At 45.8% G+C, this 144,179-nt stretch overlaps 1 protein-coding gene across 1 annotated transcript; it reads right to left on the reverse strand.

Moving 5' to 3' along the window:
- Positions 1-1,217: 1,217 nt before the first annotated feature.
- RUNX3 (RUNX family transcription factor 3) lies at positions 1,218-64,069 on the reverse strand. The gene is made up of 5 exons (XM_073317732.1): positions 63,636-64,069; positions 60,862-61,018; positions 54,280-54,384; positions 25,171-25,335; positions 1,218-5,332 (listed from the first exon to the last, which is right to left on the reverse strand). Exons 1-5 carry the CDS (start codon positions 63,894-63,896, stop codon positions 4,809-4,811), a joined length of 1,212 nt encoding a protein of 403 aa, XP_073173833.1. The 5' UTR covers positions 63,897-64,069; the 3' UTR covers positions 1,218-4,808.
- Positions 64,070-144,179: the final 80,110 nt, after the last annotated feature.

Here is a 144,179-nt window from a genome sequence, read left to right on the forward strand (position 1 = left end):
TTAGGGTTTGCTACACATTTTGCTGGAGTCTTTCCATTCATTTCTTTAGGCTTTAGATTGGGCCCTGTGCCTCAGTTTACCCATCGGTCAGGCAGTGATCATGCGGCTTGACTTCACAGCCGATGTGTGAGGTGCCGTTAATAAAGGGGCTGAGTTCTGTTCTCAGAATTGCTGGTGTCACTCTGGAGTCATGCCATGGATTTCAGTGGAATAGCTCCGGCTTTACACCACCTTATTTTAGATTGGGAGCTTGGCCCAATTTTTTGTCTGCTGTTCAAGAGCAGAATTTCCTGAGCCGGTGGGTTATGAAAACACACCGTTCTTAAATGTCTAGCACCTCAGAATTCTGCAAAGGGGGAGGTCAAAAATCAGGCCTGTAATGAGAAGCCAGTTTCCACCTGAGGTATGGACCTGTCTCAGCAACTCCGTCTTTACATAGCCTGGGACATTTCAGCTCTTTTGCGGTGCACACAAGTTTGTGTGGAGCTGAGCTATGGGCTAAAGTCACTTAAAAACCAGATTGATCTGGTCTCTCTGGCAATGCGTAGGGTCTGCTGTTTGGCATGGGGGAGATACCCCCCTAGCCCATGCGTTCTCTTGGGAGGATGGTGATAGAGAAAAAGGGGGGGTTTTCAGCACTATGCCCCGCCAGGCACGTTTCCTTGGGCGTGATTCTCTTTTCTCACCGGCATGAAGCGGGGCTGACGCCATTGGAATCAGTGTTACGTGAGTATAAAACCCATTAGGCGCAGGCCCTCTTGCGCCAGTCAGTCCACTGCATACATTCTCTGTGCGTACTCCATCCAAAGGGACGTTTAAAATAAAGGGTGTGTGTGTGTGGGGGGGGCAATCTGGAGTAGAGCTTGATCACATTGGGTGCTGAGCACCCTCTGCTTTCCAATGCAAATTCAGTACAAGTAGATGCTCTGTGCCTCAGTTTCCCCATCTGTAAAATGGAGCCAATTATCCTTACACAGCCCTCAGGGTGTGAGTTAAATGCCTTAGTGGGCCAAACCTCTAGCTTGTGTAAATGAGCAGAGCTCCGACGACGAGCTGAGGACTTGCTTGTAGCTCCTCAGGGGTCAGGCACTGGGGCCAGGGGAAGCGTTGGGATTGAGTCTGTGTATTTGGACAACACTGGTGAGCAGCACGAGGAAATCGAACAGGCGGGAGGCACCGCAGAGACTTGTAACCATACATTTATTATTCCACGTGGAAAGGCCTTAAAATGATTACACAGATGCCTGACAAGATAATCACGTACATTTGATAAGAACATCGACGTTTATAATAGAAAAGCAGAACTGGCCACTTCGCTATGGCTTCTTACAAACTCGAGTCCACCTATTCACAAGATAGGCTAAGAAGAGGGGGTCTGATCCTGCGCTCGCTGAAGCTAAAAGCAGCAGACTCCTGCTAATGACTTCAGTGGGAGCAGACCCCCGCCCCTCCCCAGTGACAAGTGCTACAGGTAAAAAGATGGGTTACATATTAAATATAGGGAGTTACCTTCAAGTAGGCCTGGTATATTACACAAATAACCACATTATTTGGTGTTACTAGCATTTTTGCAATGTCCATCATAAAATTCCATTTAAACAAAACAAATCTCTGCCATCTTTAGCTACAGAAAGAGCGTCCTTCTAGTCTCATTTTTTTGGTTGTTTCTGGCTTTGACCCTGCACACACAAGTATAGGAAGCATTATTAAGAACTGGATCCTTCAACATATTTAAGAATTATATTATTCTAACAAATAAGACCAAAAAATTAGATTTTACAGTTAAATATTTCATAAGCCAGACAAAGGTTTTACTGTACAAGCGATTGTGCATTTAAAAAAAAAACAACAAAAAAGCAAATGATAGTGCAAAGCAAATTCTTTTGGCCAGTTTTGCGACCATTTGCATAAAATTGAGGTGTCTGTATTTACACCTTCATATGACAATATGTCATAAAGGAACATAGTTGCAGATATATATATATTTTTTTGGTTTTAAATACTCCATGAACACCATTAAATTGGTATGAAGAATTCCTTATTTTCTTTGTGCTTTCTATCAGTGGAACTATTGTACTGATAAACTTGAACGCATCAGAAGACAGGCTGCCATAGTCCAGTTTGACAGACAGATAGCAATCAAGAGGCATGGGCTTGCTGTTTGCTAAGGCAAGTGGAGTTTGCAGTTTTTAAATCCATGAGTGGTCATTGCAGCTTTACAACTAAATCTAGGTACATATGATTTGATGTCCCAATCCCATATTTAAATGGTAATGCATTTTATGTCACTTGATTGCTGGAAAGATACCCACTGAGATTTGACAAGCCAACCATCTTTGCTTTAGCTGTGGTGCATAGGATGGGATTTTCAAAGGCGCTCAAGGTCTCATTGAAATTCAACCTTAACTCACTCAAACATAAGCAGCCAGATGCCAAATAATTCTCATGATAACTTAAAAAAACCCACTGAGTAGTAGGAGTTTCATAATCAGTTAAGGGAAAAAAAGGGGCAACTCTTGGCTTGTTCTACATCACCTTGCCGGAGAGATGCTTACCGCTTGGCTTGTTCTACATCACCCTGCCAGAGGGATGCTTACCGCTTGGCTTGTTCTACATCACCCTGCCGGAGAGATGCTTACCCCCAGCCACGGGCTCTGTTAAATACTCACAGGGTTAGTATGAATTTAGAACTATGCTTCAGCATTATTATTAATATATCTCCTCTGAAGTGGCCACATAACTAGAGGAGACCTCTAGTTCACATCCTGAAGCACCCAACTCCCACGGGGTCTTCCTATTTAATAGGACTGGGAATCTAATTCTAAGCCCTGACTCTCCATCACCCTTCGCCGTGTGCAGTCATTTACACCAGTGCAAAGTGGAGGGAAAATGCTTCTGCTTTAGTAGCCTTTTGTATCCATTAACACAGGAGCAGGACCCCCCTCTGCTTAAAGTACCTCTTGCAACACACAAGTCCTGGGTTCTGTTCCCATCCCTGCCACCGGTGTGCTACATTCAGTGACCTAGAGTGGGAGCTCTTACAACCCAGCTGCCGGCTGAAGTGGCAAACTGTTATCCAGGCAAACGTACCTTATTCACAGGAGTCGTCTCATCGTCTTCAATGGAACAACTAGTGTGAGTAAGGTTATGTTAGGACCAGGCCCTAATTCCTGTTTGAAGCACAGGGAACTAATTTATGTCAGCTAGCAATGCGGAGGGGCAGCGTGGTCCAGGGAGATCCCAAGGACCCAGGAATGCTGGCTTCTAGCCCAGACTCTGCCACAGAGCTCCTGTGTGATGTCCCCTGTTTACTTCCCTACGCGTTGTCTATTTCAGTTGTAAGGTCACTGTGGAGGATAGTCACTATGTATCTGTACAGCACTCAGCACGATGGGGCGTAATCTCCGCCGAGGCCTCTAGCGGCTGCTCTGTTACCAGTGGTAAGCGTGGGTCAGGAGTGCCACTGTATGTGGCCTTCAACGAATCCCTCTACCTCAATTTACCTGTCTGTAAAATGGGGATAATAACAGTGCCCTAAATCACCACAGGGGTTGTGATACGAGGCATAATTATGCTAAGCACTTTGAGATGAGAAGTGCTATATAGTATGATTTCATTTGTCTAAAATAAAGCCAGGGGGTTACGTTTTATTTAAAATTGAGGGGTCAGTCAAATCTCAGTCAGTACTTCAAGAATCAGCCGACAATCTCTTTTCTTTAAGCACAAACGCATGGTGTGTAGAGCCACTCTGGGTGTAAAAATGGATGCGAATCATAAAATAAATACTAAGTATTGCCACAGCTGCCTGCGTTCCACCTGGAAATGAGCGAGGAGAAGCCGCTACGCTGGATTTCATATAATTCCAAAGGCTTCCGCGTCCTCTTTGCAGCAAACGTGTTTGTAAGTGCACCTCACACGCTGGATTGTCCCAAACGCCTTCTTCGTCTCGGACGCAACCATCGAGACTAACTAGAAGTAGCAAGGAATTAACGTCCAGGTCAGGACGAAAGGAAAACACATTGTGTTAAAAAATTACATCTCATGTAAACATATGGGAAGGGGATTGGGGAGGTCGTCAAGCGTGGGATCAGCCATGTTACTGTTGAAAACAAACAAACAAACAAAAATCACAATACAACCACTTTCAAAATCATATCACAGCACTTGTTCACATGGCTGATACCTGCTCACTCGCTAGCAATGTTCTTCAGAGCCTTAACTGCGTCAGCGAGAGCCAGTCACACCTGTTTTGCTGTAAACAAGACTCACGTCTCAGCTGATGCGGGCAGCTCTGGTTTGTTTGGTGATTAAAGGCCCTTTTCCGGAGGGGGCGAGTGGCTAAGGCTTCTTAGTTCGTTCTTCCTGCATTTGCAGAGAGATGGACTGGCTGATTTCTGGGGCCTTTTTAAAATTTTCTCTTAACACCTATGATTCTGCAGGAGGACAGGGGTTTTTTTGGTTAAGAGCGAGATGATGGATAGGCATTCTGAACATAGCCACAGCTGGGCAATTAACAAACATCTGATTCCACACACTCCTATATACAATCCACCCATTTCAAAGTGACCAAAGGAACCTCACTGAGTGACCAATTCAAGCCTTGTGGACGTGTGTTTTGAACTGTATACAGCTCTGGTCCATCTTTGCTTGCCAATTACCTATATTGGTGAGGGAAGGATCCTGATTTGCCTTCAGATTGGGAGACGTCCCGTGCTAGGCCTCATTTTGATCTATTTGCGATTGACAGGAGTAACACATTGATGGGCGTTTTATTTGGTTCAAGTTACACGTGCCTCCTTGAGTCCTTCCTAGTAGGGTCTCCAGACAGATTCATCCATCCTCCCGGTAGTCGTCATGGCTGTAGGCGAGTTACTGTGACTACCATCCGCATCAACGCCATCATTCTGATTAGCAAGGTTGGGATTCATTAAGTTGTTGCCCACTGAGGCACTCGTGCAGGAGGACAGCATCCTTGTGGGTGAGCGCTCACCTCCCGCCACCATGGAGAATTGGTACGATCCGGACGACGTACCGTAGTACAAATGGTAAGGGGAAGGGTTGGTTTGGAAGGGTCCACTTTGGTTCTGGGTGGAGCCAGGGTAGGGTGGCGGAAGGTAAGTGTGGTGGAAGCGGGTCGTGGTGGGCATGCTGGTCATGCTGATGCCACTGATCCCTGAGGCTGAGGGCGTCGCGGGGTAAGGGAAGGCCGCTGACATCGCGCCGGGGTAATGCATCCGGGGGTCGGAAAACCTGGTCTCGGTCAGGGTCGGCAGTGTGGGAAAGGAGCGATCAAACTGACGTGGGTCAGAGAAGGGGCTCAGATCCGACGTGCCTGTTTGCAAGAAAAAAGAACATTGGCTGGTTAGGCTTTTCCTGCTGGAAAACAAAGACCACAGCTGACGGGCGCAGCTTTAGGGTGTACTTGGGGCTGACGCTTAACGGGAGAGTGAGTGATTTGTCCAAACAGGGTCCTGTGAGCAACAAGTCCAAAGGTCTATTCCTGCCTCTGCAACAGGAAAAAAGCCACACTGATCTAAACACCTTTATACGGATAGAACTGCATCCACACCATGGGACTGCACTGACTCCATAAAGGGATTGCATCCACACTTACGGGACTGCACTGACTTAACTGTATTGGTTTCTAAACTGGGTACAAAAGTGATAGGAAAACTGGGTGCAGACCAGCCCTCGCAACCAGCATTAGGCCTATCGTTATCCTTTCTCAATGGCGAGAGGATTGCAGCCTTTACTCAAATCAATCCGTGAAACAGAAGACATTCTAACCTATGCCTCATAAATAAACAATTTAGGAATGTGAACAACAAAACACAAAGTAGGGATCTAACACCAATCAGCAGTTGCGTAACAAAGTCGTTTTGCCTAGTAGCTAGAGCACCGGACAAGGGCTTAGGAAACCTGGGTTTTATGCCTGCCTCTGGTCTGCTGAGTGATCGTGTGCAAGTTACTTCAGCTCCCTGTGCCTCAGTTTCCCTATCTATAAAATGGGGCCAATGTGCTTGGTAAAAGCTCTTTGAGTTCTACTGATGGGGAGGGTGAGGTATCTTTGCTTGTATACTCTGCACAGCACTGTATGGTACTCTACAGCATGGTTCACAGCCTGGTGTTGGTGCAGTCGTCCTTGCGTCTCCAGCACAAGAAATAAAATTCACAGTAAGAGGCACGTCCTAAATCTGCAGTTAAGCAGAGTTGTGGAAGCTACAAAAAGTCATTTGTTTAGGCCAGTCCGGTTTCCTGCCCTAAAAGCTGTTGTTTCTTATCCACGAAAGAACGGGGATAAGCTTATTTCTCTAGTGGTTTATCCGTCTCCAGCAGAAAAAAAAAAAGCTATAAACACAAAAAAATTGTTTAGCCATTGCGTGGGCTGTGTAGCAAATAAACCGGCACAGGGCCCCAGACAGCCAGTCCCTGAGCCAGTCAGTCAGGCCCCCTTGGTGTACACACACGCACAAACAGAGCCAGGGAGGGAAAGCCGGAGTCTAGGCCAGGTCGTTAAGCCTTCGTGTGGGTGGCCTGTTCAGGCTGATAGCATCAGGGGATGGAGCTGATAAACATACAGCTGAAAGCTCCCAGGCTGAGCCACCATGTCCCTGCTGCTTTTTGCCTCTGAGGGGATATAAAAAGAGTGGAAAACTTGGTCCTTCTGGCCGAAAGTCTGATGGAGGGGCAGGGAGGCCGATATAAAGGGGCGTCCCCTCTAATTCCCTCAGACATTGGGGCAGCCCCCATCTGTTTGGGGGGAGGTCAAGGAAATTGTCCACCACTGCAAACCCAAAGGATTTCCCAGGCAGACCAAGCTAGGAAAGGGAGTCCAAGATGGCATAGTTCCCAGGGGAGCACTGGTCCTTCTCATGACTGTGCCAGACTTCGGCGGCTGCCTTAAGATCTGTGGCTTCTCCCCCTGGATTCCAGCACGTCTGTGGGCTTGGGGGACCTGCTACAAAGCAAAGATGAGCCGAGGTGGTATGAGTCACTGCAAAGCCCAGGTGCTCAAGGGCCGAGTGTTGCCCACCCTGGGTTGACCCGCCTGCAGTTCATTGCGTGGGGAGGGCAAGAGTTAGCCTCATGGTTCTTGCCACAATGGTGAAAGCTGCTGCTGGGCCAGTTACAACCTCACAGCCCCTGTGGGTGGGTCAGAGAGTGGGCAAGACGTCTTCCCAGCATCTCCACTTCTGGGCCCTTGAACTATTCCTGTTCTAACCGAGCAGCAGCAGGAGAATGGAGCTGGCCAAAGGAGGTACAAGAAAGGGGCTTCCCTCAGCCCCATTCCAAACACCACCTTTGCGGGAGACTACAGTGGAAAGCAGCTCTCCTCAGACCCATGGTCTCCATGCAACATGTCCTTAGAGTCCCAGCCCGAGCCACAGGCTGGCTAGCCCCACTGCTTTCAATGGAGTGGCACCCCCTTACACCAGCTCTGAATCTGGCCCATAGGGTCAACCCTGGCTGCTCTTTCTCAATCCCTGGACCAGAACACTGTCGTTTTTTCACTGTAGCTTTTTTCTGTCATGACAAAATACAAGTGATGGGATCTTTCTCCATACACGTCTACACCGAGGGCGCTTTGTAGGTTGCACTGTATCCCTATGATATGAGCGTCCTGATCACCAAACAGTGACATGTTAATGGATTAGGAGGAGGGCAATAATACACTTAGAAGCTGTGTTTCTGATCTGCCTTACACGCGTGTGATTCGACTAACTTTTATAGCTTAACTCCTGATTTGCACTGGTCTAAGCAGCTGGTCTAAAGCTACAGCCCACAATCAGAGCTGGCCTGTGGCTTTGTATCAGAAGCAGAATTAGAACAATGAGATCCTTGCAAGCGGGTAGGAGCGGAGACTTATTTTAAAGGGGAGCAGATAGATTAGGCTACCCAGGAGTGGATGTGAGGTGCAGTGTAGGTACACTGCCTTTTTCTTAAATATGAGGCTAATAAATAAAGCCCAACCTTGATAGTGCTTTTTCAACCCAAAATGCTTTACAAATTATATGTATATATTGTAAAGCAGAACAAAATCCATCCATCCACCACCAAAATACAGCCCAGCAATGTTACTCAGCAGTTTGGGACGGGAAGTGAAGAAGAGGGTCCTGTCTTACCATGAATGCAGGGGGGGAATCTTAGGGCAGGAGAAGGGAATTATTCATGTTGGAATTTGTCCAGTATCTCCTGGCTAACACCCTTATGCTACTGGGAAAGGCACTGTGCGATTGTTAACCATTGCAAATGACCGAAGGACCTTCACTTTACATCTCATCCTAAAGGCAGGACCTCTGGCTGCACAATATCCTCCCAGGAAGCCATGAATCCACAAAAGAGATCTCCCATTCGAGCATTGGCCTGTCTAGACCTGCTTAGCTTTTGACACCTGATAAGTTCCCAATACAAGAAGATGGTACGGCTGCGTAAAAGGAACCGAGCCGTTCTGCAATAAGGGGAAGAGCACCACCTATTGCATCACAGCCCGTGGGGGGCCCCCCCTCCCCATCGCTTCCTGCACATGCAATTTCATTTGTCATCTTTGGACTCTTCTCAGGGAAGCAGCCTCCAAATTTGCTACATTTCTCCCAGGGTTAGGCCATCCCTAGGAATTCAGCTTCACCCGGTCGTCCAATACAGATGGTGACCATCTCACTTCAGATGGTGAGCAGACCCACCAAGCCATGTACCACGAGCTGAGCCAAGAGGGAGTTACCTCCCTTCATTATATTTCATATACCCATAAATAACAGTCCATAAAAAGCAAATTGAAATAAAAGATAAGTTCTCAGGGCGCATTTCCCTTTGCCTCCATAATATACTCAAAAGGGGGTTATTTTTAAGCCAACTTCTTATTGGTCTATACTTGCACCGCTTGGGAATCCATACTTGCTACTATTTAGATGCAACTGTATCAAAGTGTTAATTAAAGGCCCTGTGCAGGGAGCTCTATGGAAAAGGACATGGGTAGAATATGAGGGTTGGATGGGACCTCAGGTGGTCATCTAGTCTAACCCCCTACTCAAAGCAGGACCAATCCCCAGTTTTGGGCCAGAACCCTAAATGGCTGCCTCAAGGATTGAACTCACATCCCTGGGTTTAAGCAGGCCAATGCTCAAACCACTGAGCTATCCCTCCCCCATAGATAGGTCTATGGAAACTCCTTCTACGGCATGCAAATACTGCTAGCTTTCCAGGTGTCAGCTCTTACACCTCAGAACAAGCCAGTGACACAGAGATAATGAGCCAGATGCAATGGAATTAAACCAGGGCTGAATCTGGATCGGTATGCTGCCCTCTGTACATAATGCATGCTCATTAGCATTGAGTCCTTGCATGTTAAGTAGTGGTATGAGTCTCATCTTGACTCAACTTAAACTACAATGTACACTTTGCAGGCTCGCTGCAACACACCTACGCCTCTTAGACAACTGTCTATATCTATACACCTCTGACCGCCGAAATACAGCCACCTCAGTGCCAGCATGCCACAGTGCAGAGCGGTTTAACCAGGAAGTGAAGACGCATATCTTAGCCATCTGAAACTATGGAAGGAACAGGAGGGGGCTGGACCTAACTCCTCATGCTGGAATTTAGCCAGGAGACCTGTGCTAACATCATGCTTGCAAACAGTGGTCAGGACCTGGGTTTAACGTCTTATCCGGAAGAAGGTTTCAGCTTTTACAGAGCAGCAGTAAAACTAGCCCTGATTGTTTGTTTTTTTAATTCTCATCCTTCATCTCTGGGGGCGTTGTCCTGCCAGGAAAATCCAAACAGTGGCCACGGAACAACACACCACCTCCCTGTATAATGGCATTCTTTGTGTTCTGATTCCCCACTCCCCCCCGCCATCCCACCCACCTTTCTAATACAAAGGGGGAGAAATGGCGCCATCCTGGAGCTGTAGACACTTTACACCGCCAGCCAACTGGAAAGTGGGAAATATCCTTAGGGCAGATCCTGCCCAAACAGGACAGATGGGGGAGGTTGACGGGCTGTAGGGATGGGAAAAAGTTTCCTAGTGTGCTGAATAGCAGTGTTAGCTCTGTTTATAGCCACTCTTGGGTTGTATAACAACCTCCCAGGGATCAGAACGGGTGTGCTGCGGATTAGCGCTCCCACGGAATATCCCCGACTGCTTGGGTGCCCGTTGCCTGCACTCCCGGACCGGGCAAGGCCCCGCTTTGCACAGCCACGTGTACGACTAGGTATCATCAGGCCTTTACGGCTGTGATAGCACCCATTCCAACAAGGAGTTAACACAAACTCCGGGCTTTAAGCTCAGGTTTTCTGAGGGGAAAGGCATTACCCGCCAGGCCTTACCGATTGAAGCTTTTTGTCCCTCACCGAGAGACACACTAAGGGGTAACTGAGTAAGGGACATGTGTCTATATTGCCTGCAAGCCACTGCCCCACCGTGCTAGCCAAACCCTGCCCCAGGCTGTCAAAACTGCAGCTGCTGAATGAGCGACAGCCCCTAGCGACAGAATGGGACACGGGCTGGACAGAAGTGGGGCTGGTGTAGTGAAGCTAAAGCAATGCAGGTGTAACACACCAGTGACTGCGTGCTACAGGTCCCCCCACTGTGCCACCCCACAGATAATATGAGCTGCTATGATCCGGCCCCTGCCTAGGGAACCTTGTTTCTGGTGCGCCCGACGTAGCCGCTCCTGCCTTTCGTTCCGGCAGGCTCCTGTTCAACCTGTGGTGCGTTAGCCAAAGTAAGAGTCATCCCGTAAGCCTGGCATGCGTCATGTGGCTAGACAGCCCCGTGGCTCGCATCCAGAGCCCACCCTGAGACCGAATCAGGCCTGTGCCTGGATGCTCTTCCCACGCTGCAGCGTTTGGCACCAGACCTGCCTTGCACAGGCCGCTCTGTGGACTGTGCCAAGCGGCACTCAGCCGCCAACTGATGCGATGTTGGGGTGCATCTTTGGGCCACTGTGGGGAGAGTGTTCCTACTTTCACACGGGACACTAGACTCTGGCCCCACTTGGACTTGATCAAAGGACCCTTGGCTACAAACCCTGCAGCTCTCCCATGCTGGGTGACCGGCTCTTTGTGAAGCACTAGTCGCTTTTATGTCAGGCCTCTTTTCCAAGCGGCGCCCATCAGATGGCAATACCCCTGCAAAGTGATCAACACCTGGACGAGAGCTGACATTCTGTCCGCTAGAGGGCAGTGGTGCACACAGACCCCATTCTGGACACTTTTAGACAACGACACACAGGTTGCAAGTGGAGACAAAAGATGATCTTGTGGCAAAGACACCGTCCAGGAGCTCTGGATTCACTTCCCAACTCTGCTGCAGCCTCTCTGTATCACTGTGAACACGTTATTTAGTCTCCCTCTGCCTCAGTGTCCCCCATAAAATGGAGATACTAATAATATATTATTTCCCCCATCCAGGGTCAGGCTCGTCTGTTTAGACTGTGAGCTCTGTGTGGCGGGAACTCTCTCTAAGTATGTGTACTTACAGTGCCTAGCACAATGGGACCCTGCTCTCAGTTGCGGGCTCTAGGCCCCGCTGTCATACGTATAATGGTGAACCTGTGTTTCTGCAGCATTCAGCCAACTCTATCCCACAAGAACAAACCGAACAACAGAGCCTGAAGTTTTATACAAGTAATAAGCACAATTAGTTCGCAAACGATGAACTGGAATTCATCACCAAGCTAAAATTTTCCCTACATATTTGCTGGGCATCATTGTCCTCTAATGAAATTTGGAAGCATGTTCATCTTGCCCGAGTTCCTAGTCTGCTCCTGCTGCTCTCAGAAGAGTCACCCCTGACGTTCTGAATCATAATAGACTTGACAAGTTCCAAATAGAACAGCTGTATTAATTTCAGGTTTCAGAGTCACAGCCGTGTTAGTCTGTATTCGCAAAAAGAAAAGGAGGACTTGTGGCACCTCAGAGACTAACCAGTTTATTTGAGCATAAACTTTCGTGAGCTACAGCTCACTTCATCGGATGCATACTGTGGAAAGTGTAGAAGATCTTTTTATATACACACAAAGCATGAAAAAATACCTCCTCCCACCCCACTCTCCTGCTGGTAATAGTTTATCTAAAGTGACCACTCTCCTTACGTGTATGATAATCAAGTTGGGCCATTTCCAGCACAAATCCAGGTTTTCTCACCCCCCCGCCACACAAACCCATTCTCCTGCTGGTAATAGCTTATCTAAAGTGACCACTCTCCTTACAATGTGTATGATAATCAAGGTGGGCCATTTCCAGCACAAATCCAGGGTTTAACAAAAACGTCTAGGGGGGTGGTAGGAAAAAACAAGGGGAAATAGGTTACCTTGCATAATGACTTAGAGACTGGGAGTGGCTAAGTCATTATGTAAGGTAACCTATTTCCCCTTGTTTTTTCCAACCCCCCCCCGCCCCGCGACGTTCTTGTTAAACCCTGGATTTGTGCTGGAAATGGCCCACCGTGATTATCATACACATTGTAAGGAGAGTGATCACTTTAGATAAGCTATTACCAGCAGGAGAGTGGGGTGGGAGGAGGTATTTTTTCATGCTTTGTGTGTATATAAAAAGATCTTCTACACTTTCCACAGTATGCATCCGATGAAGTGAGCTGTAGCTCACGAAAGCTTATGCTCAAATAAATTGGTCAGTCTCTAAGGTGCCACAAGTACTCCTTTTCTTTTAGCTGTATTAATGTATTAGCTGTATTGACACGGTCTCCCACAGTATTCTTGTCAGCAAGTTAAAGAAGTACGGGCTGGATGAATGCACTATAAGGTGGGTAGAAAGCTGGCTAGATTGTCGGGCTCAACGGGTAGTGATCAATGGCTCCATGTCTAGTTGGCAGCCGGTATCAAGTGGAGTGCCCCAGGGGTCGGTCCTGGGGCCGGTTTTGTTCAATATCTTCATAAATGATCTGGAGGATGGTGTGGATTGCACTCTCAGCAAATTTGCGGATGATACTAAACTGGGAGGAGTGGTAGATACGCTGGAGGGCAGGGATAGGATACAGAGGGACCTAGACAAATTGGAGGATTGGGCCAAAAGAAATCTGATGCGGTTCAATAAGGATAAGTGCAGGGTCCTGCACTTAGGACGGAAGAACCCAATGCACAGCTACAGACTAGGGACTGAATGGCTAGGCAGCAGTTCTGCGGAAAAGGACCTGGGGTGACAGTGGACGAGAAGCTGGATATGAGTCAGCAGTGTGCCCTTGTTGCCAAGAAGGCCAATGACATTTTGGGATGTATAAGTAGGGGCATAGCAAGCAGATCGAGGGATGTGATCGTCCCCCTCTATTCGACATTGGTGAGGCCTCATCTGGAGTACTGTGTCCAGTTTTGGGCCCCACACTACAAGAAGGATGTGGATAAATTGGAAAGAGTCCAGCGAAGGGCAACAAAAATGATTAGGGGTCTGGAACACATGACTTATGAGGAGAGGCTGAGGGAACTGGGATTGTTTAGTCTGCAGAAGAGAAGAATGAGGGGGGATTTGATAGCTGCTTTCAACTACCTGAGAGGTGGTTCCAGAGAGGATGGCTCTAGACTATTCTCAGTGGTAGAAGAGGACAGGACAAGGAGTAATGGTCTCAAGTTGCAGTGGGGGAGGTTTTGGTTGGATATTAGGAAAAACTTTTTCACTAGGAGGGTGGTGAAACACTGGAATGCGTTACCTAGGGAGGTGGTGGAATCTCCTTCCTTAGAAGTTTTTAAGGTCAGGCTTGACAAAGCCCTGGCTGGGATGATTTAATTGGGGATGGGTCCTGCTTTTGAGCAGGGGGTTGGACTAGATGACCTCCTGAGGTCCCTTCCAACCCTGATATTCTATGATTCTATGCGTTCCATAACCACCTATTGCAACAGCAAAAGAACCTTCTGTCACATTAAACAAGTGATCAAGGGGCAATCTAGAGTGAACATACCATTTGCACAACCAACTCAGCGCATGCCAGGAAAGTCGGAGTTAGTACCTTGTATCTACACTCTCCTCACCAGCCCTTCACTCCGTTTGAAATCAGAGCTGCTTTTTAAACTCTCTCTCTCTCTCTCACACACACACACAATCCACTGCATGCAACACACGCAGATGCAACGCGTTGCATCTGCAAATTTACGATGGCTTGACTTGGTTTATAGCTGTCCAGCCCCTTCGCTTTTTAGACCCTGGCAATTTGAGCTTGAGTATTTCAGCTGTCCAGTTGCCAATCAAAATATTTGAAGGAAATGTTTATTTTCTTCTCGAAATCACACCAGCTGCTGCACTAACTGAATAAGCCCATTTAGATGTAAGAATTTAACCATTGTAAGATTGACTCGAGTGCCCAACTACTCCAAAATCTGACCCAGTCGCCCAGCGGAAATGTCAGTGTTTTGGATGGGAGATTGGGGAAGCGTGGAATGTGTATTAAATAAAAGCCATGGAGAGGTCAAAGCCCTGACTGCTAATGTCACTGTCTCGTAGGTGGGCTTGTTCTGGCATCGGGATGGTGTGGAGGAGCAGGCCAGCAAGACACCCTATTTTGTGCCAGTGAAATATGCATGTCTTAAAGCCCCCCCTTCCCCCCTGCTTTTGCCACGCTTCAGACAAACCAGCTTTCAAAGCCATGTAGCTCTTTTCCAGCTAAAGCAGCTGAGCCCAAGTGACAGAGTGACTTCAGTGTCCTGCCAGCTTGGGAGCCCATATAGGCCTTTTCTGGCATTGAGGAGCTAAAGGACAAGCGCTGTACCAAATGCCTGCTTATGAACGGCAGCAAAGCCCGCGTGGGTCAGCAGCGGGAGCCGCCGGCTCACGAGGCGCCCGCACGGGGACGCTTTGTGTCCCGCAGCAGGAGGGAGGCGCGTCTCTGATGCGGGGAAGAAGGTTCTGCCTCCTCACTGAAGAGCTGCTAGCTGCCCCAGGAGGGCTGGGCAACCCAAAGCCGAGCCTCGCTGCCTTTCGGGGCCTGCACCGTTCCCACTGGACCTGATCCCCTGCCGAGCAGGGACATTCTGGGGAATGGGGGGGTCCAGCCTCCACGGGGGCCTGCAGCACGCCTCGGGATACCTGCTCTGGCGTGGAAGTAGCAAGAGCCGCTAACAACAGTGAATTGCGGTGCGGTGAAGCCACAGCAGCTCGGGTCGCAGCAGCCCTGGCTAGCCACTCGACTAGCCACTGGCTAGCCCTGGCTAGCCACTCGACACGCGGCTTCCCTGCCATTGTTCTAGCGAGCTCGGGGACGTCTGCACGTGCTCCAGTCACCCCTCGGACTGAAGTGTAGCCAAAGTTCAGGGCACATGGGCCGGGGGGAGGGGCGGGGGGGAACAGGGGATCCACTAATGAATAGGTGACTGGCTTAGGTTACAAGGAGGACGGATTTATTTGGGGGCCATGGGAAGTCCCTGGGGTATAAATAATATCGGCGTACAGAGGAGGAAAGGGGGCAGAGGAAAGTGTAGGCCGAACACTAGCGAACACGTCTTACCGTGAAGGCGAAGAGCCAGTGGGAAAGCAGCGACGCTTTGCCCGGCCCGTCATCAAAAGTGCTCCATACCGTGACCGGGTAAAACTGTCAGCTTCGCCAGGAGGTGATTTAGATGCCCAAGTCCCATTTCCAAGAGTGAATTAGGCGTGGAGAGTGGCAGTCACAAGGGTCTTTAAGTGCCTAACTCCCACTGAAACATGGGCGTTAAGTGCCGCAACACTGTCGGGAATCCCACCCTGTGGTGCTTTTGAAAATTTTGCCTGCCATAAAGTGTCATGAGCCTCATTTTATAGATGGAGAAACTGAGGCACAGACAGGTAACATGTCTTCCCCAAGTAAGTCAGCAGCAAAGCACTGTATGTGTGTGTGTGTTTCCAGGCACACACATACACGTTCTGTTTTCACACATACACAACAGAGCTGATAGATATAGAGAGCGAGAGAGTCAATGGAAAACTTGATAAAGTTTTAAAAAGATTTTTTTCAGCTTGACTATAGCTGTGTGATGTGTGTATGTACATGCCTTGCAAAATTGACATGAAAAATCCAGCCCAGGGGGGAAAAAAAACCTACTTTCCTGCCATATGGCATGATGATTGATGACAATGTAAACACGAATGATATTTTACACTTCTGTATATAATGTGTGTGTGTCAAAGACAGCGAGCGGTGGGGGAGAAAACTGCATCTCTACATCTCTCTGTGCCTCTGATTCTTTTCCCCCCTGTCCCTTCTAGTTTTTGTTCTCCTTGTACCTAAATTGTCTTCCAACATTCTTCTCTCCCTGCTCTTTTGTACTTCTAATGGCTGGTCCACCTGGGCGTATGGGCAGTAGGTGGTCCACAGAGGGTCCACCTGGGCGTATGGGCAGTAGGTGGTCCACAGAGGGTCCACCTGGGCGTATGGGCAGTAGGTGGTCCACAGAGAGAGACAGTTTGTTCTCTGGAATATCAAATCCTCCTGCTTTCTAGAGAGGAGTCCAAACCCTCCCTTAAACGCCCATCCTCATGGCTACTTGTCACCTCTCACATCTGTGAGCGAGTGCATTTACTTTCAAGTCAGAGTCAACAAAGAAGGTGAGAAAAAAAATGGTGAATGTTTCTGGAAAGAAAACAGAACAGAGTTTATTTTGGGGCATTGAAAAGCCAAGGTGTGAACAGCGTCCGTTGCAACCAGCAAAGCGGTTGTTCTGTATCTGATATAACTAACTCATGAACTACATGTGATTACTTCCTCTGCTGTGTCTGAAATACCATACAGCTTATCTGAGCATCTCAGGGGTACTTGCTCGAGCGTGTAAAGAACATTTACGACTTGAAACCTTCTGTTTTTGTAAATGTCTTGAAATTTAGAGCTATATGAACACACACAGAGCCCTCCGATCTACTCACCAAAATCCACCCCCACCAGCTTCTTTGTTCCCAGGTCCTTAAATTGACACACCTCAGCTTTGCTGGGCACCGGAGCTCACATTCCCAAAGCTATTTAGGTGCCTCACTCCCATGGATCTACCATGGGAGTGAGGCACCCAGGTATCTTTGTGAATCTGGGCCTAGGCTAGCAGCATTCTAGCCCACATTTCACTATGCACCTGTATTGCAAAGAGCAGCAAAAGCCCTGACTGGCTGGTATTCGGTGAGACTGACAGCCTGCAGCCCGACTACCTCACGAGCTGTGTGTCAGGTCAAAGCTTGGAGAGGGGAGACCCCTTAAGGAACGCCATGGTGATTCAGTACGCAGCACTTAGTTTGCTCTGTGGCCCCCAAACCTGCATCAGAACACAGTAGCACAGACCTGTGCAATGAGGCAGAGACCTACCGACTGTGCAATCTTCTTCTGGGGGGGTCTGGGCTAGATGATGTCAGTGAAGCATCAAGAGCTAAGTCAGTGTGGACTGAAGGAAAACCAAGATCCTGACCACTAAAGATCCCACGACCCACCCGCAAGAGAAGAGCTGTTAACCCTAGTATCGATGCCAAATTGCAGGTGCAAACAAAGAGGGTGTTTTGTTTCACTTCATAAATTGTTGCTGGTAAACAGTTGCCATGCTCTAATCCAGTGGTGGCTGCACATCAGTGATTCCTTTGCATACTCTTTATGAAATAAAGTGCTTAAGTGCTATTATTGTGTCTCATCGTGATGCTGCATTTCTTTACTAGGTTATATTCCATCTTTAAACATTTTAAACTCGATTCATTTCAGGGAGTATTGTCCAATGTGCAAATCTAATTCACTGGCTCAGAAGAGCAATTTAAAGACAGAGGAATACTCAGAGATAGAAAGAAGGCAGGAAACCCATCTTGGTATGTTCCTTCCTTTGAGGCGAAAATTATAGCCCACATTTTATTTTCTTCCCACTAATGCTTGCCTAACTTCCTTTGGAAACAATTTAGTAGCTGCCCAAGAAACAGCTATTTTAAAGCAACTATAAGTCAATCTGGATGGGCTCCTGGAGGACGAGGGAGCAGAAATGAACAGTATTGGCTAGGTCTATAATTTAGAATTTAACCTTAGAACAGCCACATTGCGTTTCTGAGGCCAGGTCTACACTACAGTCATTGCAATGGCCCAGCGATGGCTCAGCAGCTGTGATGATGCAGGGCTGTAATGTAGACACTTGCTACCTTGCCAGAAGGAGGTTTTCCATCACTGTAGTTAATCCATCTTTCTGAGAGGCAGGAGCTAGGTCAATGGAAGAATTCGCCAGTTGACCTAGCCCCTATACACTTGGGGCGGGGAGAGGGTTAGGTTGACCTCATCACACCATTCAGAATGCAACATTTTTCATAGCCCTGAGCCATGTAGCTAGGTCAACCTAATTTTGAAATGTAGACCATGCCTGAAAAACTGGGGTACTAGCAGGCTATTCCACGAGACCTATTAAAAGTAATACAGTACTTTACAAACATAAAAAGAGGGGGAAGGAAGATTTTCTTTAAGTGAATATGGTAAAGCATTCTTCTGTGGCCTAATCTGTACTTGACAAATTGTCCTGGGTTTAACTAAATTGATCTAAAATCAACCTGGTGAGAACCCCTAATGTAGCTGCACCATGAGCGGGACTTTCAGCATTGGCTTCGCCCTCTTTCCTTTGAAGTCAATGGATGCTAGGCAGCAAAGTTAGGTTTGCAAATTGCCCAAATAAGCCAGACTAATTTAAGCTGGAACTAAACTAGTTGAAGTGCATTTACACAAGGTGCTGCACTGGTTCTAACGAGATCAATTTAATTAAACCAGTGCAATTTTTCTAATGTAGCAGAGACCCGTGTCTCCCTGGTCCTTTCCAGGGGATTTGCAAGAAAGGTGACTTATATTTCATTTTTATTTTGGATCCTTAAAAAGCATCCTATTTGTGCACACAGGTAGTCTCTATTACCACATGTCCCTCTGACTGGTATCACCGTACGCCCTGCTACAGGCGTGATATTCGCACTCCCTGACGAAACCTTGTCTTTACACTATACTGTGAACACTTCAGGCTGAGGGCTGTCTCCTTTTATGTGTTTGAACAGCACCTCGCACAACTGGGTCCCCGATCTCAACTAGAGGCTTTGGCCGCTACCGCTGTCTGCCTGAGTCTGCGGGCAGTTTGAAACAATAACTCTGTGAGCTACCCCCAGGATCCTCCCAGGGGTCTTGACTTTGAACCCTAATTTGGCTTGTTTAAAAGTCACCCTTGATAATTATTTCGCTGCTGGCCATTTTAGGAGAACTGGCAAGCTACTAAACTATTGTTGGATGCCTGTGTTGGGGGAGCAGCTCCTGAGAGTTTCTGGGCTGGGGCATGAGGAATGCAAACTCCCCTGCACCATATTTAAAGTCGCTTCCATTCCCAACCCAAATCAGGGAAGGAAGAAGAAATGCAGCCACGTCCCCCATGTCCCAAAAGCCTCCCTTGTCCCACGGTCCCCAGGACACCAAAATGGACTCCCCTGGGGATTGAAAACCCGAAGCCCCCCTGCAGTGGTGGGCAAAACATCCTCCTTCTTCCTAGTAGCTTCTACGAGGCCGTCGTGCCTTGTCATTGCCAAACTCTGCAGCACCCTGAAAATGTGGGTGAGGTGGGGAGGGCACGTTAAATGAATTGAATAGCAACATAGAAAAATAACAGGGGACCCCGCTGGGATTGTACTGGATGAATGGGGTTGCAGGGGGTTGTGATGCTTAATCCAGGGGTCCCTGCTATGTAACGTGGGCTGCAATTGGACACAGGGCCTTGCCCAGGAGTCATTTCTAACCAGGCTACCTTCTTGGCTTACAAGTCATCACCAAGCGAATCCCACTGTGTTACCTGCAGTAGCCTGGTCTTGGGGAAGAATGGCCTTATGGATTACGCACAGCCCTGGGACTCAGGAGCCCTGGGTTCTAGTCCTAGCTCCAGCACTGACTTACTGGGTGACCTTGGGCAAATCGCTACATTGCTCTATGCCTCAGTTTCCCCAGCTATAAAATAAGGCTATTAATAAGCTTGGAAGGGACCACTCCAATTATCTACCCTGAATTCCCACCCAGCACAAGCCATTAATAGTAATGAGCTCACAGGGCTGCTTACAAGGATCGATGGGTTTACTGGCCTTCTTAAAAGTCAAGTGCTAGGTGACACAGACCCGATTCTCACGGGTGCTGAGCGGCTTCCATTGACATCAGCTGGAGCTGGGGGGTGGGGAGGGGGCTGCTTGGTGCCTGTAAAAATCACGCCCCATCATTCTGTGGAATACCACTGGCATATGGCCGGAGCCCACACCCACCCTAGTCAACGGAAAGATTCTCATTAGCAACAATGGGATGAGAGCCGGATCAGGTTCTTCCGCATTTGGGTTCACTCCAGCAACTGGCCAGCCAACCCAGGGAAACAATTTTGAAACACCCAACAGGAAGGTGACAACGTTTCTTGTTTTCAAAGGAGCCTCCCTCCCTTTCCCCCCGCCCCACCCCCGCAACAACTGATACTAACGAGACCCATGTCAGTTATGCGGCAGTGAGTCATTCATGAAGCCCCTACAGCCCAGGGGCCCGGACGGCAGCTAGAGGAAACATGTTGCAAGTGCGTGTATAAATCATGTCACACTTTGCTTTGTCACCGTCTTTGGCGCAAGGAGAAGGGCGCTTGAGGTTTGGTATATGTTTGGGTCAGATTGGCAGTTTGCAGTAAGGACGCATCTTGTCTCAATTCTAAAAAGGTAGGAAAATTCCACACACGAGAAAACCAAATTCTGCCGGTCTAAAGGCACACCGCCCCATCCACTTGTGTTACGCCATTGCTGGAAGAGACAGCAGTGTGAGTTTTTGAAATCCATCGCTCACACACACATCGTTATTTTTAAAAGCCACCATTTTGGGGTGGTTTGCTCTAAAAACAAGATGCCCTGTTCTCAGCTGCCCTCAAGGCATGGGTAGGTGGAGGTGGGCGGACGTTTGTGCCCCAGTCCCCGGGCTGATTCTGCACCGATCTGGTTCCCCAAGATGCCGATGGCCCCCAAGACCTGTTCCTGCAGCCAGGGATTGCACAAGTGCTGAGATGTCCTTTTTCCTGACCATGGTGACACATCCACAGCCAGTGGGCTGGCATAGCATACGGATATCACAGGAAGAATCCCCCATGACAGCGTAATCCTCACATCTGGATCCACTGGCTTTGAGTCTGTTTTGTGTTACTTCAGGCTTGTCCACACATGAACATTAATCCAGAATAAAGTAAAGTATGAATTTAAAGCAGATTAACTATTCCTGATTAACTCCATGTGTGGATCCTGTTGCTCAGGAATAAGAGTGCCTGATTCTGAATTATTTTAACCCAGGGATGAAGGCACTCACATTCCGGACTAAGAGCATCCACACACACAGTTAACCAGGCATAGCTGCCCCAGAATAACTCTCCATGTAGACAAACCCTTAGTACTCTAGAATGCTGGGTTGCATAGTATCTCAGGCCCTGCCCCACTCCTATTGAATCATTGGTAATGTTCCCACTGACTTCAGTAGAGCAGAACCAGGCCCATATTTTGGACAGAGAGAAAGAAAGAATCCTGGGGAAAGCTAGTCAACTATTAGGACAATTACATTTTTTCCTAGTACCACAGCTATTTGCTACCATTCAGACTGCCTTCACTGAACAACGTGACCTCAGAACAGCCTCAGGGAGTCTGACATATGTTCCTTTAACATAGCGTTTAATTTTTGGAGGCTGATCAACTATTCTAGTTAAGAGACAAAACCCGCAAGGTAAGGACCTAAGACAAATAGAAAAGAAAAAAGAAACAAAGATGGGAAATTCAGCAACACGGAGCTGTGTCTGTGCACGCCCCATAATAAGGGAAAAATTTCAAACCGTTCTAATGATAGCTTGGCATTTCACAGTGCATGGGAGAGCCAAGTTTTTAAAACCTCAGATTTCACAGGGCTTGCTCGAGAAATATTGGGCCAGATCTTCTACAGAAGTTCACTAGAATTAACTCAGCTCTGCTGAAGTCAATGGAGCTATGCTGATTTATGTACCAGAGCTGATGATCTTGCCTCGCTTATTTAACACACTGCAGAGCCAGATGCTGACCTTAGTTACTCTGGTGTAAACCGAGAGCAACCCCTTTGTCTCCAGTTGCATTTACACTGGTGCCAAGTGAAAGCAGACTGTGGCCTGACGAGGGATGGTAACAGGAGTAAACTGCAGTTGCATGCAGATATATGAAGGGCCTGATTCTCTTCTCACTAATGCTGGTGTACACCAGGACTGACCCCACTGAAATGAATGGCATTTAACGGTGTGAAACTGACGGAAGTGAGAAGACAATCAGGCGCTCTGAACTTGGGCATGGGTAAACTTTCCTTATGTACTTCCTCACCGGCCCACCAGAAATGATCAGGTTTTTCTCTTCCTGAGAGGTTTTTCATTTTTAGATTTAACCTCAGGATGATTGTTTTACGGGGACGGTGTGGGGGGTGGAGGAAGAGGGAGGCTATTTATAAACGCCAGGGGCTGCCTCAGTGAAAGGCTTGTGCAGAGGGTCAGATTCTGCTCTAAATTACCCCAGCGTTAACGCCAGAGTCACTCCATCAACCTCAGCTGGAAAGTAGGGTCTGGACCAGTATGTCCGTTTTCTATGCAATTTACAGACCGGAGCAGAAGCCTCGGCGGTGGCAGGCAGCGTGGAGGCAGGTGGGAGGGTTTTTCCACATGGCCAAAGCTGGAGCTGGCTCTGTCTCGGTTTGAGCAAGGCCTGGAGAATGAGGAAAAGGGTTGGCATGTACATAGGCAGGCCCAGAACACTGATCCTCCAGTGACTAGAGCAAGTGAGAGTCATAGCTCAAAAGTCCCCTATGCAACTCCAAGCAGGCATTGCCCACCCGAGGGGATTGTGTGTAGGCCCACTCAGGTTACAGTCGAATGCTGCTCTTCTAGTCCATATTGCTTCCCATTTTCTTTTGCTGGTGACGGTCACAAAACTTACCCCACATTGCCCAGAATAGGGCCATAGCCCATAGGTGCCCATTAACAATTTATGTTCCAGAAAGAAGATTCACTCAATCCCTATTGACAATCTGCAGCGACACACATGGGTAGCCAAACTGCATCCCAGAGAAGAAGGATTTCCCAGTGGTCAGGGTGCTTGCCTAGGACTGGGAAGACCTGAGGGTGGGGGGGGGGGTGTCAAAGGCTGGCTCTGCCACTGATTCTCTGTATGACCTTGGGCAACTCATTTAGTCTCTCTGTGCCCCTGTTTCCCATCTAGTCCATGGGAATAATGGCACTGCCCTACCACACAGCAGTGTTGTGAGGCTAGTTTGAAGATTCTGAGCTGCTACGACAATGGGAACTGTCTAAATACCATAGATAGCTTCCAGCATCTCCCCCTTGGCCCTCCCAACCTGTGTCATCTCTTTACACTTCAGAGTGAATCGTCTTCTTATACGTGTTACCTAAGAACGTGCCAAGACATGAGAAAAATTACAGGCCTGTTAACTCTTCTATTATTCTTGGCAGGGTTGAGTTCTAATGGCCTGGGCAAAAATTACGATCGTTGTGAATCACATGTGTGTCTGTGAGGGGCTTTATAATTATTATTGGTTATAGTTTGTGTTAAGTCAAAAGGACACTCTCAAGATAAAACGTTACAAAACAGATTTAGCTCCTGCTTACACTGGGGCAAATCCAGAGTAGCTCTGTTAACTTTACTGCAGTAACGCCATGTAACTGGGCACAGAATTTGCCCCCCTGTATTTTTTTAAAGTTCCTGATACCTTAGATTATCAAAAAGGAAAGAATGTTACACACCTAATTGGCTTTTCACCATTTCTGTTGTTGCTTGGCCTTTTGCATTTCAGTGAAATTATCCTGGCCAGTTTCACTTTGATTTCGAGTCAGTATCACTACCTGATTCTCAGGCACTTGCCCAAAACCGTTATGTAGGTTTTCAACAGGGGAACATGTCAGTTTTTAAAATACATATATATGCATAAAGTGAATCTTTTTAAATCATGAAAGAGCACGATATCTATGAGGTCTCTAAAATTTCCCTCCTCTAAACAAAACTTAAACAATGGTTGTAAAACGAGTTGGCAGCATCCCTTTAATAGGCGATACTAATCTTAATTAAATTTCCCAGGAGAGCTCGTCAAAAAAAATGATAATTTCAATTAAAAGAATCTAAATAAAATTTTCACTGAATTTTAGTTGTAGTTATTTACCTGCTTTGGAGCTGGGGTATAATTTTCAAAGGTGCTTAAGTGACTTAGCCGCCTAAGTCTCATTGACTGTCAACGACGTAGGTTCCTAAAGCCCTGATCCTGAAAGATATGTAGGCTCCTAACTCCCATTGGTTTCTAAGGGAGTGTGGCACCTAACTAATTTTTAGAGTCTGGGCCTAAAAACTTAAGTCACTTTTGAAAACGGGATTTAGGGACTTTTTAAAAATTTATCCCACTAAACGAAAATGTGAAATTTCAATTTTTTCATCAAAAATTTGAATTTTGAAAAAAAAAGTAACAAAATTATAGCTGAAAATTTAATTTTGTTTCTCATTCAACCCTTTTATTACTTTATATGTAATTTCCACTGGGAGAAAATGATGTGATTATAAATCACAGAAGTAAGAGGTGGGATAAAAAAACCGAGAACATTAAGCAAGCAAGTCTCAGGGGACGGGTCGCTGCAATGCAGGACAGTCTATTTTCAAATGCTTAGCCCAATCTAGCAATGAAATCCGAACCCTGTGCATGCTTGGAAGAACACACTGACATCTCCAGGTTAATTATCTATAGGCATAAGTAGCGATTTGTGCATTTTCACTTGCAAACACCTTGGATGCCCTCTCTCATTTAATGTGACCTTCCATCATGAGAGAATTCAAAGGGGAGCTAGAGGGAGTGCAGACCCCACCCCATCTGAAGGCGCCGCCTCTGACTTGGCTGGTGCAGTGAGAGAGAGATCTCCTCCTGTTTCAACCTCTTTTGACCCCTGCTGTCTCCTTTCTGAACTCTCAATCCTGCCATTTCCCCAACAGCAGTTTAACCCCTCCCACATGGGGACCTTAGGCCCCTCCCACATGGGGGGCAGGGTTAATACATCATCTGGCACACTCAAGGTTGGGGAAAGGGAGAGAAATTCCACCTCTCATGAACTGCACAAGGAAGATTCCTGGCAGAATCTGGGACACATTATCCAAGTCAGCCTAAGGGACTCAAGTGTCAAGGCAGGTGAGTGCTAATGAACCCAACCCGGTTACCTTGTATTGGAGTCTGAGTCTGTGACCCAAAGTGGCCTGGGGCGGTCAGGGATCCTCGGGGGTTGGGAGTTGTTGGGGTAACTCTCATAGTCTGGCGCAGACGTTCCAGTTCGCTATAGCGGTCTGTGTAGGGCTTGGCTTGGTCTTCTAGCTTTTGTCTGTGCCCTGAAACATTGTGAGAAAATCCGAGATGTAATCAATTACCCTTTGGCTAGAGAGCCCTTGTCAATAAAAAGTGAGACTAGTACAACAGGTTACAGTTTGGTCGTATTACTTGTATTGCGGTAGCATGTAGAGGACCCCAACTGAGATCAGGTCCTGTCGTGCTAGGCACTGTACGGACACATAGTAAGAGACAGTCCCTGTCCCAAAGAGTTTACAATCTAAACAGCAAGAGTGAGAGGGGAAACTGAGGCATGGGCGGAGAGGAAGTGACTTGCCCAAGGTCACCCAGCAGTCAGTGGCGGAGCTAATGGGGACTGGGGAAGGGGTGACTGCCCCCTTTAGTGGTATGTGTGGTGCCTTTTCCAGCATATTATACACAGAGGCCGCTCTAGGCATAGGCAAGTTAGGCAGTTGCCTAGGGCAGCAGATCCAAGGCAAGTTGGAGCATGAGCTATCCCGTACTAGCCTGTCACGGTGCAGAATAACTACCTGTGGGCACTGAGACGCTCTTTCACAGTTCCTTAGTGTGCTTTGATCTAGTCCTTTTTGAAACAGGACCAGATCAAGGCATGTTAACAAACTGCTAACAGGTGTCAGCAGAATGCAGACAGTGTGCATCCTGCATGCATTAACACACGCGCAGAGGCCTCGGCATGGACCATACTGCAGGAGAGGAGAGGAGAGGAGAGGAGAGGAGAGCCGAGCCGAGCCGAGCCGAGCCGAGCCGAGCCGAGCCTGGCCTGGCCTGGCCTGGCCTGGCCTGGCCCGGCCCGGCCCCAGGTGGCCCCTCCCTCTCAACATCTAGAGAAAGACTATGTCCTCTTATAAAGGCCAGCTGGGCCCTGATTGGGGAGTGGCCTCAGCTGTGGCTGTTTCCCCAATCAGCCGAGGCCTGCTGCTTTCCCTAGCAGCAGCCCTCTTGCAGCCTCAGCCCTCTCCCAGGGCTGATTTCAAGTCCTTCAGGGCAGAAGCAGGTGACCACCCCGCTACAGCCCCCAAGCTCTACCTTCACCCCCTCTGCTCCTAACCCTCCAGGATCCTGCTACCCATTTCCCCTCGTGTCCAGCCCCCACCCCCACCTTCCTGGTTGCAAAACCCAGCTCCCCGACTGCCAGGTTGAGAACAGGAAGCCAGGTCTCCTGAGTCCTGATGCCCTCCATGTTGCCCTAGTCACCAGGCCCTACAACGGCTCTTAATTCATTTGGGAAAAGAAATGGAAACAGATGCAAATGACTGTAAATGCCATTTCTTGGCACAGCCACTACACGCCTGGGAAATAAGTAAAGGACAAGCTGAATTAAAAATATCTTCATTGTCCTTGCTCATTGCACAAACGACAGAGTATTTCACTGCAGTCCCCAGGAGTCAAACTGTTCACAGAGAACTAGGAAGGAAAGATGTGATGGCTAAGCCACAGCAGTGGGAGTCTGGAGAACTGGCTTTGACACAGTCACTGTGTGCACGATCTTGGACATCCACTGTGCTGCTCTCGGCCTCAGTTTTCTCATCTGTAAAATGGGGAGAATGTTCAGCTGCTTCACTGAGGTACTGCACCAAGCAAGGAATGCTTGTAAAGTACTTTGAGATCCTCAGACAGAGGCTGCTAGGGCAGGGGGATAATCATTCAATTGATGCCAGTCAGCCTGAAGCAAAGGGAGCATGGAATGCACTTGCCACACCATTTTCACATTTGACTGTCTCAGTCAACATGAAACGTCCTCTCTCTCTCTGGGCCAGATTCCAATCTCAGTTACACCAGCGCACACCTGGAGTGACTCCAGGGAAACCAGCAGAGTTGTTTCAGATTTACATCTGCACACTCCACACGCTCTCGGGCTGAAGTATACAAGTCCGCCTGATGAACCAACACTTCGCACATCTGCAGCACATCCAAGGACCTCAAAGCGAAGATGGGTAACACGTTATCCCAGTTTCAAAGGAGGGGCAACAAAGGGGAAGGCAACACGAGGAGTTAGTAGGGGAGGATTTTTGACTCACTGCAGATCACAGCTGCACGTTATCTGATGCAACCAAATAACATAATGTACAGGGACCGAAATGCAACTTCAGCTGGCTTTTAAAAAGGGACACACTCAGCTCTTAAAGGCCCCACATTAACTGCTCCATATTTGCTCCTCCCTCCCCCCACACATACGGTTATAGTATCTCAAGTTACAATTTACAGCCAAGTAGACTGAAAGTAGTTCCCACACTTCCGCTTTACAGATCTTCTGACCACTGTCTCACTATCTTGCATTGGTTCGTCTCATCTCACTCACGTCTGCATTCTGCAGTCGCCCTGTGCCTGGATCTCCACAAGCATGTAGGTGAGGGAAGGATCCTGTTGGGGTCTGAGTGTGAGATCGGAGCCTCACTTTGTAAAGCTCATTGTAAATGTATAGTCCTACATCTCTTATTGCTCATCATAGTTATTGAACTCAAACCTCGTATTCCAAGGGACACTGTCGACTAGTTTAAAGCTCCAAATTCAGCCAATGAATAAATTTGCTGATACTTCCTCTGAAATCAGTGGGAACGGCACCAATCTATTGAAAGGCAGAAGGACCCTCCTTAGATTTGTCATAAAAGGGGCATGTGGGTGTTTTATCCATATCAGGGATAGGAACAAAATAACAACAAGAGGAATAAAAATATTTCCATTTTTTAAATCAATGTCTCTTTCCCACTTCTCTTTCTCTGCCCCCTCATTCTCCTGATGTGTTGCAGACCCAAACATAGCACCACCAGGCTAGTAATGGGAACCAGAAAGCAAAAATGGTTAAAAATGGATTCCAAGCTATGTGGAAGTGAGAAAAGCTCTATTCTAATCTGCACAGGTCCTTATACTATGCTCACCACCAAAATACTGTGGGCATCAGCTTCCAGTTGTGCATTAAGCAACAAGACTGACATCTGTCACGTTTGGTCTCTCGCTTGTCAGGGGGAGTGGCGCACGCAGTGAAGTCTCCTGTTTTGGTATTTTAGAAGTGGCTAGTGATTCTGGGTTCCTCACTTAAACATCTTAAAAAGGACTGATTTCCAGACAGTGCTGAGCACCTGCTCTCTGCAAACCTGGCCTCTTTAAGGTGTCTTGAGCTGAGCCCCCCCGGATGGAGGTGCCTAAAATCAGTAGTCACTTTTGAAAAATTGAAGCCAAGGGGCCATCTACCCTATGAAACTGACAATGGTAAAGCACGGTGACTTAGCAGAATGGAAGCCAACTCTGTTATACAACTCTGTTGTTTGGCCTGTTGACCCTGTAGCTAGGGTTTCAAAGGTGGCTTAGCGCCATTCCTATAGGCAGGGCCCAACTGTGCAAAACAAATTGAAGAAAGAAGCACATGAGTTAAAAAAAAAACCCAGCCTCCACAAATAACAAGCAGATTTTTGCACACCCTGTGCTGCTGAGACTTCCTGTCACTTTTCTCTAGAGCTGGGAACGTCAGACTATGTCATGCAAGAGCGGAGTCACTATTAATGTGCTTCTTTCATGAGAACGTCCCCAGCTTTTGATTTCTGCAGCGGCTCATTGTATTAAAGCCCTTCACCATCAAACCACACTCAACACACAGAGGAAACCCACACGGACAAATTAACATGACTGCTGCACCCTAAAGAAAAGGAAGATAGTTTCCAAGCTCTGCAAACTCTGGGCTTTGTCTGAAGCCCATTGAAGTCAGTGAGAGTCTTTCCATTGACTTCTAAGAGTCTTGGCTCAAGTCCCAAGAACCCAATCCCAAGAGGTGTTGAGTCTTTTGCATACGGAACCCATCACTGCACTGCTGGGGTGTATTTTTGCCACCAGATAGCCCGCAAGGTTATAGCATTTTGCTCTCAGATGTCACCCAGCGGTCTCTCCTCCAGCTTAGCAGTCACATTCTGAAACAAATACAAGTAAATGGTGACTCATGTCTTTACGGAAATGTTAAGTCCTGATGTAACAAAACACAGACAGCTACTGACTTGATCTGCCTCTTGTCAACAAGGAAGAAGTTTTTAAAGACAGATGCAGTTTCCCAGTCAGGTAACTTTGACATGCAGCATGATATTAACCATGACAGGTCACCTTATATCACTGATGTACTAAGATCAGTATCACTACATCAAACAAAAACAACTCCATTGAATATTTTCCATATGAAAGAATCGATGTGAATCTGACACTCTGATCAATAATAAAAAGCACGTTGGAAGTTCTGGGTGTTTCCTTGGAATGGCGACAGTGAAATACTGTACATAAGCCAATGAAACTGTAGCCCTTAAAGCTATGCTTTAAAGACATGCTTTCTGCATTAAAACATTTCAAAGGCAAAATAGGCCCTTCTCTTTCTGTTAGAACTTTGGAAACTGACAAGGCTTCAGAAACTCCCTGATTGGAACTTTTCATGTGCCTGTGTGGGGTCTCCCCATGGTTCTACACAAGCATCTCATTTCCCTAGATTGCTAAGGAGCCAAATCACCATCGTTTTGAACGTGTCTGCGCGACTGCAGAGCCTAGCTAGCACTTGACTCTGTGTTAGACCAAAGGTAGAAATAGATCCCCAGGTCCAAAATCTCCATCCGGGTTTTGAACGCTTCCAGAGTTCAGCTCTGCAGTGTTTGGTCTGGCCCATTAGGAAGATAGGAGCCATTTGCAAAATACAGCTATGCATCCCCAAGCTTGAATGCTCAGCTCAGGGGTTTTGGCCCACACCCCAGTCGAACAGTAGGTGCAGCTATCATTGTGAAGGGCAGGGAACTTTTCTTTTCTCTCAGTGACTTTGGAATTCAGATGTCACAGTCATTTAGTGCGACCTCCCCATCAACATTGGCCCTTGCACAGCGATGGTGGTCAGGGGGAGATAGTTTTTCTAAGCAAAGACTTGTCACCACTGAAGTTGGTCAGTGTAAACTCTTAAAGGTGTTTGGCTTTTTCAGGAAAGGGAGGGGCACGCGTGACTTTTGCATTTCATTTGCCTGGTTTCCGCTAAGAAGAAGGGGGTGGTAAGAAAAAAAATCCTGCTAACTTGCAATGCCCCCTTAACTAGCTTGTCCTCAGCTGAAGTGGCTTTAACTGGAGCATCATCAGTGGAAAAGTTCTTAATTCACCCATCCTTAAATGGAGACTGCGCTGAAGGAAACCCCATCAGAGGTGTTCTCATCTGAGATGCCCTTAAACAAAGGCATTGTTAAAATACCAACAGCAAATTCTAATGGTTAGACATGAAAATGGCAAAGTAAGGACCAGATTCTGCCTCTCTTACCCACCCTGGTTAGTTCCTTGTTCTATGAGACATTCTGTTGATTTCAATGGCGTTATTACACGTGGTAAGTGGTCACCGATGGATGAAATTCATTCCTGTGCAGACAGCCACTGCAAGGCTTATGTCCCACTTAACACCTTGATATAGCCCCTTCAGTGGGTCACAGATGTTGCGCTGGGCCTCTGCAGGGTGTGAACTTCACCTCGAGCTGAGCACCAGCTATACAATCAGGTCCCCAGTGTGTCCTGTGTAGACACAAGCTGGATTTGAAATGACTAGCCTCCTCCATAGGGCCTGAGTTATGTGATCTCCACAGTCTCAATCAGGACAGATGGCGAAAGAGAGTTTATTTGCGCGCTCCTATCCATTAAAAATGGCACTGCTGATTTTTACCTGCGGGCTGAGACGAAGCGTGGGAGATGCCACGTTACAAGGACTCGCGCTGAGAAAAGTATGAGCAACCGAAAGAGTTGCGGGAGGGAAAGAACGGAAATTGGAACTCAGCCTTGACCATAGCATCTGCTGTTGGAAGGAGCACACATCCGCCGTTCACACATCTGCAGCTAGGGCTCTGCCTGTCAGCCTACCTGTGCAGGATGGCGAATGGCAAGCTGTTTGGGCTGGCTTTATAAAGTGAAGCCCAGACATTAAAGGGAGGGGGAAGGGAAGGACCCGTCTTTTCGCCGGCCTAACAAAGTCCACCACAGATAACTGATTATGCACATGTTTGAAGTTGGCTTGCTTACGCCATTCGGAAAGCGAATCAGTCACGCCGAGTCTTTGCTTTGGCTTCCTCCTGGCTTCTCAAGACACTGCCGCTACTGTCCTTTCCCAGCCTTGAAAGAAAGAGCAAAGTGTCGCAACACCCTTCAGCCCGCCTGATCTGTCGGAAGATTTACACTGACTTTAACAACCAAAGGAAAATAATATTGAAGGGCGGGAGGGAGAGGTTGATGATAATTTATAAAGATTTTTTAGCCTGTGGTGGTCTGTGATGAATGGCTGCCTATAAAGGGATGAAAATAAATATCCCTTTTTGAAGGAAATAGATTGGCTCCAGTCCAGCTGGCAGGGAGCAGAGAGAGATATGTTGCATTTACAGTAGGTCTTTACTGTCTGAACTCAGAACAGTGGGAGAGATGTTCATTATACACGGCCTGGTGCTGATTAGCTGAATTTAAAACCAGCCGACTGGTCCGTCGCCGCCTTACTCTCCTTTCGTGGTTGGGAAGCCCTTTAACTCTTTCTCTGCTCCTTCCACCCTTCCCCGCCCCCACCGGGCTGACTGATGTGGCTGTTTATGGAGCAGACTCTTCTGGCTGGTTTTGTGCTGGCGGTGTTTTAGTCTATCTCCTCAGATCCAAAAACCTATTTAATACCCTGAAAAAACAGGTCCCTGCTGCAGGTGCCTGTGTGTCCACCTAGGCTGCTATTTTCAAAAGGGCCTAAGTGACATTCCATGTTCAGAAGGGATTTAGACACTTAAGAGTCTCAGTCCCATCGACTGATGACGCAAGTCAGAATAAAAGCACTTTGCCGGGGGAACTATGTGGGTGGTGTGACGAATGGGAACCTCCACCTTCAGTCTGGGCAGAGCACAGAACACCTGCCCAGTAGCTCCAGCAGCCCAGAGGCTGCCTTCGAGGTGCACTCCCACATAGGAGGCTGGGATCAGGCGGATCTGTGCAGTTCACAGACCCGCTGGCCATACCCCTGCTGTGCCATCGGAACCTGCAGGCGGCGTCTACAGCATCTCTGCTTCCTAACCCACGCGATTCCTTGATCCTGGTCTTTATGGGACGAAGAAGAGAGGCAGGTGGGGAGCCCCAGGGATTTGACACCTTATCTGCACCCCTCTCTGCGTGGTATTGATTCATGGGAAAGAGGAACACAAAATAACACAAAATCATTTTGAAGCACCTTCCTCTACCGAATACAATTTCTCTCCAGTTGGTTTCAAAGGGGGCCTCTGGTATCCTGCAGTGGAAAAGCAGGGCCCTGGGAACAACTTAATCGCACTCTGAGTCAAATTCTCTTCCTTTCTCTGCCACATCATTTGAAGTTATTGGTCAAACTGCTACACTCTTGGAAGCACAAGGGACGTGGTGCAGCCCTGAGATCTGTGATGCTCTTGTGGTTTTGTTTGATAGCACAGGCACTTGAGCTGCTGTATTCCCCGAAATGAAACCTTTCTTTTAGCAGCGACCTTTTTTCTTCTGCATTTTCACATTATCCTCTCAGATTTGCTAATCCTGCCAAACGTAAGCCGGGATAACCTTATTAGTAATTTAGGAGACACGTTCCCAAATAGGCCTGAATAATTCCCTTCAATTCTACACCAGCCTTCATTTTGGGGGCATCCCAGTGCGTTCATTACATTCTCACAACACCCTCTGAGACGTAGGTAAGTAAATACCCTGATGGGTAAACCAAGGCACAGAGACGTTGGGTCAAATTCAGACCTGGTCTTATTGAACCATCGACCCCTCTCCTCGCTCATCAGTGACACCAGTCTTGCTTGTAGGCTTCTCCCTCAAGTACCTCTGCGTTCTCCCCCTGGCATGGGAAATCTTCTCATCAAAGGCTATGTCTACGCTATGGACCTTACAGTGGCACAGTGCTCTCCTGCTGGCATAATTGGGGGAGGGATAATTGGGGGAGGGATAGCTCAGTGGTTTGAGCATTGGCCTGCTAAACCCAGGGTTGTGAGTTCAATCCTTGAGGGATCTAGGGGATCTATTTAGGGATCTAGGGCAAAAATTGGGGATTGGTCCTGCTTTGAGTAGGGGGTTGGACTAGATGAGCTCCTGAGGTCCCTTCCAACCCTGATAGTCTATGAATTAAACCATCCCTAACGAGCAGCAGTAGCTATGTCAGCAGGAGAGCATCTCCCGCTGACCCAGCGCTGTTCACACTGGTGCTTTTGTGGGTGAAACTTTTGTTGATCGGGGTGGGTTTTTTTCACACCCCCTGACCGACAAAAATTTTACCGACAAAAGCGTGAGTGCAGACTTAGCCTAAATGTGTCAAGTCACCACCTTGTGTTCCTTTAAATCCCTCCTTAACAGAATATTAGGACAGGTTGTCTGATGGAGTAGGTCAGCTATGCCAAATCACGCCAGCTGAGGATCTTGGCTGTGGGTTTCCAAAAGGCTTTCAAGCGGGAAGTGTTGCAATCAGATGGATTCCATAGAAAGATGGTTTTGTACTGCACAACTGACATTGTTTCTTCTCTCTCGTTCTGTTGTAGTGTGTTGCTTAGGATGGTAATTTTAAGTGAAATCATTTTAGTTATATGCTAGTGATTCTAAAAGGGAAGCTGGGATTTACTACATGGACTGCACGCAGCAAATGAAATACCTAGAGGGGTGAAATCACTGGAGCCCGTAACATGGTCTTTCAATATTTCTGTTAAAACTGAGATTACACCCAGGACCAGTACAATACACGTTCAGAAGAGGCCCAGTAGCACTGAGCATAGAAATAATAAACCTTTGTACCTGTAGAGCTCCTGTCACACAAAGATCTCAAAGCACACTACAAAAAACTAACTTAACTGTGGTAAGCAAATATGATTATGCCCATTTAGCAGGTGGAGAAGCTGAGGCCCATGGTCACATAACCAGTCAGTGGGAGAGCTGGGAACAGAACCCAAGAGTCCTAACACTTAATCAAGGGCCCTAAACACTAGACTGCACTTCTCTCAATGCAACGCACCTCCAAAAAAGGCAAATGGGATCTCGGATGTATGAGCGAGGAACTGGTAAGACCTCATCTGGAATACTGGGTACCGTTCTGGTCACCCATGTTCAAGAAAGAGGCATTCCAAGTGGAACAGGTCCAGAGACAAGCTCCTAGAATGACTGCGGACTGGAGGGCCTGTCTTATGAAAAGAGATTAAAAGAGCTTGGCCCGTTTAGCCAGAACAAAGGCTGAGAGGGGAATCTAATCGCTTTCTATAAATACATCGGGGGTAAGCACCAGGCTGGGTGAAATGTTATGTTAAAAGATAATGATGGCACACGCACAGATGGGTGTAAACGGGGCATGAACACCTTTAGGCTGGAAATTAGAAGAAGGTTTCTCACCATCAGAGGAATGAGGCGCAAGAACAGACTCCCAATAGGAGCTTTGGGGGCAAATACCGTCATTAGTTTTAAGAGAGAGCTGGATAAATTTCTGAGAGGGGCTGTACAGCAGTCTTGCTTATGGTGAAGAGCAGCTCTGACAGTCTCTTCCGGTGTATGTCTGACATTCCTAAAATCTCATGCTTCAGGGCTACACAGAGGTGGAAGTAAGCTGGTCCGGTCCGGCGTACCGGCAAGAGCCAGTACGCCGTGCCGGACCGGACCGGCTTCCCCAGACTGGCAATTTAAAGGGCTCAGGGCTCCCTGCAGCAGCGGGAGCCCCGGGCCCTTTAAATCACCGCCGGAGCCCTGCTGCTGCTACCCCGGGGCTCCGGCAGCCAGGCTCAGGCAGTGATTTAAAGGGCCGGGGCTCCTGCCGCTGCAGGGAGCCCCAGCCCTTTAAATCACCGCCGGAGCCCTGCCGATTTAAAGGGCCTGGAGCTCCGCTGCCCAGAGCCCCAGGCCCTTTAAATTGCCCTGACCCCTGGGGCTCCCAGCTGCCTACTCAGGACTCCGGTGTACCGGTAAATCCTTTAAGTTACTTTCACCCCTGGGGCTACAGCTGGTCACCTGCAGGGGTCAGGAAGGAGTATTTTCTCCACCAGTTTATCCTGGCCACAGCTGAAGCTGGGATCTGGAACCCACTGAACAAGTGCTCTGAGGTCGCGCCCAGCTTTCTCTCTCTCATGTGCTTAGCTTGTGGCACATAATAATTTAGTCTCCTGTGGCTGTAATTTTGGTTGCTGGGTGTAGTGTGCAGGTGCTGGGTAGTGTTGGTGGCCTGTGACATACAGGAGATCAGTCTGAATGATCAAGGGGTCCCTTCTGGCCTTACCCTCTACTTCTCTTCGCATTTCGTTACTTAGGGCTCATTTCTTGAGGTTATTGCCCTCAACTTTCCTTAAAACTGGAGGGAACTCAGCACCTTGCAGAGTCAGGCCCACAACGGGTTAAATGAATATATATGCATGGAGCCTGGACTCAGAAACATAAGAAATTAAAGGCCCATAGCAGCTAACAGAACTTCTCAAGTTACATGTATCAACAACAGTCCAAAATTACCTCTGTAGGAATACAATGCATTGTCCAGGTCAGCCACGCACGACGGTTGAGTCCCACCCGTTGGGATCGAAACACAGAAGCAATGGGACTACAAATGCAGGAATGGTCCTTTCCAGCAAGTACTGATTTGCAAGAACTTTTGTGCTAACCTGGAAGCTCCCGAAACCTAAGCTAGAGTCTCCTCTGACTTCGGTTACTCCTGATTTACACCATTGTTTTCAAGAGGAGAACCAGGCCACTACCTTTATTCCGTAACTGAGGTCCACAACAACGCAAATTGCAGATCCTCAGCAGGTGTAAATCAGCATATCTCTGTTGAAGAAAGAGCCCATTTAGGTTGATATGCCCAAGATGGTAACAGCGGCTACTCAGTAAGACCCCCTATTCAACAAAACACTTCAGCATGACTCATTTAAGCAAATGGAGTAAATAGGACTATACACATGCTTAAATTTAAGCACATGCTTAAGTACTCTGCTGGATCAGGGCCTAAAGCAGTGCACATTTAGTGGCTAGGGCGTGTCATGATAGCAGATTTGGCCTTTGTGGGTTTCTTTATTTAAGTTTCCTACGCAGCCCATCAACCGCACAGCATCTGATGCAAATACCATGAGGAGAAGGCAGCAAAGCTCAGTCCAAGCATTCTCTTTGCCCGTCATTTGTCTTCATTAAAAGAGCAAACAGGACAGGGACGTGAGGAAGGAACTTCCAGGCCTCCATCCAGAAGAAGCACGACTGCTTAGTAAAGACATTTTGAGGCAGCCGATTTGGCTGTCAAATGCAGTCACTTTTCAAGAAAGACCTTCCCCCTTTCTTTATGCATTCTAACCCTGTCCATGAACTTCATGCCTTCTGACTAGAGTTAGTTGGAAACCTGATAAGAGAAGTTCCCATGAAAAACATCCATTGCAAAAAATCCACCATTTTTCTTGAACATTTTTCATGGAAATTTTGGCGCTTTTATAAGAAAGGGGTGTTATTATTAGGGCTGTCAATTAATAGCTGTTAACTCAAGCAATTAACTCAAAATAAATTAATTTGATTAAAAAATAAATTGCGATTGAATCGCAGTTTTAATCTCACTGTTAAACAATAATAGAATATCAATTGGAATTTATTATAAATATTTGTGGATGTTTTTCTACGTTTTCAAATATATTGATTTCAGTTGCAACACAGAATACAAAGTGTACAGTGCTTACTTGATATTACTATTTTTGATTACAAATATTTGCATTGTAAAAAAGATTAAACAAAAGAAATAGTATTTTTCAATTCACCTCATACAAGTACCCTAGTGCAATCACGTTAGTGAAAGTGCAACTTACAAATGTAGATTTTTTTGTTACTTAACTGCTCTGAAAAACAAAACATTGTAAAACTTTAGAGCTTACAAGTCCACTCAGTCCTACTTCTTGTTCAACCAATTGCTAAGACATACAACTTTGTTTACATTTATGGGAGATAATGTTGCCCACTTTTTATTTACAATGTCACCTGAAAGTGAGAACAGGTGTTCGCATGGCACTTTTGTAGCTGGTGTTGCAAGGTATTTACATGTCAGATATGCTAAACATTCATATGCCCCTTCATTCTTCGGCCACCATTCCAGAGGACATGCTTCTATGCTGATGACACTTGTTAAAAAAATGTGTTTAATTAAATTTGTGACTGAACTGCTTGGGGGAGAATTGCAGGTCTCCTCCTCTGTGGTTTTACACGCATTCTGTCATATATTTCATGTTATAGTAGTCTTGGATGATGACCCAGCACATGTTGTTCAATTTTAGAACACTTTCACTGCAGATCTGACAGAACTCAAAGAAGGTACCAATGTGAGATTTCTAAAGATAGCTACAGCACTCGACCCAAGGTTTAAGAATCTGAAGTGCCTTCCAAAATCTGAGAGGGACGAGGGGTGGAACATGATGTAAGAAGTTTTAAAAGAGCAACACTCCAAGGCAGAAACTGCAGAACCTGAACCACCAAAAAAGAAAATCAACCTTGTGCTGGTGGCATCTGACTCAGACGATGCAAATGAATGTGCATCAGTCCGCATTGCTTTGGATTGTTATCAAGCAGAACCCGTCATCTACATGGAAGAATGGACTACAGTACTTGTAGGAGGTGAACTGAAAAATACGATTTATTTTATCTTTTTTACAGGGCAAATATTTGAAATAAAAAATAATAATATAAAGTGAGCACGGTACACTTTGTATTCTGTCTTGTAACGGAAACCAATCTATTTGAAAATGTAGAAAATATTCAAATCCCAAAACATTTAAATAAACGGTATTCTATTATTATTTAACAGTGCAATTAAAACTGTGACGAATTGCGATTTTTAAAAAATCTCACTATTCATTTTTTTAATCATTTGACAGCTCCAGTTATTATGTTTGTTAAGGTGGAGCGGAGGAGTCTAGAGACTCAGACAGAAAAGCCTGAAGTCCCTGTTCATTTACCAGTGATTGGGAACTACTGTTACAAAAAGCACCCGACTTTTCCCCCAGTTGGCGAGAATGTGCTCTGTAATGCATTACATTCATAAAGAATGCTCCCTGGTACACAGAAAGACTGTAAAGGCTGTTTACTCTGGACAGATTTTAGTTATTAAATAAAGCAAAATACGACTTAAAAAATTAATGAAAAGAAAACCATTACCAGTGGCCTGTGAATTCAGCACTGCCTAAGCTACAACGCGAATCCCCAGAGAAAGGGGCATAGGTCAGTAGCTGTTAAAGATGGGCAACAGAATGATTGCCATGGATTTTGTTTAAAATGGGCATAACAATGATCCTGTCCCCAATATGCATGGATATGGAGAGCCCTAAACACAGCAGGGCTAGTGCTACTGTGCAATCTGGCAGATGCAGACGTAGCCCAGGAAAGCTCATGCTCTAATAAATTTGTTAGTCTCGAAGGTGCCACAAGTCCTCCTGTTCTTTTTGCGGATACAGACTAACAAGGCTGCTACGCAGAAATCTATGCACCTTAGGGTCAGTGTGAGATCAGTGCCGCAGCAGGACTCTAGGGGGCACTATGCTGCTGGGGTCCCGTCATTCAGGAGAGCTGTCAAACTGAGCTGCTGACCATGTGAAAAAGCCTCTAGCCAAATTTCAATCTACATTTTTAGATTCAACTACTCTAAAGTCTCTCTGCCATTCTGACAAATTATTCCTCTGTCCCACACCGTGGTGTAGTGCTACAATGAACTGTTGAGCCATAGCTCAGTGGTTTGAGCATTGACCTGCTAAAACCCAGGGTTGTGAGTTCAATCCTTGAGGGGGCCATCTGGGGCAAAAATTGGGGATTGGGCCTGCTTTGAGCCAGGGGTTGGACTAGATGACCTCCTGAGTTCCCTTCCAACCCTGATATTCTATGATAATATTGTGTTACACCCCAGAGATGACCGCATTTCAGTGGCGGACAAAGAGTAACAGCAGGTCTTCAGTAGTATAGCTGGTCAGGAATTTTTCTGGAGAACTGTTGTTGGGTTTTTTTGCTGAAAAATGCCAAATCGTCAAATCCAAAACTTGTTTGTGAAACAGGGTCAGTTCTGACAAATCTCCCAGCTCCAACCATTTCTGGGAAAAGGTTTCATAATTGTCAAAATGTCCTTTCTAAAGCAAAAGTTGGGGGAGGGGGGAGGGCTGGAGTGAGAAAGGACTTTTTGCTTAGAAATTTTAGTAAATGTGGCATCAAGAAAAGGTTAAAAAAGAAAAAGTTTGAAATAAGAAATGAAACATCGAATTCTAAATGAAACATTGCGATTGACCCAAATGAATTTTATTTTTTTTTTTTTTTGGCTTGTCAGTTGGTGAAAATTTTCGAGCTTTTTGTTCTGATTAGAGAGGGTGAAAAAATTTCCAAATCTCAAAAAATCTTGCAAGATGGGAAAACTACTTCAGGCCCAGCTCTCTTCAACAGATGCTTTGCTTGGGTAAGAAATGAGAATCGCAACGTTCTCTCCTAACATCCTTCACCAGCGTAGCTGAGAACCTCCCAGAGTTAAGAATTAACAGGGAAGCTAGCATCTGTTATTCAAGGCTTCCTTTTCATCCTCCCCTGAGAAGAGGATGGGTCCCAACAAATGATAAATCAGCATATTTTTAAATAATTTACATACTTTAAATTAGAACCAATTGTAGCAATTTTCTATCCACAAAGAGCCGCCTGCGAAATGAAGAGTTCAGTCATTTCGTTCAATTTCATTTTGTTTGTTTGATTCCCCCCTCCCCCCCCCATTTCCCGTTTTTCACAATTCTCGTCCAAACTGGGGAATGTTTTTCTCTGGCTCAGGGTACGAAGAAAAAGAAAACCCCTAATAATACCCCAAACTATAACCCCGGGGGAGCATTTCAGCAACTAGCCTGCTCTACATTATACATAAACATCTCAAGTTCAAGTTTAATTCATCCCCTTGAGAAACTATTTTTTTGCCAAGATAAAGATCTTGAAATGTACTGCCCTGGCACAATACATCCTGTATCCTGAGTCTGAAATCAGGCTTCCGAGAAGCAGCCCCCTCCTGTATTAATTATCCCGTCTTCTGGTACGGTACCAACGTGGCATAAAATTTCCTCGGGTGAAAGTGGCAGCAAATGCTCCTGGTTATCACGCTATGGTTCTACGCTGTACATGGATTATGGGCATAACACGAACAGCTGGGTGTGTTCAGCAGAAAGACCCATCTTCGCCCCACCACTGACACCAACAGGAAGGCGTTAAACCGGGCGGAAAGCAACTGGGGAAGCAACTGGCACGACAGCATCCTCTCTCCCTCCTCCGGATCCACCCCAAGTCCATGGATTTGGGGCCGCACAGATCAAGGGTATCCACAGCTGGGCTGGGCAAGGACTGTTCTCTGTGGCCCCTTCAAACAATATCTTCAAACAAGCAGATATTTCCTTGTGGAAAAGCCAAGCCGCTCTTATTAGTATCATCTTTCACAAAATCCCACTCAGCACATTGATAACAACCCCTGCTCCCAGACAGGGGTGATGGAGCAGTAGCTGGGGCAGCTGGAGGAACCATGCTTCTGTGGACAGGGGAGGTGATAGGTCCATAGAGTAAAGCAAAGGCCCTAGGGCACCACTGGATTCCCCCCATGGATCTCAGGACATCCACAGGTTTTGTAGGTACCATTCCCTCCCCACTCCTGTGTGGGGTGTGATGGGGGGACAATTTGCAGGAAACTGTGAGTGAGTTCCTGGCCTTTCCACAGACTCCAGCTTGGTTCGGAATAAGCTTTCAGACTAGGATCTCTTTGGCTGGAAAAGAGAGGCTGGCAAGCTCATGCATAACACAATACACGGGATCACAGTCTACCCTAAACAGGAGGCTATTATTAAAGAAAACAGACAGAAGCCACAAAGCAGGCTTCTTCCACATGGCTTGAGTTCCAGCTTTGTCTCCCTTGTTTACCAGGAACCACACCCTGTCTAGAACTCCATACAGCATATAGAGACATCTAGTGATTGAATAATATGCTGCATGCAAAAATATTACAGTGACGACAGTCTATCCCACAGTATTTCACTACCTAGCCCAAGCCAGAAATCAGGAGTGGGGAAAACAAACAAACAAGAGCATCTCAGAACAAGGTTTAGTTTAAACACAAGTGAAGCTTCAGGGAAGTTCTTGCTCTTCCCAACAAGGACAGATTAAGGTAGGGGCTTTAGGGGCTGCAGCCCAGGGCCCCAGGTCAAGGAGGGCCCCGCAAAAATAAATCACAGGCAGAGACCTCCTACTCTGGGCTGCTAGACGTCCCGTGGTGCAGCGGGGTGCTCAGACAGGATGCGTGCATGCTGTGGCCCTACGCCGCTCCCAGAAGCAGCTGGCTGCTGTCACATCTCTGCGGCCCCTGGCGGGTGGGGGGAGGTTGCTCCACGCACTGCCCCCGCCCCCAGCACCATCCTCATAGCTCCCATTCGCCGGAAACTGGCCAATGGGAGCTACGGGGGCAGCACTTGCGGGTGTGGGCAGCTCACGGATACATGCTGTCCCCCTCCTCCCAGGGGCCACAGAGATGTGCTAGGAGCTAGCCGCTTCCGGGAGCAGCGTGGGGCTAAGCCTGCCTTAGCCCTGCTGTGCTGCTAGCCATGAGCCATCTGTGGTAAGCACCTCCCGGCCGGAGCCTGCACCTTGCACCCCTTCCTCCCCCAGATCAGAATCCCACTCCTACATCCAAACTCCCTCCCAGACCCCGCACTCCCTCCTGCACCCCAATCCCCTGCCCCAGACCCCTCCTGCACCAAACTCCCTCCCAGGAAAAAGACTTGTATACAGGGGCTCCACAAAATCTAATAGCCCCGGGCCCACAAGAGAGTTAATCTGGCCTTGCTTCCCAAACCAGTAACCCTTGCCCAGACCCCCAGGCCTAGATTCTTTGCTACAATCCTCTTATTCTCCAAGCAGCTACTTTCAGCTGTTCATTCATAAGCCACATTACTTTCCCCACATCCCAGGGATGTATAGAGATTGTTCATATCATAGAATTTATGGCCAGAAGGAGCCATTGGATCATCTAGTCGGACATCCTTTGTAACACAGGCCATGAATTGCACCAGTTTACCCTGTATTGAGCCCAGATGCTACAGGGAGAGAATCATAGAATTGCAGGACCGGAAGGGACCTCGAGAGGTCATGTAGTCCAGTCCCCTGCATTGAGTTCCGTGTCTGTTCTAAAGTTGCTTCCAACTCTAATAAAATCACTATAGAAATTACTCTGTTTTCCTTTAGGAGGAAGTGTGCTGTGGATTTATGCAAATCTGCCCGCAATGCATGTCAACGTGATAAAAATATCCTTCGATCGCCCCTCCCAAAATACTACTTGCTTGCTTCACCTGGGCTGGTGGGCAAGCAAAATATCATTAGATTGTCATCATCCCAGTCTACCCAGGGGTGGGTAGATTTTATAACTGGCCTGGTTTGTTTTAATTATTTTTGCAAGACTGCCACAGTGAGTCAATAGTCACCCAGACCTCAGTGTAAGTCAGTGAAGCTGCTTTGACTGCAATGGGGCTACACTGATTTACATCACCCGAGGATCCAGCCCATTAAGTCTAACATGGGTTCAAGAGAGGAAAAAACACAGTTGTCTTTAATCAGAGCTGCAACATCATGTGTGGAGAAGTGGCCTTACAGTTAAGGCAGTGGCTGCTAACTCAGGCCCAAGTCTCACTTCTGCTCTGTGACTCAGTTTCCCCACCTGTAAATTGGGGGAAAATAACCTGCCTCCCAGGGGTATAGCAAGACTTCATTCATTCAATGTGAGGAGGTTTGATACTGTGGTGGAAAACAGTGCAGAACTATTCTAATAATGAACAGCTTCCTTAAAGCACTGTGAGTTCTGTAAACAGCCCCATTGAGAAATTTTCTCTACCTATTGTGTGGCTCTCAGGTCTTAGTTTCTCAAAACTGCTAGCAATTTGCCTTGAACGAAGTGCAGTTTACCAAGGGGGGGGAATGTAATGAGTGCATTCATGCACCATTTAATTTAATTGTTTGACCCCCATGCAGTCATATTTCTGAGAGGTAATTGGAACATTTCTTTTTTTTTTTTTTACACAGTGCAAATAAAGGAAGCCCTGAAAAGCTGCTCTTTGTTACTAGTAATTACCGAGGAGTCAGAAATTTGGCCAGACTTGATAATTGTTGTCGTTTCTTGAAAGAAAGAAAAAAAAAAAAACAAGCCCAAAGCTGGCAAAGAAACAACCAACCCTACAATTTATTAAACAAGTCGTTTCATATGTGTTATGGTGTTTAAGCCATTAAGGCATGAAAATATGAAGCTGGTCAAAGAATTATTTTGCAAGGCCTGAGCCTTTTAATAACCTCCCCAAGCCGAACTCTGGCTTTACTAGCAACACGAACAGAGTTTGGCAAGCAGGTGCCATGTGACATGGTGGAGGGCATTTGCTCTCCTGGTGTAACCAAAAGCAAACATAAAACCACATGGTGTGAAACTGATGGAGCCAAAGCCCACTGAAATCGACGGAGAGAGCATCAAGGGGCTGTGGATCAGGTGCTCTCGGGAGAGACACCAAGCAGGAATGAATCAGTGCTGAGCTCAGATTCAGAAAACAAAATTGAGATGAAAGGTCTGGAGAAAACAATGGCCCTTGTCTCCGTTCAGCATTTCCTGTCGATGTGGTGGAACGTTTGTGAGAAGGGCTAATAGATTGGGAAAGGGGTGGGGGGGGTTATTTTTTAAAAACTCTCTCAGGTTAGAGTGAAAAAACATATAACCCCTCTTTCTTAAAAAAAGAAATGAGAACAGTCTGTAACATCTAGGGACACAGCCTGCCCAGGACCTGACCTGGAATTGTGGGGACTCAAAGAAGGGCGGGTGGCCTGTCAGCCTAGCCTGGAGCTGCAAAAATCGTGGGTTCTAATCCTGCACAAAGAGACAGCGAAGCTGTGAAAATTGCAGCAGGCAAATGGGCATGGCTTAAGAACCTGTTAGGGCTTCCCAGAAAAATTCTCCCAGGTTTCATGCTGAATCCTGGGTGGACACATGCTCAATAAAACAGATAATTATGTGCATCACTATTAAAGCTCTACCAAGTACTTAGAGGGATGAAGCTCTTCTCCAACCCCTCCCCCCAGCTCCCAGGCAGCTCCAAGTCCAAACTTCTCACCTCACTTCTACAGGCCAGTTCCTCAGCTGGTGTAAATCTAATGAGGCCAACAGTGCTAGCCTGATATACACCAACACGGAACTTTATGCAGTGCTTCATTTGTAATGAAAGCCAAGCCTACAAGTGCCGGGACTCAGCCCTGGCACAAATTAAGCACTGTCCTTGTAGGAGCTGGAACCAAAACAGGATACAAACATCCCTAAACTTCGTGGTTCATCTCTATTCAAAAGACCAACCAGCATCTCTGGCTCTAAACATCCCCCTACTCCAGAACGTTCTGTATGATGTATTGGTCAGGTGAATTTGTGCTTTGAAGCTTTTCCTCTCACCTAATCGTGTAGTTAACTTCACACTGCGTGCTTTACAATATACAAGGACTGTTTCATCAGCTGTGTACAATGCGACCCACATCCCCCACTTTACAGCACCCAAAAATCTCCCAAGCCTTTCTTTCGGTGACCCAAATCCCAGAACCCTTTGCAGCCACATAAGTCCCAGGATGGTTCCCCCTCCTAATGTGGCTCACGGAGGATCACTGCTGAACAAGACTCAGATAAGAATATTCTTTAGAAAAGTGGAATGGCCATGCTGTTTTGGGGACGGTGCCTTTAAGGGCTGAGCTTCCCACTCGGAGAGTCTGGGCCATGCAGAATTTTTAAAGAAAAAATACACCTTTCAATAGCTCTTTTTAAAAAGAGACCTTTATACCAGTTCCCGAATCTCCTTCTGTATCAGGCTGGATTCTGCCCTTAGATGTGCAAGAATGGGCAAAGGAGAAGGAGCTAGAAACCTCAGTGAGGTGTTCAGATTTCATGACAATGGGTGTGGTATGAGAACCGAGATAGATAAGATAAGATACAGAGCGCGTGGGCAGCAAGAAATGAGGCGTGCCTGCCTTTGATATAAATATACAGCAGGATGGGGTGGTGTGATATAAAGGGTTTTAATCGGTATGGGTTTGGGATGGCAAAGTCACAAACTAGTTATGTAGACCATCCCAAGTGAGTGCTGATATTTAAGGAATTTAAGAAGTTTATGGTGCTATGTGCTATATCCATCCATCTGCAGGGCTAGAATGCCTTGGCTAAGCAGAGATCCCACTCCGATCCCTTCCACCGCCATACAGATAGGTATTGAAGTAACAAAGGGGCTTTTCCCAGCTGGATTTCCTATCCCTGTAGCTCTCTCTCTCGGAGTTCCTCTCTGCCTTCTATAGCCCTGAGTCAGAGCTGAAGTGACCCATCTAATCCAGCTGCCGGGGTGAGTCAGCAGAATAGCTCTGTAATCCCCTCACAGTGTTCGAAAGCTTGACCCACAGAGAGTGCCTTAAGCCACCTGAATCCAAACATACTAGTTGAAGAAGGGAGAAACTAATAATAATTTCACAAACTTCTAAAAATAGCTTTTCCATAGATCATGTCATGACTTAAAAACCCAACATGTTACTCAGGCCTGTACGCCAGGAGCTGCACGTGATGTAAGACTCAGGCTATTAGAGTGGCCATCACAAGCCATTAACAGAAACATGACCGCAAGCACAAAGTCGGTGTATTACATCCACATATTAAATCAGTGGGAGCTGCACAATATCATCACTGAATCAGGCCCATTTTACACAAATAGCCATTACTATGCATTAATTTGTTCATAATAAGAGAGAGTTCATTCCTGCCAGTGCTCCAGTGGACAAGGAAAGTGGCACAATATTAATTAATTCATTAAGTAATCATGAATATTGAATTTGCAAAGGAAACGTATTGCAACATTGACAGAAATCATTTCATCTTTCAACATGTCTGATTATTAATAGCCCCACAGTAGGTATAAATGAAGTCGTGACCTGTGGACTTTACAACAGACCTGCTGGAAGTCTGGGTGTTAGAGGAAAGATCCTTCTACAGAAGCAGAATTCTGAGCTGGAAGGATTTCATATTTTCCTCTTATATCATTTAATCCTTTACCTTTGGACCAGAATTAATAAGTAACAGAAAAGCAAACCACTAAATGAAAAGAAATGAACTTCATGCATTAAAATAACATTATGGCCACTCAGACGACATTAGCCTAGAATGAGCAATGGATCACAAAGAGTCTTCCCTGGGATGAATATATAGGCTGGGCCATTTTTGTGCATTTCTCATTACAGTAGCCTGCTTACTTGTCTACTCGGGTTTTTGGCTGGAGGGAGAACATCTATTTTAAACAGGTTTTCCAACTGTGACTGTAAACATTAGAAACAGGCTTGACGCTTGGAGCTGTCTTAGCCCTCACGATGCAAATAGGGAAGGCTTTGAACATTGCCTGCTCCTGTTCCTCTGGAGCAATGATCAGATCACACAGGCACTGGCTGCAAAGGGATTTGCCAAAGGTTTCTTACCCAGAAGAAACCTTTGGCAAATCCCTTTGTCCCTGTTCAAGTTCTCCTTTCAGGGCTGGAAAAGTCAATCTTCCTCGGGGTTTCTTTACCAGCCCCGTTCGGGAGGAAGGATGGTCTTGTGATAAGACACTGGGCCGGTCTCTGGGAAAGCTGGGTTCGATGGGCTCCATTAATGGTTATGATTAGCATTCATTCGTATGATCGTATTGCCTAGGAGCCCGTCATGGAACAGGACTCCATGGTGCTAGGCGCTGTACAGGCAAAGAACACAAAGACAGGCTCTGCCCCAAAGAGCTTACAACCAAAATATAAGGCAGGAGACAAAAGGTGGATACCGACAGATGGGGAAGCACAGGGAAACAATGAGACAATGTTGATCAGCATGACGGACAGCTACCTAACTGTGGTAAATCATATAGAATGATAGAACTGGAAGGGACCTTGAGAGGTCATCTAGTCCAGTCCCCTGCACTCAAGGCACGACTAAGTATTATCTAGACCATCCCTGACAGGTGTTTTTCCAACCTGCTCTTAAAAATCCCCCATGATGGAGATTCCACCATCTCCCTAGGCAATTTATTCCAGTGTTTAACCACTCTGGCAGGGAGGAAGTTTTTCCTAATGTCCAACCTAAACCACCCTTGCTGCAATTTAAGCCCACTGCTTCTTGTCCTATCCTCAGAATTTAAGAAGAACAATTTTTCTCCCTCCTCCTTGTAACAACCTTTTATGTACTTGAAAACTGTTCTCATGTCCCCTCTCAGTCTTCTCTTCTCCAGACTAAACAAACCCAATTTTTTTCAATCTTCGCTCATAGGTCATGTTTTCTAGACCTTTAATCATTTTTGTTGCTCATCTCTGGACTTTCTCCAATTTGTCCACATCTTTCCTGAAATACTCCAGTTGAGGCCTAATCAGCGCGGACTAGAGCGGAAGAATTACTTCTTGTGTCTTGCTTACAATACTCCTGCTAGTACATCCCAGAATGATGTTTGCTTTTTTTGCAACAGCGTTACACTGTTGACTCATATTTAGCTTGTGATCCACTATGACCCCCAGATCTCTTTCTGCAGTACGCCTTCCTAGGCAGTCATTGCCCAGTTTGTATGTGTGCAACTGATTGTTCCTTCCTAAGTGGAGTACTTTGCATTTGTCCTTATTGAATTTCATAGAAATAGAAACAGAAATAGAAATAGAGCTGAAAAATTTTCAGGGGAACAGTTTTCTGTCAGAAAATGGAATTTTTGATGGGAAAAGGTCAAAATGAATCATTCCAGCTTTCCCGGTTCGATAACGTTGAAATTTTTTGTATATAAAGTCAAACCATTTCATTTCTCATTTTGGTTAGACTTTTAAATTATATCCCAATATTAAGATGATAGGATATTTACGTATACAATATTTAATATTAGAATGATTCAGCATGATTTGCCACTATTAAAAAAAGGTCCAAATTGGCTTTTTTTTTTTTTAACTTTCATTCCACAGGAAATGTCAGCTTTTCACTCCAACTCGGAACAAAAACAGATTCTGAAATGTCGGCATTTCCTGCCGAATGGAATTTCCATTTTCTAGCCAGCTAGTTGTTAAATTATTGGTTCTTTTGTGACCCAGGGCGAGTCATTTAATCTCTCTGCATCACAGTGCCTCGCCTGTAAAATGGGCATAATAACACTTACTTTCTCCCCTCCTTTCTCTGCCATGTCTATTTAGATTGTAAACGCTTCAGGGCAGGAGTTGTTGCTTATACGGTGTATGTACAATTGGAACGTGACTTTGGACAGGGCTCTAGGCACTACTGCAATGCTGGTAAATAATAACCACCACCAACCATCGTGCTGTGGAAAGCCTGCGCCAACTCTTATAGCTCAGGGGCAGAGTTCTCAAGAACAGTGGAGGCTAGTGGACAGGCAACTGGGAGACTAAAGCACCTAGACGCTAACCCTGCTCTGAAACCGACTTCCTGTGTGACCTTGAGCAAATCACTTAACGTCACCAGGCCAAGCTTGGTGACACATGTGCATGCCCACTGAAGTCAGTTGGGGTTGAGCATGCATAACTAAGAGCGGGAAGCTGGTTTTCAGTTTCTGCCCCCCTAAAAGGGGGGTGATGGTACTCATCTACCACAAAGGGCAGGCTGTGAGGATTAGATGTGGGCCCCTTTTCTACCTTCAGTTATAGCCATGTAACCTGGTGAATTGATTTGTTTTACACAGGTGACAGCATGAGCACCCATTGTATGTAAAGCTCCACCTACGGCCTATGCTTCAGGCCGATGACTCATGGCTCGGGTGAAGTGGGATTAGGGGGTACCCTCACATTGCTGAATCCACTCTGAAGGCCAGTGTCTCACACTATAAGACAATAAGGAAAGGGGGCGGGGCTTAATCATCTCCATATCCCCAAAGGGAAAATCAAGTATTCATTCACAAGGCCCTTGCATGTACCCGACCCCAAGGAAGCAACTTTGCTTGCCTCTTGGAGAAGAGCTAACCTACAGATGTTTAACATCTGTGGGGCTGGCAGTGGATGCTGAAGGGAGCTGTGCCAGGTGAGGAGGGAGGGTTTTGGTTGCTCAGAAGTGGGATCAGCTGGTGGCTTTTGGGGAGAGTTTGCTCCAGCCTCCTGCTGCGGTGTGAACTGTTCTTAATGTGACCCGCCCCTCCCCACTTGGAGTGTTTGGGTGGCGGTTGGCAATTCTGATGACATTTTACAAAAGTAAAAAAATGTCAAACGTCTCAGCTGCTCCCAAACAAACACAAACAAAAAAGTCAATGACACATGGGTCGTCTAACTCATACCAGGAGGAAGGAGTTTCCCTAAGAATAGAATTTTCAACTGAAAAAAAAAAAATCTAAACGGGACGTTTTTTCTGCCCAGTCATGATTCTTCATGACACAATGTGATCACACGATGCAAAAAATGCATGTTGTGACACCAGGTTGCGAGATGGCGACATTTTCCCCAGCCTGAAGTAGTTTACAGGCCAGCTAAACAGTGCCATGAATGGCACATGAAGAATGAGGAACTGCCCTGTTACATTTCAGACACGTGCTTGCAAAATTCAGGGTAACGGCCGCTGTCATATTTCGGCATTATGTTTTGCAGGGTAAATTAAACAATTCACTGCCTCTCCCGCTATCTAATCTTAACATCTCTCTAGGTTTTTATACCATTACCATCAACGCCCAGTCCCTGCAAAGTTTCAAAGTGATTGGTTTAAGAACAATATTATGGGCCAAATTCAGCACCGATTTAAGCAGGTACAGTGAACAGGACTGTCAATAGTAGATGTACCAATTTACTCCAGGGTTGAATTTGATGTTACTAAACAACTTCAGACTATTGATTTTTCAGTTTTCTGCCTCCCGTGGGTTGCTAGCTGCTGTGGATATTTAAAGTTCTGCACAAGAGCTGCAGTTTACCGACATTTGGGCTCTCTCTAAATAAAGAGCTTGCAAAGAAAAAAACAAAAAAGGAAATTCCACAGGAAGTTCAAATATTTTATTACTTCCTGTTTGAACAAGCATGTCAACACTTGGCATTTGAAGTGCAATTTGTTTAGAACTTCAGGTGTCAGCTTAAGAAATGTTATTTCCAGATCTAACCCACAACCAATTTTAGCGCAGTAATAAAAGTAATAAATGAAAAAGAAAACAACCTCAGCATTTCAGAGTAACTCTTTCCCGTTGCAAACAGCACATGATCTGGCATGCTGAGGGAGGGTACATGCTGCAAAAGCTCCCATCACGTTCGTTGAATGGCCTCTTTTTCAAAACCCACCCCATCACATTTCCCGCACACACTTTTGCACACAGGACTGATTGGTGGGGAAAACTGCAGGTGCAAATGAGAGATTTGCCCAATCCAACTTCCTGGCTGCATCTCATTAGATCAGTTACTACATTCTCTTGTTATTTGTGCCTGCCATTTGTGCAAAATTAGGGACCAGATAAAGGTCCCTCTGAAAATGAGAGCCTTGATGACTTGAATACATCGCCCTGACTCTTTTGTTCTTACGGGATTTAAACAGGTAAAGAGCAGATGAAGATACCTCCGTTGCAACATTCACCCCACAAGCTAGATTTCAACTTCCAGCCCAACCCGCGGCTCCTGGGTTTTGGTCTAACATAATGTAGATATAGGAACATACAGAAAAGGAGTACTTGTGGCACCTTAGAGACTAACCAATTTATTTGAGCACAAGCTTTCGTGAGCTATAGCTCACTTCATCGGATGCTGTAGCTCACAAAAGCTTATGCTCAAATAAATTGGTTAGTCTCTAAGGTGCCACAAGTACTCCTTTTCTTTTTGCAAATACAGACTAACACGGCTGCTACTCTGAAACCTGTCATAGGAGCATATGTACTTATTAGAGCTGGCTGAAACACGGAATTTCAGTTCTGCTGGAAATTCTGACATTTCAAAATGTGTTTACATTCCAAATTGGAACAAAAACACTTTCACAATTTCCCATGAAATCCCCTGGATGCAGATTCCTCTCCTTAAAATGCAGGGATGTTCTGATCTGGGGTTGGGATCTGACCACATCTCTAGTTTAAAGAGATGCTTGAGGATACAGGTGCAGAGACCAAAACCCAGGACAAAGCTCAATGTTCAAAAGACATGGGGGTTGGGGATGAAGAAAAAATCAAAACCTCAGTCCCAGCCTATATGCGTGGCCTCAGAGGTACTCCACACCCATTCCTGCAGGCTGGTGATGATGTTGTATACAGGGGCTGGGGTGTATTTCTGGTTGAAAACCCTACAAAAACATCTGCATGTGGACCTCTCTCCATCTCAGAAGATGATACAAATGGCTGATTCTTTTAGTACTAAAGATGGCTTTCTTTCCATACCCGGCTGGCCCAATGGCCTTCCCAGCCCTGTAACCCCGCTTCCACCACTGGCCGACGCCTGGTGCTGCAAAAGACAAAGACAAAGCTTTCTGCCAACTGTATAATGCTGGAGATGGGGCGGGTGTGGGGAGACCATTGCTACCCTTGCAGTGATCAGCTAATGGCCAGAAACAGGGGATTAATAAGAAGAAGAATACTAAGCTCTAATCAATACATCTCAAACTGCTTCACAAAGGAGGTCAATATCATTATCCTCATTCTATAGAGGGGGAAACTGAGGCATAAAGAGGTGAAGTGACTTGCCCAAGGTCACCCAGCATCAAAACTAGGAATAGAACTCGGGTCTTCTGAGTCCCCGACCATGATTCTACTCACTAGACACGACCTCCCATAGAGGAGGAGCATGACAACAAGCCATGTGTTTTACAGCAAAGTAACTGCAATGTACGTACACAAACAAACCAAGGAGAGAGGTTGCTTCTGGCTGAAGCCCATAGTAACCCAGCCGGTTAGGAAATCTTAGCCCACACACCACACAGTTACCTTCAGACCATTAAGAATCTTTAATGTAAATTCTCCATATTGAAATTCAAAGGAAGAGTGGAAATGATTCAGTTTGATTGTTGGCAAGTGCTGATTATTGGAGAAGTCAATCAAAGAAAACCAAATTGTAAAAATATGAACTATGAAAGCTTTTGTTAGAGAGGCAACGTGATACAGGGAATGGATTGTCAGAAGACCTAGGTTCTGAACCTGACGATGACCTTATCCAAACTCCTCTCCCACCTTTTGTCTATTTATATTACAAATTGTTCAGGCCGGGGCTGTTTCTTACTATGTGTATGTACATCGCCAGACACAACAGGACCCCAACTTCAGCTCGAGCACTACTGTAATAGGGAAAAACCCCATTGTTGCTTAAAAAAATTGCATCCCCTGGCCTCTGACCATTTCAAACAATAACTACCACATCAAGCCAGCCCCAACATTCAAAACCTCTGTGCTCTTGTCCAAAATTTTTTAAAAACACCACCAACGCTCCCGCCCACACGCATACAAAAACTAAACCAAGTCAAACCATTTCACACAGAGCCCTGATGCTTGTTAGGCTCTGATCCTGGTCTGGCATTAAGAGGAACATATGGCCACAGCATCAACAGAAAATATTTTCTAAAGCATATTTAGAAGGATCAAAATGTTCCCCTTTAATCTTGACACTGACAGCTCTACAGCCAAAGAGAACAAATTCTGCCTTATAGTCCAGGAGGGTAGCACTGCGTAATCCTCAATAAAGGAATGTAAGGTCTGGGCAAAGCATTCCAGTTCATTGCCAGGCAGAAAGCAGAAAGGTGGCAACTGGGAGCTAAGGAGCAGAAGAAAGGGCTTGATCTGCAAATAGGAGAAGTGATGCAAAGTAAATGGTGGGGAGGGGGTTATGCTCCTATATAGCGTTATTCAGCCAGAGACAACCCATGGGGGAGGGGGAAGGGCAGAGTGAGGGCCGTGGCTTCAGCCGATGTTACTAAGCATGCTCAGTCTGTGTGAGCATGCTCAGTACAAGCCAACTAACAAATCGGGGGTGGGGAAGCACATGACCCCACATGACACCCCCAAACACACACACACGCATCACCTCTGCACACACGGTTCATGACTGGGGCTCCTTGGTGCTACCGCAGTACAAATAAATAATAATGCTGGAAGAATTCTTCCAACTGATTAACGCAGAGGACTTTCCCGGCGCTCCTAAATCCAGCGGAGCAGCCATGCAAATCTAGGAAGGCCCAAACCAGCTCGGTTCAAGTCATGTGGGGCAGGCAAATTTGAGATGCCCTCAACTCAGCTCTGTCCAGAATTTACATTTGATCAAAACAAAACCTAAAAGCAACAAAGGTGGTTCCATGACTGAGCAGTGCGGAGAGTTTGAAACAAACGGACAGCACATGCCAACCAAACGCTGCAGTGCTGGGAACCTGAAAGCGAAACTGACTGGGAACGAAAGAGGGCAACTGGCTTCAGTGCTTTGCATGACTCTGATGGAGAGAAATGCATAGAGAAAATGAACCATGAAAAGGAAACGGGACTTAGAAAGCCCTTTCTGTTTTAATACTCTCAGAAAAACATGTAAAGAAATGGGCTTGCTTAGGGTCCGACTACTAAGCGGCGGTGGGCACCATTGGCTTCAATGAGACAGCTCAGGATTTGAGCCAGTGGTTATTTTTTAAGCCGACAGCATTTGCCTGCATCCCGATGGCTATCAGGGACGGAGCAGTAAAACCATATCCCACCAATCATATTCACAGTGCTACTTGCGTAAGCACACAGGGTTGTATACAGGCAGCTTTCAACACACATATTCAGCGTGTGCTTACAGCATTCACCATCTCAAAGAAACCCTGCACATGCTGCAAATCATCCTCTCTTACGAGCGCTCTCATGACATGCCAGCACTGGCGTGCACTTTAATCAATAAAAAGGCCAGCACTTTGTGCCAACCTGCACCGTAACCACCTGACTGGGCTGTGCGCTGGCAAGGAAGCATCTTTCACATACATATACGCGGTAATGTCAGCCTGGTCCACACACACACTCCTACTCACCCACTTCCAAATAAAATACATAACTTACTTCTTGGCTCCCGGGGTCCATCCACAGTCACTTTAATGGCTCGGTGATAGGTAGCGACTTGTGTGGGGTTTGTGAACACTGTGATCGTCAATGTAAAGCTTTTTCCTAAAGGGGGAGAGAGAAAAAGAGGAGAGGCAATGCACCTGGGTTGATTTCTTCAGTAAGCAGAGTGCGGTCTTAGGCCTGGAAAGCCTAGGCCCGGATTTCAGAAATGATCATGAAGCCGCAAATGCTGCTGTACAAATGAAACTAAGGGATTCATATATTTAAATTTGCGAGGCTCCCTTTGTTGCTGGCAGGTACCAAGAAATTGACCTTGGTCCCACTGGAGTCAACGGCAAACCTCCCACTGAGAGACCTGGGCCCATTTCAGAATCAAAGCCAGAGCCCTCTTTGGTGCATTATAACATTGTACATTATTTCCCCCCTCTACCTAGAACAGCTTCCTTCTTCCCATGTGCCAGGGCATTTCCTCCTCCCCATGCACATCCAATCCTCGAAACCCAATGCTGTCAGCTCACTTCCCGTCATTACTCGCAGACCTGGAGCTCTCTGCTCCCCAGTGGCTGGGCACCGAGGGCCCGACTGTGCAACCATTGTTCGTGCCACCGGTCCCAGAAAGAGCTCAGGGCATGAGCAAACTTCTCCGCATGAGTCAGGGTTCCAGAATTGGGCCCATAAAAACAAAGTATTTTTCAAATGCTAGATACATACATTTGGATGATAAGGATAGATAGATAGATAGATAGATAGATAGATAGATAGATAGATAGATAGATAGATAGATAGTAAAGACCTGATTGTGCAAACACTTACTACCAAGAGTAGTACTTACTACCATGTGTAATTCTATTAACTTCATTGGCACTGCACCCAGTAGTCAATATTTGCATGATGAAGCCCTGATTCTTTTTGAATTTACTGTCACGAACGTCCTTCTCTGAGCAGACCGCTCTTGCCTCTTGTTTTCTGTTCTTCCCCACCCTCCCTCCCTTCTTTGTTCTGTTGTCGTTCTTCGCCTCATTATCTGGAGACAGGGGCCAAAAGAGCTGAACCCTTCATCTGAACGGCCCCGAACTTTGGGAGCAAAGATAAAAAGGAAACAGGATCCAGACCAATCCCCTTGCTTTCAGTTTTGCAAAACCAAAAGCAGACCAATGAGGGTTTGAGGCTCTGATGATCTGCCTTATTCAGACTGTGGGTTCGTACTCATTTGCTTACTTGTCTGTACAGCACTAAGCTGTACTGGGGTGAGGGACCTAGATCAAGAGACAAGCTGACAGAAAAATGATTTAAAATACCAGTCTTAGGGATGAGGGGTTAAATTACATTTTTCAAGTTAATAGCGTTTATTTTTAGATAGGGACAATGTGAAACGGCCCGAGGAGCATCTGTGTCTTTGTTAATAATGCAGTAGCAATATTTTGCACTGATATAGACACACTTTGTTTCACCCAGAGCTCTGAAAGAACTTTGCCAAGGGGGGTGCTATCCTTATCCTTGTTTTACCGAGGGGGAAACAGAGACACAGAGAAGCTAAATGACTTGGCCAAGGTCACGGGGTGACTCAACAACAGTAGAACCAGGAACGGAAATGAGGTCTCCAAACTCCTCCCCCATCATTCCAACCACTAGACAATACTCTTCTCTACAACCAAGAATACAACCCAAAGGACAGATCCTCAGCGGGTGGGAACTGCCATAGCTGACACCAGCTGAAGATGTGTCTCCAAGAATCTTGCCTCCCAACTGCCTTCTCTGACTGCTAGACTATATTCTCTCAGAGCTTGGAAGAGAAAACCAGGAGTCCTGATTCCAGGCCCTACGCCCTAACCATTAGATCACAGCTGCCCTTCTGGATTGGACTATGCTCAGCACCAGTGTTGGCTCATTGGTATTATCACCAGACTCACTGTCTAGCCTGAATGCAGGATTTAACAAAACCATTCTTATAATGGACACTACTCTTGCCAGCTCTCTGGACTGCTTGTGTTATGAGTTTGTAGCTGTTTCACCTTGACTACCAGCCACAAAGAATTTTTGCTACCATATATCTCGTCTGGACAAATCCCATTTTACAGCCCTTAGGTCCTTGTGCATTCATTACACACACACACACTCACGTTTTCACTGGTTGTCATGAACTATAGCTGAGCAAACACTGTACAGAAAAAAAATCATTCCAATATCATTTTTTAGATGTCTACAATCATTTTAAAGGGATGCCCTATCCAAAAACTTTATGCACCCCAGACACCAGTGACAGAAACAAACGTTATAATTAAAATGATTTATTCATCTAAAATCAAATAGAAATTTAAAAAAACGGAGTCTCTCCCCGTGGGTTAACGTTCCAACATCTGTTCTACTGAAAATATTTCCTTGCAGGATAATGGAAAATGGCTAATTTTAAGTGGATACTAGAGAATATTCATGTAAAGGGTGACATTCACCTTGATGCAGAGAGCCAGCACAGAGTTTAAGATCTCAGATTAGGACTTAAATGGAGCAAATACCTTGTACTGGCTTTCTGCATAGAGGTGAATTTTCCCCAAAGTAAATTTCAGTATCAAATGCAAAGTATTTGCACTCACATCCTATGTTTAAGAGTTCTATTTATGCAGGCTAGGAAACACAAATAACGTGACGTGACCTTTGCATCCAATCAGAACTAGCCAACACAGTGAGAACATCCCATAGCAAAATACTCTCAGTGAAACAATTTACAGATCAGGAATTATTAGCAGAATTTATTCATGGAGCAAGTTCAAATATAGGCAATACGATTAGAGACAATTTCTGTCTGTTTGCGTGCAATTCGCAAACAGAACAGGAGGAAAAAGTCTTCCAGTACATTATTTGTTACAAAGCTTAGCACAAATACATGAACAATAACGTTCAGATTATCAGTCTGGTCTAATGCATAGCCTGGACATTTAGGAGATTTAAACCCTGGGTTCTATTCCCTGCTCTGCCTATTTTACGCAAATTACTTGACTTCTCTGAATTTCAGTTTCACCCTCTGTAACACAGGGTTCATAATAACACTTTCCTCCCTCACTGGGGGCATTGTCTTCAGTGGGAGCAACCTGTATTCTTCTTATAACAATATGTGATGCTTAGTGTTTCTAAAGCACAGTAGCAATCCTCAGATTAATTGCATTATACAGAGCAAATTATTATTATTATTATTACTCAGCATCAATTTATTCATTGCCATCCTTCTTTGGTGACAGACTAGAACAAGTACAACTTGAGTAATGTCAACCCATCTCCCTCCCCAAACATACCACTATGCACATCAATCATTCTAGGCAGTCTGACTGCATAAGAAGGCCTCAGTTCAAGTCCCAAGCTTCCTACTTTGGGCAAATTGCTAATTATGGGCCAGATTCCAAACGCTCTTACTCACATTGAATAGTACCTTACTCCATAAGGAGTTCTACTGATTTCAATGGGGCCGCTCCCAGAGCAAGATAATGTTCAATGGATCTTTGTGCAAGTCATTCAATCTCTCTGTACCTCTGTTCTCCATCTGTAAAATGGGGCTAAAAATATTTTTCTTCTCCCCCCCACTCTTTGTCTCGTCTATGATTGTAAACTCTTTGGGGCAGGGACTTTTTCTTGCTATGTGTTTGTGCAGCTCATGGAATAATGGGGCACCGATCTCAGTTGGTGCCTATCAGTGTTACCTTAATAACAATAATAATATACCAGAATCTAGTATGATGAGATCTTGGAGTAGATTCTAATTGGGTTTTACACATACAATTTATGCATCTATATATAGCTGATATGGAAATATATATGAATCAGAGGCCCAAATTCGGCTCGTGTACAACATTCCAAATTTCTGTTGGTGTAGACAAGTGCAGAATCTGGCCCTCTTAGAGATTTAAAAGCTCAAACAGGAGGAAGCAATGTGTGACAGAGAAAGCAGAAACCTGACGGAAATCATTTCTATCACTAATTTTTAAAAAAAGATATTTGGCCAAATTCTGCTTTCAGCCTCGCTATTCAGAAAAGCGCTTAAGCATGGTGCTCAATTTTAGCCGCATGTTTAAAGTTAAGCATGTACGTAGGTACTTTCACATACCTACAGATAAGTGATGTATAGATAAATTAGAAAACAGACACACATTCCAGTGCAGATTCCAAGTAACTCCATTGAGCTCAGCTGAGTTATTTTAGATCGAAGAGAGAAGAATTTGGACCATTGGGCCCAGGTTGTGCATTCTTGCCCCCCAAACTCCTATTGACTTCCTTGCTGCTCAAGGAAAGCAGGATTGTCCCCATTATTCAGCACAAGATGAACATGTTAGGGTCCAGTCTTGACATAGGCCTAAGTCATAAGTGCACGTGGGGCCTGATCCAAAGTCCATTGAAGCCAATGGGTGTCTTTCCACTGATTTTCATGGGCTTTGATCACGTCCATGATTTGGGAGACAGACTGTACACCTAAGTGCTTTCAAGAGACAGTGAACTCCTGATGTTTCCAAGCATGAACATGGGGACCCAGGGGAGGAAAGTTAATAATGAATTCAAGAGTCATGCTGAGATTGGGTTAGATTCATAGGGCAAGAAGGATCCTCCAGTCTGACCTCATGCACATCCCAGGCCACAGAACCTCACCCACTCGCTCCTGTAATAGGCCCCTAACCTCTGGCTGAGCTACTGAAGTCCTCAAACCTTTATTTTAAAAACTTCAAGTTACAGAGAATCCACCATTTACTCATTTGGGTTGGAAATTTGTGCAAGAAAGATGGAAAAAAGAGAGTGCCTCAGAGAATAATTGACTACAGAAATGAAAGCTGTTTTCATAAAAGAAAAACATTTTCCATCCATCAACCTGCAACCAGTTAAGTGGAGAGTTTTAAAGAAAATCTGCAACTTGGAAAAGGAGCCAACAGGAAAACGGAAATGTCTGAAAGAATGTAAACTATTCAGGTTTCATAAAGAGTAACAAGTAAACAATTATTACATGCAAATAATTTTTAACATCACTGGTTTTAATTAATGCCAAGAAGTCAAACTATCTTTGACATTTGTATGTATTCATTTGAAAAGTTAGAGAAAACACTGCCACTAAAATATTGGGTTTAACTTTTTGAGACGAACGAACTGCTTAAATCTGCAATGATGAAATTTTAAAATTTGATGTCAAATATGGCTGTAATGAATAATGCATGACGGTAAGGGATATAATACTTGCCTTCAAAAGTTGTCTGGCCTGCAGTATAGATAAGGGGATTCACAGTAGAACTGTAGATAGTGATATAGCACAATGTCATTTCATTGATGGTTGTTTTGAAAAGTTGGCTTGTACGTCTGCTGCATTATGATTAGTTTAAGGTTAAATTATCGTGTTATAGCTTTTTAAGACCAGAAGGGATCATTAGATCATCTAGTTTCACCTTTTGTATATCACAGGCCATAGAATATCCCATTAGTCCTGCATTAAGACCAATAACATGCTGGACTAAAGTATATCTTCTATGCAGTCTTGCTCTGAAGACTTCCCTTCGTAGTTTGTTCCAATGGTAAATCACCCTCCCAGTTAAAAAGTTGTGCCTTATTTCTAATTTGAACTTGTCTTGCTTTAATGTCCTATAACTATTCAATTTAACAAATTAGTTTAGTCTCACACCTTTAGAATATGACACTATGTCAAGGTATATACTTCACTCTGGAATTTCTTCTCACAAAAGAGTTTCAAATCTTTTTTTGTTTAACTCGTCTCCTAATAAGTGTAGCATTTAACCTGGAAAGACCGTAAATGGATTATAATAGTCAATTATATATTTTACTCATAACTTCTTTTTCTCTGAGGGGTGAGGGTCGGGTAGGGGAATAGTATTAGTCACACTTCAATCTCTCCATCTACAAACGCTAGTAATAGTTATAAGCTTGTGCTGATGATGTCCAGTCACTGAAAATATTTACTTCCCTTCTTATAAATCCTGAACAGATGTAGTATAAGTGACTGTTTAAAGTGGTACTGAAGAGACATTTGGACCTTTATGCTGCTATCCATTTAGGGATTAATCCAATGGGGATCTTTTCATAGATTTTAATGGGCTTTGCATCAGGCCTGCAGTCTGTAAAAATGGATACGTGTCTTTTTGTGCAATTTTAGTGTGAAAGAGTGAGAGACAAAAGAGAGCAGATTTAGGTTACAATAATCCACACCTTTGTATGTTAAAAATAGATTATTTTCCCTCTTCACTTATGACGTTTGTGCATAAATGTAGGTAAAGCCCAAAAGAATAGCTGTAATGCAAACCAGTGGAATCCAGCATTTACTGACCCTAATAATAATTGAATGGGCCCAACTCTGATTCCATTGAAAGCAGTGGCAAAACCTCCATTGACTTCATCGGAAGCATGATCAAGTCCCGCATCACTCATTTCAAAAGCTGGCAATTGTGGTGCCTCTCATGAAATTACACATAGTTATCAATCATTTCCCCTCCTCCCCACGCTTTAGGAGGCCATTCCACTTCTACAAAGACATCTCCACGCTGATTTGCAGTTGCTTTAAAATCAAAGCACCGTACAGTTACGTCGGTGACAGTTACCTACCTCTGCCACTTCGCCCAACAAATCTCAGGTCATTAAACCTTGCCACTTGATTTTTCATGACTGCGGAGGCATTTCTGAGCTCTGCAGAATAATTCTCATCGTTTCCAGCCATGACCGTTACTACAGTCCCATCAGGTACATCTCCAAGGGCTACCACCTAGGGATCAGTGCAACAAGGTTATTTTATACTATTCGTTATTCGTAATATTATTATTAAGCTGATCAAAGCAGGCTCATCATTCTGCAACCAGACATGAGGAATTGTCATTCTGAGTAGAAAAAAGTATTGATTTTTTTAAAAAAAATTTAAACTGAAAAATATTTCTTTAAGAAAATTCAAAAGAATTCTAGTTCCTTTCCAAATTCTAGTTCCAAATAAATCTGGCAAATTATGTCCTGATAGCTGAATGATCCCCCTGTTTTCTTAATTGGCATATTTGTATATTTTGAAATCCCTGGGTTGTTTTTTTTTTTAAAGTCAAAGTCGAAATATTGTTAAAATGCGAACAATTTTCAGTGAAAATTTTGCCTATGTAAAAATGGTAGGATTTCTCTCGTAAGAGATCGATCTCTATATAATCCACCTGCACTGGTCGCTAATAGCATTACCCGAGAATAGAAGAGAATTACACGTCAAGAATTTCATGGTATATCACGCAGTTACAGACTCTAGGATTTCATCTTTAACTTCCACTTCAGAAGCTAAGCTCCCGATTATACACGCCACAACGCACGCAGCTGTAGCAGAAAATTCCACAGAATCATTGCAAATATTGTCAAGATTTCATTCTTTAAAAGGGCCAGGTGCAGCTGTTATTCTAAACAGCTACGGAAGCCAACACAAACTATCCTCCTCAGTCCTACGACATACAGCCGGGCCTGTATTCGTTTCCAAATAATTGCTAAAGGGAGTCTTCCTGCCCCCACGCTAGTTGATATAAATACCTGTTTGTAAAAGGGGTCAAATAAACCGCTGGAGCTGAAGAATGTTTTAAAAGCCCTTGAATGTAGGGGCTGCAACATCCTGAAAGCCTCAAGCGAAGAGGGCTCACTTTTGCTATTCTGCAGAGACAGTTTCCCTCTAACCACTTTGGATCGAAACCTACCAGGGTTCTCCTTTGATTTCAGCTGCGGGCGGGGAGTTGGATGTAGCGCTCTTAAGCTTTAGAATTTTGGCAAACGGAGACTCTCAGAAATGAAGGAACTCGTATTTCCCCATCGACTTTCCAGATTTGTCCTTTAAGATCTTCTGTAGTGAGAGATCTCCCTACTATTTAAGACCATCGGGGTTTTTTTAAGCAGGGATTTTTGTTTTCGTTGTCAGCCTTTTCTTGGTTTGAGAGGGGAGACAACATTCAAAAGTTATATTTACACTCCTATCGCTGAAATGTATCTTCTTACTTTGATCCTTTCCCCGGGCTTATTTGCTCAACGTTTGTGCTCTTAAAAGATCATCTGCACCAATGGCGTCAAGCCCCTTTAGGTTTATCTCCTGGTCTTGCTCAGTCTGCTTTCTTGCAGATCTATCATTTGAGCAAAAGAAATTAAACTCGAGTTTTAAAATAGCATTCATCACTTCCCTCCGCCCCCGAAATACAGCAACACCGCTCTGAATGTGCTGGGTTTGGTTTTCAGTTTCTTTATATCATTTTTATATTAACTCCCTTCCCCATACGTTCAGATCAGATACATTTTCTAGTCACACCTCCCTAACACACACACAGAGTTACTTTTTGCAATACATTCTGTATAGTGTGCATAGCCAAAAAATTTACAGATGTGTCCCCCATAAAGAAACTTTCTTCTGTCGCCTTTCCTCTGTCGCCTTTCCTTAGCTAGCTCTGCAAGACTTTCGTCCTTCTTTATTAATTCCAGCCTTCAGTTCCTGGTTTGTTTGTTTTTTCCCGTGTCTACAGTTTAACACCCATTCTTCCTAAGAAACCGAAGAGAAACTCCATAAATCCCTAAAGGATTCGCGTTCAAGTTGACCACGAACGATTTATGTTCGCCTTTATTGTTTGGCCTGATCATGAATCCAGAATAAGGGAAAATATTTTTTTTCCGTTGTCAGACTTGTGTGGCTTCTTAGTTTGGATCCGTGGGGAAAGCTCGCCTGGATCTGTGTAAGGTGACTGTCACTTATTTTTGCGATCTTTCTTCCTCGGATAGTTTTTCCTCCGTTCAGTCTATACCTCCAGACACAGAAACCCGCTCGGTTTTTAATGTTTAAATATCCCACAGGACCTAACTGACTGAGTTAATTACAACCGGGACAAAAGCAACGAGGAAGCAACATGGAAAGGAAAGAAGCTGCTCTTTAATGTAGCCCAGTTGTCTCTGCAGTTCACTTCTTCCCTTTATTATTTCAGAGCAGATCTTCCCCCTGCCACTTAGGTAATTAGCCTCTACTCTCATTAAACTTCAAAGTTCCCTGAGAGCTCCTAACCCTATGTTATATCGGAGATGTTATAACCGCAGGGCAAAGCAAAAGCTTGATTAAAAATAAATACGCGCACTGAAAGTGAAGGCAGAACTGATTTAAAATGAAACGGGGGGGGGGGGTGAGCTGGGGTGTCAATATTAAGGTTTATTTTCGTGGGTGAGTTTCTCCCCACATATCCTCCCCACTAAAAAAAAGCCTCTCATCCTTCTCCTCCCGTCCCCAGCCGTTGCACAGGGGGATCAGACAGGGTTTTAGCTCATCCCTTTGGAAGAAGCCACATCTGGCTGGTCTGGAAACATCCCCCCCCCCCCCTCCCAGCCCCTTGGCTTACCTTGAAGGCCACCGGCAGGGTCTTGTTGCATCGCCAGTGTGAAGGCAGCACCGAGCACAAGAAGTTGGGGCTGTCTGTCCGCACCAGCTCGCCCGCGTGGTCCGCCAGCACGTCCACCACCGAGCGCACCTCGGGCCGACTTCGGGAGCCCGGCGCCGGCGCGCTCAGCGCCCCGCTGTTCTCGCCCATCTTACCGCAGGGGAAGGCCGTGGAGGGAGGTGTGAAGCGCCTGCTGGTGCTGGGGTCTACGGGAATACGCATCACAACAGCGGGCGTTAGAGAGCCGGCGAGCGAGGGGCGCGGAGCTGCGGAGAGGCGCCCGGAGCGCGGAGCTGCCCCTCTCCAAGCCAGGGGCCGGCCGGGTCCGATGCAGCTTCTGGGGCAGCGCTGTACAGAGAGCAGGGAAAGAAGCAGCGGCCCAGGGAGCCGGGGTGTGACCTGCGCTCAGGAAACGCGCCTCCGCCGCGGCCTGGGACCCGCAGACCAAAGGAGCCGGGGGACAAGGTCGAGTCACAGCTGGGGCGAAGGGGGACCCCAGATCCTGAGGGTCACCCGTGGGCTCCGGCGCCGTCCCCAGTCACTTGGCCGCTCCCCGGAGAGCGCTGCCCCGGGCTGGCGTCGCGTGGAGGCAGGGCTCGGGTGGCGAGCTCCTGGGCTCTCTCCTCCCTCCCTGCCCGCAGCAGCCGGCCCTGGAGTCAGGCAGCGAGTCCCCCTCTTTGCCGGCTCGGGGCGATTCGGGACACACACAGAGCCTGGGCGCGCCCGGGTCCCTTGGCAGGGGGCAGGTCTCCGTGCAGCTGGCCGGAGCCCACGCTGGGTCCCGGGAGGTTTCCTTCCTCTCTGGTGCTGAAGCCGCTTTGCCAAGCGGGGCGCGCTGGCGGGGCCTGTCCTCCAGCCAAACTCCTGCCCGCGGAGCTGCGCGAGTTGACACCCGGGGGCCCGGCCACCCAGTCTGGGAGGAGACGCGCCCCCACCAGCCCCCCCCCGGCCCCGCGCAGGAGGGGATGCCAAGCGGGTCCCAGCGACAGCGCCGACGTCCTCTCCTGCCCGTTCCCAACACAGTCCTCGCCGGCTGCGGGGCGCCAATCCTGACCAGTGCCCGGACCCCCAAAGCTTGGCTCCCCCACCCCCACTTCTGTGGCTCCCAGGTGGTGGTGGTGGTTTGGAACGGCAGACGCGGCCCCCTGTCACCAGAGAGCCCTGCGGAGCTCTGACACCAACCCAAAGTGTCCGCAGCAGGCTCTGAGATACCCTATTTACTCAAAGCAGCCATGGGGCGGAGCTGTCCGCTGACTGACGGGGAGGAGCGCCAATGGAGAGGACCAGGACGGGCTGGGGACCCCCCCCCCCCGTCCCCCCTATTTGCACACGTTGCCTGGGAAAGCGATAGAAGCAAGGGGAGGAGGGGGCGGAGCCAGGAGGAGAGGGAGGCGGGATCTCAGCGGGAAGCCCCGCCCCCAAGCCCCAGACTGGGAGGAGGACGCACCTAGCGGACCGGTGGCATATTAAAAACACGCACAGACAGAGCGCTCCATTCAGCGGGGCTTCATTAAGTGGCTGGAGCCAATTAAAACGTTGCTTTGCGGCCTCACCTATTTGCGGGACGCAGCACAGTGCGAAAGAGCCAACAAGGACGCCACAGGCGGCAGTTGTCCCTGATTCTCCCCAAACTTTCACACGCTGCAGAGACACATGGCTCTTAACCTGAGAGTTCTTCTAGATGTCCGCCTGAATACGCGGCTTCTAGGCAGCTAAATGGCGGCCCCCACCAGCTCGACGTGTCTGAAGCCGAGACGCAGCCCTGCCGCCTCGGAAAGGGTCCAGCAATTCCAAAAATAAATGGTCAAAATAAGAACCGACCTCGCCAAGACACCGCAGAGCGATGCCATCCCATGTACCTTCGCAAAGCGCTAGCGAGGTGGCAGGGAGGCTGACAGATTTGCTAGGAGTTTTTAAAATGGTCCAGCCTCAGAAGGGGGGGGGGGGAGAGATCTAGGGATTAGTTACTACTTATCAACTAACCGCTGTGTATCAAAAGATCCCAACCGACAGCCCTCATGATTAGTCTAATACCTGCAACAAGTCGGATAGCTTTAGCCACTGTGTAATGTATTTTCAGAGGGAAATTGACACCTGACCCTAAGAATACAGTGTGCAAAGGAGTTTGGGGGGCTTTCATTTTATTAACATGCTGCCTCCGCCGTCTTACTTTCCCAAAATGAAATGGACAGAGGCACAGATAGAAATGCCGATCGTTTCAGAACAAAGTCCTGTTTACTATTATCTTTTTTTTTTTTAAAATGTCTATTTTAGCAACTCTTAAACCAGTCATGATCCTTCCCAAAGCGTTTGTTTGGATTTAAAACCAGGGAAACACGTGTTTTCAAAATGGAATTTTAACAAGAAAATCTGTAGGGGGCAAAGTGATACTGATTCTGCGAGAATAAAATTAATTGATCGTTTGTAGTTTTTGTTTCATGTTTGCATACAATTTTGTTTTACAGATGAGTCGTCTTTCTAATAAAATATAAAAACCGATACAACGAAATGCACCGCAGAATGGTCTATAAAATCAAAGAGTGTTTTTGTCACATTTTTAACATAAATATTACCAACGGGTCTAATGGAAATGGAGGCACCGTCGCACACAGTTTAACTGCTGACTTATTTCTAAAAGGAAGTTATTTTTCTGCACCATCATGTCCAGGGAGGTGGATCGATTGCTTTACTTCAACAGCTTCGCTGGTCGGTTTTACAAATTCCTTTATGGGACATGGCATGTTCTGTATAGCAAGCCATTCAGTCTACACCAGATCAGAAACTGTTTAGATTCTGGGCTGGGTAAATCGTTCGTTGGACTATGTAAAAAAAAATACCCCATAATAAATAAACACAGGTTATGAGACACTTTTCTTTTGAGGTGGTAGATCCTGAAAGAAGGTTGAGGTTGCGGCACATTGAACTCGATTAGGGGCTTTTGTCTTCCAAATCCCTCCAGTTTCTATCTGTTCCCTGGAACTTTTTAGCAATATCATTTTATAGGGTTGTTTACTTTGATCCTTCCCTACAGAATTCTAATCTAGGAAATTGACGAAGGAGCCAACATTGCAATGTTTGTTAAACAGAAGAAACCCATGTCAATTTCACTAAGCTTAACGTTTTTTCCCCTTGTGCTTTCCAAGCCGATTTATGATTTTTCAATAACCAAATATCTGTGAATGGTTTGGTGATGTATTAAAACGGATCCAAACATGCTTATGATGAAAGTTGCTTTTCTGTGCGTGTGTGTGTGTTTAGACTCCTCCGTAATGAAAATTAAATGAAAAGAAACCTCAAACTTAGACCGTCTTGAAACACAATAATGGAAAATAATGGGGGAGGGGGGAGGACGGGGGAGAGGGGAAGGAACAGGGCGGACGGCTGGATGAAATCACAAAGGGAGAAATCCAGAATAACAGATTTCTATTTATCTCACAGCTGTGATTTTAATGTATGTGTGTGTGTGTCTAATAAACTCTTAACAATGCTGCAATCCTTCCCTTTTTAGGTGAAAGTCTGAGGACCGTAGAATCATTCCTATTCTTTTCCACAACAAAAGAGATCGACATAGCCATGTTCCACGGAAAGCACCAATGTCTGGTTATACTTACACACAGTAACTGGGGAGAGGTTTGAAAACAGGGAAGAATACAGCCCTGGCAGCAGGGCGCGGATAGATGGGACCCAATTGCTCTATCTCTTGGAAAGATTTTTTTAGAAGGGGTATCTTCAAACGAAGCCAAGTTCCTCCCTGGCTCCACTTAAAGGGCGTGTTTTGGGTGGGGGTGGGGGCTCACAGATGTTGGGAGGGGGGGTTGTCACCCCCCCACCCACGCTTGCGCGTTGGAAAACCTGGAGGGACGGCTTAGCCACACCCAAGCTGAACGGCCGAGGAAGTGAAGTGATGCGACTCAGCCGCTAGTTGGCGCTTTAGCCACGTCTCTGAGCGGCCCTTTGGTGCGATCGGTGCAAAGAGAAAAGGGACCCGGACAGCTGGGAGCTGCTTTGCCGGCTTGGGGCTGCTCCGGTTTCTATCTTGCGCAGAATCAGAGCACCCCGTTTGCTCCCCCCCCCACCCACACATGCACCTTCACGTCTCCCCAACAATCCCTCCCCTCCCAACCTGGCTCCCTCGATTAGACCCATCAAAATAACCACAGGATGATTGTTACATTCCGCAGCCAGGGGGTTCCCATTGTACCCAGCCAGCTTTGTTCAGACGCCGGGCTTTAAAAGCAACGTGCTCCCCAAAGATCCGGCGGTGCGGCCCGGGAAAGGTACGCCTGTTACCGACCCCTTCCTCCCCATTGAGGAGATACTGAGGAGTCTCCCTTTCACCTCAAGGGAAGCATCTGCCGGTTGAAAGCTTCCATCGACTTCCCAAAGGGGAACTTCGCGTTACAGGCTGTCTGTGTCACGAGCTTTGGGAGCAAGCTCACGGGAGGGGAAATCCAGGAACGCTCCTAGGGTTTCAGAATTTATTGTGACATGTAAACTCGATTTGCCTGGGGTTTTTTGTTTGTTTGTTTTTGTTTTTAAGTTAAACTAGATACATTTACCCCTCCCCCCCCCGATTTATTCCTGGGTAATGTGATGAGAAGGAGATGGGGGTCTCTTTACAGAGAGCTGAGCTGCTTTCTTAACAGGAATTTTTTGATCAGGCCAGGTTTGACCTCACAGAAGTTGCCAGATGGTCAAAATCTCACTCCGCAGCTGCCAGGGGACAATCGTTGACTGGTTTATTTAGCTGCCTAAATAGAAGCCGGGTTCTTTGGAGCACCTGGTTTTTAGAGACTAAAGCAAAAAATAAATGTCTAACATTTCCATCTTTTCCCAGTGATCGAACTCTGCTACTTTTAAACTCCTCGCGTCAAAAGGAAGCGGGTTAAAATGGCCGGTACAACCTGGGAACGACCTGTCAGTGGAAACGGATTCGAAGGATCCAGATCTAAAGTGGCGTGAATCACAAACGATCGCGGATATTTTCACTGATTGTGACCGGCTCTGATCTACTAATCTGAGCAAATAAAAGTTGCCAGGGGATTGACTACGCCGAATCTCACAGCTAAACTTTCCCAATGCCAGCCCCAGGGCATTCCCGAATTCAACAGCTCAAAAGTTTGGCTGCACTTTAACTTCACGCCTAAAATAAAATAATAAAAAAAGATAAGCTACCCCAGACTCTCGGGTGTAATTTTTTCTATACACTTGCAGCTCAAGAGAATTTCACCAGGGGTTTAAAGCACCTGAATGGAGAAGCCAGAGATAAATGCTGGTTTTCTCTCTGTGTAATCCATACACAATATGGTGTGTGTGTGTAGACACACAGAGAGTTCGCCAGACTGCACTGCATACAAAACAGGGCAGACTGCTCTTACATACAACATCCCCAAATGGCAAACAACGCAGATAGTCAGTTGCAGGGAGCAATTTTTCCAGTGATCCCGCTTGTTCCAGCATTTCTCGGTTGCTCCACCGCTTTATCCCGGCTAACGGAGGCTTTCACCAAAGTATTTCCCACCCAAATTGCAATCCCGACCCCCTTTCTGCTTGGGGAGCAAATATTCTTTGCGATCTACCCCTCCAGCCGCCTTTGGGGCAGACGGTTGCTCACTTTTTATCTCTGCAGGAGCCACGGTGCTAAACGGTGCTAAACCCAGTACATGCCAGGGGTGTTTTGAGAAGGACTGAAAGTGAAAGGGGGAGGGGAGGACGAAATAATGGCCTCCATATTCCCCCAAAGCAACCTGGACACCACCGACATTCTTGTATACGAGTATGAAATAAACACAGAGCTGCTTTCCCCCGAGCCAGATCTTATAGTGTTTAAAGTTTCTCCCCCCCTGGTTTATTAAAATGCCCTATGGACTGAAATCACCTTCATCCCCTTACGCTACCACGTCCATGGCAAAAGCCAAAGCGATTTCCCCTGACCCCTGCAACCAGACACATTCTTCGCCCACCCCTTTTGTTTCATTCCTAACTCTGTAGTTCCCCTGCCCGTGCGCATCATTGTCTTTCTCCGAGTTGCAACGCTTGGCGTGGCGATCCAGTTTGTAGCCCTGCGATCTGCAAATGTGGGATGGTTCATCTTGTATGGTTTGATCGCCAATTATACACCCCCTCCTCACCCCCCCCCCCGCCAACTCCTTCAGGCAACGCGTTCCTTAAGCAGCACGTATTTATGGAGAAATAATGTAATACAAATCAGACCCCCCCCCCAAGAATAAATGTAGCATGAAAACAATTTTCTATTCAGTAACAAGTTGCTGCATACCGAATGCACCATTATTGTTTAAAATAAAGAGGTTGGCTTATTCTGCAACCGAAATCAACATATTGGCCATCATCTTGATACTCGCGACAGGGGAAATTCTTGAATTTATTTGGCCGTTTACATAATGCACCTCTTGCAGGCCGCCTCTACCGGTTGCATGCTGGCATTAAATACACACATGGGGTTCGATTAAACCGAATGATCTGTTTATACGGTATTCAGTCCAGTTCGGAATTAGACCCATCGGGAGTTTCATTTCGTTGATTCGGTCCTGTTGCTTGGCTATCGAGGAATGCACTCGATGGATTTTATTTTCAGGTAAGGAGCGATTTAGAAGTATCTTGGCGTTAACAAGAGTTTAGAGTTTAAACAGTTTTTTTTTTTTCAAAAAACGATCTCTGTGGGTAAGTTGCTTGAAGGTGGGTAGGTGGGAGCCTGATGGGTTTTATAGATGGGAAGGTATTTAGATGAAATCACTGATTTTAGCTAAACCCATCCAGGGCTGTAGGTTCTGATCGGTTTGAAAGATTCTTTTCCAAGGTGCAAACGTGGTTGGGTCAGTTACACTGACAGATTAGTTTCAGAGTAACAGCCGTGTTAGTCTGTATTCGCAAAAAGAAAAGGAGGACTTGTGGCACCTTAGAGACTAACCAATTTATTAGAGCATAAGCTTTCGTGAGCTACAGCTCACTTCCTCAGATGCATATGGTGGAAACTGCAGCAGGCTTTATATATACACAGAGAATATGAAACAATACCTATTCCCACCCCACTGTCCTGCTGGTAATAGCTTATCTAAAGTGATTTCCAGCACAAATCAGGCGTTTTCTGCCCAGTGCACAAATCCCCCTCTCCACCCCCATGAAGAGACTCTAGCAGAGGGTGTGTCTTGCTTTAGGGCCGGGTGGTGGAGGGCTGGCCTGGCTGACCGCAGAGATGGAAGCCCTCACTGTCTCTGGGCCTTTTCATTGGCTGTTTTTTGAAAGCCTCCAGCCTGTAATATCTCAGAGAGAGCTGATTAAATTCAGTACATATACTAACCAATTTATTTGAGCATAAGCTTTGGTGAGCTACAGCTCACTTCATCGGATGCATACTGTCCATACCATACTGAAGTGAGCTGTAGCTCAGGAGAGTTTATGCTCAAATAAATTGGTTAGTCTCTAAGGTGCCACAAGTCCTCCTTTTCTTTTTGGGAATACAGACTAACACGGCTGTTACTCTGAAACCTGTCAGTCTAGATAGACAGACATCTTAAAGGTGCAATTCCCTGAGCTCTAGGACTCATCTGTGCATGATCCTTTTAGAGAAACAGATTTGTTTTATTGTGCGTAATGTATAAACCCTTATTTTAACACTGAACCTCATAGATCAACCCCCAAAATAGCCAGGAAGGGGCTGCCTCTGGACTGGTTGATATTGACCTGAAGAAGAGCTCTGGGTAGCTCCAAAGCTTGTCTCTTTCACCAACAGGTGGTGGTCCAATGAAAGATATTACCTCCCCCACCTTTTCTCTTTGACTTTGTGTTTGGTTTAAAGATCTTAAATCATTGCTTCCACACTGCAGTCAGGTTTGTTTTCCTTTGTCATGCTGCATGCTTACACTGTGAAGATTTAAAAGACGCTCAAAGTTTGATCAGAAGATGCCAGTCCCATTGAAGTTAATGGCAAAAGGACCATGATTTGACAGAGAACAGGGTAAGAGCTGTTGAGCTCAGGTAAAATTATGCAGATACAAATCCCAATTACCCAGCCAAGTTAAATAACTTATTAAAAAAATATTAGTTGCCCTTTATTGGTGATTTCAACGGTGGTCACTATATGAAAATTAAGGTTGAGTGTGCACTATCAAATATTGTATCATCTAGTTTTAAAATAATATTTACCCTTAAGAATGAAGGTCTATTTTAAAACTTTAAGGACATCAGCAGAGATATCATTGGATTGTGCTGGGTGAATGGTAAAGCTAAAGAAAAAAATCGTGGCATTTAGAGTCCATCTATAAAGGAGCTTAGCTCACATTTAGGCCTCTAAACCAGTGGTTAGATTTTCAAAAGACCAGAACACCTTGGGGGGATGTTGAGTGCTGAGCACATTTGATAATCTGTCTTCTATTGTGGGTGCTTGAAAACCTGACCATTAAAGCCTGTTCAGCATTTCCAGAAGAAAAATTAGTAGATTAGAATTTTAAAAGGTGTCTGTTTATCTGATTCAGAAGTAAAATCCTGATATTTGAGGTTTATTTGATTGTTTTAAATTCCCTTCTGTTTTCTTTAAAGGCAAGTTGCCGCTAATAATGTAAAGGGATTATTCCTAAAATGTGACACACACAGACAAAAAGCCAAAACAAACCAACAACATATACAAACCACTCCACCCTAGAAGACATAAAGTATAACCAAAAGGTCACCAGTTCTGTTTTCCGGTTTACAGACGCTACAAGGGACAGGGCCGTTCATTTTGCACAACCACGACCATATTGTTGAGAACACACATGAAATAAGCGTGATGAACAGAGCTGTTTATCAGGTTTCATGGGCACATGCAGAATTAAGGAAGTAGGAGCTCAGAGAGCAAGTGGAAAGGCAAGGTGGCTTCTGTGGGGAGATTAAAAGGAAACTTGCAAAATGAAAGCAGAGAAGCACCTTGAAAATAGCCTCCAGATTCCTAACTTTGGACCAGGTGATCCCACAGACCAATCTACCATAGAAAGAAATGGGAGTTATGCCTATGGACTGTAGGGCAATGGGCTACCTTCTGTCCATAGTTACAAATGGGATGCAGTAAATGTTTAGCTTGTAAATTCTCGGTTCTGCATTTGTTCAACACCTAACCCAATGGGTGTCATGGTCCATGACTGAGCATCAGAGTTGCTGCCACCATCTAAATAATAAACAACAATAGGGTTTTCATTGGAAGTGTATTGGTACTTTATTGATTTAGCTTTATGCAAATGCTAAAAAGGGCACCTAACCATATGCTCTAGGAGTTCCTAATGCAACTTGTAAATACATCACAAACATATCCTGAGGGCAACAGAACAATTTAACATACCCCGGTGCTAGCAAGACATGCAACTCAAAACGCTCAAAGCCTCCTCCCACTTCAACAGGTCCCCTCTCTGGTTTCCTGTCCCTTCTCCCCCTTGTTTTCAACTGCTTGGGGTAAAAAGATGAGCTATGCAGCCTGTCTAGAAAAGCAGCAAATTCAAGTTATTTCAAATCAGTGGCTTTTGGTCCTTTACCCTGAGACCCTATGGAGTCAGTTCTACACTTACATGCAGAACTGAGATGGTGACATTTGATTTGCACCTGTGTAACTGAGGGCAGACGTGGGTCCCAGGAGCCTAATTCACCATTGCCCTGCACCTTATGTCTTGATTTGCACCCATGCCAAGTCAGTGCACCAGGGTGTCAAATGCTCTGGCTCTGATCTGGGAGCCTTTTACACACAGGTTGCCCTGGTCTGAATGATGACACAAAGTGCAAAACAGTGCAGGATCAGGCCCAGAGATCGACAACATGGCCAGTGGATCTGGGTGCCCATCCTGAGACACGCAGCGCCCAGTTCATGGTAGTCTGGTGGCTCCTTTTGCAAAGGAGATGCAAAGCAAACACCCAACCCAGAGAATACCCCTGGCACAACAGACCCTCAGCACTGAAAGAAGCTTAGAGGCTTGATTCCCTTTCCACTCACAAGAGCATGTCCTCATTCTTTTCAGTGGAGTTACTCCCAATTTATACCAGTGGAAGTGGGAGGAAAATCAGGCCCCATGTGTGTTTTACAGTGGGGAGAAATTTACACAGCTTTCATAAACTCAGCCTAGTCCTTCCTTTTGCAAGGGAAAACTGAATTTTCCAAGCTCTCTTTCTTGAGGCTGTGGTGGGAATGGCAGGAATGGAGCCACAACACCTGACCTATCACAGACCTTGTTTAGTCTCTGATCTTAGCTCTCCTCTGAGCACATTCTTTATTCCTTTGCAAATCAGTAAGTACCGACTGGTGGGAAATAGGTTTTAGAGCTCTTAATAGTTAAGCTTTCCCCTTTGGTAGTGAGTGCATTTTAGAAAAGGTTAATAGTGAATAAACCCTAGGATTTGCATGTGCCTCTTCTAAAATACTTAATACTTTAAAGCTACTGTTCCTGTGTCAGGGAGGTCAGCAGGCCTTTAAATCACTGCTTGCTGGGATTACTTCACTTACAATATCCTCTGTAGTTTTTAATTCAATTGAGCTGGTATTTAGCAACAGATCCATTCGCTTTAACATCAAGGAAGTAAATGCATGGTCTATAGGAAGCTTTCTATTAAAAATTCATTGCAAACTGTGTCTCAAAGCTCTCAGGAGCAACCATCTCTCAGCAGGGCCATTCGGGTGTCTGGATCTGTTTTGCAGTTAAGGGACGGGATCTGAGAGCAGCATGTGGGGAAAGGGACGTGCCATTCATTCATAAATCAAACAACAGAGGCTGGGCCCAATGGGGAACAGGCTGTGACATTTTATAACCCCAGAGTGCCTCTCTCTTTGAAAGATCAGATACTGTTAACATTCGTATTGTGGAAGTGCCTAAGAGCTCCAGGGATGGATCAGAACCTCACTTTGCCAGGTGCTACCTAAACACAGAATTAAAAGATGGTCCCTGCCCCCAGCAAAAGTCAATGAGAGTTTGTCTAAGCAAGGCAAACAATAAGAAATCAGCTCTTGGGCTGGGATTAGCTCCATGTACAACTCCACTGACTCAGTGAACTTGTATGGTGCTCAGAAACTGCAGTGATGCATTTGTCCCAAAGAGTCTTAATCGGCTTGACCGTGAGTGTTTGTGTGATTGATTACACCTGAAAACATGCTGACGTGGGAATGGTCCTTTTTTCATGCATCGGGCCTGCTTTTCTGACAATCAAAACCAAGTCTTTGCTCCCATTAGCCCTTCAGAAGCCAGCAGGCCTCTGAGAGAGTGAACTCAGTTCCATTTTGCTGGGTGCATTGTCAACAGAATCGTAAGCCAGGCTCCAAATGAAGGATTTTTACAATTAGCAGCAGTGTGAGAAGCAGGAGGACTCCCTCCAGCTGGAATTTAAGATCATAGGGGTGAAATCCTGGCCCCAAAAGTAAATGGCAAAATTCCCATTGACTTCAGCGGAGCCAGAATTTCACCATTGGTGTTTGCAAGACCAGTAGGCCTTCTTTGGTCTAGTGGTTAAAATGTGTGTCTGGGAGCCAGAAGAATCACTTTCTATTCTTTATTGTGCTTATACACTAGCTTTGTGTCCCTGGGCCTGGTTCTCCTCCCATTTACACCAGTGTAATTCCATGGATTTCAGTGGAGCTACTGCTGATTTACACCCACGGCAGTGACAGAAGAATCAGGTACACGTACACACACGTGCCTATTTGGGACCCAATTCTTTACTCACAGACACTGGTATAAATCAGGAGTAACTCCACAGAAGTCAGGTGATGTGTAAAATAAGGGCGAAGAGAATTGGGCCCAGAATGTGCCACTTTCTTCACACCGGTAACATGAATGAGCATTCCGCCTTTTGCCCTAGAATGAATGTTTAAGATTATCTGAAACCCAATCAAAATGGATGATCGTTTTGGCGGGATTTTCAAAAGCATCAAAGTGACTTAGAAGCCTAAGTTCCACTACTTGAGACTTGTGCTTTTAAGTCAGTTAGGGCCCGGTCATCATAACTACCCTCCCCCTTTACTACATAACAATTAAGGTTATACTCTGTGTACAACTGACAGTGAGGTTGAGGGGTTTTTTGAGTGTGGGTCCCATCTGCTTCTTCCACTCTTTTTTAAAAGACCCTAATGACTGTCAGTCCCTTTTTAGTTCTTAATTAATTTCAGAGTTCAATTGCAAATAGGAAACAAGGCAGCTTTTGCCCTTACGCACATGAATATTACTGTTCCATTTAATGTGGTTACGTGTGGAATGCTGTTATCCATTCCTGCCTGCAATAAAAGCCACATGTTTTTAAAATTTTGCACTTGAAAAAACTTTTAGGAAAGGAATCAAGTATGTTTTGTATGCATGGCATGAGATAAAAACTAGTAATAAATATTCAAAGAACAGTTAGAGCTTTATGCTTGATTTAAACAAGTGAGCGCAGGGCTAAGGCCGTTCAAATAATGAAAGAATGAAATCCCAACTTTCTTTTAGGAATGTGCTTATGAAGAGAAAATGAACTATTTGTGTTGAAGGGTTATAAAGCACCAAAAGACAGAACAGCCCCTTCAAAAGCGATCAAGATTTGCTAATGGAAATGGGAATTTAGGGGCTGATCCAAAGCCCAGTGAAGTCAATGGGTGTCTTTCCCTATGGATTTAAGTGGAATTTAACTGGTGCATAAGGTCTTGAGCTGGGCCCTATGTGAAAGCGGTGAATTTCATGACTGGGTGGAGACTCCATTTGCCTCAAAGGTTTATCATAAATAACACCGCATTCTAACCCGAAATGCACATGCCAGATTTTTCTCTCAGGTACACTGGTGTAAGTCCAGTATCCTTGAAATGCACACTGTGATATGTCTGACTCTCAGATACATCTTTCAGAGTAGCAGCCATGTTAGTCTGTATTCGCAAAAAGAAAAGGAGTACTTGTGGCACCTTAGAGACTAACCAATTTATTTGAGCATAAGCTTTCGTGAGCTACAGCTCACTTCATCGGATGCATAAAAGTGGAAAATGCAGTGAGGATGTTTTTATACACACAGACCATGAAAATAATGGGTGTTTATCACTTCAAAAGGTTTTCTCCCCCCCACCCCACTCTCCTGCTGGTAATAGCTTATCTAAAGCGATCACTCTCCTTACAATGTGTATGATAATCAAGGTGGGCCATTTCCAGCACAAATCCAGGTTCTCTCTCCCCCCACATCTGAGTATCAAAAAGAAAAGGAGGACTTGTGGCACCTTAGAGACTAACCAATTTATTTGAGCGTAGGCTTTCGTGAGCTCCAGCTCACTTCATCGGATGCTGTAGCTCACGAAAGCTCACGCTCAAATAAATTGGTTAGTCTCTAAGGTGCCACAAGTCCTCCTTTTCTTTTTGCGAATACAGACTAACACGGCTGCTACTCTGAAACCTGAGTATCAGTGACTCTGGATGCAGTCAAGGTTGTATCAAATCCCCCGCCATTACAATCACTTTGTAGGATGCTAGTGTCAACCAGCCACTGGCCTTTGGAACCCAGTGAGGTCTAGCTCTGTTCACAGCAGGTGTGGTCGACCCAACAGTCAACTCACCGGCAGCCAGGCTATATTAGTGCTTCCAGGGTTGCTAGCACTGGAAGTCGAGCCATGCTGGGAGATGTCCCTAAAATCCACACTGTAGACGAGGACCTGTGATGCTGCAAAGGCAATATGCTGAGCCCTCCAAAAAGCGCAAGAAAGAAAAATTCCAAAGGAAAGAAAAAGGGGAAACGTCTGGATGACGGAAAGGGAAGTGAAAGTCACATGGCAACGAAAAAGTACAGCAGAGTCAAAACAAACAGCGTTATAGTTTATTATTTATAATCTGGTAGCACGAAGGAGCTCCCATCACGTATCAGGATCCCATTGTGATAGGTGCCATAGCAACACAGATCAAAAAGTCTGTGCCCCTGGCATCCAGTGCAGCAGAGGGGCAAGATCTCGGGCCACCATTTGGGGCTGATGTGGAAATCTGTTGTCCTAGCACAATGAGGTCCTGGTCTATAACTAGGGCTCCTGGGGGCTACGCTAATACGAATAAATAACGGTAATAATCTTGGACGCAGAAAGGACACCTAAAGCCAACTTTTGTACAAGGTGGTCCCTATGGCTTTCAGGACACTGTCCTGGCACAGGTACCTTGGATGCTATCCACCAGCAGAACATCTGCTACCAGCGCCTGCAGCCATCTCCAATAGACGGTGATCTCGTCAGAGGGCACAAGTCAGGCAGGATTGGGCTGGGTCATTACTTAGTCAGGTGACCCTCAAGGAACACCAAGGTGCTGCAATGACAATTGTTGGTCATTTAGTTGGGGGTGCCCTCCCCTGTGATTCTGCACTGAGCCAGCACCCCAGGATGCACAAGGGGCTGTGGCAGACGTCGTCTGTCAGCTGTAACAGTGATTTGCACTTACATGTCACCTTTTGCCAGAAGATCTCCCATAGCCACACAAAGCTACTCCAGTGCCATTAGCCTCATCTGCCAGATTAGGGAAACAGAGGCTCAGAAAACTGCAGGGATTTACCCAGGATTCTACAACAAATTAATGGCAGCCTCCATGCCCCTGATTCCCCATCCCCAGCTCTAATCACCAGGCAATCCTGCCACGTTATGTCCATAATGGGAGGTAAAAACCAGGCTCCTGCCTGTGTGGGATCATTGCACACTCAGTGGCCCTTTTCCTAAGAGCAATGGGAGTTAATCCCAGTGTTCTGGCCAAATTCCAATTGAATAATCCCATTCTGCCTCCCCAAATCCCCCCCACAGTTTCCACGGGACACGGCGTTCTTTACAGCCTGCTCTAAACTGTTGCACGGGAACAATTTATAGAGCGTGGGTGCTGAGAGACATTGAACCAACTGTCAACCCTGTATGTGATGGAAACCGCTTTAAGCCAGGGGATGCAGCAGCACCCCCAGAACCCCTAGGTCCAGCACCTACGCTGTTGCATGGTGTTACTGCCTACTAACCAGTTGCCATATTTCGTCCCAGAGGTGGCTACACTGCAGTGGCGTAGGGAGGGACCCCTGTGGGCGGTCTGAAGCTTGGAAAGCCCTTGGGGACGAAAGCTCCTCTAGACCAGATTATCAACACGTATAGTAATAGAATACATTGTTCTTCATTCATAGTAACATCACCGAGCTGACAGGGCGAGGGAAGAGAACGTGGAAGGACTAAGGAAACCAGCGCTAGCGAGAAACCTTGCCTCAGTGTCTACCAATGACTCATTCTCATCCAGGTCACAGGACAAGTCTGGGATTGCATCATAGACCACCGTCCGCTCCCTATAGATGCATTGATTTCACATTCATCCTGACCAGACAGTGAACTCTGAGAGAGTCATTCGTGCATGGCGAGAAAGTAAATACCAGTGCAAATCATCTAGGCTCCTATGCAACCCTCCGTATGACCAAGATTTGGAGATGCGACCGGTGTTCTTGTGTGGCTTCGGCTTGGGTTCCGAACTTGACATACCTGAAAAGGGGCCTGAATTTCAGTGAATGTTAAGCACCCATCTTCTTAAAAATCAGGCTCCCTTGAGGTGTTTCAAGTGGGTCACCCCACAACGGAGGCTTCTGAAATCACTAGTTACTTCTGAAAACCTTGGCTCGGGTTTGTGGTAACCTGCTGCCGTTATTAGTATCGAACAGGAAACTCAAATAACTCATGATGTTATAGTTTAATACGGCATCTCGAACATATGTTGTGGCCTCTTCATTGTGGTATTTGTACAGCACAGAACCAACAAAACCAGCTATGCAACCATGTGTGAATACACCATATTCACATAACTAGTCTGTGGATGACAGGACACTTAAAAGTCAGAACCACCCAAGAAATGTTTCAGCGAGCTTTCAAAGCAACTTCTGATGGGTTCAGCCAAAATTATGCAGCTGCCAACGCACCATCAGAGCCAAAAATGAGGAAACAAAACCCATACCTTGCTCTTGCAATATCATACAAAAGTCTTTGATATGCAAGTTAACAACAATTCAGTCCCCAGCATCCTAATCTAGATGTTTGAAATTTTGAGTAGAAAGGAGACAGGAAAGAAGTGTCCTAAATTACAGGTATTCTCAGATTATTTAGAACCACCACTTGGGTAAATCAGCTCTCAAAAGGGGACGCTATCATACCAGATCTGGGCAAGGATGTTTCTGGGAAAGGCATTTTAGGATCCGACAGTAATTGGATCCAATACTACAAATCAGAAGTCTTGATGGGGAGAGGAGAGATGGGATTTCAGGGGAAAGGATGACTGCAGCATCAGTGGGTAGCAGAAGAGTGAATATCAATACATCCAACCTTCCTGTCAGTCATCAAAACACCCCCATAGTCAGAAACAGTCATCATTTTCAAAGCCATGTGGGTGCTAAAAGGGAAGCTGTGTGAAACTCAGCCATTTTGGACTCCTAAGAAGGAAGGCATCAGGTTCCATTAGCATAGGTACAGGGTAAGGAATAAGAAGAAGTAAATTTTATTCCCAGCTCCACCACCAACCTGCTGTGTGACTTTGGGCAAATCAGTTAACCTTGCCGTGCCTCAGTTTCCCCCATCCATAAAATGAGGACAAGAATATTTTTCACTCTTTTGTAGGCACTTTGAGATCTACAGCTGGAATGTGCCAATTGTAAGTATTATTTATTGCTCAATAGGGATTCATATCTCGTAAGTTTTGCTTTAAGTGTGGAGTTAGGATAAAACCACAGTTGAATACTAAGACTATTTTGAATTTATATTGCCCCTTTCAGCAAAGGGTCGCATGGATTTTTTCCCCAAACCCTAAAATGCAACAGAGACCACCGAGGAGCAGGTCCAGAATCACATGGGCCCCAATTCAGGAAAACACTTAAGCAAGTGTTCAGTGTTTAGCATGTGCTTAAGCCCCATTGAAGTCAATGAGATTCAAGCAGGTGCTCAAGTGCTTTCCCAAACTGAGGCCTAGTTACTCATTCCCCCATCAGCTGTCACAAACATTCACAAGCTTTTCAGCCAGTGCTGGGTCTGTAACAAAACCTTGGACCAAGCAAAGTTTCAAGGTTTCATTACAAAAATTTTGCTCACCTCTAACCATTATGCATATAGCGATTGAAGCCAGAGCTAGCTAGATGGATACAGAGAGCGAGAGAGCGGAAGCTCACTAGCTGGCACTTATCGTTACAGGAGTGCTCTGTTCCTGTATAGCTGTAAATAGTTTGTTAATAGATAAGGTCTCATGAGCTGGTTTTCAAGTCTGTGTAGCTCAGTTCCTGGGCTTAGCAGGATCAATAAAACTTGTTCTGCACTTAAGTTGCTACCTCTTGCAGCTCTGTACATCAGCTCTGAACACGAACGACACAGAGACCCATTGCCAATTGCTGTTATGTGTGAATGGGAAGCACACGCTCAGCTGATGGGCCCTGTGCTGAACAAGGGCCAGTGCAGAGCCAGAAGTGGGAGATCATTTTTATACAAGCAGTAGAGTTTTCTCATTGCACTGATGATGAGCACGGCATAAGAAGCCTATAGATAACTAAACATCTCATGCCCTGTGGATTCTGCAAGATCAGTCTCTACCTTGTGGATATTGCTGGATGATATTGACCCCTGGATGTGCCAGAATGATCTGGCCCTACAGTAACAGAAGCAGCTATTATAAGAATATTGTCACTTCTGTCAAGTCCCTATGTCCCCCCCTCGGCCAGTGTGTATGATGTGCTCCCCTCTGTGCCCAATCCAGAGGATGTGGGTCCATTCCAGACCCTGGCTATAGAGGCTGGCTCTGTAGCCCAAGCAGGAGAAGCTCATGCTTGGAATTCTTTGGTTCAATTAATCCCGGGTGCGAAGACCAAGAGAAGAGACTTATTGAGAGCTTAAGGACCTTGGGCGAAACGCTGACCTCGCTGACATCAATGGGAGTTTTGCCATTGACATCCTTGACATGTATTTTTGCCCAGATACTGCTTGCCCTTTAAAAACCCATCAATGTGTCTTCAGGACGTGGACCCAGTTTCTCTATGATATTTAGGTACCTAACTCTCATTGATTCCTAAGTATCTTTGAGGGTCTGGGCCATGGTCCTTGGAGCTGAGGTGAAGCTAACTAGTGTTATACCTCTCAAGACCCCAAGACAGCAGCCAATCAAGCTCAGGGGTGAGTCGACCACTCCCTCTTGACATCTGTATCAGCCCAACTCGCCCCACATTAAAACCACTCCTACTACCCCCTTGATTTGGGGGCTACAGGCCCCCATATTTTTTCCCTTCCACTCCCATCCCCTTCCCTCCTGCATTGGACTCCACTGGATTAATCTCCTCTGTTGTTTACAGAGGGTGGTTTCTATTAACATGGTTACGTTGTTTTAACGCCTTTGAACCGTTGTGCAGAACCCTGAGCACCTCCGCGAGGACTGGGGGGAGGGGAAAGGGAGTGGAAGGGGTGTTGTATAAATAACAATGAGTTTATTATTGGTATATGTGGTTTGTCACATCACCCAGCCTATGAGCACTAATCTGTGGGAGGTTTCAGAGTAACAGCCGTGTTAGTCTGTAGGTTTTTCAGCATTTCCTTTAAATTCAGATAAAGTTTACAATGCAACAGGGATTTCGGGTCAGCTGGTATTTCTTCTGCAGAGGAAGGACCGGTAGAGAACTTGCAAACTGACACTTACAGGCAAAAATCTGTGCTCTGGTTCATCCTAGAAAGGAGGAAGAGAAAGAATGGAGAGAAAATGGCACAAGAACAAGGCAAGCTGTAGGACCAAAATGAGCCATTCCGGGCTAGATCTTCTCCTTTGCACTGCGATAGTGCTTAGTCACTCCTCTCAGAGACCCAGCCCGGGTGCAATATAAGCGCAGAACAAAAAGATAGAATGTAAAATGACTGACGGACTCCAAAAGCAACCCTAGAGGAATTAGGAGACCCAAGATAGCCCAGACCCACACTAGGGATTGCTTGCATAGAGAGCGTTTCAAATGCACTTGGTTCACTTTGCTGCACAGATCTCTGGGCCATTCTGCTGGAGCAAGGAATGGGTCACTGGGCCAGGAGCGCGCGTGTGTGTGTGTGGCGAGGTGCCTTCTACTGAAAAAATACCATGAGAGCAGATGTTGTGTATGTGTCATTGTCATTGACCCCTGTGATATTTAATGTGAGAGCCGGTGAGTAGGATGGAGTGGGGAAATTGATCTAAACAGAGTGGGGATGTGGGGAAAGGGACTGGAATAAGGGAGGTGAAAAGGTAGAGAACCAAGGAGAGGAGATGAAGGCAAAGCCGGGGCCGAGAGGGGTAACATCAATGGAGTTTGTATTCAAAGGGAATAGGGCACTGCCCCACTTTGACAAATATAGTCACTGTGAGAGGACATGTGCCTTCATCCCAATTCTACGCACTGTTCTCAGCTGTTAAAGGAACCTCCTCCTTCATCTTCTGGATGAAAGACCCATCCTGGGGGAAGCCTTCTAAGTGCCCCAGACTGTGAAACCCATTCAAGTGCAGATTGCAAAGAGGCAGTGAGTAACCAAGACCTATAATTAACCAGGAGGAAGTTAAACGAGTCCCCATTCAGATATGGGGGACGGCCGTGCTGCGGGTGGCATAAGAGAGGAGGGAAATAAGGCAGAGAAAGAATGAGAAACCAAGAAGCAGAAAAGACCGCACAGGTTGATCCAAATGAGAAATGAATGAGAGAATGGGAAAATAAAGGAAAAGAAAAGAGAGAGAGAGAGAGAGAGAGAACTCAGCAGCATGGGCGAATGGGGCGGTCCTGAATGGACAGAGACTTGACGGAAGAGAGCGTTGCTGCTTGGATCGGAGACAATTCTAACTGGCCTTCCTTGGTGTTTTAACCCACAAGACCCATTTGTCGTTAGTATCTGATGCTCACACACATGCTCCAGGTGTAGGAATAAAGGTGGGATTTTATTCCTGGTCACTGTGACATGGGATCAGCACCCACTCTGGAAGGACAGGCTGCACCCGCAGAGGCCAGAGCAAAGCCTCCGGAAGGGAGTAGCACTGAGTGTCCAGAATTCTACAGTGTGTGGCAAAATGGAAAGAGATACTTGACAGCCTGCCACAAAACACACAGAGATCAATGGCAAGCCTCCAGTTGACTTTAACGAGCTTTGGATCAGGCCTTTGGGGCAGGCAGGAAGGGAGAAGGACTGGGATTCTGATGCAAAAGTCTTGCCCAGTTTCAACAGGATAGCCTGCATTTACTGTAAGTTTAGAACACAGGGTAAATCTAACCTAGCTCCAGTCGGGGCTGGACACGCTGCCTGACTCACAGACAGCAGAATTCCCACTTGATGCCATTGAAGGCAGCTGCATTTTTATCGAAGGGCAACATGTGGCCATAAAACTCTCCAGGGCACAAGGGGCTCCTCTAAATTCCCCTTAGCCAACGTTTCCCACTTGCACTGGTCCTGGATGGGGTTCCTGCATTTCAGATTCTAAGGCCAGATGGAACCGTTGCGAACCTGTATAACCCGGGCCAGAGCACTTCCCTGAATGAATTCCTGTTTGAACTAGAGCAGGTCGTTAAAAAAACCCCAAAAAACATCCAAACTTGATTTTAAAATCGACAGTGAAGGAGAATCCACCCCAGCCCTTCGGAAGTTGTTCCAATGGTAAATCACCTTCTCTGTTGAAGATCTGAGCCTTCTAGCAGAGTAACCATACTTCCTACTTTGGGTGTAAACTTGTTGCCACACATGTCTGGAAGGAATTTGTGGCCCCACGTTTAGCATTGTGCAATTGGCTAGATGCATTATTGAGGGGTCACAGGCAGGGTAGCTGGCTTGTGGGATCAGTGATCAGTGGGCTGAACAGGTCTTCCCCTTCACTAACTGCAATGGGCCAATTCAGATGCCCTTACCTTACACTGATTAGTAAGGTTTCAGAGGAGCAGCCGTGTTAGTATTCGCAAAAAGAAAAGGAGGACTTGTGGCACCTTAGAGACTAACCAATTTATTTGAGCATAAGCTTTCGTGAGCTACAGCCCACTTCATCGGATGCTCACGAAAGCTTATGCTCAAATAAATTGGTTAGTCTCTAAGGTTCCATAAGTCCTCCTTTTCTTTTTACTGATTAGTAAGTATCTTACTCATTGAAATCAGTGGGACTAGCTGCCGAGAGCTACTACTCAGTGTGAGTCAAGATGAAAGATTCTGCCCCCCCCCGCCCCCACCCAAAGTCTCAGATCAGTAGCTACACCTGTGAGGAAAGCAATCAGGAACCTGCATCTGGTTCCGTGTCCCAGGGCATGAGCAGACTGTATGTGCACCAAGACTCACTGTTTTCTTCCAGGCACTCAATGGTCACACAAGTTACAAATTAAAGCATGAAATCACCAGCAAACACAGCTCATTAACTCTGCCTAAAAGCACAAGGCAGAAAGAGCTAAATAAAGTCATTAGTTAGGCCCGGCTGGGAAACCATTTTCCAGCACCCTGGCCCTGTAACCACAGTAGATTCCACTGCCAGCGTGTCACTTACTGTAACTGATTGGTCCTTTTTCACACTTAAAAATAAAATCTCCATTTTTAAATAAAGCTTGCTCTGCTCAGGAGTCCTGCTTGATTTCCTTTTGTGCACAGAGTTCCTGTCCAAATAGCTGATTTCGACTAACAGATCGCAACATAGCAGCTCAAGGCCGTGGTTAATCGGGACCTTAACAGTGACTAGAGCATGGAGGGTTAACAGGCAATTTGTCACCAAACGCCTTTCACTGATGTAGGCATAAATAAAACTAAGGTTTGTGCAAAAACGAGGTACGGCTTTGCTTTGAAACTGAACAGACCACGTTTCCAATGGGCATAATTTGAATCCTTACCCATGTGTACAGGCCAAGACCTGCGGGTATGTGCAATAGGGCACAGCTCACCTAATCGATTCCCTGCCATTGCAGGGGCCACTCTCAGGCACTAGTAATCAGTATCTATTGTTTTCTGCCTGTGGCACACAACAGTGTAATCTCCTGAAGACTGAACTACTTTAACTAAAGCCATTGGGATCCGTACAGGGGTATCTGGGTGAAGTGTAATGGCCTGTGCTAGACAGGAGGTCAAACGAGAGGAACTAACTGTCTCTTCCGGCCTTAAACTCTAGGAAAAAATACCGTAGGAGGTTGGGTGACATGGATGGCTCAGGGGAATGGGATCGGGAGTCTCCTGGTTAGGCGGCCTGCTCAAATCCAGCCCTAGTCAATAGTGACCCCGAATTGTTACCATCACGTGGCCTTTGTGAAATGTGTTTGGTGGGGGTCAGGCCCAGCTCATAGTGCCCACGCTACAGACGCAACTGGAACCAAATGTTGGCAACGTCCACAGAATGGCCCCAAAATGACTGGTCCAGGGAGAGCTTCTCATCCCAGAAGATGGCTTCTCCAGGTCAGGAGCAAGGCACATTGGAAAAGCAGTCTTTTGGGGCCTTTTTCTTTCGGTGCTAAGCCCCCTGTGACTCTCAGTCATTGTATTGGCGAGGGACAGTGCACGCCAGGTATACAGTTACATAACAAGTCCTCCTTTGTTGCCAGTAAGGATAGCCCCTGGAATCTTCAGCACAACAAGCAGCCCCCTCCCACTCAAGCTAGAGGAGCAACTCCATTAGCTGCCTGGTAGCAGTAGTAGGCTCTTAGTCTCTGGGTGCACCAGCCAGTAGAGGGGAATATGACACACTTAGCCAGCATGTTCCACGTGCAACTTTTGAAATGACTAGTTATTTATAGGCCACGGCTGTCTGACAGTTTGCATTGATAGGAACAGCAGAGATCCCTTTTGTAAGAACATCACACAGAGGTCAAGCGGTTTCAGTTTCACATGAAAACCTAGCGCGAGCTGCCAGCAGTAAGTGTGTCCTGAGCATACAAAAGTTGCTGTGGCAGCTGCTAGTTGACGGAGCACTCCCCAGATGTCTGACTCAGTTCATCCATCCTCCCCTTTTAAACCACAGGGGGAAAAACTTTTTCAGAAGGGATTTCTATTGCCGACACTTGGCTCTTCTCGAGCATCACCTCTCGGAGAGCCTCCAAGAGCCAGATTCTGACATCCTTTCTCAACCTGAGTACTGCCTTACCCTGTGAACACTGCCACAGGTTTGCTCCTTCTAGCATATTTGCTTGTGAATGAATCATCTCTGCACTGGAAACACCTTTTTCCAGATAAATATTCAACAACTGGGCATAGCCCAAAGGGAAAGGCAGTGTTGTCTAGTGGATAGAACACTTGTCTGCGATTCAGGAGACCTCGGTTTCATTCCTGGCTGTGCCACTGACCTGCTGGGTGATCTTGTGCAAATTACTTCCAGTCACTGTCTGTCTTGCCTATTTAGATTGTAAGATCTTCAGGCAAAGACCGTCTCTTGCTATGCATATGTACAGCACCTAGCACCCTGGGTCCCCAATCTCACTGGGGTACTCCAGACACTAGCCTAATACATAGAAATAATAATAAATTACCTTTCCAATGACACATGGAATGATCTTCAACTCCTAAAAGAGCTCAGTGAAGGAACTCACAGGGAATTTATTTGACACAATTAGCCTCTTTTTCTGGTTGTAAATTGTCTTCCCACTGCTTCAGATTTTTTGATTGATTTGTTTTTTGGAATTATTGACCAGCTTCATTTCTATGAATAATTCTTGGCTTGCAGATTTTTTACCGGCATTCAAAGTTTGAGCAGTGTCTTGCGTTTTGACTAGGCAGAGGTCACATGGTGTTGCTTCTGATCCCTGACTGGATGAATTTATTTCTTAGTATCCGGTTACCGGTACAAATGCTCACATTTACCATTCAAAAGTTGTTATGCTCTAAATGCTCCCTAAAGAGAGCTGGTTCAGCAAACACCCGTGCCAGCAAGCTTGGTTGCTCTAAAATATTTGTGGAAAGCAATTGCACAGGGGACTCAGGCCACTCTCTAACACAGCACTTATGCATCCATTGAAGCACAGAAATGTTTCCATTGACCTCAGACTCGAGGAGCAATTCACATGCTTGAAGTTACGCGTGCGAATAAGTGTTTTGGTGGCTTTGAACACAGACAAATCAAATGCACAGCTACTTAGTGAACACTCATTAATCAATTTTGTTTTGTTTACCCAGCTCTAACTAATAGTGTAAAGAGGGATTCAGGTCTGTCTGTTCCATTCAAAGTTCCCAAGCCCTGTGATCATCTGATTGGATGAACTCATTTTGCAGAAGTTTCTCATAAAGTTTGTGTGCAAACAGGAGGCGTCTGTCTGCCTTGGTCAGCTGTCTGAGACGACGGCTAAAACTCAGACTCCCAGCCTCAGCCTAGACAGGGGGCTAGGGCTGGAGCGGATAGAAATGGAGAACTTGTCCAGACCAAATGGTAGTGGCTTTTTTGGTCTAGCGTGAGCACTGTGACGCCGCGGTAAGAGTTTGCATCTTATCTGTAAAGTACAGCCTCAGCTGGTTCCTGGGTTCTCAAGCTGAGTTTTGTATCTGTCTGAAGTTCTCATCTGAACCTCAAAAGCTGGAAGCGATAATGTGGTTTTTGAGGATATTTTGAGATTTTCTACTAAAACTGAAGGGGGGGGGTGCTCCCTGTGAGGAAGGTGAGGAAACTGGCAGAGGTTATGCCCACACTGCAGGCGGGAGGCATGACTGCAGCTCATGTAGATACACCTGACCCAGTGTAACTCGCTAGTTCTAGTAACCAGAGCAGCGAAGCAGCATGGGCAGCGGCCACTCAAGTATGTACTCCGGCTCTTGGCCAGGTGGGGCTAGCCCGGGCAGCCCCCTGTGCTGCCCCAATACCACTGCTATTGTTACGCACGCTGGATCAAAGCTCGCTTGGATACGTCTCCTTGCGCTGCCATCACGCTTCCGGCCTGCAGTCTCAACAGACCTAGGGACTCAGGAGGTCTGGGTCCAATTTGCAGCTCTTCTGTAGACTTCCCAAGGACTCTGTGCCTCAATTCCCCCCCCCCCCCCCGTAAAGCTACCAGGACAATATTTCTCTTATCTATCGATTGCTGCAAGCTCTTCAAAGCAAGGCCAGCTTAGGGTGTGTCCACACTCCAGAATTCGTTGGCGTGATCTGCCCTCGAGTTACTTCCCACACAACAGTGTGTACAATGGAACCCTGATCTCAGTGGGGGACTCTGGGCATTAGGTTCACAGAACTTTACAGTGTTCAAGATAGGCCATGCTTACATTCTTGACATTTCAATTCCCGGGATGATGAAACTAAAACATTTCAGAGCCCTCTCTGCCAGACCCTGAACTTCACTTCCACTTCCACTTCAGTCAGTGGGAAGTTGAGTTTCCTAGATTCTCACAGGATTGGGCCCTGTATCTATAAATAGACAGGAATTGCTTTGCACACCGCTGAAATGCTGTCTTCCTCATTCAAACCTCAGCAGCTACAGGTCAGTTCTACCGAAGCCACTGGGGGAGTTTAGACAGACAGACCGTCATTCCCAATTTATAGAATTTGGCCAGGACACCTGAGTTAACATCCCCACTCTTGTGAAAAATGACATATTCAGTGTCAAACCCATGGTGCAGTATTTCTGGAGATGCCACCCTTCAGATTAAACCAAGGGGTCTTCTGACAAACACCTGTCATGGATGGTCTAGGAATACTTCAATGGATGTATGAATGGTCTAGGAATACTTCATCCTGCCTCAGTGCTGGGGAATGGACTCTTGAATGGACGCTTGCTATGATTCTGTAATATCCACTAGCTGTCCAGGTGGAAAACAGAAATCCCAGAATGCTTTTCAAAATGAATAGGGGATCACCCTAGGGTCCTGATCAATATTCCTCCTGCAAGTTGCAATGTTCCAGGTGGCACATGAGCTATTGCTGAGTGCACCATGTATGGGGGCAGCCTTGCATTTTGTCGAACCAATCCCTGCATTAGGTTCATTGAATTCACTGCTCTGAGCCACCTAGACACTGGTCTGAACTAAAACTCCGGATCCAAACACCTCCAATACTTGTGGGTGTTCAAAATCTGAACCCAGATCTAGATTCAAATTTTGCAGCGGGCTCCCTAACTTGAAAGGGGTCCAAACCATCCCTCTCTCTTCAGCCCCCAGATCTAAACACCACCAAGCATTGGGGTGATGGAAATGTGGCTCTAGATTTTTAAAGCTTAAGCCCATCTCTGATTCTCACCAGTCTGAGGCCAAACCAGACAAGCTCTGGTAGCAGGTCAAATCACAGGAAAACCTAGGTCTTGTCTGCACTGGGGATTAGCCCCAGTTCCAGACACTGACATAGCTGGCCCAGTGCACAATGAAGACAAGGTAAGCCATGATTTGCATCCCTGCTCAATACTGGGGCAAGCTCCATCACTGAAGATCACAGTGTTCCTGGTCTACATTGGAGGTTTGCACTGGTCCAGCTACACCAACATGTGCCCAGTTTTAGCTGGGATGGGAAAAAATTGCCCATGGAGAAGAGGCCCTTATACCAGATCAACACACACCCACGAGCAGCTGTAGGGAAAGCAAATTCTTGCTCTGTTTGAAGTGGAGAAAAAGAGATTTTTTGACAGCTGGGGTAAGAGCTTTGCTCTCAAAGAAAGCGTTTGCATTTTTTAGCTGAATGCTAGGTTGCTTCAGAATGTACACATGAGAAAGTTTGGGGTCTAGCCATAAAATCCTAATCTCCTTCTAATAAATTCAAACAGCATTTTTGCATTACCCTAATGTTCTATAACGTTCTTTCAGAATGAACAGAGATGATCCTTGATTACCTCTAGAACTGAGATTAGAGGGATTAAGGCAGGGGAGTTTAAACCCAACATACAGGTTTTGATTTCAAAAAGTTACCATATTTGGGACTAACCCTGAAAAACTTTCACTCAAACAAGTTGTTCCATTAACTTCAGTCATGCAAGAAAGGAACATTTCTGAAAGGGTTGCAGGACCGGGCCCATTGCTCTCCAGTGTCCCTCCTTTCAAGAGACATCACTAATTTTCGTCCCAAAGTTCCACACGGTGGTGGCATCCCTTCATTTTTGTCATTGAAAATTATTTGCATCAGAAATAAAGACACATGAAACTGAGATTTCAGAAAGAACCATTTATGTGAAATGAAGGCATACCCACAGCATCTGAAGTTTCTTGTATGAATAATTTTTTTAATGTCCCTCATTCTGGGGCTTTGTCACACTTGGGGTTAGAGTTTCATCTGGGTTGAACTGGTTCAGCTTCACTGATTTAAACAAGAGTTTTGCCAATTTGCACCAGCTAACCATCAGGCGCAATGACTGTGCCCTTCATTTAGATTTTAGCAGGTTGAGAGGCATGACTGAGTCCGTCCTTCCAAATGTCTCCCAGACATTTTTTCAAAACACAGTTTCAGTTAAAACAATTTTAAAAAACAGATTAAACAGTCCCTTCTGATGTTTGCAACCTAAACATGGCAGCATCAAGCTGTACCACAGGAGAACCAGGAAGGTGAAACTGACAAGAAACCCTAATGTGAAACTGACAAAAAGCAGAAAAGTGAAACCTACTGATCCAGCTTCATTGCCCAAACTAGATGCAAAAAGAAAATAAACTACATTAAAAATGACAAGTAAATCAGATTCTGAAAATTCTTGCAGTTTAAAAGGTGCCTATTCATACACAGATAAGGAAGTTTTAAAATATGTTCATGGGATTATTAATAAGGGTCTAACACACTCTGATATGGGTATGTAGCTATAACATACAGACACCCATCTGATGTTAGAAAGGTGTGCAGAGAATAACTGCTCTGTGTGCCATATACCAGATGAATCTTTATGGCAAAGTCCCTAGCAATGAGACCAGGCATATTTAAAGCCTCTGGGCCTGGTTCCCACTGAAATTGGTGGGTGTTCTACCATTGACTTCAATGGAAGCAGGAGTTGGGGCCATTGCTGGTTCTCTGAAGGTTGGCAGCTTTGCTGAGTTTTATGGAGAAATGGAGGGCTCATTCCCTGGGTGAGATTTTCCAAACCTACCCAGCCCTAATAAAAAAAGGTGTTTAATTACAGGGTTCAATGCGAATGGGCACAAAAGCGGCCAATAAAACCCAGCATTGTACAAAGGAGCTGAGTGTAAGGGTTTAATTTTGGAATGGCACATCTGATTTATTCGTCACGCTTTTTGGCTAGTGCTGTCCCTACCTCCTCCTAATGAGGGAAAATGGCAGCGGTATTTCAGGAATCTCCACTAAGTAGTTTACTCTCAACTTATAGTTAGTGAAATCACAGCCCTGTGTTCTGTCCTTAAATTATCTCCAGGCATATGCTTTGAGTTTAAAGAGAACTGCACACTCTGTGCAGGCAATTTAACATCTGCCAGTCTGCATTTGTCTATACCAGACATTTGGAGAGTAAGGCCAGGGCTGCTTTCGTTGGTGAAAAGGGGTTTGAAAATCTCTGCTATGAAAAGTTGGATTTTACGTACAAGTCTGATGCTGGGGGTTGAGGGTGCTCAACACTTCACAGGCCCAGACCCACAGTAACTTGGACACATCCGAATTCTGTAGATAACATAACCAGAATGAACTCCCTCTGTCTTTCCAGGGAGTTAGGCACCAAAATGCCTTTGAGGGTCTGGGCCACCTTGAATTGCAATTTACAGCTCTGGTTACAGTTCCTGATCCTACAAACAGGCACATGCATAATTTTATTTAGTCCCATTGACTCATGTACATTTGCAGCACTGAGCTTGTAGGGAGACATGTGGAGAAGGGGTCTGAGCAGAGACCTAGGACCTAGGTGTTCCTACCTTCTGATCTTGATTCCCTATACTGCCTCTGGCATCACATAACCTCTGTGTAAGGAAACACAGGAGGGCTAGGAAAGATCAATGGTTAGTTCCAGTCACATGTCATGAGGCAGGGGTACAAAACGTTGACCCCATGTCACATGGCGGAGGTCAGCCTCTACTTGGTACAACCCGTGCCTCAGTTTCCCCAGCAGCAAAATGGGGGAGAACCCTCCTTACTAACTGACATGGAGGCTTGTGAAGACATTAAGTACTCAAGGATGCAAAGTGCTGGAGCAGTGCGAGGGTGTTATTATTCCTAAACGAAGATTAGCATGTATTTCCGTTTTTATTCATTTGTACGAGTATTTTAATATTTGTATTAAATGGATTCCCCTCCCCCCCATTTTCATTATTTTTTGTTCCTTTTTTTCCTGGTGATCATGGAAAGCCTCTTCCCCAGTCAGATTCATCCCATTAATAAGGCTTAACTTTTCTTCCTAGAGCATTATTCATTTCCTTGAGGGGACTGTTTAGGGATCTGGAGCAAAAATTGGGGATTGGTCCTGCTTCAAGCAGGGGATTGGACTAGATGATCTCCTGAGGTCCCTTCCAACCCTAACCTTCTATGAATCTATGAATCTATTTCAACCTTGTGCACCATAGGTATACAATAAAATGGCAAATCCTTGAGCTTATTAATTATCTTGTCGCCCCTCTGCCGAGCAGTAGCAGATTTTGGAGTAGTGTAGGTTGTCTCTTCATTGGAGAAGAAATCAGTGACACACAATCCGGGTGTATTCTTAGAACAACTTGTTTTAGACTGCATACAGCTGTCCTTGAACAGGGATGGTCACAAACAGCATTCAGGCAATGCCTTCTTTCAAGAATCTCAGCCAAAACACTGATGCCCAGTTTCCAGGGAGCAAGAATTGACTCTAAAGAGATTAAGGCAGAGATCAAACTTCCCTACTGCTTGCCACAGCTTCCCAAAAAGAAACAAAATCACAAAACTGACAACAACGCAAGCATTTCTTCAAAACCCAATCAGTGCACCAACATTAAGAACTTGGAAGACCTATGTTTAACAGCGCCGCCCGGTAAGTCCCATCATAACAGTGTTTACATAGTAACCAAAGCCAGCCTAGCATTTTACAGACATATGAAAGACACAATCTCGCCTCCAAGCAACTTACAAACTCAGTCCTGCATTGTGAACCACACAGGTGGTCCCCTGCACCTGTGTAGACCCTCACTGAACTCTGGGTCTAGGCCCTGTGGTGCTCTATGCAAGGGCACAAGAGACAGCCCTCCTATGAATAATGTTAATAACGTCAAGGCTGGGTTTGCAAGCTCAGGCTGTACAAGCCCAACCTTGCTCCCACTGGAGGGAAAACTTTGACTGACTTCAGTGGAAGCAGGATCAGGCCTCCCATACATGTATGCTCTTCTTGGCACCATCCAGCACACAGCAGTATTATTAAGCCCCTTGTGTTTATTTTGATCCCATCACTGTAGTGGTAATTGTAATGTTTCAAGAGGGCTGGAGAGTACCCCAAGCACTCCCTGAAGGCTTACTCTCAGATAGAGAGGATCTGGCAGGGAGGGTTCACCAATAAACAGCTGAAAACAGAAATTAACGGCTATTCCAGCAAATTAATCCATATAAACTATCAGCTACTTCGGTGTTTTCTTACCTCCCCCTCAGGAGCATTGTGAGGACTAATTAGGGAAGGTTGTAAATCTGTAAGAGCCCCAGGTACTGTATTACACATCTTGGAAAGGAGTGGAGTGCTCAGTTCTCAGTTGCTCTGCTTATTAGATCCTGTGCCCACAGGGAGCACTTTTCCTGGATCTCAAACTACTTTTCCAGATATGACACTCCTGCAACACAGGTCAGTACAATCACCCCCATTTTTCATATGAGGAACGGTAAGTGATCCGTCCCAAAGAACAGAGTGAGACAGAAGCAAGGCTGGGAACAGACCCCAGAGAAGGACGGCAGCGTCTTGCAGCTATGCAATAGCCATGAACTACAGCAGTCGTCATTAGTACTGTGCTGTGAAATATCCATAGCATGTATGGTACTTTACAGCTGAGCATAGATAAGGGGCCTGATTCTGATCTCCCTGGCACTGGTGGTTTTCCACAGGTATAACTTTGATGGAGTTACTTTGAATTTACACCAGTGTAAGTAGTAGGAGATCTGGGCCCTAGACAGGCAAAAAGCCTGGAAAACAGGATGCAGCAAGAAGGAGACTCAGGCCCTGCGGATGTGGAGTAAGCAGACCGAGGATGTGTAAGTCAGAGTCGAGTCTGGTCTATTACCATAGCTCTTATCACTCCCACCAGTCGGTTTTGATTTTTGTAAGTTATTTTCTTAACGATAGCCACGTTTTGTTGTGAGATCACATCCCCATACAGCTAACATCACAGGCCACTTACCAAATAACCCATGAAGCCCCAGGATTACGAGGCAGCATAACCTCTCAGGCATGCCTGCTCCTGAGGGATGTCATTTCTTTTCGTGTCAAAACTGCCTGCACTCCACCCCAAAGCAGCCTCTTCTTCTCTTTTATTGTGGAGAAGAAATTTACATCAGAAGGAATCATGAAACTGATGTTAGGGAGAGAGTCGCTCGAGCTAAACGAACAAATCCCCGCAGCATCTGAAAGTCTCCCCACATGAATAATTTTTATCTCCCTCATTCTGAGGGGTTGTCACACGCTGGGTCAGCTGGTGTGAATCGGCAGAGCTCCACTGACATACAAGGAGCTACACCAGTTTACATCAGCTGAGAATCTGGCCCAGTGATTGTATCCCTCACTTGCGTACCGGGAAGTTGAGGGGTATGGAGACTATAAGCCAGCTGACTGGAGAGTGCATCAAAAATCACTCCCACCATCAGCAATAGTTCATGCCCTTCTCTTCAGGGTTGAGTTTTATTTATCTAAAATCAAAACAATTCAGCGCTACATAAATCAAACTGGTAAATCAGGCCCTGTCTCCGCTGGAGTCCTCCTGCTCCCTGCAGGTATCACTCTTATCTAAGCTCCAGCCTCTCAGGTTATGTCCACACTGCAATAAGAAATCCACGGCACCAAGTCTCAGAGCCCAGGTCAGCTGACTTGGGCTCATGGGGCTTGGGTTGCAGGGCTAATGTAGACAATCAGGCTCAGGCTAGAGCCTGGGCTCTGAGATCCGCTGTCCTCGCTGACCTGAGCCAGCTGCTGCTGGTCTTTTATTGCAGCATTGACCTACCCTCACTGGGCACAAACTCATCACTTGGGAGGCAGCTAGTCAATTGCAAAAGGGGTGGAGACAAAGCCCAATTCCCTTAAAGGGCCGTTCTGCCTTGTGGCAGAGGGTAATGTTGAATGAGGCTAATTTTTCAGTATCTCCCTTCACGGTCTATTTCAATAAAACACTTTTTGCCTTCCCCCACTCCATGTTGGTTGTTTTTATATTTTCTTTTATTTAATAAAAACTCAAGTAATACATTCCTCATGCTCCCACTGTGCTCACTTCTTCCCGGGAGAATGGAAAACAATTTATTCATTTCTAAATGTGTTTATATTATGGAAAATTGTAGACGCTTTGACTGTCCCATTCCCTTCAAAAATCATGTTTTTAAAAAAGGCAAGGAAGGAATGGAGAGGAAGGAGAGCCTAGTGGTAAAAACACTGGACTGGATTCAGAACTAGAGCAGGCTGAAATTTTTTGGCCGAAACTTTTTGTCCACTGAAGAATGCAGATTTGGGTCGATCAAAACATTTTGCAATGTCATATCGAATTGGCTGGCTTGTTTTGGTTGAAAAAGCAACCAACCAACCAATCATCCACAACAAGTCAAAATGTTTTAATGTTCCTATTCAAAACAACTTACCATTTCAAAATTTGCTTCTATTTTATTTTTTAACCAATTAAAAAACTCAAAAAGGAAACCAAACATTTAATTTTGAGTTGAGCAAAACATTTCATTCAGTCTGAGACATTTTCCCCCCCCAGGATTTCAGATTGGGCAGTGAACCAAAAAAATTAGTTTTTAGTACAGCTGTACTCAGAAGCTCTAGGTTCAAACCTGGTTCTGCCAGACTCCCTGAGACTCCCTGTAATCAGTTTGCTTGTCTCGTTAGATGGTAAGCTCTTTGGGACAAGGGATTGTCTCTTACTGTCTATCTGTACAGCACCTGACATTAGGAGACCCCCATCCTGGTCACTACATATTGCTGTGATTTATTTGCACTAATGATCCCATAAGTTCCTGTCTTGTTTCTTTCAGTATAATCCATCCCCCTCATTACTAATTCACACTATTGACTCTCTCTTGTTTTTCCCGATGTTTATGCTAAACTTTAAAATCGCAAGGGGGATATATCTGGAATCAAAATGGCAGAGAGTTCTTATCCCAGCTTCAGTGAGAGCTTACCTGGGTAACTGTCACCCCGCGAAGAGCAGTCATCCACATTTTAAGGCCAACAGTTTCAAAACTGGCCATTCATTTGGGGGTACAGAAGGCCTTCGTTTTCAGGAGTCCAACTCGACACACCTTGCTTTGATTTCAAGAGGTGTTGAGAAAGTATGGAGCAAGGGGTCTTCAGCAACTCTAGAAATTAGGTCCTGAGGCATCTCAAGATGAGGCACCCAAAATTAATGGATTCTTCTGAAACCTTGGCCGTAGCCTTTTAAACCCACGTTAGAGTAGACCCAGAAGAGCGAGTCAAAGTAGTTGATGGAGCAGGAGCAGGGACGGCAGTTGAGCGTCGGGATTTATAGCCAAGAAGTAGCGCAAGTGAGAAATCTACCCTGATAGGGCTTTAAAGGGCTAAGGCCAAGTTTTCAAAAGAGCCCACTAATTAAGGGTGGATCAAATTTTGCAGCCTCTGTGGGAAAGGAACTGATGGGAAGAAGGCGGGGGAGAGGAACAGGTACAGGAGAACAGCCATGGGACTTATTGCTCAGAAGTAGCACAACTGAGACACGCCCCCTTCCTCTCCAAAACAGGCTTGCAAACACTGAGCTACAGTCAGGCACCGGCAATAACAGTAAACGACGATATCACACCTTGGTTATTCAGTGCTGACCACTATTTGACACCCAGCAACTCCCTTTTCCCTCTCCCGTTGTGAGGTGTCCATAAATGGCTACCTTGCTGCTTGGTTCCCTGCTTGGCCCATTGTGAGGTGACCCAGATCCTCAGAGGTGTTTAGGCACCTAATTTCCATTGAAATCAATGGGAGAGAGATGCCTAAATATCTTTGAGCATCGGGGTCTGATGAGCAAAGCCAGGTGTAGCCTGTAGCTCCCCTCCGCTACCTGCCTAACCCCAGGTCTTTGGCCTGACACTCAGAGGCTTTAACAGATTTCTCAGACCTCCACGATCTCGAGACTTTTAGCTGCATTGCAACTGTGCAAATGACATTAACCAGAACGTAGCAGGAAGAGAGCGATGGATCGTCTCCAAAGGGCAGAAACCAAAGGGACTGGGCTGAGAGGAAATTCTAACGCTTTGCAAATTCCTGTTATTTACTACGCTTGTGTGGGTGATTTGTGTAACTGACCAAATCAGTGCAAACTACAAATAGTCCAGTTGACTAGACAATGGTGCAGTGTTGGTTAGCTTCCTACATCATCCAGTCAGGGAAAACGAGTTTTCTTCTTATAGCAGATGTACACTTAGTTCCCTGGGTTCTCAAAGGGCCACCCAGAATGGCAGATCAAAGTTGTCAGTCAAATTGGATCATTAGTCTGGAGTCATATTCTTAATAGATAGGCTCTTGAGGGAAAGAGGTTGTTTTGGGGCTAACACTCTCAAAACTTGGGGCGGGGGTGGTTTCAAAATCCAGATCCTAATTTTGCAACCAGAATTAGATCCCCACCTTGCAAACATTGCTGTACTTAAATTTACTACTAAGAGTAGTAACTTCTTTGCAGGATCAGCGCCTACCTTTCATTATTATTTATCTAGTGCCTTTGATGGGCATCACACATTACACAAACATAGAAGAAGACTCAGTCCCCACCCTTACGAGTTTACAGTATAAGACCTGGCTCCAGCAAACCCTTACACATATGTTTAACGTTAAGCGTATTAGTGTGTGCAGGATTGAGACCTAACAGCATGACTGCTGTTCCCATTGGAATCAGTGGGAGTTTATCACTGATTTCAGTGGTGGCAATATCATACCTTACATCAACTGATCATTCACCAAGGAATGGCAATAGGCCCAAATGAGCAGAGTGAAGGGGAAGAGAGGCGGTAGTAAATAATGGGAGTGCCCATTAAATAACAATATCTGGAGTGGATTGTATATGTCACTGGATGGGAGGCCTTACACTACAGACATGCACATAGAATCATAGAATCATAGAATCTCAGGGTTGGAAGGGACCCCTGAAGGTCATCTAGTCCAACCCCCTGCTCGAAGCAGGACCAATTCCCAGTTAAATCATCCCAGCCAGGGCTTTGTCAAGCCTGACCTTAAAAACCTCTAAGGAAGGAGATTCTACCACCTCCCTAGGTAACGCATTCCAGTGTTTCACCACCCTCTTAGTGAAAAAGTTTTTCCTAATATCCAATCTAAACCTCCCCCACTGCAACTTGAGACCATTACTCCTCGTTCTGTCATCTGCTACCATTGAGAACAGTCTAGAGCCATCCTCTTTGGAACCCGCTTTCAGGTAGTTGAAAGCAGCTATCAAATCCCCCCTCATTCTTCTCTTCTGCAGGCTAAACAATCCCAGCTCCCTCAGCCCCTCCTCATAAGTCATGTGTTCTAGACCCCTAATCATTTTTGTTGCCCTTCGCTGGACTCTCTCCAATTTATCCACATCCTTCTTGTAGTGTGGGGCCCAAAACTGGACACAGTACTCCAGATGAGGCCTCACCAATGTCGAATAGAGGGGAACGATCACGTCCCTCGATCTGCTCGCTATGCCCCTACTTATACATCCCAAAATGCCATTGGCCTTCTTGGCAACAAGGGCACACTGCTGACTCCTATCCAGCTTCTCGTCCACTGTCACCCCTAGGTCCTTTTCCGCAGAACTGCTGCCTAGCCAGTCGGTCCCTAGTCTGTAGCGGTGCATTGGATTCTTCCATCCTAAGTGCAGGACCCTGCACTTATCCTTATTGAACCTCATCAGATTTCTTTTGGCCCAATCCTCCAATTTGTCTAGGTCCTTCTGTATCCTATCCCTCCCCTCCAGCGTATCTACCACTCCTCCCAGTTTAGTATCATCCGCAAATTTGCTGAGAGTGCAATCCACACCATCCTCCAGATCATTTATGAAGATATTGAACAAAACCGGCCCCAGGACCGACCCTTGGGGCACTCCACTTGATACCGGCTGCCAACTAGACATGGAGCCATTGATCACTACCCGTTGAGCCCGACAATCTAGCCAGCTTTCTACCCACCTTATAGTGCATTCATCCAGCCCATACTTCCTTAACTTGCTGACAAGAATACTGTGGGAGACCGTGTCAAAAGCTTTGCTAAAGTCAAGAAACAATACATCCACTGCTTTCCCTTCATCCACAGAACCAGTAATCTCATCATAAAAGGCGATCAGATTAGTCAGGCATGACCTTCCCTTGGTGAATCCATGCTGGCTGTTCCTGATCACTTTCCTCTCATGCAAGTGCATCAGGATTGATTCTTTGAGGACCTGCTCCATGATTTTTCCAGGGACTGAGGTGAGGCTGACTGGCCTGTAGTTCCCAGGATCCTCCTTCTTCCCTTTTTTAAAATTGGCACTACATTAGCCTTTTTCCAGTCATCCGGGACTTCCCCGGTTCGCCACGAGTTTTCAAAGATAATGGCCAATGGCTCTGCAATCACAGCCGCCAATTCCTTCAGCACTCTCGGATGCAACTCGTCCGGCCCCATGGACTTGTGCACGTCCAGCTTTTCTAAATAGTCCCTAACCACCTCTATCTCCACAGAGGGCTGGCCATCTCTTCCCCATTTTGTGATGCCCAGTGCAGCAGTCTGGGAGCTGACCTTGTTAGTGAAGACAGAGGCAAAAAAAGCATTGAGTACATTAGCTTCTTCCACATCCTCTGTCACTAGGTTGCCTCCCTCATTCAGTAAGGGGCCCACACTTTCCTTGGCTTTCTTCTTGTTGCCAACATACCTGAAGAAACCCTTCTTGTTACTCTTGACATCTCTTGCTAGCTGCAGCTCCAGGTGCGATTTGGCCCTCCTGATATCATTCCTACATGCCCGAGCAATATTTTTATACTCTTCCCTGATCATATGTCCAACCTTCCACTTCTTGTAAGCTTCTTTTTTATGTTTAAGATCCGCTAGGATTTCACCATCCGCTAGGATTTTCACCAGAGCGGTTTAGCAGGCAAGAGTCCCTTCTTGCCTGCTAAACCGCTCTGCTGCTTGTGTCTTTAGAGCAAGAAGCAACGCAGATTTAATGAACGGGGATTCAACGTGCGGCTCTAATATTGCCAAAGCCTATGAGCCACAAAGCCTGCAGCACTTACTCCTGGAGCTTAGTATAAAACAGAGTCAGCTCACAACAAGGGAGCCATGTGGTGAGTGTCAAGAACCAACCATTCAGAGCAAACCTTATATTTGTGGCTTCGTTCTCTTCCAGGCACAAACCAAAGTACCTGCAAGTGGTTCTATAGCAATTGTAAAAAAAAAAAAAAAAAAAAGACAAAAGCCACCCGCTGCGAATGCTGAAGTTATTGCAGCAAAACCCTTCTAAAAGACACGTTCTCGTTCAACCACAAGTTACTGGGCTAGACGCAGAAGTCTGGGTAGAGTCTCTGGCCTGTGTTATGCAGGAGTTCAGACTAGACAGTCATAATGGTCCCTCCTGGCCTTAAGAGAGACGAGCCAAATTCTATTCTCTTGCTGATCTACTCTGGTGTAACTCTACTGGTTTCAATGGGTTTACACCAGAGTGAAATCAGACTCAGGCCCTATGAATTCCTAACATTATTGGAGTCAATGAGCCACATGCATTCATCCGGGCAGCAGGTTTTGGGCCTTTATAGAGAGCATTCCAAATACAAGGCTACTCAGGAATGGGCTAGACAGAGGATTCTCCACGAGGCCATAAATCACCTTAAATTAGGGAAGTTTGGACTGGTTTTCAGGTGGGAAGAAAAATTCCCGGTTCAGCTTTCGGCCGGGACAGCGATGCCCTTGCTGAACTTAGGGGGGATTCCCGACTTGAGCAATGAACAATGCCAGGAGTTAGCCACCCTGTTGTTTTTCTCAGAACCCAGTATAAGTGGAGTTTTTCAATATCCTGTGTGGGAGTCGTGTGCAACAGAAATAAAAAAACCCAACACCTGGGTTTTCAGACGGCCCCTTCTTCCCATCTGCTGTTCTCACACTGTCTGCTTCTCCTGTGAGAGACTGATGTGTGAACTGCTCAATCAGAAGGAAGCCTGACCTGTGTGTACATGGGACCTATTCTGAGAACTTTCACATCGTTCCCATTGACTGGGAAACCACTTCCTCTGTCTGCAAGAGCAGCTACCTCATTTGGAAAGTTACTCTTGCACACGATACCGTGTTCTTTCCTCATTGGCTTGTCTGACTTGTGAACCGGGACTGGGAGGGAGGGAAAACAGAGGAGACAAATTTACCAAACAGGTGAGACAAGAGAGAAACATTTCCAGAGTATCGATTGGTAACATTTTGACAGCCCTCTCTCTGTGGGGAGGGGGTGTGAAAATCATGTTTGTAACAGAGATCAGAGCAGGACCCTACATTTTATAGAGCTGGACCCTAAAGCCCTTTGAGTTTTTATCTAGTCTTTACTCTGGCAATTTTGGTAAACTGAGGCACAGAAAGGCTAAGGGACTTGCCCAGGGTCACACCGGAAGTCTGTGCACAGCAGGGACTTGAACACAAGATTCTGGCTAGGGTCCTAACCACTGGACCATCCTTCCTCCCACAGACTTCCTCTTCCATTGATTTTGTCTGGTGTCTTGCCCGGGCATGGACTGCAGGCTCTGGTCCACAGGTTTAAATGTTCCTGATCCATAACAGGACCTCACTCATTCTCCTTTTTTTCATTCACCCCACGGCAACGAGCCTGGCTTTGGCCATCTTTAGGACACGCTGCAAGGCACATCTGTATCCCCAGGCTTTCTCTGGGGTCAGAGCTGTGTGGAAGGAGCGGGGTCGAGGATGACATCTATGTGGAGAGACTGATTAAAAGAATATTTGTATTTACAGAGCAGTAGCACTCAGGAAGTGCTTGGCGCTTTGCAGACAGCAGGGAAGAGACAGTCTCTGCATCAAAAAGAGGAAGGATGGTTCAGTGGTTAGGGCCCTAGCCTCAGACCTAGGTTCAATTCCCTGCTCTGCTACAAACTTCCAGTGCGACCTTGGGCAAGTCATTTAGTCTCTCTGGGCTTCAATGCCTCGTCTGTAGAACAGGGATGACAGCACTGCCCTACCTCACAGGGGTACTGTGATGACAAAGACATTAATGAGAGTAAGGCCCCAGGATATGACATAGTGGCGGGGTCATCTACACGCCGTAGACAGACAGACTGAGCTCTGGACAGGCAGTGCTGTGGATTGAAGGGCCTCTATCCTGGGAATCTTTTGGAAATTTCAGGCCCAATTCTTTGTGGCCATGCCCCTTGGGGAGCCATTTATGCCGATGCAAAGTGAGCGTGAAACACCCCCACACCACTTTGCACTGATGTTAACTGCTGCAGATGGAACGGGGCAACACTGGACTGGGCCCTTGGACTAAGATTTTCAAAAGCGACGAGTGATTTTGGGAGCCTCCATTTAGAGCCCAACTTCAAGGACCCTGACTTTCAGAAAGGGCTTAACACCGGTTCTTCTGGGGTGTGGTTAGCTGGGCACTCCAAAGCAGTTGGCCCTTTTGAAAATCTCAGCCTTTGTAGATGGAGTGTTTTTGTAAGAAGTTACACCTCCAATATCTCCTGTTCATGACATGCTTTGGGTGTGAGACAGTGGGCCGATGCCACAGGGATTGGCAGGGCAGAAAACCCTGGAGGGGTAGGTCAGACGTGAAGGAGGTGAAAGCCAAAATAACTTTTCATTTCTATTTATTTATTATTATTCAGCTCTGCCCAGAGCTCAGTCTGTCTGTGGTACATATTTGGCACCCGTCACTGTGTCATCTCTTAGGGCCTTACCATTATTAATATATTTGTCAACACAAAACTCCTGTGAGGTGGAGAACAACACAATATTCCTGTGTCACAGATGAGAAACCAAGACACAGAGAGACTAAATGACTTGCCCGAGGACACACTGGAAGTCTACAGCAGTGGTTCTCAACCAGGGGTTCACGTATTATTCCTGGTGGTACGCAGAGATCTTCCAATGGGTACAGCAACTCATCTAGATACTTGCCTAGTTTTACAACAGGCTCCATAAAAAGCACTAGCGAAGTCAGTGCAAACTAAAATTTCATGCAGACAATGACTTGTTTATACTGCTGTATACACAATACACTGAAATGTCAGTACAATATTTATATCCCAATTGATTTTATAATTATACGGTAACAATGAGAAAGTCAGCAACACGTCCGTAATAGTGTGCTGTGACACTTCTGTATTTATATGTCTGATTTTGTAAGTAAGTAGTTTTTAAGCGAGGTGAAACTTGAGGTACGCCAGACAAATCAGACTCCTGAAAGGGGTACAGTAGCCAGGAAGGGTTGAGAGCCACAGCAGGGCGGAGAGATGTTTAAAAGTCCTGAGCGTTGACCTAACTCTGTCCCCATTGAAGTTAATTGTAAAAAGCCCAATGAGTTCAGTGGGAGCAGTTAGACCAATGCTGAGTGCATCCCACCCATATTGTCCATTCTAATATATATTGATCATATATGTAGCAGTAAATATATATACTGTAATTTTAGTAACATGTAAGGTTGATGATATTTGCAATGGGTAAAAATATGCTGGCGGTATAATTTAGAAGATATTTTGTATAATATATACAATGGAAATATGTTGCATAGGGTGAAAATGATTAGCGTCTCTACTGAACTAGCTAGAGTCACCCATTGTGCTGTCCATGATGGAGCCAGGTCTGCTCAGCTATGCATCAGAGCCTCTACACTGCAAGCAGTTAATGGAGAGTCTCCTTTGACCCAGCTAGTTGGGTTTTGATGTGATGAGGTAAGATGTCTGGATCCAGAGCCAGATCTGACTTTCCAGGGAGTTTAGATGCTGGAGGCTCCAATTCATGCCTGTCTCTAATAACAACGCTCTCAAATCACGCTCTAAAGATGTGCACTGAATCCAGGCTAGGGGTAGTTACTTCAGGTCTTCTGCCTGCCTTGTACATGTTATTTTCATAGAATCATAGGACTGGAAGGGACCTTGAGAGGTCATCTAGTCCAGTCCCCTGCACTCATGGCAGGACTAAGTATTATCTTGACCATCCCTGAGAGGTGTTTGTCCAACCTGCTCTTAAAAATCCCCCATGATGGAGATATCACAACCTCCCTAGGCAATTTATTCCAGTGCTTAACCACCCTGACAGTTAGGAAGTTTTTCCTAATGTCCAACCTAAACCTCCCTTACTACAATTTAAGCCCATTGCTTCTGGTCTGGTCCTCAGAGGTTAAGAAGAACAATTTTTCTCCCTCCTCCTTGTAACAACCTTTTATGTACTTGAAAACTGTTCTCATGTCCCCTCTCAGTCTTCTCTTCTCCAGACTAAACAAACCCAATTTTTTCAATCTTCCCTGATAGGTCATGTTTTCTCGACTTTTAGGATAACATGGCTTCCAGGTAACATGGTAGCATCCGTTAGGCATAAAGAAGCAGGCAAGGTTAAAGAGAATTGATTCACTGACCACAGTCTGAGCTTTTATCCTCGGCTGAGTCATTTGCTGAAGGTATTTTGCCTCTCAGACCATTTTCATTAGCTTACTGGCTAAGGTTCTGCCTGTCTATATCCCCTTTTGTAACATGCACACAGCAAGCAGCTCGTACTGTCTGCATGATGCGAAACACGAAGCTGGCGTGTCTCAGGCTGTGTTAAGCAGCAGACAGAGTGGTTACATTTCAGTGAGGTTGGCGTTAAAGGAACTAGTACAATTTATTATCCATAAAATCATTGTAGAAACCTAAATGAAATCTGAATGCCTCCTGGGCAGATTTTACCCAGGGAAAGGACCATGCCTCTGATGAGATGACACTGCTTCCCTGGCCTAACAATATCATGATAGAATATTATGATGTGTGAAATTCAAAACGTCCCTCAAATCCCTCTTTAGTACTCCCATCTGACATGCAGCCTAATGCAGGCAGAAGTGAGCTACGTTGTGCATGCAAAGAGAAATGTAGCAACATGTCTGCACTACTGCAGTCACGGCCTGCCTTCTTCCCATCAGTTATTTATCTTATCCACCTGTTGCATCTTGTCATTAACCAAGATTGTATGCCCATTGAGGCAGGGCCTCTCTTTTTACTACATGTTTGTCCAGCACCCGGCACCAAGGGGTCCAAATCACGGACTCAGGCCTTTAGGATCTTCTGTAAATAATAACCAGATCAGTTTCTTCTTTAACAGCAGCTCCCGGTAGCAAAATACCCTACACTTTATCCATTGTGATGTTGATTGTATCTGGTTTCTAAAGACCCATCTGTGGATGGGACTTAAAACCAGGAAGCTGGCCATAATAATTAAAGATCACATGGGCCTCTTGTTAAAAAACAACTAGATATTAGCTCTACTGCCCTAGCCAAAACACACGTCGGGGGGCTCCGAAACGATCTGTAAATTTGAGTCGAATCTGACTAATAATTTTGGCCCAAAAAAAAAAAGAGGCCCCCCCGAAACGTCAAAATAGTTCATTAAAAAAAAATTACCATGAGCCCTCTTGAGAATGTCGACTCGATTCAACCTTCCAAACATCTTGCCTCAAACCGAATGGATTTTGGATTTTCATTTCAGCGAGAGAATTGAAAACGTTCCATTTCTGTTTGAAATGAAACGGGGTTTTGTTGTTGTTGTGGTTGTTTTTCAGTTTGGCCCACCATTCTGAAAGTTCAATTATTTGCTCAGCTCTTGTTAGGAGTCAGGGGTGGGGGATTTGATTCAAATGGGCGGGTCCCCCAAATTGAAGGCGGATTGTGCAAATTGCCTTTTGAATACTTTCACTCTTGTTTGTCCCGGGAACGCGCCCTGGACACCAGTAGAGTGGCGTTATTCATGGGCCATTTGCCCTGCATGACTGGTTGATCTTCCTCGGGTTTGATGTCACGATCCCCTGCCCCACTTGCTGTCTGACCTCAGTCTCTCAAACACTCTGTGTCTCTGTGTCACCCTCTGTAAAATGGAGGAGGCACCAGTCTTTGTTGAGCATTTTCCAAGCCTCCGATGAAAGGAACTACAGGCATGCAAGTGAGTGACCTCTCCTTCTCTGCCCTTTGCCCCATGAGTGACCGGCCCATGCAAGGTTTACGAGAGCAGTAGCCCGTCTGGGAATTGCATTAAAGAGATAAGGTAGGTGAGGTAATTAATATCTTTTACTGGATCAACTTGTTGCTGTGAGAGACGAGCTTTTGAGCTGACACAGAACTCACAGAGCTTCAGGACCTGAAGAAGAGCTCTGTGTAAGCTCGAAAGCTTGTCCCTCTCACCAGCAGAAGTTGGTCCAGTAAAAGATATTCCCTCCCCAACCTTGTCTCTCTAATATCCTGGGACCAACATTGCTACAGCAACACTGCATACAACAATGGGAGCTGCATTGTCATTTAAGGGATTGTTCATGTCAGATGAATGTTTGTTTCATGAAAGCTTTCACAGCAAGTAGCTGTTTGGCATGCATGGCAGTCAGTGAAGGGTTAAACCACCACTCTAGGCATGTTCCCTGCCTCTGCTCTCATTAATCACAAGTGGAAAACTCAACTAGACACACGCAGCCAGGGGGCTGGAACAGTTTGTATAGTGGGGGTGCTGAGACCCATTGAACCAAACTGCAAACCCTGGATATAATGGAAACCACTTTCCAGTAGCTATACTCACAGCTGGCCTGTGCCAGACAGTTTGGGCTCTTGGGGCTTGGGCTGCAGGACTGTATCATTGCATTGTAGACTTCCAGGATCGGGCTCTGGGACCCTCCCACCCCTTAGCACTAAGGGCCTGATCCTCCACTGTTGACATCAATAGGAGTAGGAATGGGACCCCATGGCGCCTTAGTGAACACCCCAGTTTTTCCTCCTCCTTTCTCCAAATCTAGCTCAGTTTCCAGGCAAAAATCTTCTCTCTGATCTGCCTCCCAGATTGCTAAATGCCTGAGGCAGTCCTGTGTGTGCAGTGACCCCAGGATGTGCAATTAGATTCCCATCAGCTTCACACTGACTTCAATATGTCTGCTGATGGTCTAAGAATTAAGGACATGCTTAAGTACTTTGCTGAATCAGGGCCTTAGATTCGTTCATCCCAAAGAGCGTTACAACCTACACATTGGAGTCATTTTGCCCAACACTGAATTGCAACCACCTCTACCTTGAAACCCAGTAACTTTTTGCATCGTATGTGCTGTCTTCACTGCTATTGTTCCCTGAGCTAGCTCAGGGGAGCTACTCGTACACAGCTTTTGCAGTCTAGACATACCCTTTGTTAAACAAACAGCAAAGACTTCAAGATGCGGCCCACTGAATTAGTCTTTGGTAGCATGGTATCAAAACATACATTTGGGCTCTGTCATTTAAAGAGTTCCCCACTTCTTTTGTGACCTTGGGCAAATCATTTAATCTCTCAGTGCCTCAGGAGCTGTAAAATGGGGATAACACTCCTTTTGTCTTGTCTATTTAGATTATGAACTCTTCATGACAAGGACTGTCTCTCATTACGTGTCTGTACAGAACCTAGCACAAGGGGGCCTGATCTCAGTTGTGGCCGCGAGGTGCTATTGTAAGACTAATAAATATTGCCCATGGGGATCAGATTTCAGGACTGGGGCCTTTGATTGTAAGTGCCTCAGATCCAGGAATGCCTGTCTCCTTCTGCTCTTAGTTGGGACCTCTAAGTGCAACCACAGTAAAATAATAAACAATGCTTTCCAGGATTTTAGGACATAAATTAAACAAGAAGAGAAAAGGGACCAGTTTAGCTCTGCCACATGAGGAGATTAATGTAGGTACTATTTAGAATGTGGAAAAATATTCTCCTTTCTTTTAGTTCACGGAAATACTCCAGAAAGACTGGATCAAACCACAGACATTTTCGCCTGGAATCTACTCCTATCGTACACTGCATTATAGATGAGTCATTCCTACGCTCCCATCTTCCTTCACTTTGAGATGTGGCGTTTCACATAACACGGCAGAAGAGAGAGAAAGAGAGAGAGAGCGAAATATTGTCAGGGTTACAGTTTTCCGTGGTTAAAAAGCAACACAGAAATCCATTAAAAGGAAAAGTTTGTAGAGCGGGAATCCTGAGGTGGTGAATTACGAGAAGATTAAAATACGAAACCTCTGCTTGCGTGGAAGTGGACATTCCCTCCAGCCTACAACAAATGAGACAAGTGGGGCATTTTATTACAGTGCCCGTCCCATGAAACTGGAAAGAGTTCTGTTCAAAACAAGCAACCACTCAGCTAGACTTGGCTTGGGGAATAGGGCGGTACGCTGGCATGGGAAGGAGAGAGGTTCTGCAATGACCTTGGGAGTCCGGTAGCTTGTTGGCCCATCGGGAGAAGAAGAATGGCCTTGGTAAGGCACTGGAGTGTGAGTCAGGAGATCTCCCTTTGCCACAGACCCCTTGCATACGTTGGGACAAGACACTTCCCCTCCCTGAGCCTCAGTTTGCCATCTCTAAAATGAGGCTCATCAGTCTTGTTTGCTCAGATTGTAGGGACTGTCTGTTACTAGGTTCATGGACAAAGCAACTGACATGGGGGGGCCCATCTTGGCACAAGGACCATACCAATGCATGGTTATTATGGGACTTCCTAGAGAGTTAAGGATGCTCATCATTGCCCATGCTAGGGCCTATAATGAATGCTGATTGGTATCTTCCTCCATCGTTTCCTAGTTTGGATCTGGAGCGCGGTTTGGCCTATGGACTGTTTTCTAGCCCCTGAATGCAGCGGTTTTTAAAGTGTCCTTTCAGGTGGACCTTGGTGCTTGTGATAGGCTGTGCTGCCTGGATACACCTCGAGAATGATATCGTGTCTATCCGAGGCTGGGGGAAGGGAGCAAAGCCTGAGTCCACCCGAACCCCACCACCCTGGGCTAGGGGACAAAAGCCCAACCCCCACTGCCCTGGGCCACGGGGGGGTAATAACTGAAGTCCAAGGGCATCAGCCCCAGGCGGGGGGCCTGTAACCTGAGCCCTGCCACCCAGGGCTGAAGCCCTTGGGCTTTGATTTCGGCTCCCAGCAAGTCCAACGCCAGCCCTGATGACCCCATTAAAACCGGGTCACAACCCACTTCGGGATCACGACCCACAGTTTGAGAACCGCTGTTTTATAGGCATTATTGGTTCCTGGCTCTGCCTTTGGTTTGCCACCAAAAATGGACGGGCTAAAATTTCATCCACGGGAACATTACAGAGAATCGCTGTCATCTCTACCTGTGCATGGCCTTCCCATTGCTTTCCTGGGCTTTACAATTCTGCCCTTTTGCGACACCCACACGGATACTGCTCTGACGTCTCCAAGGAGACTCTGGACTGAGTTGCACGCAACGACCCAGGGCTCAAGTCTGCTCATCGTTACCACAGTAGAAATCCACAGGAGCACGGCTGGAGTCAGTGAAGTTACTCTGGATTTACATCCCATGTAACTGAGAGCAGGATGTGGCCCAAACCATGTGGCACATTGGCTTACAAGTGTTTACTGAATGACCGAGACCACAATCTCTAGAAAACAGTCATTGTGAAACCTCTGACTAATCTGCTCTGGTCTGTTCCTTGGTGTAATTCCAAGTTCAGTGACATTTCTGAACTTGCAGAGAAAAGAAGAAGAAATAATGGCTCATCTTGGTGCTTTCGGTTGTACCTGTTCCCAAGGGAAGGGAATGAACGAGCATGCTAATATATTGCTAACACAAGAGAGACCTGAGCTGTGGAAGTCAGATCTGGCTTTGAATCTGAAATTGAATCTGAAACGTAGGGGCATTTGCTTTGGATGTTCCAATCTGGGTAATTATAGAGCTAGGCTTGTACTACAAAGCGGATCCAGATCTGGATCTGCAGCTAAAACTGCTGCAAAGTTTCATCAGCTGCAGACCCATTGCTCCATTTCAGACTCATCTCTGGCAGCTAGCAATACAGCTGACTTATGCTCCTGGGGGCTTGTTGCTATTTGCTGCCTCAGCAGTCCTGTCTCCTTGTATTTTAATGAAACCACAGAAATTAGAGATAGAAAAGACCTATCAGGTCATCTGATAGGTCCTTCTTCCAAGCAAGTGCAGAATCGCTTTATTGTACAATGGGGTTTCCCTGACTTCCTTGGGGGGCTATTCCAGAGTCGAGTAGATTTTGTTGTAAGGAAGTTTTTTTTTCCTGATCAGAGTCATCAGTGGGGAAGATCTGGTGGCGAGATGTTCAGGGGGTCTAGCAAAGTCAGTTCTTTTATTTGAGTCACTGAGTTGGATAGCTGCTCAAGAACTGTCTCGTCTTCTAGCCTCAGTTATGGGGAAGACAATTTTTTTGGAACAGTTCCAGAAAATGCTCCTGAAAATGTCAAGAATGCTTTGTGCAGGGCTGGAGCCAGTGCCTTCGGACTTCCTCGGGCAAGGGATAAAACAGATCAAGACAGCAAAATCAAGATATTTTTGGGCACCACTCACACTTCAAAAAAAAATTGCAAATGTTTCCTGGCCTGGGCAGGAGAAGTTGCTTGGAAGCAGATCAAAACTGGCTGCCCATTTGATCTGTTCCTGTCAGATCCTTCTGGTGGGTCGTGATTTTTTGTGCCTGTTGCTCTGTGGTCTCCCCAAGGCATAACCTTCGCATTTCATAAGGATAAGGCAGTTAAGGGAGGTCGCTCTTGTTCTCTCCTGAGGCATTTGACATAGAGCCCTAGTTGTTTACAGATGTGTTGAGAGGGCGGAAGTGTTCATGCTAACGCAAGAGACTCAGCCAGGATTGTGGTGAACAGAGTGATCACAAGGAATATTACAGTTCTGCACCTTCTCCCCCCTGCCCAGGGTAGTGGCTTTGGTCAAATAGGGTGGTCTTTCAGCTTGGACAATTTAGAATCCGTTTAGAAATAAAATCAACAAGCAGTTATTAGATTCAGGGCCAGAGTTTTAAATTGCTGAGGTTTTTGATTGGGGGAGGGTGTTGGAGGGGGGAGCTTCTCAAGCTTCTCTTAGGGCCAGCATGTTGCTGGAGTCTGGAACCAATTTACTGGCTTTCAAGTGGTCTCCTTTCAGAATAGCAGCAGACCAGAAACGCTGGGGACACCTTGGTAAGACATGCCTGTGAGGAAGTCAGTTGCCTCTTTGTCCCAGGGGCTCACTCACCTTTGGTTCTCTCCATTTCTTTCTACAGAGAAAAGGGTTTTAACCCCTAGGTGACCAACGCTAACAGCTGGCGATGGGGTCGGTGGGAGTGGAAGAGGAGCCTGCATGCCTAGATTGCTTTGCAGTGGGTTTTACTGTCAAACAGATGTGACTGGAAGGAGTCTCCCTAACACAGAGTCAGCAGGGCTTCCCTCAGCCCAAGTCTGCAGTAAAAGAGGGGAAAGGGCCAGTTTGTTTCAGCTAAGGGAAAAATGAAGATCTAAAGCATGATTCAAAGTTCCAGGTAGGAAGAAGAACCAAAGACCCTTTCTCCTGGTTCTCCTCTCTCAGCTCCAACCTTCTTCCCAGCGGCCAGCCTTCCCTAATGCCTGCAATGGTATGCAGCTTCCCACAGCACACCCAGCGGGGATTAATTCCCCAGCCCTGCCATCCTACAGCCAAGGCAGGCATCACTGAGCCTTTCTCTAGCCAGAGGGAAAGGATTAGCCCCTTCTCTGCCAATCTGTGTGTAATAAAAGTGTGACACACAGGATTGACAGTAAAAGACTGAGATCTTGGTTTCCTGGCTTCAGTCACATGACATGGGACACGGTTGCTAAGAAGTCTCTGATCTCTATCATATGACAGGGTTGAGCACACACTAACCTCTGGAGCACGGTGGTTGGGGTACACCCAACCCATCACACAGAGCATGCAGTCTGTTTTTGGATTATCACTCTCTGCAGCAAGCGCTGGCTCATGGAGGGTGTTCCACTTCTCCCAGGTTAGACAGGACATTTTAATGGATAATACTTTAGAGGGTGGGTAGGACTTGTAAGTCTCTGGAAAACCAGAGCCACATAAACTAGGAATGCAGCGTGAGAAATATCACTGGAGCTGGAGACAGGGGTGAAAGGAGGCATGTGTTATCTTCTGGTTTGGGGCGTGCCCTGATTGTAAAGGGTTGTCCTAGCCTAGGGAGTTAATCAGAGTGGACCTTCCCATTTGACCAGGAGATGGTCCAAGGAGATGGATGCAACAGTCTTAGAGTAGGAAGTTCTCTGTACCGAATATCATGCTGTGTCTCCTGTAGTCCTGCATTTCTTCTCTGCTTTAAGCTCTGTGTCTATCTAGGTATCTATTTAGCATCAGAACATCCCTACAAGCTCAGTCAGTATTAGGCCCATTTTGCAGACGGGGAACTAAAGCCCAAAGAGATTATTAAGGAACTTGTCAAGGTCAAACAGGAAGTTTGAAAATTGCACCCTCATCTCCTGATCCCTGCCTCCCTCTTGTTGGCTGCTGTATTTTTAAGAGCTCTGTTGTATGGCACTGCTGATGACTCTTATTGATATGACAGGAGCAGCTAGAGGCCTCTCCCTAGATCATGGCCCCATTGTGCTAGGTGATGCACATACATAAAGTAAAACACATCCCTGCCCTGAAGATCTGGCAATATAAATAGACACAGGTGGGAAGAGAAACAGGCGCAGAATGGAGAAATGTTTTATGCAAGATCAATGGCTGAGCAGGGAGTAGGACCCAACTCTTCTAAGGCCCTACCCACTAGACCACGTTGTCTCAGCTAATGTTGAAATTTTGCATAGGTTTGATTGCGTAGATAAAACCCAGCCTTAAACTCCCAGCAGAGGACCCTATCCGCCTTCCTCACACAGGCAGACCTCCCATTGAAACTGAAGTCACAGAGAGTTTCCCGGGGAAAAGCAGTAGGACTGGGCCTGCGGTGTAGAAGGAACCAAGGTAAGCCACAATATGTTGCTGAGACGTAGTAGACTCACTGAGGGGCATGTGGCAGCTGTGGATGATGATGGAAAGGAAAATCATAATTTTCTTTTCACTGGGAAATGTACAGATGGAAGCGTTTGACAAGCCACTCCTTTGCGTTACTAGATTTACGGGGCCCAAGTGGCATTTACTGGAAAAATATAAAATGTCAGTGATCGGAAACCCAAGCCTGTTCGTGAACTCAGGATCATCCTAGATGGCTTGCAACAGAGCATGCTGCAGAGATACCATGCTCGGAGCTGGGCGGCTTGGAAGCCAAGGATGGCAGGCAGCCACTGGGTCAATAATACGTAGAGCTACTGACAATTTTGTGAGCTAAGAAGAAACAGCGTGAATAAGCACATTCCTGACATCCTTGAAGTCAGCACTCACGAGCGACCACAGGCAAACTCTGGCCTCAAGCACCTGTTTTAAAGTATCCATAAGGACTTCTCGTATACTACAGTTTCGTGTGTGCTGCGGTCATGCCAGCTTCCATAAATCCTATTTCACAAGTTAGGCTAGTTAAGTACTTGGATGGGAGACCTATAAGCAACATCTCCAGGATGAGGTGTCAGTTACCATTAATAATTAGGAGCATGGAAATACTGAGAGACCCCAATGGAGATCAGAGCCATGAGGTACTGTACAAACACACAGAAAGAGACAGTCCCTGCCTCCTTCAAGTAAATAGGCAAGACATAGGAGATGAAGTGACCAGCCGCACAGCATGGGGCAGAGCCAAGAATAGAACCCAGGTCTCCTCAGTTCTAGTGAGGAGTCCCAGCTACTAGACCACACAGCTCAGCAAGAGAGAATCTCCTCAGTGAGACAGTACCTGACCAGCAGGGTGCTAGGGGTAATACTTGAATTAGGGGAGAAAGTTTATCCTTTTTCAGGTGAAAAGTTGGAGTCTGGCAAAACCATCCTCACCAAATTAAAGCACTGGGGATGAGGATGTGTCTGCTAGTGTCCTTGTGGCCCTTAAAGATCCCATTGTATTTTTTGAAACAGCAGGGGTGCTAAACCCCTTGCCCTGGCCCAATTTCAACCCAGGTAATTTCATTCCATCTCTCTAAGTTCCCTTCCCAATTGGATCTCCAGTGAAAGGTCTGATTAAGGATAGAGTGAAATTGACTACCTTTAAGACCCGTCTCTGTGAAGCAATGGAGTTTTGCCGGCCCCATGGACGATTGCTTATGACCCGTTTCGCTGTCTATATTTAAACTGCCCGGTGGGCACTAATTCCATTGAAGTTCTTGTGGAGTTGAGGGTGCTTGGGAAGAAATTAGGCCCAGGTGATCATTTCTCAAGCCTTGGCTGGCATGACACAAGCTAGGTTAATGAATGTGACGTTTGTGGTTCAATGAGCTATGCTCAGAGAGGTAGACTGAGCTGCCAACGGGATAGAATCATAGAATCTCAGGGTTGGAAGGGACCTCAGGAGGTCATCTAGTCCAGCCCCCTGCTCAAAGCAGGACCAATCCCCAACTAAATCATCCCAGCCAGGGCTTTGTCAAGCCTGACCTAATGGCTCTACTTCAAGCAGTTTCAAGAGCAAATTACAGTGGGCAACAGTTCTTGCAACCAGCCACAGTCCTCAGTGTCAACGGCCTTGATGAGTAACATAGATTGGAGAAAGATTCCCTCCAGCACAGTTCAATAACTCCTCTTCTTCACGGAAGACATGGAAAATACTCTGTGATCATGTGATGCCTATGGAAGAGAATGTATCTGTGGGGGCGAAGAAATCCAGTCTTCCCCGTATGCCCTCACCTCCCTTTGTTTCCCTGGGAGCTTTGATTATTCATGGTGTGCAGGAATGAAGCATTAAGCACTAGACATCAGTGGGGTCACTCCCAACTTAAATCAGCAAATTTAGGAGCAGAATTTGGCCCTGTAGTATTGGTCAGATTTTCAAGATAGCCCAACGTCTCACTTATTTTGGTGATTGTGTGGGAGCTGAGGCTCAGATGCTCAGAGGTATGTAAGAGCCTAACACCTATTGAAATCAGTGGGCATTTGAGGCTCTTGGCACCAGGACACTTACGAAAATTTGGCTGTATCTCTCCTACATGCGTACTCCTCCCTTCTAAGCAAGAGTGAGGCATTCTATGACTTTGTAGGAGTGTTCTGCACCTTCATTACATTTCACTCTGCATTTATGTGAAGAGCTGGGAGAATTATTTGTAGGCAAAGAGTTTCTCCTATATAGTCAGTCATTTTCTGGTCTCAAATTCCCCTCAAACAGCCCATTTTTCTAAATTAGATTTTATATCCAAAATTGTTCACTTTATGCAATTACATTTCAGCCTCTGCCAGTTACTTGGATTGTGATTGGTCATCCTAAATCACATGGCATTGCTTCTGCTTCATGATTGGGTAAGTGAAAAATACTGCAAAAAAGGACGGGGGAAGCATTTCCAGTCTGAAGAATGAATAGCTTTTGGATTTGTTTGTTTCATTCCTTAAATATTTGTGCAAACAAATAGCCATTTGCATGGACAGGCACAGAAAAGCAATCACAATATGAATGTAGTTGAATTAGAAAGCTATTTGGAATTCAAATGAAAACAGTAATCACCCAGATCCAGCTATGCACCCAACTGCACTGGAAAAGACACATCTAATCTCTTAAAGAAACAAGGATTTCTTGTCCTAATTGTAAACAAATGTTTCCCAATTTAGCCATTCTTCATCTTCAGTGTAATCTTTTTTCTCTCCCCCCCTTTTAATAAAATTATGTCTGAAACAGAAATGTTTATTACTTTTATAAGTTCCTATTTGTATGGAAATTGAATTCAAGATGTGATATTTCTGTCTCTCTTTTTTCTTATGACCAATCCTCAGCATTTCTTCATCTGGCTTGTGGCGGGAAAAGCACAGATTAAAAAGAACTGTGCAAATGTTTTTTATAAACTTCTCTTATTTTCTTGCCATAGGACTGCCTTTAATTAGCTCTGTGGAGTACAAAGGATGCATAATGACACCATCTCATAGCGGAGGATATAAAGATCTACTGTATTTATTGATGAATATTCACACTGTACTTCAGTACTTTGATAAGTGCCAACCTTGGACTAGGTTCCATTCTCATTTACACCGTTGTAAATCCTGAGTAACTCTGCTGAAGTCAAGGAAACTACTTTGGATTTACACCAATGTAACTAAAAATAAAATTTGGCTCATTATTCTCACTTTCCAACACACTCCGCTCAGAAGAAAATTCAAATACATAAATATACTGGGACAGAATTAATCATGTTAATCCATTTAATATCATGTAACCTTTTGGATTGTTGAACACTACGCCAAATTCTGGTCTCTGACACTGGTAAAACCCTGATATGGTCCAGTAACTTCTGTAGTATTTTGCTAATTCTAGATAACATTCAACTTAAGATTTATCCCCAATCATTTTAGTAGATGGGTATCAAGTTGATTGATTTTGACACCGTTTTCTTTCATCCATTTAGTTTCAGTATATTGTGTTAAGTTGCTATTTGAGAATTCTTTTTTTTTTTTATGCTTTTTCTTAGGAATCAGCTTGAATGTTTTATCTTGTTTTGGAAATACAGCTACAAAACAAGTACAAAAAAATCCAACAAACCCCCACAAGTTACAGTGTTCTGGCATACCTGTAGTACTCTCATGTTAAGGTCTAATCCTGCATTCCTGAGGCGTCTTCAACTCCCAGGGAATTAATGAGGGATCATTTGGATTGCGCAAGAAATGAAAGATCGAGTCCATCCTGGTTTTCATTCAAATGTTTTAGAACTGAGAACATGCCAAGCTCCCCAGTTCAAAATAAGTCAGTGAGAAGACCATCTGCACATTCTTTATGTCCTGATGAGTTGCGTTTTTAAAGTATTCTGTAACCAGCCTCCCAGACAATAGGACTTGCAATAGCACAAATTGATTTTGTGCAGTTTACTGGATTTACAAAAGCAGGTAATGCTGAGAAACACCCCCGATTTTAGCAATATGTCACAGAGCACGAGGTGGTCCCTCTACACCAATCGGTTGAAAAAATGGCACAGTCCCAGTTTGCAGTATTCTCCCAAGTAACAGAGCGACAGAATGGTATTCTGGAGCCTGCTTCCACACTGATGCACTGCAGAAAAAGGTGCCTTCCCCATACAGCAAAACATAAATGCAGTCTAGTTTTTAAATTCATTGGGTCAAACCCTAGGTGCTGTGCTTTATTTTTACGCAGGCAAAAGTGCTGAGTAAAAATGAAGTGAGGGCACTCAGATTCAAGCAACAGTTTTCACACTCTGACTCTTTTGCTGGTAATAGCTCACCTTACATAATCACTCTTGTTACAGTCTGTACGGTAACACTCATTGTTTCATGTTCTCTGTGTATATAAAATCTCCCCACTGTATTTTCCACTGCATGCATCCGATGAAGTGAGCTGTAGCTCACGAAAGCTTATGCTCAGATAAATTTGTTAGTCTCTAAGGTGCCACAAGTCCTCCTTTTCTTTTTGCGGATACAGACTAACACGGCTGCTACTCTGAAACCAGACTCTTTTGGATGTTAGTACTGAAATTTACAAATAAAACGTTCATTGTGTGGCCTAGTAAAGCTTTCAACTCAGTTGTGGTCCCCAGTTTATATCGATACAGAAAAAAAGAGAGCGGAAAATGATCCGACGTTTGCTCTCTGTAAACAAGACCCAATTCAGCTATGCTCTAGGACGGAGCTAAACATCCATGCTGAATGTCAGAAGTGTAAGGTTCCTCTGTGATAACAGGAAGATATAAAGTCTCATCTTTGTGCATTTGCTGCAGGGTTGGAGCAGAAAGAGTAGGTGGAATAAACTTTGTCCAAAGCAATTACATTTCTGAAGTGCCTTTCAACAGTGAAACACTAGATGCTCACACACACTATAGCAAAGTCTTTCAAGCCTACCTTTAAAGCAACCATCCTCAAACCCTCTTGTGCCCTGGAAAGCTAGCTTCCCCCTTAGAAATGGAAAATGTTGAGTGCTATTAACTTTTGCAGTTCTTACCTGATTACTTAAGTTCTTTCCTTTCACCTGCTGGCTGTGCCTATTCTAAGGCATCCATCCCCACAGTGCCTGGATACTAGCTACTTTGGCTCACATGGGGCTATGCAGGCAGAATAGGACTGAAAGAAATATAGCATATATCTAGCACCAAGCAATGCCCTCTGGACAAATTACCACTCAGTTAATGTTCATGGTCCTACAACCGATTTCATGCCACACCTGGTGAGTCAACAACCGTGTGAAAAAGTCACCCTGAAGGAAAAGGCAGGGCCTGGACAGAAGAACCGAGACGATCCAGAAGCTCATCATTTCACACAGCAATGGAGTGCTCTAAGCCTGGGTCACACGCACAACAGAAAACTCATTCCATGACAGCCCCCCTGTGTGAGCAGCTAGCATGCAACTGAAGATATGCCAGCGACGTTATTAAAATAGGCCGCTCTTCAGCGACAAACAACAACGTTTCCTGCCTTGAAGGAGATGAAAACAAGGGTTCTACTCACCACGGAGGAAGGTGGGTGAATAGGTTGTGAACGAGTCAAAGATGCTGTTGGAAGCCATGACCCCAGCCCAAGATGATTCCTCGGCCAGTCCTTGCGGTTTGTTTATATTCCCCCCGCTAGTCTTGAAGAAATAAGTTTGAACTGAAATACAAAAGAGAGAGAGAGAGAAATCCACAAGGAAGCTAAGTGCCTGTTTGTAACCAAGAATCTGGCTTTGCCGTGCCACAGGAATGCTTAGCCACAAGGTTTTCAACAGAAGCATATGCACGCTGGATCATTAGTACGAAAGGGGGGGGAAGAAAACAGGGATTGCAAAGAGATAGACAGAGGGTGGCGTAAGGTATGGAGAGCAAAATGAATGAATGAATGGAACTTACCCTAGACAGACAAAAATACAGCTGGTGTTAACAACTGGGGTGGGGGGGAAAAACCTCCTCGCTGAGGTACAGGTACTCTTCTAAATTGGAGATTGCAGTTTGCTTGTGGTTCTGTGGTCGCCTATGAGGCCTGAAAGAGTGTTAACTCAACCCCGGTTCTGAGACAGAAAAGACTCCAGCTAGTCATTCACTGAGTGGAAGAGGAGAGTCAGCTGACCCGTGATGTCAACGGGGCATGAAACATCTTTGTGGCTTCTTCTTCTTCTTTTTTTTTTTTTTTTTTTATGGTTTATATTTATTAGTTCATGGGAGGCCTGGTTGATTCTCCCGGACCCTATGGTGAATGACATACAGAAGCAGAACTTAGACGCATTCAGACATTTCCTTTTAATTAATTATATTGTTGCCCTAGAAGAGACAGAAGAGAGACTTCAGATTTCTAATTGGTTGATTGAAGTAATAACCCATTTACATTCAGTGGTTTTCTCCTTTTAACTGCCTTTTCTCCCACATTTACCACTTGTCTGTATCATAATTTTTAGCTGTTCATAGCTTTCTAACTCCCAGCTCTCTTGGATGATTATTGTTACTGCGTGTCGAGACTATTTCCATATGTGTAGATGGGTGGCTCTTCTTCACTGGGATTTTATGTGAATTAGTATTAAGCAAGACACAAAGCACATGCTGCAGAATAAACACTGCTAGCTGAAGAGGAGGAACCACAGCCATCCATCATTCTTTAAAGGTGCAGAATCACATTCCAGGGAGAAGAAGGCCATCAAACTTGCAGGCTCCTGAGTCTGAAGCCTTTGCTCATGCTGGGTAGTGCTTATTCATTGGGGTCAATGTGAGTGTTGCCTGGGTAAAACAGCAGGGACTGGCACCTTGTTTTTCAGGAGTAATAGTCACCAGCTGATTATTAATGACAATGCTTTGATATCCATGGGTGCGTACGTGCAAAGGGCCAGATTTTCAAAGGTATTTAGGCATCGAAGCAGGTTTGGTGCCCAACCCACTTTGGTCCTTTTTGAAATCCCACTAGGTGCCTATCTTCATCTTTAGGTGCCTACATACCTTTGAGGATCTGGCTACGTGGCCCTCAAAATAAGGCTTAAATGGGACATAGACTTTATACTGGCCTTCTCCAAGGGGTAAATTTCCCCTGGTCAGGAAATAAACCTCACAACATTCCTGGGAGATGCACGTTGGGCCATCACTTTTTAAGCAAACTTCCCCAATGGTTTCCCAGGGAAGTTCTGCATAAAATCCTGTGACACTAGATGGTGCAGGGTTATTAGTAAAAATATGGAGGTATTTTTACTAATGGAGGTAAAGGATCTTTAAGGTATGCTCTCCATACCTTAAAGATCCTTCTGAACTGGTAACGTCAACATCTGCAAGGCCTTCAAATCCCTCCTTAAAACGCTCCTTTGCCTTGATGCCTACAGAAAATTTGACAACGATGAGGCAGCTGGTGCACGAAGACCACTGCCAGTCATGCTGACCAATATTGTCTCCCAGTTTCCCTGTGCTCCAGTGTTGGTCTGTCTGTATCCATCTGGTGTCTCTTGTCTTAGATTTACATTATAAGCTCTTTGGGACAGGGACCGTCTTCTAGTTCTGTGTTTAAATAACCCCTAGTGCAAGGGGGCCTGGTTCCTGACTGGGACTCTAAAGAGCTACTACCTTACAAATAACTAATTTTCCACTTACACTTGTAAGTTTTGGGCTTACCTTTTTCCTTACTCACAGTGAGTAGTATTGACTCATGTGAGTAGTTATTGAGGATTTGGCCCAATACACATGCCCACGCCAAAGGTGAAAAACACACACACCCCAAACTGAAGTAATGACACATCACTTAGAAATTCCGCCCAGAGAATCCTAGAAATCAGAGATGAGAAAGACCAATCTTAGGTCATCTAGTTCACTCCCTTGCCAGTGTCCGATTGGTGCCTACAGTCCATTTCCCAATCCTTTGAACAGCACGATTTTTAACTACCACAAGTGCTTGAACCGCAGGGGGACCTGATAACAGTCTTCAGATATGTTAAGGGTTGTTACAAAGAAAACGGTGCTCGATTGCACTCACTGTCCAGTGAAGGCAGGACAAGAGGTAATGGGCTTACTCAGCAGCAAGGGAGATTGAGGTTAGATATTAGGAAAAGCTTTCTAATTATGAGGGTAGTTAAGCTCTGGAATAGCCTTCCCAGGGGGTTGTGGAATCCCCATCAAGAACTGGTCAGACAAACACCTGTCAAGAATGGTCTAGGGTCCTGCCTCAGCATGGTGGGATGTACGACATGACCTCTCAAGGTCTCTTCCCACCCTAGATTTCTATGATTCTACTCACTTCCCTTGGAAGATCATCCCACTTTAACTGTTCTCAGGGTCAGGAAACTTCCTGATATTGAACCTAAATTTCCCTCTCATGCTCTCCTCTTTGCCCTCAGTCAATCCCCCATATTATTACTGGTTTCCAGTAATGTCCCCACTGTACACACCCAGACAAAGGCCCCTTGTACCAACCTTAATATTTCCTGTTTCTTCTTAGTGTTTACACCCTTCAGGTATTCCCAATTGGTTATTAGGTCCCTCCATGTTAGTGGTCAGTTAGTCAATGTTAACCAGATTCTGTTCTCACTGGCAGCAGTATAAATCCAGAATAACTCCATTCACATCAGATTCTGCTCTCTTTAATCAGGCAAAAATCCCATTGGGTCAAATTCGGTTCTCCACTGCACTGGTATACTAAATTCACAGTAACCGATGGATTTCCTCCATATTTATCCCAGTCTAGGGGTCTCATCCAAGGCCCAATGAAGTCAGTGGGGGTTTTGCTGTTGGTTTGAAAGAGGTTTTAGTTTGGGCCTTACATGAGAACAGAATTTGGCCCTTTATTTTTCTGAGTCATCATTAGTTTCTAGAACCAAGTTGACGCAAGGCTGGTATTATGCCTATAGTCCGCAGTGTTATCTGGTGGGCACATGTGATCATGTCCTGGTGATAATCACCATTCAAATATTATCCTTTCTCTGTGTGTTTTTTGCAGAGACCTACTCACTATCATGTCAGGTTAAGAATTAGTTTCATTGGGGCCCTATAGGTGGAGAAGTGACTAACTAAAACGCGGAGAGATTTTTCTTCCAAAAAAAGGCATTTGAGGAAGTGAAACTCATAGTAAATTAAGTCTGAATGAAATCTGCAGGCAAAAAGTACCAAGGTTTGTGGTATTTCCAGGGCATACAAGTATGATACAATAGCATTTATACAGTCCGGTGTTCACCACATTTTGCTGCGCGTACCTGCGGGCCCCAGTCTTGGCTTTCACATAAGAGTGCAGCGGTATTGGACGTATTAGACATTATGGACTCCCGGAATATTAATACTGAGATGTGTAAGAGCTGATCTCATTTACTGTGGCTCAAAACCCTGGGACTCTGTTTGCCCTTCATAAAAGTGGCCATACTCGGTCAGACCAATGGTCCATCTAGTCCAATATCTCATCTTCTGACAGCAGCCAGTGCCTGATCCATTTCTGACTAATAAAAGAACCCCTGTCTCCAGGGTGATAACACAAAGTTGCAGGGAGGGGAAGGTATGCTGATCGTTTTGCAGCACAAAAGGAAGGGGGAAATATCAAATGATCTTTTAAAAGTTTCAACGCAAGCCATCATCTGCAGGGCCTGTGGAGTAAGGACAATGTATCGCCTTGTATTTTTTCAGACCACAATGTCAACACGCTCCCCTTTCCCCAGACCCCACTTCTCCACATTTTGCCAGCTGGCCCTGCAGTGCTATAAGCGTGCAAAGCTCCAGGACCGCTGGCCATTTTCACGAGTCCTTTGACAGGGCTTACGTCAGGGTCTATGGTGAACTGGAGGGGACAGAAGATTCCTCAAACCTTGCCCCGCTTTATAAAGCAGGGATTTCGTCTCCTCTCTCTACACATGCCTTGATCTTACTGAAGTCATTGATGCATGTGCAAAAGGTGGATAATAGACTTATTTTTCCTATAGTGCAACATTTTTCATGTTTGACACAGCAAGACTAAAAGTACGTGGCATGAACGTGTGCCATGGTATCATTCAGATTTTATGCTATTTTTTGATTCCTTGGCCCCCATCCTTCATTGAGGAAAAAGGACTGGGAGTTTCAAAACCACTGAATTCGTGCAAAGCAGAGTTAGGCCAAGGAGGCACACTCTGGAAAACCCTGCCCACTGACCACACAGTGCAATTTAGAAAGTGGAGACAAGGAACAGAGATGACTTAAGCCCCCTTCCTTATCCCTGATCCTTGTGTGCTGGGCTGGACCCCTGACGCAGCTGCTCGGATTTACACCAACTACAAATGTCCCCTAAGGTAATTAGGCCAGCTGGGGATCACTAAGGTGCAGAGAAAAGTGGTCACACCTCCTTTTCCTGGGCCACACCCCCTAACTCACCAGCCAAGGTGGAGCAGAAGCTGCTACCCCAGGTTTACTCTACTCTGCACTGCGTTAATCCTCCCGGGGCACAGATAAGTTGGCTTTACAATTGCTTTGCTCCAGCAGGGGTGCAAAGCAACCTAAGTGTAGCCAAGGCTCCTGCCCCTGAGTGCTTTCCTTGTTATACTCATCTCTGAAATTATCCCCAGCTGTTTTCTTTATGATAAAATTCCCCCTGCTTTAAATTGCTGCATTTTTCCCATGGGTGTGTCTCTAAATCTAAATACTCCAATTTTGTTCATGCAGTCAAATGCAAGGGCTCATTATGTGGTCTAGAAATTGATGGGTATTCCATGTGTTATCTATATACTGTACCAGAAGCTTACAGTGTGTTTCAAGGAAATTAACAACTAGTTTAGGCATTGCATTTCATTATGTACATTCATATGCATCTATGAGTGTGTAACGGATAGGCTGATATATTTTATTTATTTATGACTATTTACACATGGAAATATGAAGCACCTATCCCACATTCTAAGAACTTCTGACAAACTTCAGAAGACAAAAAAGTATTAGATCCGTTTACGAACGGTTGGGTGGGGGAGGAGGTTGTTAGCTTAGGAGCTGTGAAGTGAAATGGAGCCAAAATTGGGTAAAACAGTGAGCTCATAAAAAGTACAAAAGAATCTAAAATTATTCCTTTGTTTTAAATTGGATTTTTGGTTTGAGACTCAGCCATCATTAAGGGTATGTACATGTGCCCAAAGTCTGGTGGAATGGGTGTATTTAAAAAAAAACAGTTATAGATGTCCATGCTAATAACTGTTAGATCAAACAACTCACCCAATAGAGAGAGATACGTCTAGCTATATAGATATTATATACACCTACATGAGCACATTTCTTCAGGCCAGAGACCACGTCTCACAGGTGTTGGTTCAGTGCATAGGACCATGGGGTCCCACTTCTGATTAGTCTCTCTGGATGCTGTTGCAATATGAATATTTAGTAACAGCTCCTCTAGGATTGCTCCTCAGAAGATTGCTACAGCTATCTTCATTAGTGGACACACAGTTTGAGATTTTAAACACTTCTGGGAGACTCGGATGAAAAGGGATCTGCATTTGTTTTTTCTTTAGTTGAACCCATTAAATAGCTGCACTGTATTGCAGTCACCGAGGCCATGGATATTTGATCCAAACTGAAGCTGATTTTGAGAAATGCTGGGCACCCCCCGGTCCCACTTACTTCAGGTGGAACCCTGGATGCTCCCCACCTTTGAAATGTGTTGGATCCTAAGCCCGGTGAAGTCAAATGTTTCCAAGTTCTCCAGCAGGCTTCAGATCAGGCCTCTTTCTAGTGTTACAAAAGTTGGAGCCCCAAAAACCCTCAAAACCAGCGAATGCATTTGGAGATGGTAGACTGTGGGGTTGGGACAGTTTTTTGTTCTGTATTTGTACAGCCCCTAGCACAAACGGTCCATGACTGGGGCTCCTAGGGGCTACGATTATACAAATAAAAATAACAACAAGCCGACTTTGGAAAACCAATTGCACAAGCCTATCGATTGCTGGCAGCAGGAAAAGATGCAAAGGCCCCTGTTCTCTGCCCTCACTTATACTTTGTGCATCATCGAGCTGCATTTACCAGCTCTAGCCCCATTCACACACTGAAAAAACCACCTTCCCTGGGGGGAGGGGAGATCTGAAGAGAACCCCACAGCCTCTTGGAGGTCTGCAGTTACCCACAGGCTGCACGCAGCCTTTAAAGAGCTGACAATGCCCTTCAGGAGCGGGCTGTCTGGAAGAAGCAATTTTTTATGCATTCTCCTCCGGCGAGCAAAAAAACAGAACAATGTCGTCCTGTCAGAAAACCAGGCAAGTCAAGTCACAGGCTGCTGCAGGGCAGCTCAGAAGCAGGCAGTTTGGCGAGGCTGCCATCAGACCCAGTGCGCCACAGGAAACCACTAACTCTAAACATGAGACAAACGCTAGGCCATGCGCGCCCACCCCTGCTTCCACGAGTGGAGAGGAGTCAGATGCAGCAGAGCGCGGTGGCGTGTCTGTGTGTTGGGGCCAGCTCTGCAGCATGTTCGCTCATCTCCATCCACAAGAGAGCCAGAGGAGCCTTCCTCTGGGCCTGCGTTTCTGCAGGGAGTGGAGTGGGTGGAACCAAAGAGCTGAATTCTGGGACTTGGTCCTCTTTGTACGTTTCCCGGCTCATGCCAATGAAGAGCTCAGGAAGTTGGACGTGGCTTATTAGTACCGCCGCGCTGCTTTTGTGAACTGGCGACGGACCCATCACAATTAGGCCATGCTTTGCCCCTGAAGACATCCAGCTGAACACATAGAGGGGCAAAGCAGACTGGGAGGACGCTGGCAGCGTCAAATAGGGTGAAGTCGGCAAAGGCAGTGGTGAGGAGTAGGGATCAGAATGCATTACTACTGCTGTTCACAGTGAGCATGTGGCAGCTGGACTTGTATCAGATGGGGAGTGCCAACAGTAGCAATTAGTATGGGCTAGCTAAGTCGGCACTGGCCTGAGCATCAGAAGACCTGTGTTCTCGTCCCATGTGACCTTGGGCAAGTCACTTCCTCTGTTTTCCTACCCACCTTGTGTCTATCTTGGCCGTTTAGCCCCTGGTGCCCAACCTTATTACACAGGAGGGCCACATAAACTTAAGCACAACCTTATGGGGGTCAAAGAGATTCTACATATTTTAATAAGATTTAAAGTCACCTGTTTTTATTTATATTTTAAGTTCAGCTTGTTTCGTATATATTTAGATAGGTTGTTTCTTTGTACAGTGTTCTCTACTTATACACTTGGGTAAGCTAAAAAGATGACAACATGACGGCAAAACGCTAATGAATCGGCCACCAGTATATTGTGATGAAGCAAGCCACAGGCCTTATCAAATGCCCTAGTGAGCCATGAACGGCCTGTTGGCCGTAGGTTGGGCACTGCTGATTGAGACTATATGCTCTTGGGCACAGGGACTGTCTCTCTGTGTTCATATCCCTCCCCAGCCTGCTCAGCTGGAGCGTCTGTGTGCTACCAAAACAAATTATTAATTATTATTATTATTGAGGAAACAGACAGGAGATGCGTCTGTCGTGCCCTTTATATTGCAATCATCACATGAAGCCTCACAGAAAGCTTGTACCGGGAGGTGTTCTCTGTGAAGCTCTTCTCCCTGAGAGGGTGGGGCTATTTTTCAATACCGGGGGGTGGGGGGTGGGTGGGTTACCTGTGTCAAGGTTCGATGGCATCCACTATTAGGGCATGTTCCTTCACCCCCGTTTTGGAAAGGTGGCTTTGGGTGGGTCTACAGGTTTTTTAAGGCACAGCCAGAATGTGGCCTGTAATGAGACATGGCAAAACGAAGGGACAAATACATTAAAGGGGGACATTTGTATAGTCAAAAGACAGGTTTTCCCTTATTGCCATATGGAGGAATTCCCCCTCAGCCCTGAAGGTAGGGTGGCAGCACAAGAGAGTGGCAATGGGCCATCGGCCTAGTCCTGGCTTGGTGACCGCACAAACAGGGGGAGTTGGCCCTCTGCACGCCGGTGAATTTCTCCCCTACGTGGTTAATTCAGATGACGTATCACCAGCAACTGTCGGGTGGATCCATGAAACAGGCTCACTCCACCCCTGCCCTACCCCCACACGCTCGCTGGCCCTCCTCCTTCAGACTCCCCCCTCAGCCTTTGTCTTCTCACTCCCCCCCCCCCCCCCCAAATTGGCCCTCCACATGATCCACTCCCATGCTGAGGGGCAGGGCCAAGTGACAACAATGTACATGACCAGCCAGCCTCTCCCCAGGGCAGTCGTCTCTTCCCTTGGTTTGCTTTTGCCTCTCACCCACCTGCCCACGCTGTGGCCTGTGTTATGCTGACAACAGGGGTCCCCTGTCGCCTTGCAATCTATGACTCCACAAACCACCCCTACAGGCTGGTCTATTGGGTGAGCTCTATCGATCTCCTTCTGCTGATAAACTCCTCATGACGTCTCCTGCCACATCCAATTCTATCTCCCCAGCATCCCATTGGAGGCTCCCCAGCATCACGCTAGGAGGCTATGCCATCTCCTCAGCCCCCAGAGAAGGAAGCCGGGCCTGGAACCGAGAGCGCTCACCCACTGCAAAGGACGAAGGTACTGCAAGCAGCAGACAGGTGCAAAAGGGAGTTTTAGGGCCATGCAGGTTTGGCTCTGCCCTATTTAAAGGCCCAGCCTGAGAAAAGCATGATGGGGGAAAAAAAGATCCTATAAGAGGATAGGCCCTGCAAGGAGGGCAGGGTTAGCAAGGAACAGTCACAAAGGAAAGAACAGGGCAAGAGAACACCTCTACATCAGTTTCACTTTCAGCCTTCCTTCCCTCCTCTGTCCCCTCTCACTTCGAATTCTCTGCCTGAGGTTCCTTTCTAGCTCTCATGTGGCCCACTACATTGGAACAGTTCCCTGTTCTTGCTCACCAGCCTCCCCACCTTCAAAGCCACGCCCACACACACACACACTTTTAAAATAATCCTTCCTACCTCCTTCTCTTGCTATGAATTCCCCATGCCGCCCCTTTCCTGGAATATTTCTCCCGTATCTGTTGGCCTTACCTGCCCCGGAATGCCGGGCCTTTGCCCGGGTCTCACTGTACATTTATAAAGCACCGTCTCATTTTAGGGGCTGTACGTGATTTATAAGAATAGTGACAATGGCGGTGCACCCTGACCACCGAAAGGGTTAAACAAACGAGCCAAGCATGTAGTCCCCATCTGACAAGCCATATAAGGCAGGCAGTGCCGAGCCAGAACTAACCCCAGCAGATCATAATGCAGCCCACAGATATTTATGTGGAGGTTGGAGAAAATATGAAGCTGACCACTGTGCTCGGCGAAGATGTTAGGAGGATATTCAGTGAAGATGAAATTGCTCCTTCCGTTCTGGGGACTTCTTGGCTCAGGGCGAATTACAGGCCCTGCTGGAAATAGAAAGAACCAAATTCTGCATTCACCTCCACACAGGCAACTCCTGTTGACTTCCATGGGAGGTAGGCAGGCAGATCTGAGAGCTGAGTTTGTTCCAGAAGCAACAGAACTGCTCCTGGTAGTGGAAGTAAACATCCTTTTACTTGATGTTGTACGCTGCAGGCCCGTTCCTATTGAAAACAACAGCAAACCCTCCATTCGCGTCAACAGGAGCAGGACCAGCTCCCTGTATGCAGCCCTGATCCTGCAGTGAGATGCACTCAGGCAGACCCCTGCACCCATGAAGAGCTACGTGGCGCTCTGTGTAGGGGAAGGGGGTCCACCTACATGCATCTCATTGCAGCATCAGGGACTTAGCCACGTCATGTCTAGTGTGTTATGGTACCAATTTCTCGTGGCTGGCAGAAAAGATGCCCACTCATCTTATTGACCATGGACAACAATTTGAGCCCCGGGTTTCACCTGTCACGGCTTTTGATGCCCCTTCTCTTTTCTCATGAAATTAACATTACACAAGATTGTAATTCTCCAGAGTGGCCTTTCATTATTGAAACGTCACTGATGGTTTTTAAGTCACTGCACCACAATCTGGGCTTGGGCACCTCAAGCTCCTTCAGCATTTCAGGGTTTCAAAAGGAAGAACAAAAGAGACTTTTCGATGGTTTTTTTTTTTGGCATCACCCACAGGTTTCCTCCAGGCTACATCACTTATATGGCGTGGATGAATATTATTCCATACAGTGAAGTGAAACTGTCTCCCTCAATGACCCAAAATATTCTCATTCAAAAAGACGCCATTTCCCGCAGTGGATGTTAATGGCTGGTTTTCAGATATGCTGAATGCCCCCGACTCCACTGAAGCAAAGAGGTAGTTCAGATGCTCAGTGGCTTTGAAAATCAGGCCATGAATGCACTGAAAAGTCCTCTGCTATATATATAGTAAGTCCTACTCTATTGATTTATGTTACTTACTATACATAGTCCCAAGGTCTACTTGTTGGGGTTAGAATGGCCTAATGGCTAAAGCAGTGGCCTAGGAATCAGGAGACCTGGATTCTGTTCCTGGCTCTGCCACTGAGCACCTGCTGGACATTGGGCAAGTCACTTCCCCTACCACCCTTCATCTTTTCTATTACATTGTAAGCTCCTCAGGGCAGGGACAGTCTTTAACAGTGTTTGTATAATGCCTATCCAGGCACCACTGTAACAATAACAAGGTCCCCTATTTAGGTCCCCATCCTGTAATAAGCTCCACACAGGGAATACAATGGCTGGAACCTCCATGAGAGCACAAGGATCCACTTGTGTGGAGATTCCTGCAGGATCAAGGCCTTAATTCTGCACCCACAGAAAATGAAACAAATGAGACTAGGATGCTGTTAAATCCAATGCTTTAACTGTTGCTTAGGCCGGTGGCTCTCAACCTTTCCGAACTACTGTACCCCTTTCAGGTGTCTGATTTTTCTTGCGTACGCCAAGTTTCACCTCACTTAAAAACTATTTATTTACAAAATCAGACATAAAATACAAAAGTGTCACAGCACACGATTACTGAAAAATTGCTGACTTTCTTATTTTTACCATATAATCCTAAAATAAATCAACTGGAATATAAATATTGTACTTACATTTCAGTGGATAATATATACAGCAGTATAAACAAGTCCTATGAAATTTTAGTTTGTATTGACTTTGCTCGTGCTTTTTATGGAGCCCATTGTAAAACTAGTAGGCAACTATCTAGATGAGTTGATGCACCCCTCCTGGAAGACCTCTGCGTACCCCAGGGGTACGTGTACCCTTGTTGAGAACCACTGGCTTAGGACATACAGGAGCACTGGCTTCACTCCACCTCCAGGGCACGGCAGGGCATGAAGAGGCAGGAGAAAGTCATATATAAAAATATCACTGAGACGTGTTCCCTGTCCCTAAAAATACAGTCAAAAAATTCTGTATATGGAGTAGTCTAGCTCTCTGATTTCTGTACCATAAAGTATTCAAATAACTGTCTGTGCTTTTCCTGTCTAGGAGTGGTATCAAACAGCTAGCAAGAACAATCTTATTACTCTCAGTAATAAACATTTTTTGAAAGAAAGAAAGAAAGAAAGAAAGAAAGAAAGAAAGAAAGAAAGAAAGAAAGAAAGAAAGAAAGAAAGAAAGAAAGAAAGAAAGAAAGAAAGAAAGAAAGAAAGAAAATCTCATGTTAACTGGCAACTCTGGAATAAATTATTTTTAGTATAAGGGAGGCAAAATTGCTAAAAAAGAAGCAGGGTTTTATGGATAATTTCAACTTCCCACAATGTACTGCAACAAAAACACAGCCACTTAGAACTGCTCATCTGTCCCTCTGTGGTAAGCTATGGCCAGTCAGAACCTCACACCGGCAGCAACTCAGGTCTACCTGCTCTAGCCAAAGGACAGCCCCTACTAGAGATGAGCAGTACAGGGGTTGTGATACCCAGCTGATCATTTCAGATCGCCACGAGTAAAGGACAGTGCCTCCCCATCCACCCACCCACATATCTATATGAACCGAATGAGGCATGGGGTCCTGGGGAAAAACTAGTATGTGATCATGGAATTAAAGACTGTGCACAAAGGGGAGGAAATAAAGTTGTGGCATTTCCTAACTTTTGAGGGCTTGACTTTGCAACCTTAATAACATGATTTTAATGTAGCATTTGTGTACACACACACGCGCGCGTGCAAGCACACTATTCTCATTCACCAAAATGCAATGACACAACTCCCCAAGGATGTTTACTTCCACTTCCCCATTACATGTATTTTGCCTTTGGTTCAACTGGATGCAAAGTGAAGTAGACATAAATTGAGCACTCAGACCTGGGGTGCCCTGCACTGCATGCTCGTTATCACTACATGCTTATACTATTAGCCAGAAGTATTAGAGTAGATAACTGCTGTGCCTCGAGAACCGAAGAGGCTGGTTGTGCTGCCATCCAGTGACTGCAAAAGCAACCTGGGAGCTAAAGCCAAGGGAATTTGAAATTAATTCCAGGCTCCAAGGAATTATCCACTGAAGTGACTAGAGCCTAAGGCACATACTGTACGACCGAAAAATGAATAGGCAGCTCTATCATAGAATCATAGAATCATAGAATATCAGGGTTAGAAGGGACCTCAGGAGGTCATCTAGTCCAACCCCCTGCTCAAAAGCAGGACCCATACCCAATTAAATCATCCCAGCCAGGGCTTTGTCAAGCCTGACCTTAAAAACTTCTAAGGAAGGAGATTCCACCACCTCCCTAGGCAACGCATTCCAGTGTTTCACCACCCTCCTAGTGAAAAAGTTTTTCCTAATATCCAACCTAAACCTCCCCCACTGCAACTTGGACCTGAAACGATCAATACAGGGATGATGATAAAATCCTTGGAGAGCAGATTATTGCCTTTGATTTTACCTTTCTGGATCATAACACTCAACACTGAGGCGCGGAGCTCAGGCTGTGGGGCTATAAAACTGCAGTGTAGACATTTGGGCTTGGGCTGGAGCCCAGCTTCTGAAACCCCACAAAGGGCCGGAGGGAGCTCAGAGCCCTGGTGCCAGTCCAAGTGGGAACGTCGACACTACAATTTGATAGCCCCACGGCCCGAGTCAGCTGACCCAGGCTCTGTGACGCAGTGCTGCGGGGTTTTCATGCACCCTAAGTGACCACTTGTCACTTCCAAAGCTCTTTGCAACAGTCCTTTCAGCCCTGAGAGGCAGGGGAGTCTGATCACCACCATTTCACAGATGGTGAAACAGAGGCAGGGAGAGGTGAAGAGACTTGCCCAAGGCCACAGAGGGAGTTGGTGTCAGAGCCAGAATTAAAACTCAGAAGCTGAATCATCCTGGGAGATGCTTGTTTCAGGTCCTAGGTCTGTGCTCAGATCACATGGTGCTCAGTAACTCTTGACCTTGTCCCATAACCCTGAATTTCGATTGGACTCTAGAATCAGAGTCAGAGCCATATAGGAGGGCGAGCGTGAGGTCTAGTGAGAGCCAGGACTCCTGGGTTCTAACCTTGGCACTGCCATGGACTAGTTCTGTGACCTTGGGAAAGTCTACAAAGTGGGTACAGGTAATGCCTCCCCCTCAACAGGAGTGCTGTGAAAATGAAGTAAGTTTTGTAACTTGCTACATAGCCCCTTAGCCATTACACAGCCCGCATCCTCTGAAGATCTCAAAGTGCTTTGCTAAGATGGCTAAGCCTCAGTTTCCCCCTTTCAAAGAGCTCTCACTTTCCATGGCACCTTATCAAGCTGAGAATATGGTCTAGTCTTTAGTACAGGCATCTGGGTTCTGCACTTTGTCCCACTGGCTCTTGCACCCACTGTCTCACTGAATGAGTCAGTTATATCTCAGATTCTGCACCTGGCACATGTGCCATATGATTTTACAGATAAGAGCAATGCGAAGCCATGGACAGCCTGGTAGAGCTAAGAGAGAGGCCAGGCAAGCCAGGAGCCACGATGCATCTCACACACCCACTGCCTTTTGGTTTAGGGTTACAACGCATCTACTGCTGCCAGATTTCAAACCCCCGTGTTTGAGTGTCTTGGCGCTGGGGGTTTGGCAGATGGGGTCTGTTCTTGGGAGCCTGGGTTTCTGTTCAGAGCCATCTCTAGTTGTTTGGGTGAGTCTGGCAGATTTCAGAGACCTCCACTGCCAAACCAGAATTGATGCCCAATGATCCATCACGCCACCCAGCACCAGCCTGGAGTTCTTCCTCAGCGGATAGCTCCATCCTTTCCCCAGGCAGCTGCAGGTTTTGCCCCTGGTAGTCCCTGCCTGCCCATACTGCTTTACCCATCACCCTTTTCACGTCTCCCGACACCATCCGCCTCACACCCAAAACTAACCCAAAGCCTTCCACAGACACTGCCATCAGCACAAATCTCTCTCTCTCTCCCCTGCCTCCCACCCCACTCTTCTAGCCCCAGCTTTCACATTGTCCCCTCACGCAATCTTGCCCTGTTTCAGCAAGAGACTTCTCCTCTGCAGCTCCTGCCGCCTGTTTGAAACACAGGTCAGCCATGGGTCAACACGCAAGCATCAACCCTTTGCCTCAAAACCCCTCCTAAGGATCCTGAATGGGGTGACACGTGAGTTTCATTTTCACTTAGCCCAGGGAGGTTTTGCTGCTGCTGACACAGATTTCAGCTGAGGCCAAAAGAAGAGCAAAACCAGAAAGGCAACCCAGGACTCCTTCCCAGGACAGTGAGCATTTCCCCACGGCTGCATTGCTGAGCTCAGTGCCCCCAGAGTGACCTAGCTGAGCAGAAGCCCAGTCTTGCTGCACTGCAGCCTCTTGGTCCTGACCTCAGTTCTGTTTCACCTGGCATTTGAGAAGTTACCATGCATGCACCACCGAGCACATTACACATACCTTTAAACCAGGGCTGAATTCAAAGCAGCACATTCACCCCGAACCCTCAGACACCACGGAAATAGGCGTGGTGTAAACACAGAGAGAGCAAGATTAGCTAGAACTGTCCCTCCAAACTCTGAGGAAGGGCAGATTTGGATCCAGATGCAGACTTAACTTGGACCTATGACCAGATTCACGAAAGTATTATTCATCTAGCACCACGAAGGAAAAGGACATGCTACGAGACACATAGAAGGAGATAAGAAGGCATCTAAGCACAGGTCAGAAAACAGAACAGGGCAGCAATTCAGGTGCAGGAGGTTGTGGGGAGATCTTTGGTGATGAGAATGGGGTAGGTTTTGAGGAGTAAGGTGGCAATGGGCCAGCAAGAAATGCAAAGCTGCTGTGCATGAAGGATGGCACCAGGCTGAGCAGGAGAATGATACTGTTGCCTGGGAGCAGTTTAAATGCTACAATAATAGGGGCAACAATAGACCCCAGTGAGTATGTAGACAGGGAGTGACATTAAGGGAGAAGCAAGTGGTTTGGGAGGAGTCCAAGAAAGGGAGATAGAGACTGGGGGGAGGTTATGCAGCAAGGAGCCTGGGTACACAGAACTAGACAAGACACAATAGTCAAGAAGTCCCACTGACTTCTTGAGACTTTGTTTCCTGTTGCCCCAAACCATTAATAAGAGCCTGGGATGCGCACAAGGTCCCATAGACACAAAGGGTCAAATCCAAAGTGGATTCCAATGGAGATGCACACCTCCTTCCCTCCACTTCCCTCCCCTCCTCCCACAGCAATCCAATGTGAATCTGGCCCATAGAGAGAGAGTCTGAAAATAACCCAAACCTCAGCTCATCCCTGGAGGGGTCAGAAATTCTCATTCCACTTTCAGTTCTAAAAAATCTGCCCATTCTAAAAAACCAGGGGAATATATAATAATCACCCATCCATTTTAACTATAGCCCTTGCTAACAGCGATGCAAAAACAAACAACAATTTATGGCAAGCAGCAGGGATTTTTGTGTCTGGTCTGTGGTCTCAGGGAGTGTGCTATCCAAGGACAGTGTTCCAAGCAAGCCAGGAAAACCCAGAATATTACTGGTGCGCCCTCGTTTGACTGATCTCCCTTGGAGGCGACCAAATTATAAATCAGTCAAAGAAGCCTGATTTAAAGGAAGCCTGTATCTTTCCCACACTTTTTCTTGTTTGTATTAAAGGCCCCAGCTGAGACTGGAGCCCCATGGTGCTTGCCCCTGGATAAACCCTTACGCCGGGTCTAGACACAGGTTTTGTACTATGTCAGTTAGGGGTATGTTAGACCAGTACATCCCCTAGTGTGGACGCAATTATATTGGTGTCTTATACTGGTATGGCTTATTTCCCATCCAGTGTGGGAATAGCTCTTCCACTCTAAGCACGTGTGTAGCATTATAACTGTATCCAAACTGGGGAGGGGAGATAGGTGCCCGTTAACTATGCTCATAGTGTTAAAGCCAGGCAATGTTTGTGTGTAGAGAAGGCCCTGTCCCACAGGGCAGGGAGTGAAACCAGAAGTGCCCAGGGAGCCAGAAAGCAGTCCAGTATAAAACCCAGGTTTCCAGATTCCCAGTGCAGCACCCGATCCACTAGGCCACAGTGCAGGGTACCTGCCCGTTTTATGTGGCCTTTCGGGGTTCATTCAAAACCAACACACTTGTTTGGCTTCAGTTCTCTGCCCTTCCTCCAGAAGTTTGGCAGCAATCTCATCCGTCTCCAGCCCTCCGGTCCATTGCCTCAGCCCACTCGGTCTGGTAATGTCACGCACTGAATTGTGGGATGGGGGGCGGCCGGGAGTGAGTGCCCAGCTGTTGGCCCTGGGACACCTGGCTGCTAACCCCAGAGTCCTCGGTTAACGTGCTCTGCTCTCATTAGGCGTCCTGTGGTGGGAGCATCCTCCTCCCTCTCCTGCTTCACCGGGGGTCTTCAGAAAACAGCTTGGGATCGGCCATGGAAAGCTCATGCTAGCCCCGCAAGGTGCTGTGATTGTCAACGGGGGACTACAGCTGCTGAGAACAGTCAGGTACAGTAGAATCAACAAGTGCCACTCACCGCTCTGAGCCAGGACCGAATCAGACCCCACCCAAGCTCATTTGCTTCTCCCAGCCTGCCCCACCCCCCTTCACCTACTCTGCCCTCTATGCTGGGAACACACCACTCATTCCAATCCGCCTCGTCTCGTTCTTGAGCAGCCTCCTAACCATCACCATCCTCCCTTCTTAGCAATAATCCTCACCCCCTCCCTTGCCCGAACCATTGCCCGGTGTGCTGACTGCCTTAGACCCCCCCAAGCCTACAGCCCACTGTGCACATACACAACGAATTTTCAGGGTCGGAGCCTTAGAACATAAGTGATTTGGAGCAGGGAGTGTTAGGATTAGTCTATGTAAATATGTCAATAGGGTTAATCTATGTAAAATGGCTCAGAAATATACGATGATCTAAAGGCATTGTTTGGAATAATGAACCAAATAATACTTTATATGTCTTTAATTTTCACCACCTAGCCAGTATGTAACTGCTAGGCAGTGGGCTTGATTGTTTCTATGCTGCATGGTGTAGCTGTCTTGTCCTGTGACTCTTTGGTTACATCTGTTGTATCGAAATGTTAAAACTAATAATATTCAGTCAAAATGCAACAGCTCTGCCAGCATGTGTAGGTGAGCTGAGCCCCTGCTCTGCATCGAGGCTGGTGAGGGATGATGTTTCCTGGTTTGGTTTGGAGTCCCGGCGGGAGGATTTGAAGGCTGCGTGTCAGTGGCTTGGGACGAAGGCAAAACACTTGGTCAGGACTGGAAGGCAGACACATGAGTCTGACTTGCCAGCCCTGAGAGCACCATGTATGTCGAGCCGGTTGTTTGATAAGTGCCTTTGATGATGGGGAAACACAGCCAAAGAGCACACAGACTGGAGAGACCATCAAAGAGATACAATCATGACCAAAAGTCTGACTGTAGGTGAGAAATCCGACTGGGGAGTGCATTGACACAGCTTGAGATTGTGGCGATAAGAAGGGAGGAAATAAGCATTGAGAGAAATTGCACATTATCAGCATCCTGTAGTGGAGAAGGCAAAATTCTTTATATTTGTTTCTTTTTCTGTCGGCGGAATATGGTGCCGCATTTTCTTTACCAGACCAAGGCCCAAGAGACGTCTTGTGAGCATGAGCCTAGAGCTCTTTTCCGATGACCAGGGTTCTTTTCGCAGCTCTGTCACTAATTCACTCTGTGTTCTCAAGCAAGCCACTTCCCCGCCCCATGCCTCAGTTTACCAGTCCATATAAAAGGGGCAACAATACTCATCTCCCAAGTGGGGCTTGTGCGACTTAATTCGGTGGGGTGGGCTCTTTGAGGTGCTCACACGGATGGTGAGTATTCTTAATGAATGGGATGCTGACAGCTAGTTTAAATAAGCCCCAACATGGATTTCTGTCAAATAATCAACCTGTTTTACGAAACGTTTTATTTTCACTTTTGAAGAAAATGAAGTGTCAGTGCAAAAGGGTTTCAAATATAGATATGTTTGTGCTGTGCTGAAAGCCCCAACAATGCCCCAGCTGCACCCTGACAGCACGCTCTGCCTTGGGTTAAACTAAGGCCCCCATCCTGCAATGTGCTCCATGCAGGACGGATTCCTTGTTAACGTCAATGGGACGTGGTGCATGCACAGATCCTCAGCTGGTGCAAACTGGAACAATCAATTGAAACTGGTATAGCCATTGAAGTCAATGGAGCTACACTGATTTACACCTGCTCCATATCTGGGCCTGTTTTTAATTCTCTGTCGTGCAGCCCTCATTCTAATGGAACTGCCACATCCTCGGGGTCACTGGGTGTGGCTGTAATACGAATAATAAAGATAATTAGAATAGCCTATAAAGAAAAGGAGGACTTGTGGCACCTTAGAGACTAACCAATTTATTTACTGATGCATTCGATGAAGTGAGCTGTAGCTCACGAAAGCTCATGCTCAAATAAATTGGTGAGTCTCTAAGGTGCCACAAGTCCTCCTTTTCTTTTTGCGAAGACAGACTAACACGGCTGTTACTCTGAAACCTAGAATAGCCTATGAGACCCCAGAAGTGAAACTAACTAAAAACAGAAGCCCGGTTTGAACTGAAGTGAAAAAACTAAACAAAGATGAGACAAACATGGTGAAGGGTAGGGTTGATTTTGTAAATTCTTACTAATCTAAGGAGTTTTTAGTAACACAGATCATGAATTTTTAATGCCATCTTTTATCTTGGTAATGTCACTCCACCTATCAGCAACTATCATGTTTACTTATTTTTTCGCAACAGAAGAAACAGTTTTGATCATTATCTTATCTGACAACTGCAATGTGTTCTCAATTCAGCTGCAAATCAGGGGTGTGAAAATATGCAGGATCAGAGCCTCAGCTGGTGTAAATCAGCATGGCTCTACTGAAGTCAATGGTGCTGTGATGTACAGATCAGGCCCACAGAACGTGTTCCAAAAAGCAGAAGCAAGCAATGTTGGTACAGAATCGCCCCAACACTTCAGCCTCTGTTGTAAAAGTAGGACATCAGACATCTTAAAATGTGTGAGTTCAAAAGATCTTGGGTTTCATATAGATCCAGACACTTTGGCCAACAGTAAAGTGGCTCCGTTTGGGATTTGTATCGTGTAAATCTGTAAAGGCTGGTGAAAAGGGCACCGCTTTATTGATCCAACAGCATCATCTTTTTGGAAAGCAGATATGTTTATCAAAAAATGAAATCAATAGGTCTGAGTTGGACAGCTGACCTAGTGTGCGGAAGACAAGAGGTAGCTAGAGTCTTGCTCAGCTTCAGGAATAAAGCAGCTGTCTCTTTTGCCTTTTAAAACCTGGGATGCAAATGTACCACTGTCAAATGCCAAGTCACCACGTGGTTTGTCCCAGCTGCATCCCCTAAACAAGGGGATCAGGTTTTCTGTAGCAGCTGTGCTGGCTTTAATATGCTTTTCAATGATATTTAATAATTGTTAGCCCTTCTATAGTGCTTTTTATCCTTAGATCTCAACAGATCTTACAAAGCAGCATTCATATCATTATCCCTTACTTTACAGATAGAGAAACTGAGGCAGAAAGAGGGGACGGCCCAGATCCCGTGATTTCAATGGAAGTTAGGCGCTTAAATACCTGTTAGGATCTGGGCTGAAGTGACTTAACCAAGGTCACGCAGCGAGTCAGTGGCAGAACTAGTGCCTTAGCTATAGAACCATGTTGCCTCCTCTTTACAAAATGAGATGGGCCCTCTGGAGGCAGGCCACAGAGACAATCTGTGATCAGCAGAGAGGATGGATCTCTAGGCTCAGTCCCTAGGTCTACCACAGACTCCCTAAGTGACCTTGGGTGAGTCTGTTGTGTCTGGAGACCTGTTCTCCCTTGAATCCTCTATCTGCTACTGTACTAAAATCCTCAAGCCCTAGGGTACCTGGGGTATATTTTCTGGATTTAAAAGAAAAATAGCACTGATGTATTTTTTCCCCTTTCTTTTTTATGGGGAGGGAAATCTCAAGAGTTTCAATTTCACAGGTCTTCACCTCTGAGACAGGATCCTCTTGTGTGGCCATTTGAATCACAAGTTCCCTGGGCAGGTTTGCAAGTAGAGGACTATGACGTGTTTTGGTTTGTTTTCTGTTTCACAGTTTTGGGAAAAGGATTGGCTTTTATTTCTCTTTGTTTTGAAGCGTGTGATACATGAGAACAAATGTGGGCTGCAGTTTGCTATCAGGGAGCCTTTGAAGTGGTTAAAAAAATGAGCATTATCCCCACAGCCTGTGGGCAGAGGTGGATTCGGAGACTTTTTCCACCATTAAAAAAGAAAAATCACACCCGTACATGCACACACACACTCCACCCACGTTCCAGTTTCACTGAGCCACATTACAGGTCAGTCTCGAGGAAAGCAGTAGGGGCTAGGTATAAAGTACAGAGGAGATTCTTTCCCTTCGACCTGTAGAAATTCAGGCTGTTTTATGGAAGGGACACAGAGCTATAGGGCCTGATTCTCTTCCCATTTCCACTAGCATTGATTTCAACGGGGTTACTCCTGGGTGAGAGAACAGTCAAGCCCAGAGACTGATATATGGGAAAGCCCAGATTCTCCAGGGTATTTAGGTACCTAACCCCCATCGATTTCACTGGGAGTTAGGCACCTAAATCCCTTTGAGGTATACCTATCTAAGTATTTATGCCACACTCGTCCTTGTGGTATCTGATTGCCTAGTTTGTGGGTTCAGGCCCCAATCCAGCAAAGCACTTTAAATATGCTAGTACACCCATTGGGTGCAACTGAAACACTTACAGGGACGGTTTCATTGTCGCCATCTCTCACCATTTTATCATGAGGCTTGCAATGGTTGGGTTTTTCCCTTAAAGCCCCAGCTCCTGGAGTCAGGTGTTTACGTGAGACACTCAGGCTCTGGCCCTCATGGTTGGGGAGAAAAGATTGAAAACATGAACCCTAAAAGCTCAAAACCCAGAAGGCCAGTAAAAATAACCCAAATACAGCATGATGGTGAGGTATTATTTTGCAGGCAAGACCCAGCCCATAATTTTTTAACATTTGGGGCTGTAATGAGGTGCCCAACCTCCATTAGCTGTCAAATTGCCCTTTGAAAATCTCATTTCACATGCTTAAAGTTAAGCAGCTGCTTAAGTGCTTTGCTAGATGAGAGCTCAAGACTAGGGCAAGGATTAGATTGGAGTTTGGGTTAAGGAATCCTTTTACTCAGTTTCAAGTCTAAACAATGGGTTCTTCTATCAAGAACAGAATTAAACCCTTTTGACATTCAAGTTCCATTTGGCTCTAGCAAAATATGAGTTCCTGGCCAATGCACTTTTTCTGTTCCTGTTGCTTTTTTAAATTTCCTTGGCTTTCTTAGAAGCATGGCAGATTTCAAACAAGGAGTACCTCACAAGTTTCTATTCCATATCAAATACATGTTGGTATATTTATATTAAATACAAAGGAACAATGGTTTGTGGAACTCTCTTTGTAATTATAAAATATATCTGCCAACAGAAATCTAATTAATTCTATAGGTTTCAAAACATCACTGGATTTGCCCCTCCCATTTAGGATTTACATTCAAACTTTAGGCTTATTGCCTGACATTTACAGAACTTTTTACCATCAAGCTGCTTTACAAATATTACGAACTAACAGAAGGGGTTGAACATTTTTCATCAAAACATTTTTTTCAATGAAAAATAGCTTGTTTGACCAAACTGGAAATTTTCATTCTGACTGAAATTTTCTGGGTTGGTTTGTTTTGATGTTTTTAAAAAAAAAAAACACACAAAAATCTCTCCCGTTTTGCTGTAAAATGTTCCAGGTTTCATTTTTTGGAAAAAAAAATTTGTACTGAAAACTGAAAAAATAATGGGTTTGTTCTCTCCCCCCCCCAAAAAAAACCCCAACAAATAATTGCGGATTTCTTTTTTTAATAAAATTTCCCCTGAAAAATAACTGACATTTTTCAACCAGCTGCACTAATCAACCTACTAATTAATGAATCTATTTACGAATCTACCTACTACCCATTTGTGAGAGCAATATTATTAACCCCCATAGTATAGATTGGGAAACTGAGGCACAGAGAACAAGAGACAGCGTCACAGAGTGAGTCATTTTCTGGGCCAGTTGCTGGAACTTAGGAGTCCCTTGCGCCAAACCCTTGTTTCAGACCCTCAAGACTACAGCAGAGTGGGATGGCACTGTGAAAACTGGGACTTCTCCATGGGCTGTGCTGCCTTATTAAAGACTAAAGCCCCCTACAATTCACCCACTGGCAAATGAATTAGATGTGCTCTCCAGGCTGCAGGCTGCTTAGCAGTATGATCATTGGCTGTACACTGCCTAGCCTCCCACTCTGTATTAGGCAGAGGAGATTTTTAAAGCCAGATTGCACTGTTGTGAAACGGGCGCTTGTATTTTTATAGGAAACGTTATTCAATATTTTTTTTTAAACCACCTACTGTAAAAAAAAAAATCTTTCCCTTTTTGTTTTCTCTCAGTCTAGATAGGGTCAGTTTGGTTTTGCTCGCATTCCCTTCTAACTACACCAGTGTCAGTGGAACATTTAATAAGCATACGTCTCCTGGAGGAATGTGTAGCTGATGTACTGATAGGAGAGACTTAAAGAGACAGGATCTCTTTTTCTTATATGTCTAGGAAACCCACACAGCATTAAATACATACTGTAAATAGATTTTCGTATTGCCTCAAATTGAGAACAGTTTCCATGTACAGTTTTACTAGGAACATAGGGATTACCATGTCACCAAGACTAGGGGGCAGTCTAGTTGGTATCTTGACTATCCACATGCTGAGTTCAGAATCTGGTCACTAACACCAAGTTACTTCTAATTTACTCTGGTGCAAAGGAGATCAGAACCTGGAACACAGTGTTTCGTTGTACTATACTATGTCATGGGAAGGAAACTTCTTGCAAGAGATAATTTTATGTCCTGAAGCTTGTGGGCTGATTAGCCTTGTCATCTGTATCCTAGCTAATGTACCTGCAGATGCAATTCCCAGTCATATAAAAGTGGAATGTTAATTTAACAAGATTAAACAAATTTGCCATAACAACATCCTGCAGCAGCAAGTTCCACCAGTGTTAATTTTATAGTAACTTGGGTTTTAAAAAAAATCCAAATGTATCATCTTTTCAGTCCATCAAGTGCCCTTTCTCTCTTGCATGGTGGGAAAGCATGAATGCCTAGTGAGCAGAGCAGGGGCCTAGCTGTCAGAACCCCAGGGTTCTAATCTTCACTCTGCCACTGACTGGGTCACTCTGTGACCTCCCTGCAAGTCGCTTAACTTCTGGCCACCCATAGCATGAAGGCAATTCCCACCTCATTATGAAGTGCAGTGTTTGCAATAGACACACTCCTTGGATGAGCTGCACTGGGACCTAAGTGCACCCAATTAACTTTACCCACATACATCATTATTTTTTAAACCTCATCCATATCTCTGCAATCTCAGCAACATAAGAATGACCAGACCACAGGTCCATTTAGCTCAGTCTCTTATCTTCCGTGTTGGCCAGAATCAGATTCTTCTAATCAGGACAGGTTCAGACAATCCTGCCAAACCTGCAGCTGGAGGAATTCTGAGGGTAAGGGGTCCAGCCACACCAGTGACAGGTAGGGACACAAGCCAAGCTTCAGTGTAAGCTGTTTCATGCTAACTGATTTCCATGGGGATAACAACTTGGGCCCTCTGGGACATTGGAGTGGTCTCCTGCTTTCTCACCATCCTGCCTGGGGAACAGCATAGGTTTCCCATGGCTCCTGTTTAACAGGAAACGGTAGCTATTAGTTACTGGGCTCAATACAGGGATAATCAGGGGAATCCTCTCGCCCAAGTGACACAGGAGGTCAGACTAGATGTCTAATGGTCCCTTCTCACGCTCAACTCTATGACCCTATGAATTCCGAAGAAGGCACAAGAAGTCAAGTAATGACCAACACTGGCCATATTGAGGAAAGCACAATTTTACAGACAGTTCTCCTGCGGGTTACCTGTCTACAGCCAAACTCTGCCACTGTGTGTATCCCTCCGCTGCCTTCTGTGGTGTCTCAGGGTTGGAAGCCAAGGCAGAATTTAGCCCAACCAGTGTTTGTCTTTTACAAGGTAAAATAAAGCTTTCAACTCCAGCACCCCGTAAGGTATTTCATTTTGCCCTTTCATTACAGGGCGTCAGGGCTGTCATCTGGTTTTCAACTCTGGTTTTTCTTGCTGTCCCAGGAAAATCACTTTGTTATGGTCCATCTTTATTGAGACCAGATTCCTTTCTTGGCCGACGATAAAATAATGGAAGGGCCAGCTAACAACAAGCCTCACAATTCAGTCTTA

This window comes from Lepidochelys kempii, chromosome 19 (assembly GCF_965140265.1).
Source record: "Lepidochelys kempii isolate rLepKem1 chromosome 19, rLepKem1.hap2, whole genome shotgun sequence".
Classification (NCBI taxonomy): domain Eukaryota; kingdom Metazoa; phylum Chordata; order Testudines; family Cheloniidae; genus Lepidochelys; species Lepidochelys kempii.

What these genes read in the sequence shown, in the direction of transcription:
- RUNX3 (XM_073317732.1), bottom strand. Translation starts at nt 63,896, where the DNA reads ATGCGTATTCCCGTAGACCCCAGCACCAGCAGGCGCTTCACACCTCCC. An exon ending in CCCTGCCGGTGGCCTTCAAG is followed by an intron (nt 61,019 to 63,635) that starts GTAAGCCAAGGG and finishes ACTGATCCCTAG; the next exon opens with GTGGTAGCCCTTGGAGATGT. An exon ending in TGGACCCCGGGAGCCAAGAA is followed by an intron (nt 25,336 to 54,279) that starts GTAAGTTATGTA and finishes ACAATGTTTCAG; the next exon opens with GGCACAGACAAAAGCTAGAA.